General features: G+C 47.7%; 1 protein-coding gene across 1 annotated transcript; it reads left to right on the top strand.

The window, feature by feature from the left end:
* The first annotated feature begins 1,410 nt into the window (after positions 1-1,410).
* On the top strand, positions 1,411-101,686 carry ZBTB7C (zinc finger and BTB domain containing 7C). Its single transcript, XM_021535534.2, has 5 exons — positions 1,411-1,422; positions 12,587-12,683; positions 29,490-29,547; positions 94,393-95,586; positions 101,050-101,686. Exons 2-5 carry the CDS (start codon positions 12,632-12,634, stop codon positions 101,684-101,686), a joined length of 1,941 nt encoding a protein of 646 aa, XP_021391209.2. The 5' UTR covers positions 1,411-1,422; positions 12,587-12,631.
* The last annotated feature ends 31,610 nt before the right edge of the window (positions 101,687-133,296 follow it).

The raw sequence follows: 133,296 nt of genomic DNA on the forward strand, positions 1-133,296 counted from the left end.
TTCACAGCCTGTTGGGCATCTTATTAGGAAGGGCTTAGACTTTTAGAAAAAGTGACTCGAGGTTGTTCTTTTTGTGTTGGAAAGGTATCAACTCTCTAAGTTGTCTTGCTTGCTGACTTCCTTTTTAAATTTTTTTCTTTTCTTAATCTCACCCTTTTTTATTTACTTTTTGTTCTCCCTTTCTCTTTCCCTCTTTGTTTCTTGTCACTATTTTCCCCCCCTTTCCTTTCTCTCTTTTCTTCTCCCTTCCAACTTTTTCTTTCTTTCTCTCTTTCTCTCTTTCTCTCTTTCTGTCTTTCTTTCTTTCTTTCTCTCTTTCTCTCTTTCTCTCTTTCTCTCTTTCTCTCTTTCTCTCTTTCTCTCTCTTTCTCTCTTTCTCTCTTTCTCTCTTTCTCTCTTTCTCTCTTTCTCTCTTTCTCTCTTTCTTTCTCTCTCTTTCTCTCTCTTTCTCTTTCTTTCTCTCTCTCTCTTTCTCTCTTTCTTTCTTTCTCTCTTTCCTTCTCTCCTTCTCTCTTTCCTTCTCACCTTCTCTCTCTCTTTCTTTCCCTCTTCCCCTCCTCCTTCTTTCTCTCCTGTTTATTTTTTTTCAAATTTCCCTTTATTTTGCTTCCTGTTTTTAATTTTATCTTATTTTCTCTATTATTTCCCTTTCATTCTTCCCAGTGAAGCACAAGTTGAACTGAGGGCTTGCTCACCTTTCCACCTGAGCTTCATGAACGTCTGCTCTGAACTGTGACTACAAATCCACAGTGAGGACTGTGGTACTGTAAAAAACAGATGTAACACTGTAAGAAATAGATGAGGATTCCAAATAAGAATTTCTCCAGAAACACATTTACCTTTTGATATGCCTTTCAGAGGTGGTTCATGCCCACATCTTGACCTATGTCTGGTCTTTTTGGGCAGTGTAGAATGAATATCCTAAGCAGATATTTCTAGATGTGACATTACATAGGGGTTCATGGGCAGGAGTGAGAGCAGGGTGAAGCCTCTGCTCCATCTCAGTGATGGGGTGTCTGTGTCTGCTGGGTGAATCCCAGCACAGGAAACCCAGCAGGCAGCTTTGTCCTCTCCTACAAATCCTCTCTCTGGACCAGAGTGTCCCCTGCAGCCACGCCAAGGGCAGGTTATGCCCTTTCCAGCTGCGAGACTTGAGAACAGATGGTGTCTTGTTCCACTTTCATACCACCCCGGCTTCCTTTCCAATTTTCCTGAGTCACCTTTTTCACAAAAGGGATTGAAAGGGAGAGGCTGGCATGTCCATGGGAGCAGGTAGCTTTTCCCCTCCCGTGCTGCCTGGCACATTGCTGCTGGAGAGTGTCTGGTCGGTGTTGCTGCAGTGTCTCTCTGCTGTAACGCGTCTGTGCTTCTCCTCTCCGGGGTTTTCCATGCCGCTTATCTGTGCCAAGCAGGAGACAGGAGGTGAGCTGCTTTACTGACTGTCTCGGGGGGAAAACAGTGCTGTGGCCTTGTTTTGTGTCAGATGGATTCAGGCATTGCTCCACAATGAATTCAAAGACTACTCCTTTCCTTCTCTTCCTCCCCCTTCTTCTTCCTCTCCTTCTCCTTATCCTCCTCTGCTTTCTCTCCTTCGGTGTTTCCTTCTCCTCCTCTCCTTTTTTCTTTCTCATCTTCTGCCTTCTGCCTTCTCCATGCCTTCCTTCCTCTCTACCTTTTCCTTCTTTCCCCTCCTTTCTTTCCCTCTTTCCTTCCTCTCCTTCTCCTGCCTTTCTCTCATTCTTTTCTCTCCTTCCCCCTACTCCACCTCTGTCACAACCACTACACATGCTGATACTGCTGCAGGATCCAGATGCTGCACAAATCCAGAGCAACATTCCCAGCTCCGACTGCCATGTCCACGACCCTTATCCCATGCCAAACCTCTCTCTCCCTTGCGCTGCAGTGGCAGCTTTTGCAGAAGGGACACCCCAGAGCGTCCCAGCAGAGGGCTGGTGGTGGGGGACCCCCAGGAGTATATTTGAAGGTTCCTCCCTTCAGCTTCCAGGGTGTTTGTTGCCAGGATCAGTCCCACTGTCACCCTGCAGTTGCTGCTGGGGTGTCTCAGGGCTTTGGGTGGCCAAACTGGACAGAAGCCTTGTATATCCTGGTTTACACCCAGGTACAAGAAAGGTATGAAACCCCATAATTGTGAAGGTGCTTTCACAGGGCTCCTTGCACAGGGACCCATTTTCAACAGGGTGAAAACTCTCCACTGTAGGGTGAGATCAGGGCTGGCTGGGCTGTATCCTCAGATGTTCAGGAGCTGCTTTGAGTGGTGCTTCAGGTCATAAAATCCAAGTGCTATGCTTGGAAAGACAGATTGTTGCCACAGCATAAACGAATCTATAGAGCCCAGACAGCCAGCAAATTCACCATGTGCAATGTGTGTGTCTCTCCACCCCTCTTGTGCTTTCCTGTCCAAACTGAGAATGGCTTGGGCATTGAGGCAAAGTCCTGTGGGGAGTGGCTGAGGGAGCTGGGAAGGGAGAAAAGGAGGCTCAGGGGGACCTTGTGGCTCTGCACAGCTCCTGACAGGAGGGGACAGCCGGGGGGTCGGGCTCTGCTCCAGGAACAGGGACAGGAGGAGACAACATAGGCTGCACCAGGGAATGTTGAGGTTGGACACGAGGAATTTTTTCATGCAAAGGGTGATAAAAAAATTGGAACAGGCTTCTCAGGGAGATGCTGGAGTCCCCATCCCTGAGGTGTCCAAGGAAGGCCTGGACATGGCACTCAGTGCTCTGGGCTGGTGACAATGTGGGGATCAAGCACAACTTGGACCTGATGATCTTGGAGCTCTTTCTGAACCAAGATGATTCTGTGATTCTCTGATTGCTGCCCTCTCGAGAGGGAGGTGATGTGTATAGGTGGCAGGTGCCTGTTATTTAAAATGAGCCCCACATATGTCCCACAGAGCTGGGACTGGCATGAGGTGGCACTAAAGCTTTGTCAGAGCCTTTGTCATTCCATCTGTATCAAACCCCTGGAACAGGAGTGAATCTTGTGTCTTCCAGGTGGTTTTGGAGGAGCTGTGTAATGATTGTTGGAATGTGGAAGTGTAGATCCCTCCTTCCAGGTCCCTGAACTTGTGGCAGTGGGTAGGAATTAAAGGCTGTTTCTGTTGAAGGACTGATGATCTGTGGCTGATGCTGCTCTTTTATACACCTTTTTCATCCCCTAATGTGTAGGGTACAGTGGCCACTGGCAAACTGAGCAAAAGCTCTGCAGAGCACCTGGAAAGGGCTGTGTCTGTGTGTGTATGGGCTGCAGAGGGGCCATGCACACCCACCTGAGGGTTAGCAGTGCTTAGAAATGGAAGTTCTCCTTTGGAAGCCTGCGTGAGCACCATTTCCCGGGAGCTGCCTAATTTAAATCATCTTTGCTCTGTTTTGTCCTATCCATTATTTTCAGCTGTCAACATTTAGTGCCACAAAGACCCTGTAATAGGCTTCTTTCTGCTTCCCTCTAATAATCCCAGAAACAGTCACTGGGCCCTTTGTCTGGGGCTCTGTGATGGCTCTCAGTGTTCAATTTGCTGGAGAGGAACCACTTTGTGGAACAGTAGGACAATCAGTGAGGCAGTGGCTCAAGTGCTGCCATCCTCCCTTTGAAGAGGCAGGAGAGGAGCGAGATGGAATTGTGTTTTGCCCATCATGGTTAATGACTTCTAAGAAAAGCTTCAGTGGCAGCTGAACAAAAGTGATCCTCGCTTACAAAAATAGATGCATTTAATTTGCCTTAGAATTTGTTGGGGTTTAGAGAGATCCTTGGAGCCTAGTGAGAATAGTGAGATCTGGTGTTCAGGTCTGGGTTAGGACTCGGCGTCTGTGTCCAACAGGAGGGACCAAGCTGTGTGTGTCAAGGCCAGGATGAAGTCCAGCAGAGGTGGGTGTTGACAGATTTTCTTGGCATTTTTTAGGTGTTGGTAGGATCCAGTGAAAGGTCTTTACACTGATACCAGGTCCACTAAAGAGGAGGTGAAAGGTGAGACAGCAGGGTCCTGTCAATGCTGTGAATCCCTCTTTGGCAGTCCTGAACTACACAGACATTTCTGACATGTTCTCAGGGATGCCTCCTTTGGGCTGGGGGTGAACCAGGAGGCTTCTTGAGGGATTTTCCAGTACTTGGATGCTGCAGACTTTATGTCTTTTGTGGGGCTGTGTAAGGCATCCCATGCTTAACTCAGCACAGATTGAGGAACCTTACTCTGGTTTCTTATTCCTCATCTTGAAGTGGAGGAACAGCAAGTGCCTCCATTGCATGAAATATCTCAACATCCAGCATTCCATGTGATTCCATATGGATTTTGTGCTGTTTTCCTTATGTTACTTGTGCTGCTGACCTCAGCTGTGCCCATCTCCTGCCCCTTCTGCCATCAGTTCTTGCTCCAGGTCTGCCCTTCTAGTCTGCTTCAAAAATTCCCCTTGTCAAGGGATCAGCTCAAGGCAGCTAAAAAAATCCCCAGATTACAGCTAAAAGTACCCTAACAGTGCTGCAATGGGCATTAGAAGGCTGTCTTCATTGTTCAAGAATAGCTCTGTGACAACCTTCTTCTAGAGATTTTAGGGAGAGTAAAGGTGTGAAAATGGAGCTTGGTGTGATTTTGAGGAGCTCCTCCATGCACTAGCTGTCATACTTTCCTTGTTCAACCCTCTTGGTCCTGGATGTGAAAGGTACCAAGATGGAGGAAGTCAGGGATGACTCAGAAAACAGGTGAAGACTAGTAATTCAGCTTTTCTATAAATGCTTGAACAAGCTATTATGGTGGGAAGATAAATAATGAGGGGAAAAATAACTTTACAAGTAAGTGTTGCAAGGAGAAGTAACTTTGATTTTTAAATTCGAGCTGTGCATGCAGAAGCACAGGATGGTTGCTTCTGAGCCTATTTATCCTGGAACTTAATTCTTACAATTCTTACAGGGACCATTGTCAAGGGCTTTTTTTTTTTTGCATTGGTTTTATGCTGACTGGTGCTACATTTAATCTGCCACCACTCTGCTCAGACCCTTTGCCTGCTGCTTGGTTTCTTGAGTCCTGCTGGAGTGTCTGATGGGTTTTTGTGGCCTCAAAGCCTTATTCCACTCTGTGCTAAGACAGCAGCTTTAGGAATGAAAAACTAGTTTAAAAATGCTATTAAAGAAAAGCTGTTGGTGTAACATGATTTTTGCTCAGTCCCATATGGCTTGGGGGTACTAGGCTCATTAAAAAAAACCCACTTAAAGTGTGCTCTGCCTCACAAATGTCCCACAAATATCCCCTTGATGTTAGCACGGCCCACGGCTACACCTGGGTGCTTTCCATGAAGTCCCAGGTCTGCAGTTAGGTGGAAAGCTAAAAATCTAAGGAAAACTATCAGGACAAAGTCCAGGCTTGTTTTAGCCCATTTGGTTGTGGAAACAAAAGTTGCAAACTGGACCTCTGAGCAATCCCAAAGGAAAAGAAAAACAATGTGTTAGAAGGAGGAAAAAAAAAACAAAAGAAAGAGCTGGAAGTGTTGAAGGCAGTCTCATGGGTTTGGGATGGCGTGAGCACTCAGCTCTGGCGGTAAAGCTGAAGCTGTGGTCGAGGAGAAAACTTGTCCTTGGGCTCTTCCTTGGAGTCAAGGAAGGTGGTTTGTTTTTTGGCGATGAAATTTCCTATTGAAAAATTGAATGCTTCCTTCTCTCCCTTGTGAATGGCATGCCTGGGAAGTGAAACACGCTGGTTCCAATTACCAGCACAGCCAGCCCAGGTGCTGCAGTCAGTCAGGAATTTGTGCCTTTTCGTATGTTCTAGAAAAGATAAAAACTTTTATTTATTTTTTTTTTATTATTTTTCCTTTTTCAGTGTATGTAATGAATTGAAAGCAAGAGCCCAGCCAGACTGCTTTTGATTTGTTTCCATATTAATGTTTTATGTCTGAATATGTGCCTGGTCACTCAAATTAGTCAAACTTGCTACTGCAGTTGAGCTCAAAAAATGGTCCCAAGCAATGCAGGCTCATTGATAGGGGCTGGAGCACTTCTCCTGTGCAGACAGTCTGGGAGAGCTGGGATTGTTCAACCTGGAGAAGAGAAGGCTTTGGACAGACCTTATTGTGGCCTTTCAGTACTTAAAGGGGGCTTACAACTTAAAAAAAAAATAAAGATTTTTTAGTAGGGCTTGTGGTGATAGAACAAAGGATGATGGTTTTGAACTGAAGAAGGGGAGATTCAGACTGGATGTAAGGAAGAAATTTTTTGCTGTGGGGATAGTGAAGCACTGGCACAGGTTTCCCAGAGGAGTGGTGGGTGCCCCATCCCTGTAAGTGTCCAAGATTAGACTGGATGAGGCTTGGAGCAGCCTGGGACAGTGGAAGATGTCTGGAATCCCTTCTCCCCAGACCCTTCCTTGCCTGCATGGGCAGGGTGGATGTCCTGATTTACAGGCAGTGCTGGCTGGAACTGCTGTGAGCTGTGACTGCAGATGGGCCCCCAGGCTCCAGCTTTGCATGATGCCTTCTGCAGATACCTGGCAGAGCACAAAGACCTTGTTAAGGCAGCCAGTTTGACTCCAAGTGCACACCCCTTCCAGAGCACAGTTGGCTAAGTGGTGCTCCTGGACCAGCCTATTGCACCCCCACGTTCCAGTTGATATTTAAAATAAGAGCATACATCTCTGGTATTGTTTCTTTCCAGGCTTGCCTACAGCTCTTCAGGCAGGATCGCCACTTTCCTGCAGGGTTTCACAAAGCCTCAACAGAGGCAAAACTTGCCCTGCAGTCTGAGACAAGGGGCAGCAGGCAGATTGTGGAATCACAGAATCCTTTACAATGGAAAAGGCCTCTAACATCATTGAGTCCAACCATTCTCCCAGCTCTGCCAAGGCCACCATTGACCCATGTCTTGAAATAGCTTTTAAATCCCTCCAGGGATAGGGATTTCACCACTACCATGAGCAGCCTGTGACAGGGTTGGGCAAAACTTTTCATTAAGAAATTTTCCCCAGTATCCCATCTAAACCTGCCCTAGTGCAATTTGAGGCCTTTCCCTCATCCTGACTCTTGTTTTCTGGGAGCTGGGCCCAACCCTACCATGGCTGCACCCTCCTGTCAGGGAGCTGTGGGGAAAAAGAAGGTCTGTCTCCTCTCAGACTTATTTTCTCCAGGAGTAATTAGCTGGAGGTGAATGAAAAAATACACAAAGGAGCTTACAGTGTATGGAAATGCTGTATATACATGTGTGTGATTGCAGAAGATTCCCGTTGTACGGTTGTGTTACTGGGAGTACACGGTCATTAGGAGTGAGCTGGAGTGGGAACACCTGGAGGGCCAGAGTTATGGGTGATTATTCAGCCTAGCCCTGGCTTTTCTTCACTTTGGAGAGCTGCACAGCATAATTTCATTGCAGATTTATATACAGCTAATTGGCATATAGTTTGATATGCAAATAAAACCATATAAATATCAAGAGACAGACTAAAAGCTGTGCTTTCCACTGTCATGCTACAATCCTGCTTTTCTGGTCAGTCTAATCTATTCGATTGCTCCTTTCATCATCTTGTGTTTTGAAGGCATGATATCTCTTTCAAAGAACATCTGTCAGACGTATATTAATTAGTTAATTTTTCTGCATGGAATGTAAACATGAGGGTGGAGAACCCAAAGCCCTGAGGATCCAATGAGGTGTGTGGCCAAGTAATTATTTTGGGGTAATGCAGAGATGTGGCCTGTGCTTAGTCTATAAAGGCAAGAAAAAGGTTTCCTACCAGGTACAGTCAGTTTATGCTAAAGTGAAGTGAAGTTTTCTTGATGTGGGCGCTAGAGCCTGTGTCATAGACACACCATAGAGTTGGCATTTTCAAACTGAGCTTTCTAAGCCAAAGATGCTACTGGCAGTGGTGCTCAAGTATGTTTAAATTCAGTTTTTAATTAAAAATATTAAGTTTAAGTAGTTCAAGAATGGAAGAAAGCATAGAGAGAGCAAATATTTTTATGCTGAAGGAATATTTAAGGTGTAAATTTGTTTGCTGGTAGCACCAAGTTTCACTCCTGACTTGGGGCTGCCTGGATGCTTCTCATGTGGTTCACACTGAGAACCAGATTTATTGGGATTTTTGTGTTTTGATATTGGGTGAAGGTCTTTTGCTGTGTGTCTTCAATCAGATGTATTTTGTGTGATAACAAGAAATAGTTTTCTGTGTGAGGGGACTGTGATGTGGTGTACATGCAGAGCAGTTGGGCTGGAGAAGAGTTGGTGTGCAGTTTTAGGGCCAAATCCAGTGCTGGCAGTAGTGCAGAGGGGTGAATTGAAGCAGGGCCATGCACCACAGGTAGGTGCAGTACAGGAATTCCCAGAGGGTTCCCCAGTCCCAGAGCACACCACTAGCACTGGAGCATGCCTTGCTATTGGAGACATTCAGAAATCCTGCTAAGGCAGGGTCCTCTCTGTCAAATCCCTCCTTGGCCCCTCTGGCTCTCTGGGCTGAGGTGTCCCCAGGCTCATTGGTGGTCACTGAGCTGGGTTCCCATTTCTGACCTCGTGTTGGACAGCTGCCCCTCTATTCTTGACAGCAAGGCTCTTCCCTTTGGCAAGAAACAAAATGCAGTGTCCTTTCAGTAGAGTGCGTTTTGGATTTCTGCAGGTTCCACCAAAGCAGTGTTCAACTTCCACCATCTGTTTTTAGCACTTCTGCCTCAACTTATGTGTGGTTTTTTTTTTGTTTTTTTTTTTTTTTTCTTTTTTTATTTGCTTCCTGACTTCCAGTCCTCTTGGTAATTTATTCAGTGTGGACTTTTAATATATCCCAACAGGAGCAACTCTACTTATGTTTTCCTTTTGGAGTAAGGATTAGGGAATATCCCTTAGCCCTTCTTTTTGTTCGTCCCACATTTTTTGTGTTTTCCTAGTTTCCATCCTTCTCCTTCAGAGCTGAACTCCACTGAATCATGATTTTTTTGCAGGGGCAGAGGAGCCTGAAGGATGCAAGCTAGTCTGGTTTCTAGGTGCTGTGATTTTTCCCAGGTCCCTTGGGGTGGGAGGAGGCCTGGAAGCTGACTGGGTTTTTTTATTTTGGTTTTGGTTTTGTTTTGTTTTTTGGTTGGTGGATGTTTCATGGCCTGCACGCAGCTCTGGGGTCCCCAGCAGCACAAGGACATGGAGCTGCTGGAGCCAGCCCAGAGGAGGCCACGGAGCTGCTGCCAGGCTGGAGCCCCTCTGCTCTGGAGCCAGCCTGGCAGAGCTGGGGCTGTTCCCCTGCACAAGAGAAGCTCCAGGGAGAGCTCAGAGCCCCTGCCAGGGCCTCAAGGGGCTCCAGGAGAGCTGCACAGGGACTGGGGACAAGGCAGGCAGGGACAGCACACAGGGAATGGCTCCCACTGCCAGAGGGCAGGCACAGATGGGAGATTGGGAATTGGGAATTGCTGGCTGGGAGGGTGGGCAGGCCCTGGCACAGGGTGCCCAGAGCAGCTGTGGCTGTCCCTGGATCCCTGGGAGTGTCCCAGGCCAGGCTGGATGGGGCTTGGAGCATCCTGGGACAGTGGAAGGTGTCCCTACCTGTGCCCTTCCAATCCACACCATTCTGTGATTCTGCAAGCTGTGTAATTATGCCGCAGAATGCAGATTTTTTTTTTTTCTTTTTTTTTAAACAAGCATTGTTTTGCCATACCTGTCCAGCCAGATAATCACAAAAATGCCTCAAGGAGAAAGAGAGATGGCATTCACCATCAGCTGGGAATCTGCAAATTGCTACATATCACGAGATTGTCAGTGAAGCCACGACACTGGCAAAGCTAGGCAGAGGAATTTTTGCTGGGGCTCGTGGTTTCTTTGCCTTGCTGGATAAAATAAAACCTGCCAAAGCAGTGGCAGTGAGCTCCCATCTATCTGTTCTCATACTCCCAGCCGCTTCTGCCTGAATTATTCATGCTCAGTAAGTGATCTGCAAACAGCTCCTGTGATCTCCCTGTGATCTGTGGGTATGCCAGACTCACCCCTGCTTAGGTCAGGGCATTTTCTTGTTTCCTTCCCCACGGCAGGGAGTCTGTGGGAATCTCCAGATTCCTCACCGCCTCTTTCTGATTAACCCAGACGTGTATTTATTATTTACATGGCAGGATTTGTTCAGCTGTCCCAGGCACACGGTATTATCAGTGGATAAGCAGGAAGACTCACTGCAAACATCTGTAGTTGTTGCTTGACAAATCCTGTTTGTATAAATAATATTAAGGAGCTGCAGAGGCTGTTGTAGAGTAAATACCCTCGTGACTGAAGGCAGCACTGCCAGCTTTTCACCTGCATGTGCATCTCAATAGAGATTTACTGGGCTGTTTTACACATACATATATATATATACATATAATATACTTCCGTGTATTTTTTAGTTTAAAGGTCCCTTCCAAACAAAATTATTCTGCGATTCAAATGTATTTGTCTATATGTTTTATGTATTTGATTTTTTTTTCACAAGCTCTTCCCCTGTATTTATTTCAGCTTTTAGTTTTTTTTTTCCTACTGATTTGGACATGGAAATAGGTTGGCAAAACCAGTGAGAAGGGCAGGTTATTGGCAGGTATTTTGTGTGTTCTGCTGTCCATATCATTTATGAAAAGGGCTGTAGGCCCACCTCTTTCACCACACCTACCCCAGATCCATCTTGGATCTGCCTCTCCTGTATCATTTACTTCAACCACTCTATTTTGGGATGAGGACTGGGTTGCTTCAGGAACCCATTGCCAGTGGAGCTGCAGCTAATACTCTGAGCAAGGGATGTGGGGCCCCCTGGTCCCCTTCTCCAGCTGAGGGAGTAATTTGGGATGAAAAAAGCTCCATTTAGGCTACCTGCTTTTTTATGCTAACCCATAGGAAGACGTGTTCCTCGTTTAGGATATCCCTCACCTACGACATAACCCAGATACAGTGAGTTTGTTAAAATGTCCTGTCTCTCTGCATTCTGGAAAGAGGATTTTCTATTAAACCTTAGGGAAATTACTGGCCTTGTTAACTAGTGTGGAAGTAATGAACCACAGCAGGGTGACTCGGGAGATTTGGGCCCTTGCTTCGTAAGACTGCATTGTTTCTTCAAATGAGAGAAATAATTTAAGCAAACAAACGAACAAAGAATTTCTGGAAATTAAAGTACGGTACAAATGGGATGATTTGCTCATCCTCTGTTTAATAGGAGCAGTGCAGTGAACAATTGTGTGGTCGACCTCAGAAATCTATCCATGGTAACTAGTCACAGGAGAGAAAAATAGACAGCCTGCCACCAACTTGGTATTAAAGTTCTATTTTCCCTTTTTTCCACGGTTGCGGGCCAGTCAGGGACTTTCCATGAGCAATCAGCACAGCAGAAATCCCCTTCTGCTCCCTAGCAGCCATCTCTGCTCAACAATCAAAGGTGCTTTTTGTACTGGTTTTGGCTTAAGTGGAGTTTGGTCTCCATTTTCAGTGGGATCAGGTTGGGACAGACCCTTCCTGCCAAATGCATCCTGCTGAAACAGGGCTGTCATAGAATCACAGAATGGTTTGGGCTGAAAGGCACCTCTCAACCATCCAGTCCCACCTCCTGCCATGGGCAGGGGCACCTTCCACCTGACTGGGTTGTTCCAACCTGGCCTTGCCCCTCTACCCCATATCTGAGACGTGTTTGTCATGTGTCTGTCTGGGGCCTTGCCTTTGGTTTTGTCACCTCTACCAGGTTCTGGGTGTTAAATTCCTGGTGGGGTTTGAGGTGTGTGGAAGCCCTGCATGACCCCAGTGGCTTTGGGCAGGTGCTGCAAGAGCCCAGAGGAAGGACAGAAAGACACTGCCAGGCTGGAGTTCAAAAATAAATACAGCAAAAATACTGGGCCTTCAGGCTCAATGATCTGTTCCTCAAAAGACAATTTTGGAAGGGATCGCTGTGCTTTTGTTCTTCCATTAGGCAGCTGAGGAGAGAGCATTGTTTTCCTCCCCTCATCCGTTCCCCTTGTAGGGGAAGAAGGAGGACTTGGCCACCCTGAGCCAAGCATCCCAGGGGACTTCCCAGAACAAAGGGCTGCATGGAGGAGGATTCCGTCATCCTGTCCCCGTCATCCCCTTCCCTCCCTTCACCCTGCCCTTGGCACGGCCGTGCCCGCCCGCGGCTGGGGAGTACAGGGAGGGGACTGTTCCTCATCTTCTTCCCTGGAAACCCGGCTAACTTCCATTATCTCCAGGTTTACTGCTGCCTGTAGCCTTGATGAGGCAGCCCTGGGGTTTGTCTTCTGCCAGGAAGGTGTGTGAGCCCTGGGATGGTGTGGTAATGTGACATACCCAGGTGTGGTGGTGTGGGTAACACAGGGCTCCTGAGGAATGTTGTGTGGGTGTTCCTGGATGTGGATTGAAGCTCTGTGGACACATCCCCGTGTAATTTCTCTCCTGTGTGCTGCAGGCATCCATCTTGATCTGCAGAGAAGGCTTGTGGGTTGGAGAGCATCTCCTCAGCCATGCTCTGTGTGACCATTGAGTTAATTCCCCATACAGGAAAGTGTGGCTGGCCTGATTTCCTTGTTTTGGGTTTTTTTGTTTTTTTTTTTTTTTTTAAATTATAGGCTGCGTAGGTTTATTTACAAATAACTGGACTAACACACTATCTTGTTTTGCTCAGGCTTCAAGACTGACCCTGCTGAGAGCCCCTGAGATACTGAACTCTATGAGCGGAGACCACTTAACTGCACTCAGCACCTTTCAGGATCAGGCTCTAGGTAATTATTCTAATTCTTTGCCTGGATGATGGGGGAAATTTTCTGTTCTGGACTATACAGATGATCTGAAATTACATTTCTAGTTGTTCATTCCATGAAACTGTGGATTTTTTTTTCCTGCTGAAGGTTGTCACTCTAGATCAGTGGCTGGGCACTACAATAAAACCACTGATCCCTCAAACATAAAGCAAAATACTGGCCTTGCTTCCAGAGGGTGACTCATAGAATGGTTTGTGTTGAAAGAACTCTAACAACCATCTAATCCAAGCCCCTTATAATGGGACATACCCAACTAGACCAGGTTCCTCACAGTCCCATTCAACTTAACTTGAATATTTTCAGGGTGAGGCATCCTGGAATTGCTGGATCACCATTCTGGTAATGGTCACCAGCTCTTATGTTTGGGAAGTTCTCCTGAAGTTAACTTGCAGAGAGCTGTGAAAACAATCAGTCAATATCAAAAAAAGATATTCACTACCATCAAAAGCAGTCAAAAGCTTAAAATGTTAATATTTGTTGGCATGGATGCTTGTTCAAATCAGTCTTTTAAGAATTGCTCAAAACCTACAGCTGCAGGAGCCTTCTTTTTAAAATGAACTCAGCATCTTATTTGTCTGGGTTTACAGTAGCTTTATTTTCTCCTCCAGACCTGACCTCACTGTTGTGCCTTTGAGGAACTTTAAATCCTTGCTCCAAGGTGGATAGATGGAAATCAAAGGGCCTGGGGCTTGGCATTGTCCTGCTCTGCATCTTCATGGAGATGAAGATGGTGCTTTGCCTGGGGACTGTGGGCAGGATTAGACCCAAGATATGTCTTTTATCTCAGCAAGGCCAGCTCAAACACAGAGCACGAGCTGGAGAGGTGAGGATATCTCAGAGTTGGGTTTTAAAGGGAGTAAGAAGGAAGCAGGATGCTGTGGATGTTACTCTGAAGCACTAAGGATGAAGGATTTCCTGTTGGATTGACTTCCTGAGTGAGATGACATTCCATACAAAATTCTCCATGCTGATAGAAGTATCAAATCAATAGAGGGTTATAATTTTTAACCTGATTTGCTGAGTTTTTTGCCAGGTCAATAAAAACCAGTTCCACACTGATTTCAGCAGAGGCTAAAGCTCAGCTCTCAGATCAGAGTGGCAGGAGGGCAGAGGGTCTTGCTGCCCACTCTCCCAGGGCATCCTGTGTCCATGCAGTAACAGAGGGCTTTTCTCCATCCCTTGCAGCTCTGTGTGGTGACATTTTCAGGACTCAGGCAAGAGGACTTTGACTGCCTTGTTTCCTGTTTTGACAATCTCCATTTCAAGTGCTCTGTAACGCAGCCTTGTGCAGGGAATTCAAACACCACATCCCATGTCCTCCTCTTTTTAATATTGCATTGGAGAGCTAAGCTCATGTTTCCAGCAGGGAGGAAGAATAAACAGGTCATGAAACAGGCTCAGAAAGTGAAAGAGAGGAAAACAAAGAATGAGAAAGAAGGAATACATTCACCATCAGGGCTGCAGTGGGATGTTTTTCCATATACACTCAGAATTTGTGGGAATGGGGTGCTACCTCAGTGCCAAAAGTCACATGCTTTGTGTTTAAGCTGCTGCTGTCAAAGCTTGGAGAATAACTAAAACAAAAAGGTCGCAGGTCAAGTGGATGTTTTCCAATTGACCTGAGCTCAGTATAAATCCTGGGGAAGGAAATAACCCAACAAACATCCACCAGCCCTGTGTCTGTGTCCCCTGCTCAGGTGCTGGCTGCTGGTGGCAAGTCCTACTGGGACATGCCACAGGCAGGCAGCTGCCTCAGCATCCTGAAACAGTCCTCAGGCAGCATCTCCTCCCCAGTAAATTTTTGTGCAATAATTGGTTTCAGATTTGATCTAGGTCAGCAATTAGGAGGGTCAAGAGGTTGCTTCAGGCGAGCAAGGTGAGATTGTGAGAAAACACCAGCCTGTGGGCTGGATGCTCATCCTAAGCCCCTGCAACACATCTTCAGCTGAGGATTGGTGTTTGCTGCTTTAAATGCAGCAATTTTGGGTAGGCAAGGCTCCAGAGGAACATCAAGGCAAATGTGTCTCTGCCACCATTTCGCCCCTTGCAAAGTCCCCCCCATCCAGAGGTTTTGGTGTGGCCAATTGCTCTTCCTTGAGCTGTAGCCTGAAAACAGGGATAGAAAAAGGCAACATGTTCTGGGAGCCATGCCAAGCCAAGGCACGGAGTTGTTAAGAGATCTATATCTCAATAGCAGATTTTTTGGTCTTTATCAGCTTTTAAGAGAAAATACAGTGTTTGCAGGAGCAGATTGGGATCATCCTAAGGAATGGAGCTCTCCTTTTAAAATTGCATTGCTTTTATTACTATTATTTTCATAATAATTATAATGATATTAATAATGATATTAATATTAATATTAATATTAATATTATTATTATTAATAATAATAATAATAATTCTGCAGTGAAGCCATATATGAGAATGCTATTTGTGTAGGAACTAGAAATGAACCTGAAATGAGCAGCGTATTTTTAAAGGCACTTTACAAGTCATTTGCCATTGGAAAAGGTACAACTATCCATCAAAGCAGGGCTTGGGGATAAAATAATTAGAAATCACACAACCATAGCAAAGGAAGATTAGTGCTAAAATTAGAAGCCATAAAGTTGTTTTTAGATTAGGCTGGAATCTGGGCAGGCTGCTTTATTGTAGCCTGTTACTTTAAAAAATGTAAGGTGGGAGGTGTGAATTGTCTGGATTTGGTCATGTCCCAGTGGAAATGCTGTTGTGAATGTTAGGTGGGATGAGGTGAATTTCAGGGAAATGAAGTGAATTTAATGGAAATTCTTAGGGGTTGGAAATACAGTCCCATGTGAAAGGTGACCAGCTGCTAAAGGAGCTGGGTTCAGTGCTGAGCTCTTCTCCACAAGGCTTCCCGATAAGTTTGGTTTGCTCCTAGTTTTGTTTCAGGGTTGTAGTGGCCAAATACCCACATTGCATCCAGAAAAGGTGGTGGGATGGCTGGAATTGGTAATTTAGATTAGAATTTCCACCCACAGGCGGGGTGGGTGTGAGTTGGAGCTGCTGTGGTCCTCAGACCTTGAGCTGTGCCCTTGGGTCCAGACAATGGCATCAGGTGGGCACAGCCCATGGAGCTTCATCACTTTGTTTTTCTGTGGGACCTCCTCAGGCATGAATAGGAACGAATCTTCTATTGGAGACAAACACAAAGTTGATCAGAGAACAGACTAGGAGAGCTTGGGGTGCTCATCCTGCACAAGAGAAGCTCCAGGGAGAGCTCAGAGCCCCTGCCAGGGCCTCAAGGGGCTCCAGGGGAGCTGCACAGGGACTGGGGACAAGGCAGGCAGGGACAGGACAAAAGAGAATAGTTTTACAGAGGAAAGTGAGATCCAGACTAGATAGAAGGGAAAATTTTTTTGTGAAAAAGAGGGTGAGGCCCTGGTACAGATTGCCCAGAGAAGTGGATGCTCCACATATAAATCCCTTCAGGAAAAAGGGTCTTGGTACTAAAAGCCCTTCTGGTATGGCTGGAAGGGTGTAAGGTGTAAAATGAACAAGAGGTTGGAGGACAAGGTCAGGCACATCCAGGTGTTTTCACTGAGGAAAATGTCCAGTAGAGATCCCTTCGCCCAGAGAAAGGAGACTTCTTCAGGGCTTGATGCCTTTAGATTTGGAGTGGGAGATTTTTGGAATAGAAACCTGAACTTTGTGGGATGTGCTGCCTAAATATGGACACACTCAGGTGTACCCCTTCCCCTGGTCCCAGCAGAGGTAGCAAATGAAAGGTGTCAGGTTCCCTGCTGGCTGGGAAACACCAGCCCTGTTGTGACCACCCACAGCATCTTTCCTGCATGTGCATTTCCCAGTGCCTGCAGGGGAAAAGTGGAGTTGAGCAGACTGCCCGCTCCCCCCAGCACGCTCCCTGCTGTGCCTCCAGCTCAGTGAAAGCAGGACAACTCCTTATCGACTCTTTGTAGCCCGAGAACAGAGCCTTGGAAAAGTCCAGCAGCGGGAACTTTACTAATTCCAACTAATGACTCCGAAATACTGACTGAGGGAACAATTGCACATCATCAAAAGTCGCAGACAAAAGAAATGCACTGCATTGTAATAGCAAACGAAGCTGAATCTGATCTGATGGAACACCTTTCATATTCCAAGCATTTCAAAGCCTTTGGCAGAGTAATGAGCTGCATGCTGACAGCAGGGCCACTGGACTGGGCTTTATGTGACCAACAATAGCCAGCACAGTTGTTGGCAGAGGGACTGCTCGTGGTGGGAGAGGGGGTAGATGGTGGCTGGCATGTTGGGGCTGTCCTGTGCTTTCCTGGGTTTTTTAGTGCTGTTGGATCTCTGGCTAGCTGGAGGTGACAAGGCAAGATATGTTGGTCTTTCTTAAAGGGGGCTTAGAAGAAAAATGTAGACAAGAGTTTTTTAGTTGTGCCTATAGTGAGAGGACAAGGGTTGATGGTTTTAAATTAAAAGCAGGGATATTCATACTTGATATGACAAAGAAAGTAATTATGATGAGGGTGGGCAGGCCCTGGCACAGGGTGCCCAGAGCAGCTGTGGCTGCCCCTGGATCCCTGGAATTGTCCAAGGCCAGGTTGGACAGGGCTTGGAACAAACTGGGGTAGTGGAAGGTGTCCCTGCTATGGCAAGGGGTTGGAACTGGGTGTTAAGGTCCCCTCAAGCCAAACCATTTCAGGATTCTTATTTAAGAGGGGTGGAGAAACATGTTCTGACACACATGAGGATCCCTTGGTGCAGCTGAGAATAGACTCAGCCTCCCAGGTCACCATCCGGCCCTCTAATCTTGTGGTCCCCATGACAGTTTCATGAAGGCCCACGTACAACTTCAGCTCTTTAATTTTAGCTAAGCCAGAATAGCATTGGTGCAGCTGTGGGAACAGATATCCTACTCCTCAAACTATTTCTGTGGCAGGGAGATTTCTTGCCAGTTGAAAGGAGAGGAAAAGGTTAATTGCATATTCTTTTCCTTTTTTCTTTCCTTTTTTTTCCAAAGAGGAAATAAATGTACCTACCCCACCCTAAGGGGACAGCACAAATCTGTCAGTCCTTGTTGGGTGGGGGCAGGCAGCTGGGCTGTGTTAAGGAAGTCACCCTGGGGAGGGAAGGGGTTTGTAGCATGGGTGGGGGGCCTTGGCTACCTGCCCTGAGCTGCAGGCAGAGAGGGGGCTGTGGTCTTGGGCTGCATTAGACAAGGCTCTAATGCTGTCTGCAGAGTCCTAGAATCACAGAATTCTTTGTGTTGAAGGGTTCTTAAAGCCCATCCAGTCCCACCCCCTGCCTTGGACAGGGACACCTTCCATTGTCCCAGGTTACTCCAAGCCCTGTCCATCTTGGACTTGGACACTGCCAGGGATCCAGGGACAGCCACAGCTGCTCTGGGCACCCTGTGCCAGGGCCTGCCCACCCTCCCAGCCAGCAATTCCTAATTCCCAATCTCCCATCTGTGCCCGCCCTCTGGCAGTGGGAGCCATTCCCTGTGTGCTGTCCCTGCCTGCCTTGTCCCCAGTCCCTGTGCAGCTCTCCTGGAGCCCCTTGAGGCCCTGGCAGGGGCTCTGAGCTCTCCCTGGAGCCATGGGACTTCTAATGAGTTAATCTCACCCAGGGTTGCAATAGAAGATCTGTACATAAGCCTGGTTTGGAGTTAGAAAATAAGCTGAAGCATGAAAGAGATCTCAGACCTTGTCCTATGTGTCCCAGGTCCTTCACTAACTCCTTCCTTCAGCTCCCTGCTAGCCAAGACAACCAGATTCCAGCAGCTTCATGGCTTTCCTGGAGGAGCATGTGGGTTGGTGTTGGGCTTGCTGCATCACCCCCATCCCAGCAGTCAAGGGAGGGTGGGAAGCTAAGCTGCTTTGGATCCTCCTCACTCCATCTGTGTTTCTGTGCGCTCCAACTGGGTCGGGCTGATGCCATGGGCAAGACTTCCTCTTGCAGACAGCAGTCTTGCATGCTGTCATCCTGCAGCAGGGGCTTGATGGTGTGCAGATGGATTTGCTTTCCTGTTTCCCTTCCTGTCAGCCTCGTGCTGAGGCTGGCCAGCCCTGCTTCCCAAGAAGGAATATCTGAAGAGGCCGGCTCACCATCTCCATCATGACCCAACCTCATGTAGGTGTTCTGTTTTCACTTCTGATTCAATGCCCAAAGGAATATATAAGGAACCAACATTTTAAGTTTCTCAGGGAGCTGATTGCAATAAAAAAATACACAGAGCCTATCCAATTCTTTATCTTCGTGGTTTTATACAGGCAGGGCTGGTGTGAGCAACCTGTGCTCATTGTCTTCTGAGCATAGTTGGAGGAAAATCATCTCTGGGGGCTCAGAGGAGACTGTGCTCAGAGAAGGAGCAAGGGAAGGTGAAGTTGGTGTTGCTCCTGGTGGTGCCTTGAGGTGGATCCTTACATTTCCCCAGAGGGATGCTTTGCCTATGGTTCTCATTTCAGCTGGATGTTGTGGTAGGGAAAGGAGGGAAGAGGTTAGGAATGGAAATGTTGAATTTGTAATTCCAAGCTGGCACTGTTTGGTCCAGAGAGCATCAGTGGAGGCTGGGTGCTGTTTCCCAGAGGAAGGGTGGATCTGCTGAGGCTGTGCATCCCCATGGAGCTGTGGGATAATGCTGTGCCCAAAGGTGAGTAGCAGCTCTGGGGCAGAGGGAACTCTCACTGCTGCCTCTGGCACAGCTCCAGGGCAAGGGGCTCATCTGGATTCTGCCAAATAGGTTTCCTTGCCTCCTGTCTGGGATTCACCATGTGTCTGAGCTTTTAATATCACTTCACTCTCCCTCCCTACATCCCATGCCCCTGTCCCAGATGTATTTGTTTAAGTGGCTTTAATTAACTTATATTTTCCTGTGCGTGACAGCTCCTTGAGGCTTTGGTAGCTGTTTTCTGTCCTTCCACAGTTGTCACTGACATGTAGCACTTTCCCTGCAGACCAGCTTTCAAGCCTACCGTGTTTTTTCCCTTTCTCTGCGGAATTATTTTAACATACTGAAGGAAATGGTTTCCATGTGAGCATAGTTGCACGCTCTCAATTGATTATTAGGTGTGATTGTCCTGATCCCTGCTGGTATCTGTGAGGATTTTGAGCAAGGAAGCCAGAGTGGCGTAGGATGATGGTTCAGGTCAGATAGATTTATCTTCACGAGTGACAAGACTGATAACTCTGGAGTGGCATGGCTACAGGTGTTATCATTTGGGTGTCTCCTCAAGAGTGAAGGTTAATGTCTTGCCACTACTGATCCATCACAGTGTTATCTGCAGGATTTACAGGTCTTCTCATGCCTTTCCAGCAGCTGCAGGTCCAGTTTTCTGGAACTCTCAGCTGTGTACCTGCTCTCTGCTTCCAGCAGCACTAGGGATCACTTCTTGCTCTCATGGATTTGTGTGAACTCAAAAGAAAGGGCTAATTCCTGCTTGTCACTGCATAGTTTTATGCTTCCCCAGTGGGATTATGATTCCCAGAGGATGGGATTCAGTGCTCTGCCAAGGGAAGGCATCTCAGGATGGTTTGGGTTGGAAGGGACCTCAGAGCTGATCTCGTTCTACCCCCTGCCATGGGCAGGGACAGCTTCCGCTGGCCCAGGTTGTTTAAAGGCATCAGGCAGGTGAAGGCAAGACAAGCCTTGATCCTGCCTTCCTGAGGATCACCCAAGAAATCTGACCAGAAGGATGATAAAAAGCAAGGAAGGACTCAGATCTGAAGTAAAATCTCCTGGGGAAAAGAAAAAAAAGGAAAGAGCAATAAATCCAGCAAATTAAAATGAAAAGGCAGCTAACATGAGTGACAATTGTACAGCATCAGATAACGCTGCATCCTGAATTCCAGTGGGATAGGAAATATGAAGCAAAAATCACTCAGGTGCTTCTAGATAGCGATAAGGAAAGCAATTCCCATTTACCGGTAGAAATAAAATAAGAGGTCGTGATAAACCCTCCATGACTAGACTGGATTAGGGCTCTGGCTGTGAAAATTCATTACAGGCATGCAAAAGAACATGTATCATGCCAGCTAAACTGACTACAAACACCATTTATTTGGAGAAGAGACGATTCAGTCAGAATAAATAGATTTCTTTCAAAGGGAAGGGAGGGTGATCTGACACAAATCTATATTCCTGCCTTGTCATTTATTATGCAAATAAGTCTCACACCTCTCTAAGACATGAGGGATGAGTTTATGATGGAGTTTTATGTTGGAAGAATAATCTTAAACTGCTCCAAGGACTGCAGGGCCAGGCTGGGTTTTCTTGCACCCAGTGGCAGGAGATGCTGATTTCAGGAGGGATTCTGATGGCAGTGAGGGTCATACAGCTTGGTCAGATGTTTCCAGATCTTCCATAAACAAATCCATTCCTTCACATTTTCTCCTGCTGTTTGTGGTGCTTTACTTAAGATTTTTATTTTATTTTATTTTATTTTATTTTATTTTATTTTATTTTATTTTATCTTATTTTTTTCTTTAATTTTTAAATTTATTTTTATTTTTATTTTTGTTTTGTTCTATTCTATTCTATTCTAGAGTCATAGAATCACAGAATGGTTTGGAATGGGAGAGACTTTAAAGATCTTCTAATTCCATCCCCTGCCATGGGCAGGACACCTTCTACTATCCTAGGTTGCTCCAAACCCCATCCAGCCTTTCCTTGGACACTTCCAGGGATGGGACAGTCACAGCTTATGTGGGAAATACCTTTTCTTGTATTTTCTAGTATTTTATTTTACTTTAATTGCCCATTCTCTGTAGGAATGATTATATATGGGGGTCATGTGCAGATGGGAGCCTGTGGTATATTATCTATCCTTGTCTTCAGTTCTCTTTTTTTTGCATCAGCACCCATTAAAGCTGCATCACTCTGCTGGGCTCAGTGGAGCAGGACACGTTTGAGGTTCAGACTCTGAGGTGGTTGTAGGTGGCAGCAGAAGCACTTAGCCTGATGTGCAGGGACCGAAACATGACCTAACACCTCCTGTTCTAGCAATTACATCTCTCAGGATGCTAATTTTAGAAAGAGAATTGAGCTGGCAGGGGCCACAAACAGTGGATGAAACCCTGATGTTTAGTTTGACAGAGAGAGGGGCTGAGGCCAGTGTTAAAAGAATGAAAAACAGCAACAAAAATGAAACAGAGAAGTATCTCTAGAAGCTTTTTTCTTCCTGACAAGGGCATTGTAATTTTTGTAGGTTTTTTTTTGAAAAACACCTGATGAATTGTGTGGTCCTGCATTATATATGTGTGAACAAAGCTCTGGGGAGGAATCCTGACTCACAAATCCACCAAGCTCCTATCTGAGCGTGACTCAGGACACCTGGGTCTTCTCTCTAAGGCAGCATGGAAGTCAGGGGGATGCTTGGGGAGTAGAGGGATCCAGGTGAAACACTGTGCAGTTGTAGGACACCCAGAGAATCTGGGCTGTAGCAAAAACACTCTCAAAGGACTTCCCTATATGCTTGATCCCAGATCCTTCTCCATCACAGCTGGTCAAGGTATTTGCATGGACTTTTGTTTCTGGTGATCTTAGGAGAAGACAGATGGGCAATAGTTGGCTTATAATGGGAATAAAGGGACAGGGGACAGGTCTTTGGATGAACAGGAAGGACTGAGCACCAGCTTCTGCTGTGGGCAAGGAGGAGGACAGTGCATGTTGGTGTCTTACTTCTCCAGGAATATTTTACACTTGAGTTTTGCCCTCAGCATTTCTCTGGTGCTGGGCTGGCTGGGCTTTTGCAGCACTCTGGAGAGATTCTGCTAATGGGATCTGACCTGATGGCTTTGCATGTTTTAAGTAAATTAAACACAGCTGCTAGGAAAATCCAGTAACCTTAACAGCACCACGGCTCTGTTGTCTGCATTGTAATTACAGTGGCAACCGCTGGGAAGTTCTACTTTCTGGTTTATTTTAAAATAACTTCTGAGCCACCCTTTGATCAACTACTTCATCCCCAAGTCCTGCCTGTCCTCTCCCAAGGTTTAACCCTTGCTGTATTTTTAAGCATTTGTCTGGTCACACTTTCAGTCAGCTACAAAGGCAAGCAGCTGATTGCAAAAACTACTTTTCTCCCCAAATATATCCTGTAATTCTGAGCTGAGGGAGAATTTTAAGCCAGAGCTTACAGGGTGCATACAGAGTGCAGACACTGAGTGGAGTTTTATGGCTCCTGGGGAAGGGCAACATGAAATATGCATCTTTTTTGTTATGCTTTAGCCAAAATCCTTTGTGCCTGTGCAGAGAAATGGGTTTTCTGTCATAGTGACAACAGTGAAAGGACTTAGATTTATGTAGGAATGAAAATTAGGAGCCTAATTAGTTTTTCCCTTGTCAACCCTTGAGTGCAACCCATGCTTGCAAAAGCAAGTGGTCAGCTCATGGCACGGGCTCCTTCCCTGCATTAAAAACTCACACCATCTTCTCCATAGGAGCTGCATGGGCCTAAATTTTTGAAGGACACCCAGGACTAGGGAAATGGCTCAGGGTATTCCATCAGAGCCTGCAAGAGGTCATAAACCAGCTGTGTTTTAAACATGTCCTAGGGCAAGGAGGTTGGCTCAGCGTCGTGCGGTGCCGGTGCCACCTCGACGGCAGCGTGTTCAGGGCACCTGAGCTGCTGCACCTGAGGTCATGTTGTATTTGATTATATAATCAAAGTTTGGTTTGGGTTGGAAGGGACCTTTAGAGGCCATCTGGATCCATCCCCCTACGATGGGCAGGGACATCTTCCACTACCCCAGATTGCTCCAAACACTGTCCAACCTGACCATGGATACTCCCAGGGATGGGGCAGCCACAGCTGCTCTGGCACCCTGTGCCAGGGCCTCAGCACCTTCATCATAAATGGTGGTTCTGGCTACCCTTTATCCTTCTGGCCATGGGATGAACTGTCTCACAGACATCTGAGAGTACATTTTCCAGCTTGTTCTCCAACCTGATTCCTTCTCTTTACATCCAGGCTATCCAGGACAGGCAGAGCCCTGCTCTGCTCTCCCATCTGCTGTCAGCAGCACGTTGATGTGTGTCTGCCTTGGAGAGTAAAAGAGGGTGCCTGTGCATGTGATTTGGGTAAAAACACTGGCTGAGTGTGATTGAGGTTGTAAAGTTTATGAGATGCTGCATTTTATGGTAAATTTTAAATTGACACTGAAATCAGGAGCATTAGGGTCTGTAAAGGAAAGTTGGTGTGATGTGTTGCAGAGCACAACGTGGTAATTTCCTCTCTTATATTGATCCTATCAACAGCAAAGAATGAAGCAGCTGCTTCTTGGAGGATTGGTTTTTTAATGTGTTCATTTAATGTAATTTGTAGAGTATTATTTATTATGTGGGGCTTTTCCCCCCTTTGTTTCCTTTCCCTCTTCCCCTATTTCTAGGAGGGTGTGGCACTGTCTTACCTACACTTCTCACCTGTAGATTTCAAAAGCCCTTTCCAGCCACAGCCGATGCTGTTGTTTCCATTTTCACACAGGAAGGGGAAAACTGAGCACTGGAGACTGGAAAGGATGTCAGCCCAAAGATGCAGCCAGGTCACTCCTTCTGAGCACAATCCACACACTCAGTTCTTTCTGAGCTGGGAGGGATGATCTGTCTCAGGGCAGGTTTTTTTTTTTTTTTTTTGCTGGAAGGAACAGTCCCTGGCAGTAAAAAAAAACCCAGCAGTAATCATCCCAAACACTCTCCTAGGCAATGAAATGTCCATGTGTGCCAGGGAATGGTAGAAATGCCTTTTCAGAGTATGTTTTCCATGTGGGATTTTCTGCAGGGGTGTGGGTGACTTGGCTCCCGTGATTCTAGAGGGCATCTCCAGGGCACTGCTCTGTTTGAGGCAACACAGGCTTTCAGTGAAGCTCAAGAGTCTGAGCAAGTCAGAAGCCTTAGAGCATATGAAGGGAATGGTCAGAGGCCTCTGGGAGGAATTTCAGGGTCACCTGGGTATGAAAGAAGATGTGAGATGAGCTCTTCTCCAGGCTTAGACCCATTACAGCTGAATCACAGCAAAGGGTTTTTTTATGATGTTTGGTTTTCAGATATGCCAGAAGATTTAAAAAGAACTGATTGCAAAAGTCATGGACATTTTAAAGTAGGATTTTATGGGGATTTTTGAAGATGCTGTAATACAGCCTACTGTAGAAGCATCTGCTTCCCAGACTAACAGAGGGTTTGCAAACAACACTTGAGAAGCAACCTCCAAAATTATTTCAAAACTTCAGATCAGATTTGGGTGAATGGTTTTTGACATGGATTTGCATATCAGTTGATCTTTCTCCTTTCTTTGTCAAATTTACTTGTTTCATTCTTATTACGCACAAGCACTGGAATTGTCCTGGAAGTGTGGATGTACAAGGATTGTTCTGCTCATCACAGCAGGGGCCTGAGAGTGCAGAGCTTCAGGGCATCCCCATCCCATGCAAGTGGGTTTTATTTTGGACCTGTTGAAACTTAGACCAGGAGCTGGAGGCAGACTGCAGTGGCAGACCAAAATACTAACTTGGTACCCAATCTCCTTTTAGGGTCATTGGATGTTCGGCCAGGAGAATCTGGAGGCTGTTTCATACCCCAAAAGAGATACTGAAGTTTGAGTAACTAAGTGGCTCACCAAACACCCAAAATGGTGCCAACTGCATCCCCATGGGCTGCAGTAAGAGCTGGGGCAGCCACCACACGTGTAATCACAATTCAGCTGCTGGCCATAGGTGTCCATTATTACCCCAGGACACATTGCTTAGTCTCCATCTGTCAGTCAGGAGGGATGCAACTCCAGGGTTTTGCCTGGCAAAACCAGGCATGGGTCTGGGATAGCTTAGAGAGTCCAGTGTAGCAATGAAAACCTGCATTAAGGCAACTAAAGCCAGGATCTGTGTGAGCACCTCCCTGAAATGCCTTAGGTGGGGTTGAATCCTACCTGGTGTGCCAGGGACTGGTGTAGGTTTATCAGGATGTCCTTGGGAGACACCTCCTGGCCTGGACACTGGGGAGGGCGTGCCCATGGTCTGTGCTGGTTGTCAGTCCAGGGAAATCCTGTGTTTAAGGTGACCTAAATTCCCACTAGTCAGGGCTAGAGCATGGATAGCAGCCTTGGAAGTTCACTGGAAATACATCAGTGCTTGTTCTGTTGAGGACAGGACTGTTCCTTGGAGAAATCTCTGGTGCCCTTAGCATGGACATGGACTTGCTGGAATGTCCAGAGATGCTGCAGGGGCTGGAGCTCCTCTGCTCTGGAGCCAGCCTGGCAGAATGGGTGTGTTCACCTGCACAAGAGAACAGGAGGGGAGGTCTCCCTCTCTCCCCAGGTAGATCTCAGAGCCCCTGCCAGGGCCTAAAGAAGGCTTAGAAGGAAGATGAGGACAAACTTAACAGGGTATGTTGTAGTAGGACAAGGGGTGATGGTTTTAAACTGAAGGGAATCAATTTAGATCAGCTGTTAGGAAGAAGTATTTTACAATGAGTGTAGTAGAACATTGGCACAGGCTGTCCAGAGAAACTGTGGATGCCTCAGTCCTGGAATCATTCAAGATCAGGCTGGACAGGGTTCTGAACTACCTGGTTCAGCTGAAGATGTCCCTGCTCATGGCAGAGGGGTTGAATTAGATGGCCTGTGAAGGTCCTTTCCAACCCAAACTGCCCTGTGATTCTGTGATAAAGGTTGTTTCTTCATGTGGGCTTGACCTCAAGGGCAGGACAAGCATTCCACATCACCTAGTTTATTTGGGAATCATCTTCCCCAGCCCAGCAGCTCAGCCCAGCCATGTGATGGGAAGGTCAGTGTGCTGAAGAGGGGCAGAAGCTCCACTGCTGGCAACACGTCGTGAGAGGAACAGCCCCGTGAGTGAGCTGATGTGGCATGTCAGTGATGTATTCAGGGAGGGTAATTAGAAATCTGAATGTCATCTGCAGGAGGGTGTGTTCGAGTCATTCTGCAAACCACCCCAAGAAGCTAAAAGGGACCTTGTGGCTGAAGGGGAAGCCACAGGCAAGCCTGGTTGATTTGTAGCTTCTCATTGCACGTGTGTTTGGGGAATGGGAGCATGAAGCCTGGGCTGCCCTCAGCAATGCCTATCCTATTTTGGAAACTGCTAAGAGAGCACCAGGGCTTCTTCTGATTCAGAGGGTTGATCACAAATGTGTTTATTCATAGCCACTCTCCTTGGAGCATTGATGAAACTGTGATTCAGGTGCAGCCTTTTATTAGCAAAGGAACTCCCATTTATTGCCCCATGAGAATTTTTCTGTGCCTCAAACAATGATTTGTTTTGGGTGGAATGATAGAATCACAAAATCATTTAGGCTGGAAAAGTCTTCCAAGACCATTGAGTCCAACCATGCCCCCAGCTCTGCCAAGGCCACACTGACCCATGTCCCAGGTGCCATGTGCACATGGGTTTTAAATCCCTCCAGGGATGAGGACTCCACCACTGCCCTGGGCAGCTCTGCCAGGGTTGGTAGCAAATTCTTTGAAGAAATCTCTCCTCATATCCCATCTCAACCTTCCCTGGCTCTCCTTGAGGCCGTTTCCTCTTGTCCTCCTGCTTGTGAGAAGACGCCAACCCCACCTGCCTACAGCAAGGTGCTGAATTGCAAGCTGCTCTGGGGAGCAGCTGCAGTGAAGGTCCTGTGGGGAGAAGGAGGCTTTTGGGCAGAAGTTAGAGCTGAAACCCAACACTTCCCATAGGAAGCGAGGTGCCAGCCCCTGCCCTGGTGCCAGGGGGAGGTTGTGCATCAACCCAAGCAGGGCTCATCAGTTCTGCCATGAAGCCAGGATCCATTGCAGGATTTTTGCAGCCTACCCTGTAAATTTTGCCCTAAACAAAGATGATGGTGCAATGTGGGCATGTTGACAGTGGCTTGCATTAAGCTCTTTGCTCATTGTTGATCACTTTGGTTGCTGAGTGGCAAACAAGCTGTTAGCCCAGCACAGTGGTGGCTCCTTGTGAGTTAATGAACTGAACAGGGCCCTGGCTAAGGAAGGAGGTCATGGTGGAGGGTCCCAGCAGCTGGATGCGCTTGAAAGCATGTGGGCTCATTGGCTGCAGGGAAGTCCCATTCTCAGGGCTGATGGTGGCCCTGGGGCTGGTCTGCAGCCACTCCATGCTGCACCACTCGTGCTCCATGCATTGCCTACTGCCTGGATATCCTCAGACTGCCTAAATGTCCTCAGGCTGGTGGTTGTAGACACATGAGAAGGAGAATTGGAGGCCATCAGAAAGGTTACCTTTCATGGTTTTGCTCTGTTCCTTGAGTGTATGTGCAGAGCAGTGTCATAGGTTGGGTAGGGGATCAGAGCCTGTTGGTTTCTCCATCCTGACATACAGGTGTCAGCCTGACTTGGAAAATATTGTTGACACTTTCCCATGAAAATAATGAGAATCTCATGAAAGCTGAATCAAGATCATTGGCTCTTACTAAAAGCTGGGAGAAGAATCCCATTTGCTTCCTTGTGCCATGAGTAATGGGAAATAGTGCTGGTAGACCCTGCACTAGCAAACCTGAGGCTGCCTGGAGAAGAAAGAGAGATGCTTGGGTGATTGATTCGGTCAGGAACCTCTTGGGAACTGGGAATGAGAAGGCTGTGTCTCCATCTCCAGCTGCCTCATGATAATAAATGTCTTCTTGCCCAATGGAGAGACTGCACACAGTGAGTTGCTGTTCCTTGCTTTGCATACCACAAGTCTTTACAGAGAGATCCTGTTTCATTTGCAGCTTTCATGTGTAGGAGGGAACCTCTTGACCCTGGCCAGGACTCAGGTACAAACCCAGGTTCAAGAACAGGTGTGAGCTGGTGGTGTTTTCCCATTTTAGGGAAACATACCCCAGACTACAGCTTCTTTGGCATGCAAACAGTGCATTTCCATCTGACTGCTGAGCCACAGGAGCTTTTTCCAGCTGAGCACTACTGCATCATATGTTCCCAGTATGGTAATAGCCACAATGGTTTTCTTCTCAGTCCTCACCCTGGAGAAGGCCTGGGTCAGTCCCCTAAATTGCCCTAGGGTCCTTGTTGATATGGTGGCTACCTGCTGGTGGGGTTCTCACAACTTGAGGTTGTTCTGAAGTGGAGTAAAGCACCCCAAAACGTCCTTTTGCTGATCTCCTTCATCAGCCCTGAGTCCAGCCAAGCTGCTGGGTCTCCCACATGGAGGTGTCAGTTTCTGGAAATCCAAGCTCCTTGTCTCCATCACTTGGAAGTGCAAGTGGTGGCCAGGAGCTTCAGTAGAGCTCCATTTCTCCAAAAGGTTTTCCCAAGCTAAGAGGGGCAGGAAACTTTCATGGACAGAGTTGGGCAGATGCTCTTCATACACCTTCCATCTCTGCACCCCAGCAGTTGTGGAATGTGGATTTGTTGTGGATTTGCACTGCAGGTTCTACTGAGCTGCTGCTGGTGACTGAACTGTGGATGTAGGAATAAGCTGATAATCCTGAGGGGCCAAAGTGTAATGTTTATCCGGGGGAGGGATGGGTGGAGTAGTCCAGAGCTGCTCCGGTGTGATCCATTCCTGGGGTGTTCATCTCCCAGCTGTCACGGGAGATGTGATACAGGGGGAGGATGGGGTGGGCTTGCACCTCCTTGGCACGGTGTTGCTAGGTGATGTTGTGGTACAGGGAACGGTGATGAGCAGAGGAGCTGACCCTGGGAACACATGTGGTAGGAGAGCAGGAGCAGGCCTGGCTCCTTGGTTTCTCATTTTCCTGGTAGAGGCTTCTTCACAACTCTTCTTAACCACATAATCAGTCCTGGATCTGATGAAGGGTTTTGTTTTGTGTTTTTTCTCTCTGTTTTTCTTTAGGAAATGGTCAGAGGAGTGAAAGGAGCATCACCTCTTTGAAACAAAATCAAGGGTATTGGTGAGTACACGCTGGCGTGAGCTTTGTGGGGAGAGCTGGCAAGCAGGATGGAGACTGGGGTGAACTATGTGGTTGTCCTGATACCTTTCTGGGATCTTGGGGTTCTGATCTGCCCTTCAGTTATTGAGATTTCCTGTGGGAGAGGAGGTAGTTTGCTGTGTTAATGGATCAGCACAAATCATCTTTACCACTAGCACCACGATTCTCTGCTGTCGTCAACGACCAAACCTCTAATTGCTCTTCCTGTAAATCCGTGGAAGATGCTCTCATCAATATGTGTGTTCTCACTGCTGAGTGCTGGAAGGAGGAGGCAGCAGATAGGCTGGCAGCTGCACAGGAGTGCACCAAGCAACAATATTTGTTAATGCTTGGAGTGCTTTTGGCCCCGTTCAGACCCAGTCACAGGGCTGCGATCTGGGTGGCATTTCAAGGTCCTCTCCAGACCTGTTTTCTGCAGCTGTCACACGGGAGGCTGTGACTTGGATGTTTGCCTAGAGGTCTTGAACAGGAAGAAAGGAGAATCCTTTTTTTATCATCTGAGCTATGCCAGAGCCAGATCCTGAGCTGATGTTTTTGAACTGAGGTATTTTGCATTGTGTCAGGTGGGAGGCTGGGGTTTTTTTTTCACCATCTTCTCGTGAGCAGATTCCTTGTTTACACTGGCCAAACCCTCAGCAGAACCATGCTGTCAGCCCCTGCAGGTTCCCATCCCTCAGGGACCAAATTCCCACGGCTTTCCTCTGTGCATGTGTGATGGATGCTGAGGAGCATCTTGATGCTGGGCTGTCACAGAACTGTAAAACCCTGGTTTGGGTTGAAAGGGGCTTTTAAAACTCATTTCATTTTAACCCCCTGCCATGGGCAGGGACACCTTCCACTACCCAAGGCTGCTCCAAGCTCCATCCAGCCTGGCCTTGGGCTCTTCCAGGGATCCACGGGCAGCCACAGCTGCTCTGGGCACCCTGTACCAGGGCTTCACCATCTTCATCATAACAAATTTATTTCTTACATCTATTCTTGCATCTCTGCTGTAGCCTGGACTACAGGAGCAGCACTAGTGGAGGTTAGATCATGGGGAAATGCAGATTTTTTTAAAACACACCTCAGCTGCTGTAGTACAGTTTGAGTGTAGATAAAGGGAGAAACATACACAATGTGGTTTCAGGAAGCAATCTTCAGACAATTAAAAATGTAGGGGCTGTTTATAGTTAGTGGAGATGTTTCTATCCCATGTTACATCTTATCTAGTTTGGACAGCATGTGAGAATGAGCAGAATTCTGTCTCTCTTTTCTGGCTGCGAGAGCAGCCCAGGTAAGGGCTGTGTGTCTGCAGGATCACCTCCTAACAGGGCAGCCAGGGAGGGTGCTGAGACCTGTTTTTTCCCCAACATCCCTGCCAGCAGAAGAGCTTGAGAAGGGGTGCTTTGTTCACAGGAATCATCCCTGACTCCAAAACAGGTTCTAATCAGTGCTTGGAGCACAGACTAAACTCCTTTCTGTCTCCCACACCTCCTACAGCTCCCCTGCTGCCTCTCTGCAAGCAGCTAGAAGAGAATCCCAGACTGTTCCTGAGAACAGCAGCCCCTTTTCCTGTAAACAGGACAACAAGCCAGGATACTGGCTGCAGAGCTGAGTGCTGTCAGCCTGGGGTGGTGAACATGCTTCCCCACCCCAGAGTCCTCTTGCACCCATCTGCTCCCAAATTCCAGCTGTGTTTCCCCTGCATGCCCCCCAGTTTCCTGGCAGAGATGGTGATGACTGGGAGGGCCTGTGTGTATCTGAAGCATTGGGTATTTCATCACGCTGGCTTTCCAGATTTACACCAGTGGGGGTTTGGCCCCTTGAGCTCCAACAATCCTGAAGTGATCCAGTTTATTAAACATCTGTTTGCACTGCCTTCAGCATTAAATAATTGGTTCCTCAGCATATTTGAGTTGGAGGGTATCTGATAATCCTCTGAACTATCCATCAGGCTCCATTATCATCTCTGCACTCCTGTGCCAGCTGCCTTATGTCAACAAATAGATTTTGTTTCTCTTGCAGTTTTGCTCTTTTCTTCTGTCTCCCTCTCTCAAAAGAGCTGTTTCAGGCTCCTTAAAAATTTGTGCGGACACCTCTGTCAGCATCTTTCTGCTGACTCGTGAGTGATGGGTCCCATCCTTGTGCTGCCTTCTGCTCCTGATGGTGTCCCTGAGCAAAAACTCTTCGTTTACCTCAAAAGGAATAGAATTGTTGTCTCGACTGAAAGGATTTCCACCTGCAAACTGATAAATCTTCACATTGTTTGAGTTTTCTTACTGGCTCAGAGGATTTGTAGCATGCACAACAATGACTTGTCAGCTGTCCTCTGGCAGACCAGCACTGCACCATTCACCTGTGGGACACAGACCATGTGTGTCCTGATGGTGTTTTAGGAGGGATGCTTAAGAGGGCTTCTAAAAGGCCTCCTAGCCAGGTGGGTAATGTGAGAGCTGAGAATAGGATAGAATAGAAATGGAAATAGAAATAGGAATAGGAATAGGAATAGGAATAGGAATAGAATAGAATAGAATAGAATAGAATAGAATAGAATAGAATAGAATAGTTTAGTTTGGGTCAGAAGAGACCTTTAGAAGACATCTTGTCCAACCCCTTGCAATAAGCAGGGACATCTTCAACTACACCAGGTAGGTCAAAGCATGGTCCAGTCTTTACCATGTTATTTTTGTTACCTGTAGCTGCTACGGCCATGCCAGCTGTGAGAGGGATGCTCAACATCCTTCAAAAATCAGGCTTGTGTTCAGATCTGCAGCATCCTGGAGGAGGTGACTGGGTTGGGAGATTATATCCATGTGGATCTATTTGCTTTTAGAGCTAATCCTAAAGTCACACACACCAGGACCAGGGCCTGCAGATGCATATATTCCCATTTTGCAGGAGGTGCTTCTGGATGTGTTGCCAGCATCAGGAAAGACTTAGCTGGGTTTTACTCATGCAAGATGAACTTCTTCCTTTTTATATAGCTTAAGAAATGTTTTTTCCCAGTGAAATGTTTGGGTTATCAAGACTGGTCTCAGGCTGACAGGGTGGGATTGCAGGTCATACCAGGGTGTAGCACTGGGGCAGGCAAGAGGAGTCAGAAAAACAGGGCCTCTCTCTTTTACTAACATCTTCCCATATAATCTGAACACTTGCTTTCTGACTTGTTCTAGAGGCATCTTTTGCTCCTAGGGTAGAAAACATGCAAGGCAAATTCCAGCATCTTCAGCCCATTTAGGAACTCTCCAGCTTGTGCATTAAATTTTACCCTTGCCTTTCCAGATTGACTTTTAAATTTTTTTTCTTAGTTCTAGCCTGTCAATAGGAGATTGATAAGAGGAGATTGATAAGAGGATATTAATGTCTTAAAATAGCCATGGTACTTCTGTAAAAACATGTTGGTGCGATGGTCTAAAGGACAAAAACATGGTATTTTGTACCAAAATGTATTTGCTTTTGCAATAATAAGTTTCACTTTGCACCCCAGCCCTGGGTCCAGTGTATTGTTGGACAGGAGCTGTCTCTTTAAGTGAGCTTGCAGTATAAAGAGGAAAAAACAGGGTGAAAAAAACCCCTTTAAACAGGGTAAATTGTTATGGAACAAGAGGTATTAATTCTGGTTAGCACATGGAGGACACTGATGCTGGGTGGTGTAAAGAGACCCAGCAAACTCCGCATGCCTTCAGCAGAGGCAGAGACCTGCTTTTCTAAGACATTTGCAGTGTTTTAAAGCCTACAGATTCTGCTTGTCCAGAAGACGTGACAGCGCTCCAGTGTCACTGTAAGACAAAAACCTCCCTGATTCCTGCGCCTGTGCCCTAATGTCATTACTTTCCTTCTTTTGCAGATCCGCATAATGACATTCATGGTCACACACGCACACAAAAATACTTTATATAAAGAAAATGAATCTGGCTTCAGCCGGCTCTCGCCTTCTGCTGCGCTTACCTCCAGACCCCGGCTCGCCCAGGGTGAAATGAAAAGGGGAGTTAATGTGGCGGGGTCATTTCTCACTGCTGAATTGGTCAGCCGTCTACGGAGCCAATTTCTGCAGCTTTTCAGTGGTGTGGCAGACCCCTGGGTAATATTTGCCTGAATAGAGCCCTAAGTGTTTAAGCTGTATTGCTAGGAATGGCTGTTTTATCCTATGCATCTGAGATTTCAACTCATCAGACATGAAGCAGGTCAAGACTCTCATGCCATTGTGTGCATTATAGCGAACAGAACAGAATATGCTTGATAAAAGGGAGGACTTAAAAGAAATGCTTCTTTAGACCTGAAACTTTCAAGTCCCACAATGCATCAAAGACCCCTCGTATAGACTTTGAAAGGGGTGAAAGGCATTACCTAATATTTGGAGGAAATTAATAATAAAGCATCCCAAGTGCCTGGAAACTAATTTAGGAGTGCAAGCTGCACTGTATTGCCTCTGCTGGATTTGCTCCCCAGAAGAGTTGCTAACAAAAGGTTTAAAAAATAAAATAAAATGACGTTTGGTGACCAACTTTTCTGCCTTGAAATGCCCCCTTTTTTGTAATGTTTCCTGGTAAGAGTTACTTATGAAAAGATGAAATATAGCCTGTGCTGCAAACACCAGGTCTCAAATGAATCTCGGGAGCCCACAAGGTTTCCCACCATTCTCCCCACCGCAGCCTTTTGTTCCTTCATGTTGAAAGCCCTGCTTGCAGGATGCTTTCAGGATGCCTAGGCACTACCTGCTCCTGGAGTTTAGTCATATCTCAGGAAAAAGAGGAAAAGAAATCAACCTATTTCTGTGGCCTTTGCTTTTGTTCCAGCAAAACTACCTTTGTGTAAAGCTGGGGCTGCTCTGTTGGTGACCTATGGCTCCTTGCAGCTGGAACTGGGAGCTGGGTACCCTGCTGAAGGTACCAGTTGTGGTTCTGGTATCCCCACAGATGCTGAAGGTGCTGTTTGGAGCCGGAGATATTTATTATAGAATCACAGAATGGTTTAGGTTGGAAAGAAACTTTAAGCTCGTCTAGTCCCAAACCCTCTGCCATAAGCAGACACCTTCCACCAGACCAGCTTGCTCCAAGTTTCCATCCAACCTGGCCCTTCCAGAGGTTTCCTTCCATCACTGCTTCTGAGATGCACTGACTCCTAATGCAGTGGTCTTCAAGGCTCCCATGGGATTTGGGAGCTGCAGAGTTTGTGTGGGCTCAACCTCTGCTTTGTGTCCATCCCATTGGGACTGGTGGGAGAGGCCTGATGGCTCTGGGATTCAGCGGAGGGGAGCTTGTGTTTGCAAAAATAACCTGCTTCAGAGCAGAAAATCAAACCTTGTGCCATACAAAGTTTCCTCAAATCTCATGAAGCTTTGGGAGATGAGGACAGCAGGGCAAGGATTTTTGGGCCTGAGGGGCTCCGCTGTCCTGCTTGTCCTTGCCCTTGCCTTGCCCCTCTGCCCGTGCTTGTCTCACTGAGCTCTCTTTTCACCATCTGTGGAGACCAGTTAAATCTGAGTACTTTCTTACCTGCTTCTCCCCCAGGCCATGATTAATTGAGGGCAGGAGGGCAGGCAGGAGTGCTCAGGCAATATTTACAAGAAGAAGGGGATGTTAATGGACCAGCAGGGCTGGACTAGTGAGGGATGGAGATGATGGGCAGTGGTGGTGGGGGCAGTGAGTTTCCCACTTTGTTTTCCCCCCAGTTATCAGAAGTGATTAAAACCTCAGCTTTGTGTCCAAGTTAAATCTTGACTTCTACCCTCATAAAATTTCTGGTTCTGGGACTGCTGTTTCAGTGAGACCTTCTGCAGTGAGGAAACAATGGGATATTGGGATGGGGAAGGATGCCTGTGAGTTACCAGTCATTGCAAGATTAGGGGAAGGAGAACTTTTAATAAAATAGAATGTTTATCTGAACTCAACCCAGCAGCCTTGTTAGGCTGGGGCCAGTTATTTTAGTTACCAGTTATCAGAGAGGCAGTGGGTGCCCCATCTGTGGCCATGTTGGACAGAACTTGGAACACTCTGTTCTAGTGGAAGGTGATCCTGCCCATGGGCAGAGGGCTGGATTAGATGGCCTTTAATAGTTCAGCCCTAAACATTCCATGGTTCTGTGGATCTGTTTAGTGTATCTCCATGGCATCCTTCCTGACCAGGGTGTGTGGGTGAGGCACCAGAAGTGGTGTACAGGGTGACACACAAATCCCAAGCCTTTCCACCACCTTTTTTCCTTAACACTGGAGAGCCAGGTGGTGAAAGCCTGACCCGTCTTTGACAAAACAATAATCAGAAACCAGGATAGGTTGGAGCTCTTGCAAAGGAAACCTGTCAGTGCTGCGAGGGGAGCTTCATGCCCTGTCTTAACGATACATCAGTGTCTGGGGACTTTTTAGTCTTGTGCTTGGGTTTTATGATCCATATTACTTCTCTTTTAATTTTTATTGCTTGGCTTTAGTTTTTGATACAGTGCTGGAAGCACCTCGGTGGGCAGGGATGGCTCCCTTAGCACTGGCTGTCACCTTGTGGCTTGACCCACATTTCAGGGAGGAGCACAGGGGCTGGACGTGGGCTCGGCAGCCCTTTATGTGGTGACACCCCTGCCTGTGTCAGCCTCTCCCTGCCAGCGCTGTGAGCTGAGAGGTTGGCCTTGCTGATCATTCCCCTGGGCTGTGCTGCTTTCTCCTGGGCTTCAAGCAGAGCGTGGCAGCACATGATCTTTTCCCCTACAGATCATCTCATTCATTGGGTCTGTGACCCATGATCATGTTCCTAGGGCATTGCTGAGGCAGGAAAACCAGGTAAGGCATTGGTGCTGGCTGGCCCTGGTTTCTTCCTCCCAGCAGATCAGGTGAGGTTTGCTTCTTTTCCATGTGGGCCATTCTTGCTGTAGTTTTGCTTCTGGTTTGCTACACACTGCAGAGAGAAATAAAATCTTCTCTAAGATAAAGGCAGTAAATTGTGGAAACTGTGAGGTTTGCCTGGGAAACTTTAGCACTTTAGGAGCACAAGGGATCAGCCATGCTCTCCTGAGCTGGACCCTCAAACACAACTCTCCCAGGTCTGCTGGTGGCTCTTGTCTCAGAATAGCTCAGGGGAAGCAAAGGGAAGGGATTTTTTCAGCCTGACTGGGAAGCTGGCATTGCCCAAGCTTTATGCTGATGCGGTGACTTATGTTAAGGAGATATTTGGGCTGCACTGGTTGGCACATCAGTGTGAAGGGACACTTGCCGTGGCTGTCCCCTGGGCTCCCTCCATGCCAGCTGATTTACCCATGCCATTAGGAGAGGTTTCACTCCTTGCTGCTTGGCATTTCTGCTTGCTGCTCCAAACACCACTGGCATTAGGGAAAATTTTATCTGACTTCAGCTGGCTCCATCCTCCCAGAGAGAAGACGTGACACAACTTCTGCATCACAGTTTATTCCTGGTGACAAGTGCACCTTCCCCAGTGACCTTTCACACCACTGAGTGCAGGGGATGGGATGCTGGTCCCCTCCCAGGCAGCCCAAGAGCAGGGCTGTCAGAGCCAGGGAGCTTGCATGCTGTTGAAAGAAACCCTCCTCTCAGTACCCAAGGGACCTGAGTGATGGTTCAAAAGGTTGCCAAGCACTGTCAGATCCTGTTTGGGACTGCTGTGCTGAAGGGAGATCCTGCCGAGGAGGTCACAGGCTGAATTTGAAGTGATTGTGGTTTAAAATGATCTTCCAGGTTTGTCAGCCCTGTCAGAAATCAGCTCATGTAAGAGTGGCCAGAAGTTTGGGGTGCGTGGGGCTGGGAGCCACCCCAAGGAGGGTTATCCTTGCAAGTGGCACAGCTTGGCCCTGGGCCTTCCCTGACAAGGCAGTGCCCCAGTTCATCTGCAGCAGGGGATAAAATGCAGGTGACCACAGGAAAGGAAGGAGCGATGACATCAACCTCAGCATTGAGTCTGCCATGGTGCTGAAGTCCTTCTGACAGCAGCAGTGTGGTCAGGATCCGTCCGTCCGTCCGTCCGTCCGTCCATCCATCCATCCATCCATCCATCCACTCACATAGTTTCCAGACTATGGGTATCCTTCCCTGTGCTTGTCTTCATCCCTTTCCCTCTTCCCCCAGTCAGATCTGACATTTGCTCATGTCCACAGTGGAAACTCCACTGGTTTATGCAGCTCAGGGTAAAGCTTGCTGTGCTTGTCATCCACCAGCATTTCATTTGAAACCCAACCTGCTCATGAATGCTCTTGCTCCAGGTTTCTTTATTGAAACACTTTGTAAATAAAATTAGAATACCAAAGCAGTAGAGCCTGGCAAAAAGTAAGGGAGAATGTGTCTTGGCATGGAAAAATACCCTCAACCAAGAAAAAGCTTAATTTATTCTGGTGAAGCAGAGAGAATCCAGCAAGCCCACTTTTGTTGTGCAGTTCATATGTATTGCTGTATTCACACCTGAAATCTCTTGCTGAAGGTTTGGCATCATTTCTTCCCCTTTTGCTCAGAGAACTGGTAGATTTGAAGTGGCCTCATCCTTTCTGGCTCTGCAAGAGCTGATTCCCACAGAACCCACAGCTACCACAGAGGAAAGGACTTGGTGGGCTGGGAGCTGCAGCCTGCTTTTCATCACCTACCAGGAGTCCCATCTGTCAGTGGGAGCTGCACAGTTCCCCCCTGTAACAAAATTATTTATTTTGTCCTGTCATTAAGGATATTCATGCAGCAGAAATGGAAATGATCTCTGCTTTGTGAGTTTTAGGAGCCCATTTTGTATTTGTCATGGTGGTGGAGGAGCAGTAAAGAGCTCTGTGATCTTCCCTGTTACGATAAGTGAGTTTTGGAAGAGGTTTTCTGTCTGATACTCTGTCTAAAAGCGTGGGGAAATGCCATTCTAAAGGCTGTTAAAACACAATTGCTCACTGATTTACACCGTCAAGGAGTGCCTCTTTACTGGGAGATGTACACTGAATAAAAGCAGTTCAAGTGGTGCTTTTAATAAATAGATAATGGAACAGCATTTTATCTTCTGCTTTAATCCGTTATGTTAGCATAGGGCAGTGTGTCCCTCTGATAGATTTGGAGATAGCAGAACCTGTGAGTCAAACCACTTTCCTTCTAAGTCTTTGAAGAGAAATTGCTCACTGGTGAAAGGTACTGGGTTCTCAGTGGGCTGGGATCTTTCTCCCATGGATGGGTTCAGTTGGGTTCCAGTGGGTTGGAGTTCAGGGTACTGATCTTAGAATCATGAGTATCATAGAATGTCTTGTGTGTCCAGGGAAGGGAATGCAGCTGGTGGAGGGGCTGGACCATCAGGAGCAGCACAGGGAGCTAGGAAAGGGGCTCAGCCTGGAGAAAAGGAGGCTCAGGGGGGATCTTGTGGCTCTGCACAACACCTTGAAAGGAGGGGACAGCTGGCGGGATTTTAGATTGCATTAGGGAAAATTCCTTCATGGAAAGGGTTGTCCAGCCCTGGCACAGCTGCCCAGGGCAGTGGTGGACAGGTTTAAAAGCCATGTGGATGTGGCACTTGGGGACATGGGTCAGTGGTAGCCTTGGCAGTTTTGGGTAATGGTTGGACTCCATGGTCTCAAAGGGCTTTTCCAATATAAAAAATTCAGTGATTCTAAATTGGAAGGAACCTATAAGGACCATTGAGTCCAACTTCCCTACTCCTTGCAGGACTATCTAAACATAAGAATATCATCCAAATGCTCCTTGAACTCTCAGGCGTGGGGCCATGACCTGGGGAGCCTGTTCTGGTGCCTGACCATCCTCTAGGTGAAGAGCCTGTTCCTGATTTCCAGCATGAAATTTCTGTGAAGTAGCTTAATTCCATGATGCCTTGGCTTTGGCCATGGGATTGTTGCTTTGCTGGGCGGCATCACCCATGCTTCACATCCCAAATGCCATGTGGAGTCCTGTGTAGCCCCCAGCTCCCATGGTTTTGAGTGGGAAGGGTGTGGAGCCACAGGGAAGGAGGTTCCTCTGTGGAAAGCTCCTCTCTAAACCTTTGGATTTCTCTAGAGGCACCAGGTCGCTGGGGCTGAGTGGCTTGAAGCTAAATGAGCTGTTGGCTGCTTGGTTAGGAAAGAAACAGAACACTTTGGGAGGCAGGAAAAAGGTCATTTATCCTGTTGCTGCTCATCCTTGTTAATTCATTGTTTCCGTTGAAAACCCTGCACTTAGCTGCTTCATGAATGAACCCAGTGTCTGTGCCTCCAAAAACAACTTGGCTTGCTGAAAAATAAGACCTCCTTTCACCTCCTCTCTGCTCTGCCGTGTTTTTTCCCCCTTGTTTTCTTCCACTCACATCCATCCTGCCTGGGTGGCAGTCCCAGTTTGTCCCTGTGGAGCAGGGCTGGAGCCCAGGGGCTGGATTTACAGAATGGTTTGGGTTGGAAGGGACCTTAAAGCTCATCTCATTCCACCTCCTGCCAGGGGCAGGGACACCTTCCACTATCCCAGATTGCTCCAAGCCCCATCCAGCCTGGCCTTGGACACTTCCAGGAATCCAAGGGCAGCCACAGCTGCTCTGGGCAATCTGTGCTGGTTTTTTCACCCTCAGCATAAAGGATTTAATCCCAGGGGCTCCTCCCCTCTGTGGGAGAGGTTTGCTAGGACCCTGCTGGGGTGCTCCCAAGCCAAAGGGGATAGGAAAGCTTGCAGGAAAGGTCTGGAGAAAGGGAACTGACTCAGCTGCATGGCAGGAGAGACTGTTGAGGAGGAAGGGTGGGTAGGGAGATTGAGATGGAATAGGGAGGCTTAGTGTGAGGGCAGAAGGGCTGGAGGGTGACCCTGGATGCCGGGATGGGGCTGAGACCATGCCCAGCTGTGGCAGCTGTGGTGAGCAAAGCCTTTTCCAGTGACTGCCTGGGTGTGGAAGGGCAACTGGAGCAGAGGAGAGGTCTCTGTGCAGTGGTAGCTGGTCTCCTAATGCCCTTCAGCAGCTGGAATGGAGCAGAGCTGGCACTACATCAGCAGTGAGCTCTCTGAGGACCATCTGTGAGCCAAGGGCAATGAGAACAATTACCAGCCAGAGGAAAAAAATCACCAGGAGAGAGGCTGGAAAAAGCTGTGGGGGAGGCTTAGAGCCAAGCAGAGGCAGAGAAAAGGGGATCTCTAAGCTAATGAGTGGCCAGAGAAAGTACACTGTCTGGTCTCCCTATCTCATTACACAGGGTCTGTTTAAGGAAACAGCTGTGTCCATGAGAAAATGCTTTCCCCTTGGGCTGAGCCTGTGAAAGTGGCTGGCAGGGGATGCCTCCAAAGCTGGGAATTTAACACTCAGATAAGACTTGGATGTTGTTTGGGAATGGCAATGAAAACAAGAGCTATAAATAAGACCTGGAAGAATGAATACTCTTTATTCAGGGGTTCAAAACAATCTTGAATTTGTCAGAGCTGAGAGGGCACCTTTTTGGAAGCACAACTGGGGTTTGGTGCTGGGCTGTTTAGGGCAATTGGTAAAGCCTGGATGGGACCTAAAGCCATAATGCCAAGCTGCTTGGACACAGGGAGCTGGAGAGGTGAGCCTGGAGAAGGCTCCAGGGAGACCGTCTACCTCCTTCAGGGCCTAAAGAGGCTCCAGGAGAGCAGGAAATGGATCTTGGACAAGGCATGGAGTGACAGGACACAGGGAATGGCTTCCACTGCCAGAGGGCAGAGTTTGTGTTGAAACTGGGAATAAATTCTTCCCTGTGAGGGTGATGGGCCCCTGGCCCAGGTTTCTCAGAGAAGTTGTGGCTGCCCCTGGAAGTGTCCGAGGCCAGGTTGGACAGGGCTTGGAGCAACCTGGGACAGTGGAAGGTGTCCCTGCCATGGCAGTAGGGTGGAACTGGATGAGCTTTAAGGTCTGTTCCAACCCAAACCATTCGGGGACTCTGAGATTGCTGGCCTTGCCCACAGAGCTTTTCTTTGAGGAATCCTGCCAGCAGGGAGAGCAGCTTTGAAGCTTTTCCCAGGGTAGGGAAGAAACCAAGAAAAGAGTAGATATTTCCTAAGAGTAATCTGGCTGGTCCATCTGGTACTCCCAAAAAGGCCGGTGAGATGGCACAGCACGGGGGAAGGCTGTGAAGGATTGGAGGCATCAAAGTAGAAGGTGATTAGAACCCAAGCAGAATAACAGCAAGGATGGTCCCCAGGGAGGGAGAAAGCCTGGCAGGGTTCCATCAGGGAGGGTTAGCAAAGGGAGGCAGAAAATTAAAGCAGGGCAGTAATGAAGGTCAAGCTGCTATCTCCAAGGCTTTGGAAGCAGGAGTTTCACTGACTCTGAGCTGCAGAGCCTGCTACTTCAGGGAAAGGGGGATGGGAGGGACACATTAATTTGTTAAATGGGTAGAAATAAATTAGTGTATAAACCTGTGACATTTGTTTTCCCCGGTCGGGAGGGGAGAGCTGTGCTGAGCCTGGTTAGGCTGATGTTTTAACCAGGTTTGCTGAGGTTTTGTAGGCTTTTAAGCCAAACCTCCCTTTTGGTTAGTCTTGATTATAAAATCCTCTCCATCCTTGTCTCCCAGTGAAACTGTGGATTGGAAATGCGACTTTTCTGACCTCTCTCTTAAGTGTTTGGTGGCTCTTTTCTCCCGCAGCTGGAGTGCTGGGGAGGGAACCTGAAAGGGAGTGGACCAGTTGGGTCACCTTGTCCTAGATGTCACCCCAACCCTAACCTGGCTTAGGCTGCGAGCCCCTCCAGAGCCTGTTATCTTTCCAGGGCTCTTTTCTGGCCTGAAAGGGTCAGGATTCTGCATCCCCCAGGCACATCCCACCCAGCTGCAGAACTAAGCCCTCCCTGTTAATGAGACTCGTTAGTCTCACATGGGGGAGTGGATGTGTGGGGCCCCCACCATCTCTCATTCTCTTCCCCTGAGTGTACATCTCTTATTCCCTCCTCCTGACTGTTTCAGCCATCTCTGCTCCATCTTTCTGCTGGCACAGGGCCTGCTCTGGCATTTGTCTGAGGGGGTGCCACTGCTCCCACTGTGAGCAGGAGCCCATGGTGATACGGTTCAGAAGTGGGCAAGGGAAGATGCTTCCACAGCTTTTGGTTCTATTTTGCAGAACTTTGTAGAGTTTTTCACAGCCACACACTGCACTTTCCAGCTCAAGGAACCTCCAGGAGTAGGTGGTGGAAGCATGGCTTAGTGTTTGGATGGATCAGAAGTTGTGTTGAAGTAGCCTGAAGTGCCCTCACCGTGACCTGTGTTGTGGCTGATGGGGGCAGTTCTGGCCCACACAGATTTGCTGTAGGATCAGAGCCTCACTGCCTTTCCCCAGGGACCCACCACAGACAGGCAGGACCACCACCTTGGCCTGGAGCAGCTGGAATTTGGTGGCAAATTACCCGTAGCTAACCTGGCCTGGTCACCCCACCACCAGCATAGGGGTGCAAGGTCTGGGCTGCCCTCACTGCCACGACAAGCTGAGCATGACCCAAATGGAGGAGCCTTTAGCAAGACCAAGCTCTGCAAAATAGCTTTCTCATGTAGAGTACATCTCTCATGGTTGCACTCCCCGAAGCCACTTCTTCTCATTTACAGGATCGTGACCTCAAGACCTGTCCCAGCAGGAGGAGAACAGGTGGAAATCATAGGGCTCCCCTGCTTCTGTAAATATCCTGATTGCCTTTTTGTTTCTTTGCCAACTTTCTCTGTTCCCATTATCTCATGTTGGGGCAGTTTTTTAAATGAGCATCTTTGGGAACAGCAAGGCCATGGAGATAAGAGCTGAGACAACTCCTGCACTCAGAGATTCATTACCTGCTCCCATGTAAGCCAGGAGGGAAGCAAGCCTGCTTTCCTTTTTCTTTTTGTTAATAAAAATATTGCAATGGAAAATTTTAAAAATCAAATTAAAGCACAGAAGGACCTGAGAAAGTGTGGGGATACAAACTATTGCTGGAGTAGAAGGGCTCATTAGAATATGAATTATTTAGGAGGACAAACTGGAATGCCGTTATACAAAGTGTCACTGACTGAGTCCAATCTAGTGTTTGGCTGCACTTGGTAAATGACTCCATTCTATGCCTCCTCCTCTTTTTTTTTTTTTTTTTTTTTTTAATAGAGGGGAGAAAAAAATGCAATTACAAGTTCAGCCTGTTGAAAAAGTCACGTCCTGCTGGAGCAGTCAGACCCTAACCCTTCAGGCCTTACACATCTCCCTAAATGTGCAATCTTGGGTTTTACCCAGCTGCTAAAACCTGGGTGCCTGGATGAGCACTGGGGGTCCCTGCTACTGAATTTGGGAGGGGGTGGTGCAATGGGGTTCCCAGAGCAACCCCAGCACAGCCCCTGCCTACGCAGCATCACCTGAGCACAGTGCCAACCTGCCTGATGTGCCGGCTGAGTAAGGGTTTTGAGACAAGAAGCCTTTGTCTTATGTGGTTATTTAATTTTATTTTTTTTCCCCTTCTCTTCTAAGTAATTTACTCTGGCTGCACCCTCCCTCGGGCTTGAGTGGAGTGGCGGGGGATGTTCTGCCTTGTCAAGCGTTGGTTGTGGCAGAGGAAAAACATGCTAACCTGAGCTGGAGGCGAGGAGGAAGGTGGGAGTGGAGGCAATCCCTTTTTTTGGAGGGATTGCAGCACTTGTGGTTGTGCTCTGCTCCCCAGCCTCACTGCGCTTGGGTGCAGAGCTGGGGAGGAGGAAAAGGTGGGAGGCAGGAAAGGCAGTGGGGCATTCCCTGGCAGTGCTCTCACCTGCTGAGGGCTTTGTGCCAGACACAGATAATTAAAGGCATGCTCAGGAGTGGTGCTGTGGAGATCCTATCTCCCCCTTAGTGCATGGAATCACAGGATCCCAGAATGGTTTGGGTTGGAAAGGACCTTAAAGCTCATCTCATTCCAACACCTTGCACTAGAACACGTTGGTCGAGGCCAAATCAAACCTGACCTTGAGTGTTTCTGGAGATGAGGCAAATACATTCAGGTGAGATAGAAGAGACCATCAAAATTAGGGATTCTTTGGGGATATGAAGTTTCTTGGGAGCTCCTGACGGTTTGGGTAGTGGAAGCCACAACAGGGAAGATGATCTTGTTTCTAAGGTCTTTGATCAGTTCCTGCTGCATCTTCCTAGTGGCATTTACAGGTGAGACCCCAGGTGGTGTTTTTTTTTTTTTTTTTTGGATGGGCACTTACTTTTTTCCTTGCATCTGGTCAGCCCAACAAGGTCGCTGCAGTGTTCTTGAAAAAGGCTTTACCTTTGGTTTGGATCACCTCACCAAAACTCTTGGTTGGCATTCTGTGATTTTAAGACAAACTGGCTTATTTTTTTCTCCTTTTGGCAAAAGTTGAAATATTTTGTAATGTCTAGCATTAGGTAAGGCTTGTGATTTAATGCCTCATCCCTTCAATTCACCTTCAGCAATAACAATGTATTCTAAATCCACTGCTCAGGTGTTGATGGATGGGGCCTGTTTGGGTTAAACATTTGGGATTTGAATTGTTGACCTCATTCTGTCCCTGGAGCAGGAGCAGTCAGAGGAGCCCTTGAGGAACTTTGTGAGCAGCAGGCTCTCCATCACCAGTTAGTGGCAGAGTCAAATGGAAATGTGAGGCCAGCCTGGCCCTTAGCCAGATTGCATCTCCAGTTCCCATGGGAAACCAAATGTTTAGGACAAGAAGCCTTCTGCAAATCCTGACAAAAAATAGACTGGAAGCTAAATTTTTCCTTGAATTAGATTCAGGAGGATGGAAAGACATAAGATCAAAAAAATTCCATCTTTTCTGTGTGGCTGTTTCACAGGGACCATTGCCCACATTTGCTCTGTTGGATGTGGAAGTGAGCAGTCTCTGAGCTTGGGATCAGGGAACAAACATCCCACATCACTCTCCAGGGGAATGCTGCAGTGCCAGTCCAGTGCGAGACCCTCCTCCCCATCCTTGCTGCTCTGGGGCCTCCATGAGGTCCAGTGAGGGTGCCTAACCTTGATGTGGTCATTACATTGGTCAGGGCTTTCTTGGCTCTTGAGATGAAGAGGTGTTTTCTCATCTTTGGCATGACTGAGTGGGTCTGGTCCCTTCCAAGGAAACTGCAGAAGCAGCAGGAAGAAGAGGAGGTACCAGATTGTCCATCCAGACCCAGAGGAAGACACAAGTGAAGGCTGGGCAAGAAACTGCTCCTGTGGCCTGGCTTGGTGTGTCCAAATCACCTGTTTGCTCCTGTGACACTCTGAAGACCAAAGACATGAACCTGCCCCAGGGTTGAGAGTGAGAGCACACTTGAGCTGGTGGGCATGCACCCTTCTCTCTGCCACAGGGCTCTCTTCTGCTCTGAACCCAGGGAAATGCACTGAGTTTTCTGAGCCCCACATCTCTCCAAAATCCACCCAAACAAGGGATAGATGTTGGCTGGCCATGGCCAGGAGGAGTGAGCAGCTTTTCCTAAAAATGATGTGCCCCATGTGAATATGGGTAACCTTTGGTTTTCAAGGATGGAAGATAGAAGTAAACCAAAAAAAAAGTTAAATTGAATTGAGGATGCTTCAGGGAAAAAAGAGATGTTGCTGAAGAGAGTGCTAAGGGTAGTTTAAGTGATTCTGGTGTAACCATGATGCAGAAAAGCTGCTTTCACAAAGGGTTGTTTGAGCATTAAGTCTTGCTAAATGTTTCTCAGAACCTTTTCTTTCAGCTAGAGTCAGGAGTCTGGAGCAGCAGATAAGGCCTAGGTGTCCATGTGTTCAGGCTGCCCATAAGGATGTCACTCCATGCCTGTTATCTCTGCACTTTCCTTCCACGTGTCATTGCGGTGTCTGCCCATGGGTTGAGTGTTTTCCCAAGGGATGGATAAAGCTCAGGGATGGGAAAGGCCAAATGGGATATTCCTGTTAGAAAAAACTGGTTCAAGCTTTAGTTGATTTCCTCAGGGTCACTGAGGTCAGTGTCAGAATAAAGTGTGGAAAGAGCTGGTCTGGGTCTTGCATCCTTTCCTAGGCAATATCCAACCCCAGATGCAAAGTCCTGCAGCAGGGAGCCATTCATCCTGACCTCTCTCATCACAGGCTCTGATTTGTCTTCTAAAACCTACTCTAAGAAGTTTTCCCTAGGGATGTGTGACATCCAGCCTTCTTTCTGCCTTCCTGCTGAGCCTGGGGTCTGCATCTCCCTGGGAGTTTGTGGTTTCCCCCACCACCACCTGCTACGGCATCACTGCCCCAGTTCTGAACAACCTCCCTCTGCTTTTTCTCTACTGTCCCCTTCTTCTTACTCCAGTGATGACCCCAGCCAGACACTGAGCTGTCATATCTCAGCTCTGCTCAGATGGCTTGGCCTCTCCTGTTTGTCTAGTGCATAGCTGATTTATCAGCAGCAATGTTGTATTTGCTTCCAGATAAGAAAATGCTGAATCTTAGAGCTGGGATTGAGCCTTGTGAAATCCCCCTAGAAACAGCCTGATTCCCCTCTGACAGCTGTTTGTTGGGATCCCCTCTGAATCCCCTGCAGATGTGCTTTATTCTCATAATGCAGTGCTCATTTTATAATCAACCCACCACGCCCTAGTAAATCGAATTCTGTACAAAAGCATATGTATATTATCTCTAAGCAATTATCTTTATTAACCAAACTTGTAATCTACTCAGAGAACTGAATCAGCTTTGTTTGACATGGTGTGTTGACCGCAGAACCTCTCTTGACAAACATGAGCTGTATTTCCATCCTTTAATTCCTCCTCTGAGTGACTCTTGGGAGGATTCCCATTACTTTACCCATGACTGATGGCAGGCAAGCCAACCTGTTCCTCAGACCATCCCACTTGCCCCTTTAGCAGAGCAGTACACTATTTGCATGCTTTCATCCATCTGGGTCTTCCCTGGTATTCCAAGATTTATTAAAAATTAACATCAGCAGGCCAGAGAGCTTCTCAGCCAGCTGTTGGAGGGCTCTTGGGAGCAAGTTATCCAGGCCTGCTGATTCCAAATTGTTTATCCCTGGTAGATGCTGTTTAACAACCTCCTTGGTTACTAATGGACTGGAAAGTACTTCATCCTCCTCATGTGATACAAGCACCTCATCCTGCCTTCTTTCCAGATGCAGAGCAGAAATATTGATTGAACACTTCTTGCTTTTTCTGCATCATTACTTTTCTCCCCATCTGAGCCTGTGCTGCTGATTTTTACAGAGGCATTGTAATATTGCCCCGATTGTTGGCTGTCCATTCCTATATGCAGCTGAGCACTGCATGGGTGCTTTGCTCTCTGACCCTGCACAGAGAAGTCTCTGCTGTTTTGACTCCATTTCTGGGAGGGACATTCTTTGGTTTGACACAGTGTAGGACTTTGCAAGAAGCCTGAGGACCAGAAAATTCCTCTTTCTGCCCTCTATCACTTTTCATTCATTAAGGAGGAGTTTTGAATTTGCAGAGCCACCTCCAAGAGCTCCAAAATCATCAGCCCTGCCAGAAAGGATGAGATTAGCATCAAAAACTTTTGAGTTTCTTTTTAAGTGGTGACCATTCTACATGTCAACCTGTCAACCTCCATCTCCATGCTGCCATGCTAATTTTAGGTTAATCATCCCTAGGTCTGCAAGCCCTCATCTCTCCTAGCAGTTTGTGGCAGCTTGCTCTCTTCCCTGACCTAAGACAGAGCTGCTGGCTTTTTCTCCCATCTTTCCTTTGCCAGTTTCCTTCTCTTCCTGTTTCCCCAGCTGTGGGTTGTTGCAATAACGAATTCCACATCTTAGGTTGGACTCGATGATCTTGAAAGTCTCTTCTAACCTTGTGATTCTGTGATTTTGTGATCTTGTGGCAGGAGGGGCAGATGCACTCAGTGGTGGGGCTGAGATCTTCCAGGGCCATCTTCTACTTCCCTCTGGTGAGACCCCACCTGGAGTCCATTGTTGAGTGGCAAACAAACCATTAGCCCAGCACAGTGGTGACTCCTTGTGAGTTAATGAACTGAACACTCCCAGCATAAGGAGAATGTGGACCTGCTGGAATGAACCCAGAGTAGGCCATGAAGCATCCAAGGGCTGGAGCCCCCCTGCTCTGGAGCCAGCCTGGCAGAGCTGGGGCTGTTCCCCTGCACAAGAGAAGCTCCAGGGAGAGCTCAGAGCCCCTGCCAGGGCCTCAAGGGGCTCCAGGAGAGCTGCACAGGGACTGGGGACAAGGCAGGCAGGGACAGCACACAGGGAATGGCTCCCACTGCCAGAGGGCAGGCACAGATGGGAGATTGGGAATTAGGAATTGCTGGCTGGGAGGGTGGGCAGGCCCTGGCACAGGGTGCCCAGAGCAGCTGTGGCTGCCCCTGGATCCCTGGGAGTGTCCCAAGTCAGGTTGGAGCAACATGGGATTGTGGAAGGTGTCCCTGCCCATGGCAGGAGGATGGAATGGGATGAGCTTTAAGGTCCCTTCCAACCCAAACAATTCTGGGATTCTGTTGTGAGATACTGTGGGAGATGCTCACAGCTCTCATACTTACCCATAGGATGCTAGCCTTCAAATCTCTACTTGGGGAAGAGAGTCAAAATCTTTTGGAAGAAAAATGGTTGGTGTGATGAGATGCTCAGAAACAAGAGCTAAAAAAAAAAAAAAAGAAAAAAAAAAAAAAGGAAAAAAAGGAAATAAAATAAGTGCAAATTATTTTATAATAAGACTAATAAATTTCCAGAAGCAGTTGCCAGATGATCAGGGCAAGCCCCCTTGATTCGAAATCTTCCAGCTAAGATTGCCTCTGCTTCTAAATGCTGGAGGGCAGGTGGGAATGAGAGCCTTGCTGCAGAAATTACTGGGTGAAGTATTTTATTTTGTATGAAGCTGGAGGGCAAAATACATGATCATAATGGTCCCTGTTGCTTGAAAATACTGATATGAAATAAACCTTTGTTTTGTAGCCTAAACTTCTATGAAGTGTGGTCTGAAATCAATGAGTAGATTTAACATGGTTATCAAAACATTGAGGACTGGAGTGATGGATGTTAAAATCTTGAATAATGGGGGAAGAAAAAAAGTTCTGCTGTAAAGTTTGGGATGGCAAGGGATGAGGATGCTTGGGGACCAAAGATGGGAGCTGTGCAGGAAAATCCTCCTGCACCCACTGAAGGGGGATTGAGCAGCCGTGTTCAATATTGTGTGTAGCTCAGGTCCTCCCTCCCGAGTACAGCGTGAAAGCACTGGAAATAAAAGCTTGGCTTTTGCTAAGGAAAAGAATGACCCATAATGTCAATTTTTTTTTTTTTTTTAATGTGGGAAGAAGGGCTGAATTCAATGTTTTCCTTTCTCGCTCCATCCTGCTGCAACGCTTCGCTGTGCGGCCAGGCAGGCTGGCGAGCAGATAATGAATCTGCCGAAATGTGGTTATTGATATAGCTGAGATCATTATACCTGAGGGTCTTGTGAGCTTTCCCATCTAAAGGGGCATTTTTCAGAAGGTTGTGGTCATGACATAAACAGTCTCATTCCGTCTGAAATCTCAGCTGGCAAAGTCCTGAGCCTGGGAACATTTTTTTAAATACATTATCAGGAAGGTAAATCAGGTCAGCTGCATTTTTATTTTTTCTTTCAGCTAGGAGAAGTAAAATGGTTCATTTGCCTCTCATTATTAACGTGATGCTCTGCAAGGAGCTGTGGCCTGATCCACAGCTTTTGAAAGCAAAAGAGATTTGTTTCCACCTACATCAGGGAGCCTCTGTGGAATTTGCTATTCCTGGGTAAGGATAACATTCCAGTTTGGGAAGGAAAGCAAGTGATCTGTGCAGAGGGTTACCAACACTTAAAGGCTGAAATGGTGGCTGTGATGGGCCATTGTCTTGGTTGCCCTTAGCCCATCCACGTGTGGGATGGTGTGAGTGGACCCAGCGAGGAGCTGTGGCTCATTTTGTGTGAGAGCAAAGCAAAAATAACCTGCTGAGAAATTACGAGGCAGAGAAAGCATTTCAAAATTGCAGCTGGGACTGTGAATTGCACAGGGAAGTTTAAAGTGATTGCAGTGGAGGTCAGGCTGCTCTCTGTAGCATCAGTAGCATCTGAGTCTTTGCAGATGCTCTGCCTTCCATCCTGCAGCAGACTGTATTTGGGTTTTTGTCACCTGTCTCAAATTTGGTCTGAGGTGCTGGGGAAGTTTTTTGGCATTGGGGATGGTGACAGATGTAAAGTGAATGTTCAGAAGCTCTGTGTGATCAGTACCCCGTTGGGGGTTTTCATCTCACTCATCTTTAGCTGCCCTGGGTCATGAGAGGTGTCCCTGATAAAATTATGCAGCAAGCTACAAGCCCTGAAAACAGGGTCTTTGATCCACTTCATGCCTTTTATTGTTAACATCCATTTGTGTTTAAATTTCATTTTATCACCATTTGTTCTTAGTTGCTCTCACCCAGTCCCAGTCCTGCACCAACACAAACTGAAGCAGACTCAGGAATCTTTCTCAGTGAAGGGGAAGGGAGGACTGAAGCATTAAAAGCAGTGAAGTGACCTGTTCTAGTGGAAGATGTCCCTCCCAGTGACAGGGGGTTTAGAAAGACGTGGTCTTGCAGTTCCCTCCCAATCCAAGTCATTCTTAGATTTTTTTTGACCAGGATGTTGCCTTCAGGCATGTGATATCTAGCCAAATACAGGTTTAATGGAAAGTTTGTGCAGAAGTTTTGCCATGTTCTTGCTGACATGAGACTTTCCTCACACCCTGAAGCTGCACGGGACCAAGAAGGGCTGGGAACTGTGGGTCACAAAATATTTGGGAGCTCTGGGGGGCCAGAGGTGGCTGCATTTCCAGGTCAGGGAGGCAGTCAGGGATGGTCAGTGAGACGTCTCTTTCAAGATTTTCTCAATGAAGTCATATGATGTAGGAAAATCCTTCCATGTAGCTGCACATAAATTGTGTAAATATATATATTCACACACCTGTTCAATATCACCGTGGCTCCATCCAGCCTCGTTTCTTGAAAGAAATCCAACTCTGCTTCCTTTCCTTGAGAAAGACTCTGGGTAGAATTATTGACTGTCCTTCTGCTGGAGACAATGGAGCCTCATTGACTTCTGCTTTCTGTAACAAAGCACTGGGGATCCCTCAGGATCAATCTGGATTTCAACCATTAAGGTTTCAAATATGAAAACACTGAGGCTGTTTAGGGAAAGCACTTCATCAGCATTGGTTTTCACTGATTTCCTGTAGAGCTTTTTGGGTTTTTTGGATAAGGGTATTGTGGCAGCAGTAGCTTTGTATATGGACACATCCTGGACCAGCGAATCTGCCCAGTCTGTGGCATGGGGCAACTGGTAATTCAGCCTCCTGCTGGAAGGGTGTGGGTCTACTAGCAAGGAAATATCTACCCATTCATGCTTTTCTAAGGTCCACAGTTCTCTTTAAAGATGGAAAAACAGCAGCTCATCTCTGCATCACAGGCACAGAGACCTTAAACAAGTCATGTGGTATCCCCAACCTACTCCCTTCTGCTCTGCTGGTGCCCCAGAGAGGAAGGTGTTTGTCAGGAATGTGGGCTCACATCTCTCTTCCTTCCCCATTAAAATAAGGCCAGCATTTGGAAGCACTTAGGACAGGTTTAACTTTATTGCCACGTTGGGGTTAATGGGGACACGCACCACTGCAAATGGAAACACGTGCGAGTGTGTGGGATGGACACCTTGGAGGAAACCTCCCCAGGCTTTTCCAAGTTTCCCATTTCCAAGCATCTCTAGTGAGATTTAGTGGGGGGAAATATTTTTATGGGCTCCATTTCTTAGCAAAATCAACCTGCAAAAGGTTTACTGATTTTTTTGTGGGTTTTTTTTTTTGTGGTTTTTTTTTTTTCCTTTACCACTGCAGTTTGGCAATGAAATAGGGATGTTTGAGGAGGAAAATTATTTTCCTTTGAAAAATGTGACTGATGCAGCAAGTCTTGTTGCAAAAAATATCTTCCTCTAGCTCTCAGAGAGCTGTATTCACTAAAGTTGATTATTGGGCTCCAACTAGAAAGTTTAAAATCAGCCTGGAAAACTGAAGTACAAAAGGAAAGTATTGTATAAATTCACAAACAACAACAACAAAAAACCCTAAAACTGTGTCAAAATCTATTTTGCCCGTGAAAATCTTTACATTTGATGATTGTTTATTTCTTTTTCTGATTAGACAAACTTCCTTCAAGTATTTTTCTGGAAAGTTTTCAATTCAATATACTTTAAATTAGAGTTTTCCTTACCTGTGGTAAGCAATCATTGCAACCTTTTCTAATATATTTTTACAAGATGTTTCCTGTTGTCTTTGTAAATCAAGATGGGGTCTGGCACAACCTTTTCTTCTTTTTCTCCTGCTGTTCTTATTTCACACCTTCTTAGAAGTACTTTATTTTCTCCTCATTTTAGTGCAGGAGACCTGTTCAACCTTCCATTAACAGTGATCAAAAAAAAAAAAAAAAAAAGTGAGCTAATTTCATATGGAAAAGGGCAAATGATCTCCAGGGTTCAGTGGAACCCTTAATTGGTCTGCAGTGGTTTTGGACTTAAAGATATCACTGAGATGTTTCAATTGTCACAGTCCACACCCAGGTATTTTTCTGTCTTAAAGTACTGGGTTTGGCTTGAAAGAATTCGGGGTTGGAATAGTTTAGGCTAGAAGAGCCCTCCAGCCCAACCATTCCCTCAGCACTGCCAAGGCCACCACCAGTAATCCATGTCCCCACATCCATACAACTTTGAAACCCCTTCAGGGATGGTTTCCACCACTGCCCTGAGCAGCCTGTGCCAGTGTAGGACAATGCTTCCAACAAAGAAGTTTTCCCCAGTATTGAATTTAAACCTCTCCTAGTGCAACTGGAAGACATTTCCTCTTGGCCTGTGTCTGTTCCCTGGGAGCAGAGCCCAACTCCCCCGGCTGTCCCCTCCTGTCAGGAGCTGTGCAGAGCCACAAGGTCCCCCCTGAGCCTCCTTTTCTCCAAGCTCAGCTCCTTCCCAGCTCCCTCAGTCCCTCCTGGGGCTCCATGCCCTACCCCAGCTCCCTTTCCTTCCCTGGACATGCTCTGATGCTTCCATGGTGCTGAGGACATTTTTGTACACCCTGATTAAAAACCATCTTGAGATGCAGCACCTTGAACAACATGCTTTTCTAGCATGGGAGAGATAAAATTTTTTCTTCAGCACATTGGCTTTGGTGAATTGGTGCAGGCAAATCCTTTTGATGGGGGTGGGGGGTGGTTGGGAAATTAGATTTTGTGGGAAGTGGAGTGTTGCATGGTTTTGTGCTTGAGGAGCTTGGGTGGGCGGTTGCACGGGTGCTCCCATCCCACAGGGGATGCCAGCTACGGGAGTACCAGGAAAAGCAGTGGGTGGCAATTGGTGTTCCTCTCCATGCCGACTTTGACAGTCACTGGATGCTGCCCAAGTTTTGCTCTGCCCTTATCTGGGGCCAGACACATTGTTCACTCCGACTTCATGTACTGATTTACCCAGACACTCCTTAGAAACCCAGTAGTCAGAGGAGCTGCAGATAGTGCTTTGGGTGTGGGGATGGAAACAGCATTAATGTTTTTTTTTCCTACAGACTGAGAAAGCATGTAATAAAAGTTTCAAAAGTAACCATGCGCTGAGCACGGAGCTCTTCCAAGCCCTGTCTGGGAGTGCCAGGTTGCCCCAGGCTATCTTACACTTGATTTTGCCTTGTGCTTCAGAAAGATTTCCCTTGTATAAACAATTTTGGTTGTGATTTCTTGATTTTTTTTTTAATGTGCCTCTTTGGACGAAAACCATCAGAAAAGCATGTAACGTGGATCTCGATGTCCAGCTGCTGTCATCAAATTTATTGTATTAACAACAAAAAAATCTATTTCCTTGTTGTTACTATACCTGTGCCAGAAAGTAAATAGCATTTTATGAAATGCAGTGTTTCATTCAGTGTGACTGCTTAAACTGGGGCAGAATCTCAAGAACGAGCTGTTCCCTGGGGCACGCAGTGAGGAGGAGAGGAGGGAGCCCAGTTATTTATCACTCAACACGATGGCCAGCCCTTTGGGGTTGTGTGCATGCCAGCTGGGCTTACCCAGGTGAGGCTGGTCATGGCTGCTGAGATGGGCTCCAAGGGGTGCATCCTCCTCTGGGACATCCTTGTGGCCAGGGGCCACAGGAGGTGCGTGTGGGATGGGATTTTTGGCTGTCTGGTGTAGCTGAGGTGGCCAGGATTTGGCTTCCAAACCTCAGTGCTGGGGGTGGGGCTTGGAAGCCCCACACTGGGCACTTTTTTCAGTCACTCCTTCCTTGGGTTGGACACCTGGGTTGGGGTCTTGTCACCAGTCAACTCAGTGACTAGGGACTTGACTAACCAGCCTCCCTGTCTGAAGATACTTTGCCTCTCTCGTCTTGCTTTTTTGGGTCATTCGTGTGCCTTTTATTAAAACCTGATTTTTTAGTTGAATTACAGACAGTTATTTTTTTTTTAAAGGAGGTGGTTTTCATCCCCGTCCCCATGTTTGCCCGGCTCAGATGGGTGCAGTTTGCAGGGGAAGTGGAGCAGATCACAGGAGAGTCAACCACAAGGGTGACCTCTGTGAGGGCAAAGCAGGGGTTGCTAGTTAGACCAGGGAGGGAATTGTCTCACAGGGCAGTGAACAAAAAGAATGAGATAAACCTGCTTAAAAAAAAAAAAAAAAAAAAAAAAGAGAGATTAAAAATTTCTTTAAAAAAAAAAAAAATCAAAACCACAACAAACCCGCATTTTTTTCTTTCTGAAGAACTTTTTGTGCTGGTTTAAAAAAGGAAACTTGAACAGATCCGGTAAGTATCAGTCCATGTCCCGTGTGTTGTTTAGACCTTAATAGTACAGGTGGACGAGGAGGGCTTGGTGCCAAATACTTTTGGTTTAGAGGGAGTGGTGGGAGTGAATTCTCCCAACCGCTCCTAGAAAGGCTTAACTTTCTGCACACAAATCAATGACAATCTCCACTTGGCTGCAGACACCCGGGGAGCGACGCTGCCGGATTCCCCGCGCAGCCACGGCAGCGAGGGGAGCACGAGGGTCGGCACCTGGAGAGGGAAGGTGGGTCAGATGTTGTGTTTTTGACTTCTGAAATATGTGATTTTTTTTTTTTTTTTTAGTTTTTAAACCCTCTCCCCCCACCTTCCTCTCCCCAGCTTTTAGGGGTTTTGCAGGATATTGAGGGGAGGGGAATGCACTTGAATTTATTGCTCGGAGGCTAATTGTGCTCGTGTTGGAAATCTTTGGCGCGTCGTAGAGATCCTCTGTACTAATCTATCGCCATTTACATGCGTTCTTAATTGCTGTTTGAACTCAAACCCGTGGATCTCTGTCTGATTTCCTTCCCTAGTATCTTGAATCTTTACCAAGCTTGGAGATTTTGGCTGTACATCAACACCTGTACGATACAACCTCTCAATTCGCGGGTCTTGGGCTTTTTTTTTTTTTTTAATTTTATTTTATTATTTTTTTTTAAGTCTAGCTTAGTTATATGTTTATTTGCTTTAGATAGGAAATAGCAGTGCAAAAAGAGATCTGCCAGTATGTCTAGCTGTGTAGGCAGAAGAGATCTCATGAGGCAGTTGATTAATATTTAGAATAGAATAGAATAGAATAGAATAGAATAGAATAGAATACGAATATATATTAATATAAATATTTCAGTAGATGAAAATATATAACAGAACTATAAGTTTATAATTATACAAGATAACAGATATTCTATTATATATTTGTAATACTTGTTTGTTAGTATTTGTGTTGAAGAAGTTTCTGTTTCAGTTGTTCATTGCAGAAAACTCGCAAAAAAAAAAATCCCATTCTTGTCTTGAATGGTTAAAATGTCTTAGAAGGTTTAATGCTGGCACAAAAATTTTTTTTAAAGACATGCTGGGAAGCATGGTCAGGAGGAGGTTGATGCTTGGTGCAGGGTTAAGCCCAGCTCAAGCTGACCTGCTTCACACTCCCCATGCTGCAAGCAGGGCTTGCATTGGGAAGCCACAGCTTCTTTATCTGGAGACCCCATATCTGGAGCTTGGGTGTAAATCTCAGTCGATCTTGGGAACTTTCTGCTTCTTCACTGCAAACGAGATGCAGCAGGGCAGTGTGTTATACTTAGCTAAGAACTTAGATTTTTTAACAGCTCCGTCTGGAGATGAAACTCAGTTTCAGCAGCACAGATCCCCTCTCCAGCTCCCCTGACCCCATGTAGGCAATTCCCAGATCCGCACCGCGGATAAAAACAACAGCGGTGGTTTTGTTTAAGGTTGGGCTGAATGAAAACAGGAGGGGAGGAATTTGCTCAGCAGAGGAGGAACCGGCGCTCGGCCATCCCGGCGCTGCTTCCCAGAGCGCGCTGGGTGGACGGGAACGCTCAGCGCAGCCGTGCAGCGACCTGCAGCTTCTTCTGCCCCCAGAAACGGGATGTGGAACCCCCTCCACTTCACTCAGGTGCAATATTTGGGGGAATGATGCTGAATAGGACTTCTTCCTTTGCTCTAGTTGGTGGAAGTGGAATCAGAGAGGGGTTTCTCCTCCTGGAAGGATTTTGACATTGCTGGGTGTATCCAAGAGCTGTTTGCAAGGCGTGATACCATGGGCATGGCCAACCCTTTATGCCTTCAGCATCTCTAGCACCCCAAATCAGAGAAGAAATCTTTTACAGGCTTGTCAGCACATATCCCCAATATATCCAGGACAGCAGGACTCCCGCGAAGGTAAAGTGAGATGCTCTGTGGTCTCTCCCTGGTCTTCCAGTGCCTTACATCACTCCCACCTCTGCAGCAAGGACTTTCCAAACCCCTGATCCAGAGCAAGCAGTATTTAACACTGACTTTTTGCCTGTGCTTGACACTGTTTACTTCAGGTGCCAGGCAGTGAGGAGTCAGAGCTGGCGTGTTTGAGCACTGAGCAAGCATTAGCTGGAGAAACCTGGGATTTTCCAGCAAGCCTGGGGCTGTCCAGCACCTAACTCCCGTAGCCTCCTTTGAAATGCCTCCTCTAATTAATAAATAAGTAGCAAGTTTCACTGACATAATTTCAGAGCTATTGCTCTTAATTAAATAACAAGTTATTAAAATAGTTTCAAAACTGGAGTCTTCCCTGCCCAGTTCATAGTCCTGGTCTTTTTCCCATTAAGTGTCCCTGTTGGAATGCTTTTATACACTTGGAAAAAGTTAGAAAAGGTGAAGGATTTCAGACCGCAGAGAAATGTGACATTATTGAGTGTGTGTGCATAATCTTGGAAAAGCAGGCAGTGATGGGAGGACCTGTCCCTGGCCCTGCCAGTGCCCCTGTCTTCCTGGCAGGATGGAGATGGGAATATGGAATCAAGATGGGTCTCATCTCTGTGTCGTTATTCCCCTTAATATTTGTATTACTTATATATATATAAATATTTTATATAAACATAATATGTATTATATTTATAAATATACACACCTGTATAATGTATCTTTTTGAGTATAATACATACTGTTAATTTACATACAATATAAAAATTAATATAATGCACATATATGCTATTACATTGTCATTTAATGTTGGAGAATGGGCAGCCAGCACCCAGCTGCAGGTGAGGTAAGTGAGGTAGCTGCACGGTTTATTTTCCTTTCCCTGAGAAAGCTTTAGTGATGAATAGAGGGAGGGGATCTGAGGCTGGGATGCTTCTGCCAAGAATGATTTGGAGGCCTCTTTATATTAGTCAGAGCTTTTTTATTCCTTACTGGAAGCCTGAGAGGAGCTGCGTGCCTGATGGCAACTTTGCTCACAGGTCTGCATAAGTCTCAAGTATCACTCGTGTGAGCAGCTTGCCTTAATTGAAGATTTATTTCTTGCTACTCTAGGATTGCCTTCTTCCCTATTCCTCAAAAAGATGCCCTTGCACCTGAGGAATAGGTGTGTGGTGGTCCTGAGTGATTTTTTTTTGAGGTGGGTGAAAGGCCGCCATATTCCAGCAGTTTTGCAAAGGGACTTGATGTTCTTGGCAGCTGCAGAAGAGGAGGAGGAGGGAATGCCCACACCATGAAATCTCTGCGCTGTCTCCATGTGGATTCAGGCGGATGTTGGGACCATCAAACGACTTCCACCTCCCAGGCAGAGGCAGCAGCCCAGCACTGCTGTCCCCCACCCTGCTCTGCTTAGCAGGAAACCAGTTTGGGAAGTGCCTCTGTGTTGCCCGCGGATGAGCCAGCCCAGGAGGAGGAAGGAGACCACTTTGGATTGAGGTCCTGGCACTGCAGGGAGGAGGCAGGGTGGAGGGATGGAGACCAGCCAGCTTCCTAACTATGCAAACAACCCACACCCATGTTCAGTGTTTATCCCTGCCGAGCCCGTCACCATGGTATCTGGGCACCTTTTGCCAAGGTGAGTTGAAGCTGATGGAGCAGATCCTCAGCCAAACCCCAGGCTCTCTAGGCATGTGCCTGGGAGGTCTCCTAGATCAGCTGGATCTTCCAGAGCTAGTGCTGCTGGGATAATCCCAATCATTTTGCTGCTGCCTTTGGACCCCCTGGTGCTGCCTGCCTGCTCCCTGGCTGACTCCTGTTGCCATGAGCTCCTCCAAGCAGGTGCATCCTCACTTCTGCCATGGAATTTCTTTATGTGTCACACCACAGTGCCAGGGGGGTGGTTGGAGAGGTGGATCCACAGGCCCCTGTGCTGGCACTGCTGCCTTCATGCAAAATCTGTGCCCCTTCTCCACCATGTGGCTCTGAGAGGGAAGAGGAAGATAAGAGAAAGAGGAGACAAGAAGAGAAAGAGAAGAGAAAAAAATCAATGGAAAAAGAAAACAGCAAAGAGGGAGGAAAAGCAAGAGCATGTGCTTTTCTGCAAGTCTGTTTAGCTTAAAAAAAACCCAACAGTTTCTTGTTATGGATGTTGAGCAATTTCAAAACGGGAGATGTCCCCTCCTGCCTTAGCAGCAAATCACTGTCCCGGCCCCTCACTGAGGGTGTGTGGGAGGAGATGAGCCACATCGGATCATCCCTGCCTCCAGTGTCCCTCCAGATCTTCTCCCCAGCCTTGCAGGGATGCAGATTTCCAGTGCAGCAGCCTTCCCTCCACAGAAATAATAATTCAAGGGGTGAGACTCAAGGCAGCTGTGGGTGGATTTGGTGGCTTCTCATTTCCAAGTGGCTGCCCAGCAATTACATTATGGTACATTTACCTCTGTGCTGAGGGGCAGAATGCCAGCTAGGAGGGGGCTTCTGGAAGCCCACCTCAGCTGGGATTAGTACCTCCATGCCACAACTGGATGCTAAAAAGGAATGGGCTGTGAAAGAATGGATTAGATTTGCTTTCCTTTGTTGTGAAATGATTTTGGTTGGAAGTGACTTTAAAGATCACCTATTCCACACACCTGAAGTGGGCAGGGACACCTTCCACTACCCCAGGTTGGTCCAAGCTCTGCCCAACCAGGCTTTGGACACTTCCAGGGATGGGACATCATGACTTGCAGCTCTCACTGCTGTCTGTCTTTAGAGCAATCTTTTGCTCCATGTTCAATTTATGGATGAGGCAACCCCCTCCATGAACAGGAGGCAGATCTCGACCTCTTTGAGGTGCTGGGTAGCTTTGGGAGCTGCAAGGGAGCATGAGAACCTCTGAGTGTTGCAGGGCTGTGATTTACATCCATGACAGGGCCTGGTTTGCTTCGGGCAATTTATACCCTCTTAGTCACATCTGAAGAGAAATTAAAGAGATTAACTCCTCTGAGCCTTAATTTCTCTGCATGTAAAATAAGCAAGTAGTTGCATTCCATGAGTCTGGCTTTGAGAGGTCTTGGAGATCCTCTGGAGACAAGGTGGTAAAGTGAATGCTAAGTTTTGTATGAAAAGAGGATCACAGATTTTATGCTTGTGGCTGCAGCAGAGGAATCAGGTTGCAATATTCCAGCCCTTCCACTGTGCACATGCACTTTCCAAACAGTTTTGTTGCAATTAATTACAGTGCAATTAAAGCAGAACGGCAGTGCTAACTAAGGGCAAAATCTTGTGAAACAAATGGTGTTTGGGCTGATTTTGTAATTGCTCCAGGTTCCCCAGATACAAATTACAGTGTCAGGGCTCCTGATTTATGGCAGAGCAATATACACGCAGATAACTCAGGGCAGGAGCTGCCTGTGTGGGCTGCAGATGCAGAGGTCCATGTCCCATCAGTTCTCCTTGTTGTTGACCCGTGAAGGGTGGGTTCTCTTTGAACTGTCCCTTGGCCAGCAGGACACAGGTGGCACCAGCTGTCCCTCTCTGCCTCATCCCCAAGGCTTCTCACGAGGTTTCCTCACCAGGGAGGGGTGGGTGCTGTTCTGGGTGCAGGTCCATTCTGGGAAGAGGGGTTTACAGCCAGGAATGGGGATGTGGTGGGCAGAGGGATCCCGTTCATCTGTGCTCCAGCTATGGAGAACATGGCTGATGAGCAGGACCATGTCCTAGGAAGGGCAGTGGGGGTCAGGCAGTGTCTGGAGCACAAGTTTGATGAGGAGCAGCTGAGGGAGCTGGGAAGGGGCTGAGCCTGGAGAAAAGGAGGCTCAGGGGGACCTTGTGGCTCTGCACAGCTCCTGACAGGAGGGGACAGCCGGGGGGACAGCTCTGCTCCAGGAACAGGGACAGGAGGAGAGGGAATGGCTCAGGCTGGGCTGGGGGAAGGTCAGGTTGGATATTGGGAAATTTTCTTCACAGAATGGGTGGTCAGGAATTGACACAGCTGCCCAGGGCAGTGGTGGCATCCCTATCCCTGGCCATGTGGCTGTGGCACTAGGGGACATGGGTCAGTGGTGGGCTGGGCAGTGCTGGGAAAAGGAATGATTTGACTCAGCAGGATTTTCCAACCTGAATGGTTCTCTGATTGTACTGAGTTGTTTAGCCATTGGGTTTCAATCTTTAGGTGCTTGCAGAAGGTCCTTGTGAGGGTAAGCAGGCAAGGCTTGGCGCTGCTGAATCTCAGGCCAACCCTGCTGCTCAATCCCTGTCCCTCTGTCTGGTGGGGCCGTGGTAAACCACGATGGATCACAGATGGGGAAGGTCACCTGCAGAGGGAATACAAAGAGATGTACCCTCATCTGCTTGTCCAATGGATACCAGGCATTTTTTTTCATGGATTGGTTCCCTCTGCTCCTATTTCCAGCCGTGCTGGGAATATAATGCTTTATTTTTGTGTGGGAAGTCCCTTTCCAGATTAAAGAGCTGGAGTGGGTGTTTTCTCACCTGTAATTAAAAGGACCGAACCTGTGACTTTTAAGCAATGAAATCCTGTGTTGTGAGTGTTTAGAGGTTGTTAGAGTTAAAGCATTTCATGAATCCAAACAAAACCCAGATAATTCAGGTATCATTATTTGGAGTTTAAAAACAAGTAAGGCAAATTTATGAAAATGTCACAAGATCAAGCAAAAAATGAGATGAGATTAAAGCATCCCATTTTGTAGTTAAGCCCTTCTGTGTTCATTTTTTACCCATGGACAGTGGGTTTGGGCTGTGAGCTGATGTTTCAGTGCTGCCATGAACCTACATGGACACACCAAGGGCTCCCCACAGGGTCATAAAATGAAATCATACACACAGAGAACAGTTGTTTGGAAGGGGCCTTCAAAATTACCTAGATCCAACCTCCCCCAGGACAGGGGCACAGACAGATTCCACTGTCCCAGGTTGCTCCAAGCTCCATCCAGCCTGGCCTGGGACACTTCCAGGGATCCAGGGGCAGCCACAGCTGCTCTGGGCACCCTGTGCCAGGGCCTGCCCACCCTCCCAGCCAGCAATTCCTAATTCCCAATCTCCCATCTGTGCCTGCCCTCTGGCAGTGGGAGCCATTCCCTGTGTGCTGTCCCTGCCTGCCTTGTCCCCAGTCCCTGTGCAGCTCTCCTGGAGCCCCTTGAGGCCCTGGCAGGGGCTCTGAGCTCTCCCTGGAGCTTCTCTTGTGCAGGTGAACAGCTCCAGCCTGTCCTCTTAGGAGAATTTTCAGCCATGGACTGCTAATCTGCCACCATGTTCTCCTGTGGTGCTCATGAACATCCATGAACATCCTTTGCTGTGGGTCTCAGGTGTACCTGGAAAACCAAGGTGGTTCTCAGCACCACCCCAGCTGCGGATTGGAGATGAGCATCTTCCCCCAGCAGGCTCTGGTGTTGGGTACCAATGCTCCCTGCACACATCCAAGCTATCAGCTGGGCTCCTGCTCTGAATACTAAATCCTGAGACAGAGAGAAGAAGCCCGAACACTGATTAATTTGAGCCTGCGCTGCTCTTATCCTAGTTTCAAAGTAATTGTCTCTCTTGTCCACAATTTTCTCTCCTTACATTTCGCTGCATATTTATTAGGTTTTTGTGAGGCTATCTGCAGCCACATTAAACCAATTTACTTCTTGAAATGTCTGACCTTTGATCTTCCAGCCACTGCCTTTCGGAGCCAGAAAAAGAGCCTTTAATAACGTGTCACATGAAAGGCTGGCTGCAGAGCCTGTCACTTGCACATCCCAACTCCAGTTAATAAACTATCGGATGAATCAATTATTGCCTCATAATTGTTACCTATATTTTTGTGCTAAACAGGAGGAATATTTCCCCCCCTTTCTCCCAGTGGCTTTGTAAGGCGAATGCAAGCAAACAGCTAGAGCTAATATTTCTCAAAAAACATTCTCAATCTTTGCAGCCAGTTCTGATCTTGGCAGACGTGTCTTGAGGGTGGGGTAAGGGATTTGCTGAGATATTAGACTCTATGTGGGCATCTTATTTTAGGAGTGCCTGCAGCATCCCTCTGTGCTCTGTCTCCTGAGCTCCTCCAGCTGCCCTCTGCAGCAGGCACAGGAGAGGAGAGGAGAGGAGAGGAGAGGAGAGGAGAGGAGAGGAGAGGAGAGGAGAGGAGAGGAGAGGAGAGGAGAGGAGAGGAGAGGAGAGGAGAGGAGAGGAGAGGAGAGGAGAGGAGAGGAGAGGAGAGGAGAGGAGAGGAGAGGAGAGGAGAGGAGAGGAGAGGAGAGGAGAGGAGAGGAGAGGAGAGGAGAGGAGAGGAGAGGAGAGGAGAGGAGAGGAGAGGAGAGGAGAGGAGAGGAGAGGAGAGGAGAGGAGAGGAGAGGAGAGGAGAGGAGAGGAGAGGAGAGGAGAGGAGAGGAGAGGAGAGGAGAGGAGAGGAGAGGAGAGGAGAGGAGAGGAGAGGAGAATAGAGGGGTGTTAGTGGGTTGCAGAGTGTTTTTCTGGGGTATTTCAGCTGTTTTGCAGGCAGCAGCAGTGAGGCAGGGGTGTGCCTGGACTTCTCCATCACAGCAAGGTTGGAAGCTGCCACCCCAATGACTGCACTCCTCAGCATCACCTCCCAGCCCCTCCTGGTGTCCTTGTGCATCAGGGCTGGATGCTTCTGTGCCATTGCTGAGGGACAGGCATCCTGCTCCAGGGGTGATGCCTCACCTCCTAACCCATGGGAAGGACAGACTGGGGGGACAGCCCCCTTTCAGTGGGCTGCTGGCACTATTGGCACAACCAGCTCTCTGTGTTATGAGTCAGGGCACCTCACATCATGGTCTTGGCTGGAAATATGTTATCTCTTACTGCTCTTACAGAGCCATTGAGTTCTTGGGGGTTGCTGTGAAAAACAGAGGCAGATATGGCCAAGCTGCTGCTGAAGTAAGGGCTTGGGGATGGGGCTGGTGGGATGCAGTGTAGCTCCCAGGGGTCTCTGCAGCCTCTGCATGCAAGACATTGCTGCCCTGAACCCCAGGAAGACGCTGGGTCTAAGAGCCCCTTTTTTTAAGCTGTTGGCTCTCTGCACCTGGTTTGGGCTGCTGCTGGGGAGGATGAAGAATGTTGTGCAGATCCTTATGGAAACCAGAACATCCACAGGGCCCCAGGGGTGCAAGGAACCCTCTGCTCACGCAGCAGAGCTTTGCTCAGGCTTTGGGGAGAGGTATCCCTACCAGCTGCCCTGGTAGGGCACATGCCTCCCTCTTTTGTTGAAATCAGCAGCAAAGCTGGGTTTCACAGAGGTGGAATGGGCCAGTGAAGTTTAAGCACAGCAATTGCAGTTTCTGTCACCTGCAAGGTTTTCTGATGCATCACTCTGGAACAACGTCTTGCTCAGGAGCTCCATTTCACTCCCAGTGACATCTCTCCAGGGCAGGAGCAGGCAGCTGTCCAGAGGGGACAGATCCATCCTGAAGGTGGCCTTGGCAACACACTTCAACACCTATGTATTATTTATTTCCCCTGACTCTTCTCATCTCTTACATAGTTACTTTAATAGCACCAACCTTTCACAGAGGGATGGAGAAGGGCTGAAAAATGCAGAAGGCCACCCAGGTCTTCTCTCTCTGCTTTAATCTTCCCAGAGTGACTTCTCGCTTGCCATCTGGGGAAGGGTCCTGACATCCCCAGGCTGAAGAACACCACAGCACTGAGCAGAAGCAGTCTCAAGTTTCAGGGGAAGGAAAAACTGGCTGCATTGCTCTCTGGCACATCTGTGCTGATTTGGCTCTGTGTGGGCATGATTTCAAGCTTGTAGGATTCAGCCTCTTCAGAAAGGCTGGGATTAATTGCTGAAATCAGAAAGGCTAAAAGCTGCACGAAGAAGAGGTAGAGAGAAAGAGGGAAGCATGGAAATACTCTGGGTTGATAATTCTTTGTGTCAGTCTTGAGTTTATTGGCATTCATGGCTGAGATTGTTCTGTAGGAGATCATCTCCTGGGTTCTGCCTGCCATGGAAGCTGGGGGAGCCAGAAGGGAGCTTCACTGGGGAATCATAGAAACGTGGAGTTGTTCGAGTTGAAAAATCCTCCAAGGCCATCAAGTCCAACCATGCCCCCAGTGCAGCCAAGGCCACCACTAACCCATGTCCCCAAATGCCACATCCACATAACTTTTAAATCCCTCTGGGATGGAGATTCCATTGCTGTCATGGGCAGCCCATGGAATGACTGGACACCACTCTCCATGAAGAAATTCTCCCTAATTTCCAACCTAAACCACCCCCAGCACAACTTGAGGCTGTTTCCACTCTTCCTGTCCCTGTTCCCTGGAGCAGAGCCCGACCCCCCCGGCTGTCCCCTCCTGTCAGGAGCTGTGCAGAGCCACAAGGTCCCCCTGAGCCTCCTTTTCTCCAGGCTCAGCCCCTTCCCAGCTCCCTCAGATGCTCCTCATCAGATTTGTGCTCCAGACCTCCACTTTATACATTTCAAAGCAAATCTCAAATTTGAGATAAGATTCAGATAAGGCCCTGAAGACCTTGATAAACTTCCATTAAAAAAATAAATGTGCCAAACCTTACTCTATTCATTGTTGATTTGATTTTGGATAGAGGCACTTAATCAACTTTCCAGCTTTAACCCTGACTCACATCTTTCTAGCTGCTTTCTGAGGCAGGTAAAAGTCATGATCAGACACACATTTTATTCAGGACTGTTTCCAAGTGGAGCTTCATAGAGAAATTAGCCTGGAATAGGACAGGGATGGGGAGAAGTACCTTTGTTAGTTCTCACTGTGGAAAGCCACATGATCACATTGACATGGAAGTCCAAGAAACCCCTACAGAGACTTCTACCTTGTCCTTGGGTGTCTCAGAAATCAGCACTTTGCTTTCAGGTGTTCCAGCAAAGAGAGCCCTGTCATTTTGGGTTGATTCTCCTTAAAATGTTGCTGTCACTTTTGCCTCTTTTACATTTAACATCCTGTGTTACCCGGGCAGGACCATCCCAGCTGAGGTGCTGTACATTTTCCAGCCCTAAATCCATGAACGCTCAGCTTGTAGCACCCACCATTCCCCATCCAGGTGAGCAAGGAGAAATTCAAGCTTTGTTGACCTTCAGCTTTCCTCCTTGGGAGATGAAATTAATACTCCCTGCCATACCTTGGAGGGATGCTGCTGGATTAATTAGTTAATAGAACAAATCTCACTTGCCTGCCTCCATGAGGGCAACCATTGTGTGGCTGAGTCTAGCATTCACCTTTCCAATGACCACAGGGGACCTTGGTTCTCTGTGGCTGGGATTTTGCCACGGCTTGGGCGGGAGCATGCTGTGGATGCTGCCAGGACCCACCCCTTGGGTGGCAAAGGGCTGAGGCTGTTGCAGAGATGCCTCGGATGCCTCCCTGCAGCCCCACACCGCATAATTCCAGGCTCGCAGTGCTGCCTCTGCAAAGGTAGATTTGGTTTCTATTAATAAGGGGATAATAGCATGGGAAACCTGGCTGCAGGATGGCCCGTGCCCAATTACTGCGGTCGCTGGGCTACAGCAGCCGCTTCCCTGCAATTATCCCACCGCGCGCCAGCACAGCACAGCCCTCTGCGTTTTATTCTTAGCAACACAGCCCCGGGCAAGGTCAGGGGGGTCCCTGCAGCAAAAGTCTCTGGCTGGGGGATGCTGGAGTTGAGATGGGGGATGGCAAAGCCACCTCAGTGTCACCTGCTGGAGATGGGGCCGGTGGGGATGACAGTGGTGCGGCCCTTGCCCTGGAATATGCAGTGATGAGGTTAGCAGCAAAGCAATGCCCTGCTTTGTCCTTGTCCCCAGCCAGGGGAGTCCTGGTAACTCCCAAGGGACAAATGGGCTACTTTGGGGTCATAGCAATCAACCTCATTTTTTGGGGAGGCACAGAAATCCCAATCCAGGCAAAATACAGGGGTGGCCTTGGCCGCACTGGGTTAACACTTAGACCTGATGATCTTAAAGGGTTTTTCCAACCTAAACAATTCTGCAATTCTATGATTTAAAGCTGGATGTGATGCTTGGTCTTGGTCCCGGTGTAAAGTACATTGTACGGAAGCTCTGCTGGTTTGCACCCACTTAGCAAGCCCATAGTAGATTTAGGGGTAGGAAGGGCAGGGGATAGTCTGGGGATTGAGATTTGGGAAACCCAGGGTGAATTTCTTCTCCAGTACATTTCCCTATGCATCTCTGGGAAGTCACTTTCCTTCTTCATCTGTCAGGATGGTATCCACAAACACAGTTAATAGCCTGGCAAGAGGGATATAGGGAGAAGAGGTGCATTCCAGACAGGGAGATGCTCAAAGCCAAGCCACCCAAATCACTCTAAAAATGCAGAAGGCCCTTAAACTTGTGTTTGCTATGGGAAAAAGATGAATGAAAAATATGTGTCAAGGATACAAAGTGATGCTTAAAGGGCAGGAGTAAAGCCTTTCTGTGAGAAAAGTCCAGCTCGAGCCTGTGCTGTTTCAAATTAAGTTTTTGGTTTCCTAGAGGCAGCAGACAATGGTTCACTCAATTCTCTCCTCACTGTCATTAAAACTCGAGTGTGTTGTCTGGATATAGTATTTTGCCCTACCTTAAGAGCTCTAATCTTTTTAGGACCATTTCTTGCTGCTATCTGCAGACACTCGAAAGCCTTCTCAACCGCGGAGTGAAATACAATCCCTGTCTTGGGGAGCCTTCCCTCCCCTTTGTCTTCTGCACAGACAGAGGGAAAATTACCACTTAACAAATCTGCCAGGTCTGAAATTTTCTCCCCCTCCTCCTTCACCCCTCTTGCAGCTATCATTTGTCGGGGGTTGCTTTCTCCCAGTGCCATCTGCCTTTTGCAGGGAGATGGCGAGGAGCGTTTTATTGTTTGCTGAACAATTCCCTGCAATTTGCTGTTCACTATTTCTTTTGGGCTCCTTTAATCCCTTTTTTCACTTTCTGCTGCTTATTTTTAGCTTGCACGCCATTTGTGTTTGTTCCCCGAAACTGTTTATATTTTCTAAAGCCTCACTTTGTTGGTACTTTTTTTTCTGAGCATCCCTACTTGCATGCAAAACCCTCCCTGCCCTGCCCTGCCCTGCCCTTTTCCCCAGCACCCTGCCAGGCTGGGTGGTAGATGGAACAAGCTGTTATTCCCATCTTCTCTGGCTAGTCCTGGTTTTTTTTATCCTGGAATCCCACTCTTCTTTCATTCCCACATCATTTTGGTTTTAACCAGTGAAAATCCCAGCTGAACTGTGGAGGTGCTGAATGATGCCACCAGCACAAACCTTGCCAATCCCAGCTCCCTTTGGGTCATTTACTCTGTCCCGGTTCACTCGAACATCCTCTGGCTCTGCCAGGTTCCAAAACACTGCCAGTGATGGGCTGAGCCACCTGGTTGCTGGGCTGGTGCCACCAACCAGGGGTGTGGGCTTGAGGTTCAGCACATGGCAACCACCTGGCTTATGGGATTTGCCCAGTGGTTTGGGCTGGGAGAACCTTAAAGACCCTGCCATGGGATAGTGGACTCCTTCCACTATCCTAAGTTGCTCCAAGCCCCATCAAACCTGGTCTTGAACACTTCCACAGATCCAGGGGCAGCCACAGCTGCTCTGGGAAACCTGTGCCAGGGTGTCACCATCCTCTTTATGAAAAACTCCCTCATACCTAATCTAAATCTCCTCTTCTTTAGTTTAAAACCTTTATCCCTTGTCCTGTCACAACACCCCTGCTACACCCCATGAGAATCCATGGGGTGGCCCTGACCTGAAGCCCCTCTGAGCTTTAGGCCACCTCTATCCTTGAATAAAGATGAGCCTCAGATGAGAGCTCGTTCAGGCTGATAGTCTAGACAGAGGGCTGAGTTGGGATTTGTAAAAGCTAACATCAAATTTTGGCTCTGCCAAGGGCTTCATCAATGGCCTTTGCTAATCATCAAGTCTCTCTATTCCTCTTCTGCACAATTCGGCAATCTCTTTTTTTCTCCCACTGATTCTTTGGACCACAAGCATTTAGGAATGGGTTATTCCTTCCTTGGTCTCACTTACACAGTGCCTTTAAGGGAATGAGTATCCAGCTTGTAGCTGTAAGACACTGGTGCAGTTTAAATGGTCACTCCAATTAATAGCAAGAGTAACAATAACAGTAATTGTCGTAGTAGTAGCAGCAGTAATAGTAATAATGATAATAAAACCTTGCCCAGTAGAAACTTAGTCAAATCTGAACATGCTCTGAGCCATCATCAGTAAACAATAATATTGGGTATTTTTATTTCTTTGCTTGTATGTGTACCGGTAGGGCTATGCCTCACTCCTGTTTTTCAGTGCTGCAGCTGGAGAATTAAAATCCATCTTTTCTCCAGCCCCCTCTCAGGATTCAGAAATTGGAGCAGGAGTTTTATTATCTGTACAAACATCTCCTGATCTGCCCCAGTTGGCTGCCCTGAGGGCAAGTAGCCACATCCAGCATGACCCCCTTGTTCCTGAGCTACCCAAACTGCGTCTCCTGTACCAGCCAGGAATATATATTTCATTTGTTCCTGGTGGTCCCATCTTCTCCCTCATTAATATTGCAATAACCATTCCTCCCTGGGAACACCACCTGGCCCCAGGAAAGCTTTGAGCCTCCCTTTTTTAGGCAGGTATACAGTAACTCTACTAGCTCTATACTTCCTACAAGCTCAAAGCTATTGCCTTTTTCCTGGGATCGCTCAGAAAGCATATTTATTACAATCATCATCTCTTCTTTTTTTTCCCCCTTTTTTTTTAATGATTAGGTGTATTTGTGTTGGGAAACATAAATGATGTTGGAAAAACAACTTGAATTTCCTGACTTCAGAAATTATTAGGTGTAGGTCTGGAGACACTTTCATTTTGCTGCTTTTTTTGCTTTTCCTGGAGGTGCAACCCCAGAGCTGCATCTTTAATTGCTGTTTTTGTGAGCATCACAGCAAATGCACTGTGGTTTAGAGAGAAAAAAAAGTGGGATGTCTGTTAATAACCAACACATCTCGCTGCCGATATCTCAGACCAACAGAACAGTGTTATTTCTCCTGCCTCCTAATAACAAACTGATATTCTCTGTTGTCTTTCAACAATTGATGAGTTCTTGCTCCCATTTCCCTTTAATAAGTGCTATTTTGTTTCCATTATTACTCAATAGTAAAATCTTTTCCCGGCAACTTTACCAGAAGTAGATTTACAGCTGTGAAAATAAGCTTGGGTGTGATGAGATCTTGTCGTTTTATTATCTATTAAGTGCCTTGCATGATTTTGCTGTTATCAAAATGTAATTATGCATTTAAATAGTTCCATCATCTCTGTTTGTTGGTTTGTTTGTTGGTCTGGATTTTTTTTCCCCCTTTAGAAGGGAAATGGTGAAAAAACTCCAAAATTGATGTTTAATACAACTCAAATTATGAATGCCACTGACGTTGCTGGCCTCTTCTAGGGGAAGGGCAGAAAATACCGGCTGCAGCGGCGACGCGGATCTGCCTGGGGTGACGTTCATGTTAAGACACATCTTTGGTTTGGCTTTTTTTCCCTCACATGGGGAAAGCCATGCACATGGAAAAAGCCGTCGTTTCCTGGTTGGAGATATAGTATTTACTGATCCTTGCGCGGCGGTGGATGTGAATTGTCGTCGGAGGCTCTGGGTGTGGGCGAATCATTGTATAATGCCCACACCCTTGGGGTGGCTTAGGGTGTGGCGTTGTCTTTGCCTCACCGTGCAGTTCTAAGATGTATTATTACCCAAAAGCAACACGCCCTTCCGTGCCTCTTTTGTTTTTATTAGGGATCGCTCTGAACCAGCGCTCCCAGCACCTGGCAAAGCCACCGCTGGATGTAACTTAGGCTTGCCCAGGCTTCCCGCTGGGATTCCCTGCGGAGCAGCTCTCACCGCTGGTGCTTTGGGGTGGGAGCAGGCCAACTCAGGAACCTCCATGGGCTTGATGGCTTCTAACCAAGGGTGTCTGGCGTGGCTGAAAACCACCAGGGACTTGGGCTGGTCTTACCTAGGCTGAACTCCCAGGCAGTGCTTACCTAGACAAAGCTTTCTGTGATGAGTAGGGCTGGGAGATGGAGAGGTGGGAAAGTATTTCTGTCAGAAGTGGACAGGGCAGGAGAGGATTACCCCTTTGCAGTGGACCTGCAGCCTGATCCAGGCACTTTGACTGGAGATGCCCCATGTGAGGGATTTTGAATTAATGAGCTGCTCCACCTCAGTGTCCCAACCTCCTGGAAGCTGCCCAGTCACTTCTCCTACCTGGTGCAGGTCCTGAAGGTGGCCAACACAACCAGTTCTTTCTTCAAATGGAGCCAGTTCTTTCAAACTGTTAGGAAGGAAGTGTCACAGTTAAGAGCCCACTTGATACATCCCCATATGGCCTTTTGCAGAACACACCTCACAGATGTCACATCTTCTCCACCCTGCCACAGCCACTGTGGTGGCTCTTTCACAATCTCCAGCTCTCAGGAGCATCCCTGGTGTCAGTGGTGGCGCCCATCAGTGCTGACTCCTTTGCTCACCTTTAGGTTGCTGCCACCTCTCCAACCACCCAGCTTTCCATTTGTGAAGAGTTTTATTACCTTTTCTTGCCTGAAGCAGGGGGCCGTATTTAAATGAAACACATCCAAGGCAAACTTGCAGAGAAGTCTCACCTTTCCTGTGCTGCATGATTGAATAGGGGGGCAAAGATGCAACCCCCTTATTAAAGTAATATAATTTTCCATTTCAAATAGGAACCAGGGATGTTTTAATGATTGGGCTCATTAGGTGGACTTTCCACTTAAAGTGTCTGTCTGGCAATTAAGTCTGGGAAAAGCATGACTGATGGCCACACCTTCTGTGACTTAATGGGGAGTCTGAAGGCTGATCTTATTATCACACTGATACAGTCTGTGATAAAAAAGAATTTAAGATACTCTCCAGAGATTTATTTGCCCATTAGGCAACTGCCAGGAGAAGGTTAAGGGAACTCGTAAGGTCAAAGCTGAACAGAGGAAAGTACTAAACACTTGGGATACAGGTGTGCAAAAACAGAAGGACAAGATGAGGAGGACTAAACTCTTGGCTCCTCTAATGACCTGCCTCATGGCCTTCACCAAGTTGCTTTCTTGCTGTGTCTTCTCCAGTGTGAGCAGTTACCACCTTGTTGGGCCCTGCGGTGGCCCTTCAAATATTTGATTTAGTAGCACCATATCTTTGCCTCAGTGACACAAGTCCATGCTGTCATCCACCACTGGATGAGCATGTGGAAAAAGTTGTGTGGAGTGGAAGGAATCACAGGCAGTCAGCAGGAAAGTGGTGGTGATTAGGGCAGGGAGATGAAAAAGGCGGAATTTCTGTTCTCCTCCAAGAGGATCCTCATGGGTCCTCAGTGATTTCCTCACCTATTCTGCCTGCTTTAAAACATGACCTGCTGTAATATATTACTTAAGCATGGTGTTTAAAGGACTGGAACTTATTGTAGAGCTCACTGTGCTGGCTTCAAACCTCCTGTTGGGTGCCATTTTACTGACATTAGCTTGCCATAGCTTATCAGTGATTTTAACTCTGCTGGTGGGTTGAACGCCCCAGGATAGAGGAGCTGACTCTTCTAGCTTTGTACTTCACTTTAGCTTCCTTAAGTACAGTAGGGAAAGATAATTCAGCTAAATACGTTTCAGTACAAAATGAACGTTTTGATGACAAAAGAAGTGCTCTGTGTCTGGGTCAGTTTTGTCAGATTAATGGTGGAATTGTGAAAAAATGAAGCATTTCATTTCAGCATCTCCAAAGTGAGAATCTTGACTCTCACAGGCAGCACAGTTTGTTTAACTCAACATTTGCTGTGTTTTTTATTAAACAGATGCCTGTTTTTGAATTTAGGAAAATGTTTTGTTTCAGGTTGAGCAAGTCAATTTTTAACATTTTTCAGTTCTAGAAGGGGTAAGTCATACTCACTCCCATCATTCTCCTCCTGAAAAGCCTCCTCTGCTTCACTTTGTGTCCTTTGCAAGGGGGTCTTGCCAACTCCAGCCCTGTTTTGTCCATTAGAAAAACAGAGTCCCAGACTTCTCTTATCATCTTTCCACTTTGTCTTCTCTCTGTGCCAAATAGAGTGTTGGGAGGCAACCACCCCACCCCTAACCCCCATATACTATTTAGATTTGTGTGGAAACTAAATAATTCAATATAAAGGCATTTTCTCTATGTCTTTAAGGAATCCTTTTGAAGTTGACTCTTTTGACCTTCAAGGCCCTGCATAATTTTTTTCCTTCTCCGTTTTCCTCCTCTTTGTTGCTCCCTGTGCTCCTGTCATCTTCTCTCCTGCCTGCTTCCTTCACCTCCTCCCACCCTGCTCCATGACTCCGTGTGTTATCTGCTGCCCGCGCTTGAAGCACGCAGTGGCTGGTGCAGCCAGCGTCCTCCTCTGCCCCACAAGCCCCTCTCTGTGAGGAGCCTCTCCTGCCCACCCTTTTCTCTCCAGATGATGTTTTACCTGCACTCTTTCCACCCCTCAAATTGCTTTTTTTTATCTCCCTCCCATTGGGAAACGTTCAATTAGGGGACCTGCCTTAATCTTCTGGCTGGCCAAGTGCAATACGTCCACCCACAGCTTTCAGCAGGGGATGGGCTCCCTTCCCTCTCTCTGGACAGAAGTAGGGCTCCACCCTCCCGTGCTTATGGCCTTGTAACTGTGTGAGTTTCCTGAGCTGAATCCACACCGTGTCCATCCCCCGTGACTTCTCTGCTGGCCTCGTGGTCTCCCTGCAGGTGGTTGTAGGGTTGTGTGTTCCCACACTGCCCAGCACGCAGTGGGGTCCTGCATCCCCTGACCAGACTCTGCAATTCACAGAGTTAGGAGTGGTTCAATTAAAGAGGTTTCAGACAGTGAAAAAAACTACAAATGTTTAGTCAATGTGTAGGAATTGCTAGAGAGTCTCAGTTTTACAACTTCAGGGAGTGTTTCTCTCTGTTTTGACAGGAGTTGCAGCATTCCTGGGGTGAACAGGACTATCACAGAATCATAGATTGGTTTGAAAGGGACTTCTAAAGCTCACTTAATCCAACCCCCTGCCATGGTCGGGGATACCTTCCCCTATCCGAGGTTGCTTTAAACCCTGTCCAACTTGAGCTTTTTCAGGGATGGGGAAGCCACAGTTCCTCTGGGGAAACCTGTCCCAGGGCCTCACCACCCTCAGTGTAAAGAATTTCTTCCTTCTTTCTGGCTTCAATGGGATAAGCAGTCTTCCCTCTAATGAGTAAATATAGCTCTGAATAAAGGATGTGTACACATGCACACACACATATTTCACGGAGATATTTAGGCATGGGAGTGCTGGTACTGGAGGGGAGGCAAAGCTCTCACCCTGCATTTATCTGGGCAAGGTCATCCTGCTTATTCACCAGGAGGGAGGAATATGGATTTGCTCCTGGTGGAGGTAAATATTCACAGTGATTTCATGAGAACTTGCACTCCTCCTGCAACAAACGTGTGAGCTGAGAAAGGGCAGCAGGGGTGAGCTGCACAAGGAGCTGCTCCCCCTCCTCGCCAGGGTGCAGAGTTCGTTTTTCCACTGACGCATCCCTGACAAACGCCCAACGAGAGCTGGCATGGGCAGCCAAGTGATTGTGTTGTCACAGCAAAGACTAGTGAAAGAAGAGCAAGATTTACATCGTGGCTGCTGGAGAGAAATGGCCCAATGCCAGGAGTCATGCAGGCATGGCTGATACTGTCTTCAGCCTTCTGCCAAGTGTGGGCTGGATGGTGGCTGATGTGAAATGGGCTGCACAGTCCTGGTCCAGCTCTTGGTGGGCATGGTTCCACATCACAGAAACCAGCCATGCAGTTGACGCTTTCACTTACAGGCTTAGCAGAAAGATGAGTTGCTGAATTGGCCCTGAAGTTGGAAAAAAATTAAAAATCCAAAGAATTTTGCAGCAGGAGAAGCTCAGCCTTCTACCAGGGAAGCAGATGACCCCAGAAAGCCCAGCACACACAGACACAACTGTGGTGATGGGTTTAATATGTTCAAAAGCAGTGAGGGTAGGGCTTCAAGTTGCTCTGTGGAGATGTGGCCTCAGGTGCAGGTTGCCTGCATACCTGTGGTTGTGTTATTTCATCTGCTCTGTGCCTTGGCTCCCTGTCTGCATAACTGGAGCACAGAGTCAGGGAATGGTTTTGGTGGAAAGAGCCTTTGAATACTCCTGATCCAACTTCCACCTCTCAGTCAGGCTCATGATTTTGTGTGGTTGAGTTTTGAGCATCTCCGGGGATACAAATCCCAGCATTTCTCTGGCTTCATGGTTCAAGGTTTGACCAGCCTCTTACTAAGAAATGTTTTTCTTATGTCTGATTTAAACTTGCTTTGCTGAAACTTCTGCCCCGACTTCTTGTGTTCTGAGGACAGTCTGATTCCTTCTTCTCTGTAGTTTTGCATTAGGTAGGTTGGTAGGTAGATGAAAAAAAGCGATTCCCCCTTCACATGTCTTCTCTGGGCTGAACAAAACTCTCTCTTCTCACCTCGTGTGCTCCAGCTCCCTGACCATCTTGGTGCCTCCACAATGACAGTGTCTTCTGGAGACTCCAAAGTGGACACAGTTCTCCAGCTGTGGTCTCACAAGTGATGAATGGAACAGAAGGTTCACATCCCTCGACCCCTGGGCACCGCTTTTGTTCCTTCAGCTGAGCGTGTGCCTGGCCATCTTCAGTGCAAAGAAGTGCCACTGAGTTCTGGGCACCTTCTTGGCCACCAGGTCTTTGCCTACAAGGTGTCTCTCTAGACAAATGTGGGTAATTGCTTCCTCTGAGGTGGGGTGAGTGGGAAATGCCAGAGTCTTGGCAGAGTTTGGCAGGTTGTCCATAAAAATGCAGGGTCAGGGGGATCAGATGTGGCAAGATCTTGACCGTGTTATGTTCCCATCTACATCAAGAATCAAGCATGGCTCAAATTTCTTCCTTAAAAGATTGAAGCCTGCTAACTGCAGAGAGGTGAGGTAGCTGTAGGAGCTGGAAAGCACTGTAGAAAGGATGAGGGCACACAGAAACACTTTTTCTTTGGTCTCAGGCTTGTTCAGAGGAGGTGCAGCTCATGTAGCCACTGTGGTTGCTGATTCAGTACCTGCCCTGTGAATATAATAAGAAGATTTCTGTCTCCGCCATTGCCCATCCATCACCTTTCACAAGCCTAGGAGCAAAGGAAGAATAAAAGGAGTAACAAGAAAATAAAGAAACACTGCAGCCAGAAAGCTGTCCTCTGTGTTTCACAATTCTATTAATTATGCCCTTTCCTTCCTCTTTAATCGCCAGGCATATAAAATATGCTTGCAGCAGAATCATATCCTTCCATTAAAGTTTCAGAAGAGAAATACAGGTCCCATCTGCCTGTTTAGCAAAGCAGGGCAGTGCACAACCATTTCTTTCCTTTCCGCCCTCCCCTCAAAATCTACTTTATGGCAGGAGTTTTCTCTTTTAGGACTGGCTGTTTATTTCATTTTCTAATTTCAGCATGCGCTTCCTGAAGCAGTCTCCTCTTTGTTCTTACATGGGTCTTCCTCCAAAGCCTTCACACTCAAATGCACCTGAAGAGCAGAGGTCCAGTCTGCCCTTGGTGAAGGTCAGAGGAGAAAGAAGGTCTTCTTGGACTTGAGCAGGGTTCTTGGGGGTGCATTTCTGCTCTGCTGACAGGGCAGACACTGTCTGAACAGCAGGAGTTAGCAATAGTGAGAATTATTAAACTGGACTGTGGAGGCAGACATGAGCATTGCTGCCCATCCCTGTTTGCTCCTGAGGATATTAATTTTTATTTTGTGTTGTTCTGGAGTCGGGATGGGCATAGGATCTTAGGGCTGTGTTGCCTGCATGACAGAAAAGTGAGTGTGGTGTTGTCCCCATTCACATGGGAGCTGTCCCCATGACCCCCTGTGCAAAGGGCAGGGAGAGGAGGCTGCTTTGAGGTGCATCCTTCCTCTGTGTGTGGTGTGGGCTCGTCCTGGGGCACCTGTGACACAGTCCATGCCTGGTTGTGCATGTGAACACAGCTGGCTTACAGTTTTGGGAAGCAGTGATGGATGAGAGGGCACAACAGCCTCCATTTCTAGTTCATCCCACTGGGTCTCCATGGAATCAAACAGTGGGTTGGTTTAGAAGAGCTTTTAAAGGCCATCCAGTGCCACTCCTGCCGTGGACAGGGACACCTTCCACTAGCCCAGGGTGCTCCGAGCCCCATCCAACCTGGCCTTGGGCATTCCCAGGGATCCAGGGACAGCCACAGCTGCTCTGGGCACCCTGTGCCAGGGCCTGCCCACCCTCCCAGCCAGCAATTCCCAATTCCCAATATCCCATCTGTGCCTGCCCTCTGGCAGTGGGAGCCATTCCCTGTGTGCTGTCCCTGCCTGCCTTGTCCCCAGTCCCTGTGCAGCTCTCCTGGAGCCCCTTGAGGCCCTGGCAGGGGCTCTGAGCTCTCCCTGGAGCTTCTCTTGTGCAGGGGAACAGCCCCAGCTCTGCCAGGCTGGCTCCAGAGCAGAGGGGCTCCATCCTCCTGATAATTTTTGTGGTGTTCTCAGTACCTGCTCAGTGTCTCATCATGGGCTGCACAAGACATGTGCAAAACTGGCTTGAACCATTATTTATAGCACTGCAGCCTTAGAAATCTCTCCTATCCAGCAGAAGGACATGTACCTCCTTTTTTTACCATAAAACCTCATTTTTATTCAGTGGCATTCAGAGCAGAGTGGATCCAGAGGGCTGGGGCTGTGTGTCTGGTTTTTCTGTGCCTGGAGATTTACACCCGCACTCCTGCTGCCATTAAAGGTGCCCTGCTCCAAGTATAAATCAGACTGTTCTCCAGTAGATGTTTTATGTGTTTCCCAGAAGTCGTGTGCAGAGGTAGGAAGGACCCACTGCAAATTTTGCACTGGCTTTTGGGGGCTTTCTTGAATGCTGCTGGGGGAAAACAACCACAGGGGATTTATATTCCCTTTTCCTGAAGGCTTCACCATAGAAGAGGCTTCTTTTTTTTTTTTCTTTTTTTTTTCTTTTTTTTTTTTTTTTTTACCACCTTGGGCAAGAAGCTGTTTGGTTTGATTTAGGTTCAAATTTTATTTTTAAGCAAAATATGAGAAACACAGGAGAGGAAACCGCACTCTGTTCCTTAAAATTAGTGGAGAAAAGACAGGGATACAAAAATATTCTCTGATGCATGCATTTGATGAGCATGTACCTTGGCTAACACAGCATTGAGGAGCTCTGGGTGTCCAACAGGATTGCACCTTTTCATCTAAAGGTGTTTTGTTTAGTTTTTTTTTTAATAAGGATTCAGCTCCTAGGCTTACAATGTCCTGTAGTCCATGTCTGTGTATAAAATGTCAGCAGCTCACATTGGGCTCTGATTCTGCAATACCACTTGGAAAAGGGAGTTAGGGTGTTGAAACCAAACCCATCTCAGACCTCAGCCTTCCATTGCTTACATGGAGGTGATAAAAAGGCATGGAAGGCAACTTTTCACATGGACAGATAGTGATAGAACAAGGAGGAGTGGCTTAAAAATGCCAGGGAGTAGGATTAGTTTGGACTTTGGGAAGAAATTCTTTCCTGTGAGGGTGGTGGAACCCTGGCACAGGGTCCCCAGAGAAGCTGTGGCCGCCCCATCCCTGGAGTGTCCAAGGCCAGGTTGAACTGGGCTTGGAGCAACCTGGGATAGTAGAAGTGGCAGGGTGTGGCTCTTGGTGATCTTTAATGTTCTTTCCATCCCAAACCACTCTGTGAGTCTCATGACCTACCTGAGGGAGCCTGTGTTCAAGGCCATGACTTGGGGAAAAAGGAAAAAGCAAAAAGGAAAAAGGAAAGTTGTGGGTAATTTGGCCATCCACCTTCCTTTTATCCATGACCCTGTAAGACAAGAATCTCTTCTGGATTTTTAACTTTCCATACTTTTCCTCCCCTGATTCAGTGCTCAGACTTCAACAACTATGGAGGAAGACTCCAAAACCCCCTTTTTTACTCTCCACAAAAGCTGGACCCGCCAGCAACCACCTGGGCAGGGGGAGCAGCCCAGCTCTGGGCCGCATCTGAGCTGTGCTCGCACACACGCCCACAGCACCATTACCTTGTAATTAAATCTCTTTTTCCCCGCCTGGAAGGATCCTGCTATAAACAAGGGTTTTCTCTAACCATAATTGCGCCCGGCGGAGGGCACAGCTCTGCAATAACTCAGGGCTTTGTTCTGCCAGCGGGGAGCCGGTCCCTCTGCCTGTCCTCAGGTATGCCAGCAATGCCAGCGGAACTCCCCACGACCTGACATGAGTCCCAGGGCAGGGCTTGCAAACACAGGCAGTGGTCAAAATGGGGCTTAAGTGCCTTTATAAATATTTTGAAGAGCTACCTTGGAAAAGGAAAGTCCCCGGTGTGCTGCGGTGCTGGTGTTTCATCCAGCGCTGGTGCGCGGCTTTGAAGTGTGGTGTGAGCAAGCTGCTGGGCTCCTGCCCATCCCTGGGAAGGACTGGGTGAACAAAAATATACATATCTGTACATTTAAAACCATGCAAGATGTTGTATCCACACCCCTTTTGGTCGTGTGTCTTCGTGGACAAATGGGAGGGTAGAAATGAATGTGCTGCGAGGGGCATTTCTGTTCGTGTGATGGATGCATGGAACAACATCATGCAGGTTAGAGAGAGCCACAGGTGGGAGGTGGGTGGGTGAATAGAGAGGTAGATGCTTCCAAGTGTCTGTTTTTTTTGTAGCCCCTTACCTGAGGAGTTTTCCTCTCCTAGAGAGTAACCACTGCAATATATTTAACCAGGGGCTGTCGTTCATTTGTGCTGTGGAGGGAGATGCAAAGTACAGACAGTGAGATGGCAGGAAAAATGAGGTGGAATGCTGGTATTTTCCCACCCAGGACAAAAAGTAGGTCCTAGGATAGTGTGATGGGTTCCACATGTGTGCTGTTGCTCTTCAGAACATTGCCCAACCGTAAACACACACCCAGAGCATCCTCCAGTCCTTCGCTCAGGAGGTGAATCAAACCTGCACCCTGGGAAGAGTACAAAGAAGCAGCCATGTGTTCCCCACACACGTGCAGTGCCCTTTTCCAGCCCACAAGGCCTTGGTGTTGCTCTTGTGTTAGACATCTGGTTGTTTCGGGGTTTTTATTCTTCTTTTAGGTGTAAAAAAGCAAGAGCAAAGCAGCTGCTCCATAAGATAATCTTTGTAGAAGCTGAGAGCCAAACACCCAGATGTGTGGATATCACTGAAGAATTTGGGTGGGAAATGTCGATTCCACCCCCCTGCCATGGGCAGGGACATCTTCCACTGTCCCAGGCTGCTCCAAGCCCCATCTAGCCTGGCCTTGGACACTTCCAGGGATCCAGGGACAGCTCTGGGCACCCTGTGCCAGGGCCTGCCCACCCTCCCAGCCAGCAATTCCTAATTCCCAATCTCCCATCTGTGCCTGCCCTCTGGCAGTGGGAGCCATTCCCTGTGTGCTGTCCCTGCCTGCCTTGTCCCCAGTCCCTGTGCAGCTCTCCTGGAGCCCCTTGAGGCCCTGGAAAAGGCTCTGAGATCTCCATGGAGCTTCTCTTCTCCAGGCCAAACATCCCCAGCTCTCTCAGTCTGTCTCAACGTGTCACAATGAGCTGCAAGGTTGATCTGTAGCATCCTGTCAGTTTCTCTGGAAGTTGTAGCACTTTATCTGGACCAGCCTAGTTAGTCTTGTACCATTTCCCCCTAAGCAGATGCAGTCAACGCTGTACAGATGTTGCCTTATGCACCCAGCTGTGCCACTGGAAGATATGCCTCTCTTCTGCAGTTTGCTGCTGGAACCATACTCCAGGAGCACCAGCCAAGTTCTCTTCACCCAGCTGCCCGTAGCAGGTTGGAAGAAATCTGATTGCTGTTTTTTCCTGGCAGAAATTGTTTTTTTTCTTAACACCTTAAAGGCTGAGCTTTGTGGAGCAGTTACCTCTGGCCTAGTAGTGGATGACAAGCTGGGGTTCCTTTCTTATGGCTCTAGCACATCTTGGATCATCAGAGAGCATCTCTCCTCAGTCTTGAAGTGCTCTGTAGGGGCATATGTGTGAAAGGGGATCCTGTGCCTTGATAAAAGATGGTTTCTCAATGGTGTAGCTATCTTCATTCTGCTCTCCATATCCCATCCCTGGAAGTGGTCCAGATCATATTGGATGGAGCCCGTAGCAACCTGGTCTAGGGGAAGGTGTCCCTGCCCATGATAGGGCTTGGAATGGGATGAGCTTTAAGGTCCCTCCAAACCATTCTAGGATTTGTGAGCTTCACGGTGGGTCCAGCACAGAATCCCAGTGAAATTCAGATCACTCTGCAAGTCTGTCCTGCAGACCACTGTAATGTCCTCATCCTCTTTGTCCTGGTGCAAATCCAGAACAACATCAGTTAAATCCCTGGAGTCAATCCAGAAGTACAGCAAGATAAATAAGAATACATTTCACCCAGAAAAGCCCCCCGAAAAATGTTCAATTCAGTTACAGCAAGGCCAAGTTGAGGCTGCAGGCAGTGCCCTGTAATTCAGTGACTCCTTTGGACATCCCCTTTGAGTTGAGGCATGTGAGCAGCTTCCCTCTTCCCTTGAAGCTGTTTCCTTGTAAAGCCTCTGTGAACTTGTGCATGTGTCGATGTTATGGTTATCACACATGTAATTTCATCTGACATTGTAATGACAGCATGGGGAGTTCAAAATGTAAAAGTAAATATGGTTGTTAGGGGAAAAAAAAATACCAACATCCTAGCCCATCATCCTGAATGCCTCTTCACGTCATGGGAGGGATGCAGACAGACTCCAAACACCATCAGCATTTCTGGGCTCCAGTTGGAAACTGCCTCGAGTTCAGTATAGGCCAACACAAACAGGCAAGACTCTCTCTCTCTCTCTCTCTACATATCAGGGCTGCATTTTCTCCTCCTCTCCCCTATTTTGTTTTTTCTGTTTTGTTATTTTGGAAGGGTCACCCCTCTAAAGAGGGGAGAGGCTGGGAGTTCTCCCTGCTTGCCTGGGGTCTCTGGTAGCCTGTGGCATGATGCACCCCAGATCCTGCACTCACCCTTGGCTGAGAGCTGAGTCCTGACTCGACCCCTGGTTATTTTTGAGTGCTGTCGGTTTGTGATGCTGTATGGAAGGGTCATTTGCCAATTCCATTATAAGCCTCATTTACAACTCAGCTGGTTTAAATCAGATCAGACTGTGAGTTGGCATGTGCAAAAGAGTCAGCTGGGACATAGGACTTGCCTGCTGAGGGACCTGATCCGACAGACCCCTTCTCGCTTGCAGAAGTGTCAGTTAAAAAATTAATCCCATTGATTGTCAGTATTTTTTTTTTCCATGTGTTTGAGCGAAACATCTAAGCAGTGGATATTTTTATTTTTCTTCTTCCAGGGAGAGTTCAAATGTTTTTTCTTCTGTTGGTTCTCCACCAGCTTTGACTATATTTACCAAGCTGGGCATGGGTGGGCCCTGCCAGATCGCACGGATTGCTCAGGCGGGTGAGGCTTTGCGGGAGCTGAGGACTGAGCTGAGGACTCAGCTGCTGTTTAGCTTGCAAACAGGCTGGCAGAGAAACCAGGGACTTGGCACACAGAAGGAGCTGAGATAAAAATGAAATCTGAATCTGACCCCAGATCTTCAGTTAAATTGCTCTGTAACCTTGAGAGCTGGATTAAATCATCCCTGGAAGACAGGGAGTTACCTCTGGATATTTGGTGCTTGGGCCATGCTATAAGGTTATGCCCATATATTACCTTTGGTCTTCAGAGAGCTCATTAAATGGTTGGTTTACATATAAAAAGTCTGGATGAAAGTCTCATCCCCTTTCCCTGACCATCCTGCACTGAAACCTGGCAGTATTTCCACTAGAAATGCCCAGCTCAAGAGTTCAGGACGTGATGCATCTCACTGGGGCTTCAGTGTGGCCAGTACAATGTTGGCTTGCATAAAAAATGGTCATGGGACCACAGAAGCATCAGATGGTTTGGATTAGAAGTGACTTGAAAGTCATCTCATTCCAACCCCCTGCTCTGGGCAGGGACATCTTCCAGTAAACTGGGTAGCTCCAAGTCCTGTCCAACCTGGACTTGAATGTTTCCAGGGATGGAGCACTCACAGCTTCTCTGGGCAACCTGTGCCCATGTTTTACCACCCTCATCATAAGAGATTCTTGCTCCTAGCTAGTCTGAACCTCCACACTTTCCATTTAAAGCCATTGCTTCTTGTTGCCACGGATGGAGCATCTTGTGAAGCTCCCCTTTGGGGCAGCAAAGGATAGGGAGATGCAATATTCACCCACCCTGCCTGACTCCCCTCTCTGATGGGGCAGGCCCTGTAGGTGACTCAGAGAAGACACTCACAGGTAACATCTGTGCCTCTTTGGTCTCTTCTCTGAACCAGGGTCCTGAATTTTCATCCTGTGTTGGGCTTGACTTTGCCATCAGCATACAAACCCAGGACTATCATTCAGCCCATGGTTCAGATGATGGCGTGGTGGTGCTGGAGAGGCTGCGTCTTTGTAAGCTTATTGAAAACTTGTATTGCCATCTGCAGAAGCAGCTTCCATGAACACACCTCTCCAAAATCCACCTCATGTCTATGTGGGAACTCTTCTGGCCCAGCCATAACATGGGAGCTCGTGTGTTCAGAGCCCCAGGACTGAAATGACAATTACAAACCAATGAGGCTGCAAGGGCTCTCATGAGAGTCAGGCAGGAATAGAATATTTTGAGTTATGCTGGAGTTAAATGGGCCAATCTAAGATACCTTTCTCCTAAATACCTGTGGGATTTATAAGCCTGATGAACGGCAACGCAGTGTCAGCAGCACAGGGCACAGTGGGAGCTGAAAGGAAAAGCTGAGCTCGTGTTACGGGGCTTGGGCCAAAGCAAGCAGGGCTTTAAAGGTGTGCTGAGCTGCTGAGAGAGGGGACAAAGCTCCTGACTCTGCCTTGCTGTGAGTCTGGAGACCCCTCAGAGACACCTCAGGTCTGGCAGTGTCTTGACCAGTGCATGGGGATGACTGGGTGCTCCTCCTGGAGGGTTGATACTGGGAGATCAGCAAGAAACTCCCCCAAAAAAGGGATGTGTGCCTCTGGGGATGCCCAGTGATGCTGCCAGGGAGCCTGGGCAGGGTCTGGAGGAGCAGTCCTGCCCGGGCAGGGATGGGGCACAGCTGCTGCCAGTGCCACTGCCGAGCTGAGCTTCCCACCCCACCGCCGCTGGAGCCTGCCTGTACCTGCTCCCAAGCCGATATTAAGCCTGCTCAAACACTGCACCGCCTTCTCCTCACATTGTTTTCTGTACCCCACACCCAGCACCAAAATAGCGATAACCCCCCCTTCCCCACCCTCCTGCGGTGACTCAGGCTGGCGAGCAGGCACACATCTGCTTCTGATTTAATGTGCGAGCGCTCTGACCCTTTTATTTTTATTCCCAAAGTCCTCCCGTTGGTGGCTTTCTCTCTGGGGGTGAGGTGGTGGGGGGAGAGGAGAAGGGGAAGCTGGATCCCCATCCTTCGTGCTCTGCTTTTTCGGAGCCCTCAAAAAATGTATTTATTTTGGAGCTGTGTTTTCATGCAGGCTGGTGACAGCCTCACCCGGATCTGAGTCCAAGTCCCTCGCAATCCTGTCCACTCCGGAGGGACGCCAGCCAAACCAGTTTTCCATGGTTAAGCTGGGCACATTTTTCCGCCGTGGTTGGTTGGTTTTTTCTCTTTTTTTTTAGTTTTTTTTTTGGTTTTTTTTGTTTTTTTTTTTTTTTTTTTGTCAGGAAGCAAACCCACCCAGTGTGTGCAGGCCATTCAATAGAAACCTTTTTTTAAAATTTCTTTTCCTTTTTCTGGCTCTGAAGAAGAGCAGGACGAGAGAGAGTGAAGGGGCTGGCGAGTTTTCCCAGGAGAGCTCAGAATGGGAGGAAATGGCTTTTTTGGCTATTTTTAAGGCCTTGCTGGAAGGAGGTACCTACCACTGATGTGCTCATTGGATTGTAATGTTGTGTGTTAATAGGGATGTATCCCATATATATATATATTATATATAAACATATATATATATCCTATGTCACTCCCTGTAGCAGGGTCTGGGCACGATGGGAAGGTGTTGGAGGAGAGTAGCTGCACATACATGGGCAGAAATGCCACCAGCAATGTCACAAACCTCATGGATCTTCATCTGTCTCATGACAGAGCTGCTGGGCAGACCAGCAACCTGATGTTCAGCCAGACCCTGAATGGGCATACCTCTGGTGGGGATTTTCCTCTTACTCTCTCTTTTCTTCCTCATTTTGGTGGTGTGGGAGGGGGAGCGTGTCACTGGAGGTGTGAATGAGTTTCCATGAGAGTGGGGTGGCTGCAGAGGATGCCTGGAAAGTCTCCTGTTTCACTTAACAAATTCCCCGCTCCCACACATGTTTTGAGTGTTTGCATATAGATTTGGGTGCTGGGGAGATACTCACCCAGCATCATTGCCTGTACCAGCAACATCGTACTGAGCATGGCCAGGACCCCATCGAGGCTACACAGAGCTGTGTAGACAGGGCCCACTAAGGGTTTCAAGGAAAATAAAAATGGATCTTGAGCATCTTCAGCCTTGCAGCACCTTCTGAAGCCTCAGCAGAGGGGAGCAGTAGGAAGCTGATGCCCAGAGCACCATCCCCTCAAGCTCCAGACCTCCAAGGAAATGCTTGAATGGGGGATCAAGGCTGCAAGAAAAGACTGTGATGTCAGATGTGACCACTCGATAAAAGTCTTCTCTCTGGTATCTGCCTAGATGCTGTGGTTAATTAATTTGCCCCTGCTCTGTGTGTGGATGAAGCCCTCAAAACACCATCTGGAGCCAGGTGGTGCCTTTGATGTAGCTCCACTAATTGTTTATGTTTATTTGACCATTTATCACCAGGATGCCCCTTTGCCAAGGCCTGCTCAGCACATCAGATGGCATTTGTCATGCAGCATGCAGACTTCATCAAGCTGCCACCCAGAAGTGACCTGGAGCTTCTGATTTTGGAGCTTTATATAAATTCTGAAACTGGGCAGTGTGATGGGCAATTTAAAGAAGCTGGGGAAAGGAAACCAAAGTGAAAACATGGCACTTCAATTACAGCAGGCACTGAATTCTGTTCTGGCCCTGACAGGGCTCATGTTGGCTGAGAACTGGTTCCAAGGAAATGGGAGGGGCATGGGACTTGGTGATGTGATCACAGAATCGCAGAATGGTTTGGGTTGGAAGGGACCTTAAAGATCAGGTGGTTCCAGCACCCTGCCATGAGCTCAACCTGTTCATCACCATGTGCCACCCAAGAGCTCAACTTGATCCACAAGTTCCTCCCCAGAGAGGAACTGAGGACAGAACATTGAGCCTTACACGGACCGGGATCAGGTCCTGGTGGCCATGGAGCAGCAGCAAATTCCCATTACAACCAGCAGCACCCAAGTGTTCAGCACGCTGAGGCGTGATTTGATTCATAATTTGCAATTTTTCCAGAACATACCTGTATATAAACAAAGTTGATGGAAGTACAGAGTACTCCATGTAGGCTCTGGGTAGCTGGAGTGAACCTGCAGGGATGGATTTGTTCACAGGTTCACATTTGCTGTGGTGTGTGTAAAAATTCCCTGGGATGAGTTTACACAGGGCACAGGAGCTGCTTTGGCCCCCACGCCCTGGTGAGCAAGTGAGTGGCACCTGTCACCACCTTCCTAAGCAAACAGTCCCTGTGGAGCTTCCCAAGGGATGTTGTACCAGAAATATCCAGCAGATCTCCAGTACTGATGTGCCTCAGATCTGCTTGGTTGGATAAACTCCTGCATGGATTTTGGAAACTGGGAAGAGAAAGGGTTGTTGTCAGGATCACTGGAAGCTCTGGAGATGTTTGTAAAGCACCTGTTGTTTTGGACTCCCTGATGACACTTCAGTGAGTATGGCTTTTTTTGTGGCCTACTTATAGGAAACTGGTAGTTCCAGCTAAAAAAAAGGTCAGTTTTATATAGTATGTGCAAATATAAATAGTTCACATGGGCTCAACTTGCCAGGCAGATGTTGGTAAGGATGAATCCTTGTATGCCCAAGGATTTTGTTCAGAGATCAGTATGAATTCTGACAAGTCCAGTAATGAAGAAATACCAGGGTGAAAGTCACCCCTGTGATTTCACTCCCTGAAGCCTAACCACTTTAATTATGTGATCAAACCATGCTCAACTTCTGGGGCTTTTCCATCTCACACATCCTTTGGAGGGTTGGGCTCCTTGGCCACCCCTCTCCTGCTGGCATCAGAGGGAGGTCTCCATCTGTGTCAGCATCATGGGGACTCTGCTCAGCCTTCGGCACTGGTGTCCCACAGAGCACCCCTTTAAACTGCGCTGACCTGTTCCATTTGTAGAGCTGCTCCCTTGCCAGGAGACCTGTGGGGTGATGCCACCTCTGCACCCACCCACAGGGCTTCCTCCCCATCCGTGCTGCCAGCGAGCTTCTTCCAAGGAGAATGCCACCTTCTGTGCATCCTTCCTTGCCAAAGCATCGCTTTGGAAACATCTTCCCTCTTCTGCTCTCTCCAGACCCAAGCAAAATCCATGAGCTTTCAGCGAGATCTTCATTTCTGTGTGGATAAGCTCAATTGCAAGCCGAACACCCCAAACTTTCCTAGCTCAACCCCGCATCTCCCAGACTGGCCACAGTTCCTTGAGTAGTAAAACACTGGTGGTGTTCCTGGAGTAGTAAAACCCTGTGAGGTGGTTCCCTCACACCGAACCCCTTTAGGTCTGCAGAGGGGTGGTGTCCCTCAGAACTGTGGTGATTTCTGTCACACAGAATCACTTTTGGGTCTGCAGGAGGGGTGGTGTCCCTCAGATCCCCAGTGATTTCACACAGAACCACATTTAGGTTTGTAGAGGGGGTGGTGTCCCTCAGAACCCCAGTGATTTCACACAGAACCACCTTTGGGTCTGTAGAGAGGATGGAACTGTAGTGGTTTCCCTCGAACAGAACCACCTTTAGGTCTGCAGAGGGGGTGGTGTCCCTCAGAACTGTGATTTCACACAGAACCACTCTTGGGTGTGCAGAAGGGGTGTTGTCCCTCAGAATCCTGGTGAATTCACACAGAAACACCTCTGGGCTGCAGAAGGGGTGGTGTTCCTCAGAACCCCGGTGATTTCCTTGCGAGGGAGGCAGCGGTCGATGTCGCCACGTTTTCCTCATCATTCCAGGCGTCCCAGGGAAGTGATTGAAAGGCAAGGAGCTGTCTGCCCCACCTTCCTGCTGGAGGGCAGCAACGCTTGCTGCTGGGGTGGGTGGTTTAATAACGTGTTCTTCTGGGGACAGGATGTTCAGAGGGGAGGTGTGCCCCCATAGTAAGGAATAAATATGAAGGCAATATTTACCTTTTTTAGGTTTATACTTTACTTATTTTTCAAACAAAAAGGAAATCCCACCTCTCTGCTTGCCTTGGGACCCTAAGTCTTTCTTGGTCTTCCCAATTGGAGTGAGGTGCTTGGCCAGGGAAGTGATGTTGGCCCTGTGGGGCTGGCTGTGAATGGGGTGTCAGCGTGGGTGGTTTTGCTCAGGGACATTTGCACAAGGGACTTGCTCAAGGTTGTGGAGTAGCTGGTGGATGCAGGAACAGAGCCTCAGCATCCCTATGCCACCAAAATAGAATCAGAGTTTGGTTTGAGTTTGAAGTGACCATTGTGTCCAAGACCCATGCCATGCACAGGGACACCTGCCACTGTCCCAGGCTGCCCCAAGCCCTGTCCAACCTGGCCCTGGGCACTTCCAAGGATCCAGGGGCAGCCACAACTTTTCTGGGCACCCTGGGCCAGTGTTTTTCCACTGAGTAACAGGAGCAGGAGTGATCAATCACTGGCCAGTGTACCTCAGTGAAAGTAGCTGTAATATTTTGACAGATTACAGTGATCTCACATGCACATCTTAATTGCCTCATTATGAAGAGACACAAATAAAACTGGGGGGGGGGGGGGGGGGAAGAAATAACCCACATATATTTATGGGCTGATGGATGCAGCAGGCAGGTCTGCACAGACGGGACCATGGGTGGGTGCAGAGGGAAAGCAGCCAGCCCACCCTGGCTGCTGCCTCTGCTCCTGCAGCCTGGAACAGGGATTGGGAAAGAGGTGCAGGTAGCAGAGCAGCAGAGCCAAAGCATCTGAGCCTCGGGGTGCTGAGTGCCTTGGGCCAGGGAGGTGGTGCTAGAAAATAAATCAGGGTGAGAAAGGTGTTGAGATCTCCTGCTGATTCTCCCATCCTTAGAAGTGTTCAAGGCCAGGTTGGACAGGGCTTGGAGCAGACTGGGACAGTGAGAGGTGTCCCTGCCTATGGCAGAGGTTGGAAGGAGATGAGCTTTAAGGTCCTTTCCAACCCAGACCATTCTGAAATTCATTCTGTGGTTCTCTGACTCCCTCTCCTGCCAGGGTCAGCAGCCTGGGGTGTCCTGGCATGCTCAGCACCCCAAAACCTGGCTCTGACACCTCTGAGATGCTTTGATGGGTGGTCTCATGCTTCAGGGCTAAAGTTGGAATTCCTGCAGGGGTTTTGTGTCAGTGAGGACTGAGGGATGTTCAGGAGGGGGGACCAGTAGCTGGCTGGGATGGGGGAGCAGTGGTCAGGGATGTTCAACCCCAAGCCTTGCCCCTGGCCTTGCACCCTGAATTCCTCTACACACACAGGCTGGGTGAAGGGAAGAACTGGAGACACCTTGTTTTGCCTGGAAAAATGACATTTTGACACCAGGAGCAGGCAGAGATCAGCCAGAGCCTGAGGCTCCTTCCTCCATTGTGCTGAATGCAGAATGAGCCTGGCATGGGGGGGCAGCTGCTTTGCATCCCCTGCTTGCCCTGGGGCACCCCCATATCTTGTTGGGGGGTGCTCCCACAGAGAGTCACTGTAGGCACAGAAAAAAGAAACACAGTCAGGAGCCAGCACTTTCCTGAGGGAAAATCATAGCAAAGAGAAGGCCAAGCAATGCACATTTTAAAGGGAGATGCTCAGAAAAATCTCAATGCAAATAATCAAAATATAAAATAAAATCACATAAAATATGAATATATACAATATTAATGAAAATTTATAGATATATAAAATACACAAATAATAAAATATTAATGTACCAGAATATTAATATATTAAAATATTAGAGTATCAAAATATTGAAACGCTGCATGTTACAGCAATTATTTTGCATGCCAACATACAATTAAAAGCCAAAATTGCCATCTCCCAGCCAGGACTCAGGGTGTGAAGTGCTGTTCCCGTGGATGGGAAGGGGACATCCCCCGTCCTTGACACAGCCCTGAACCAGCAGCCACACGTTGCACAAGCCTGGGCTCTCCCTGGCAGCCTTTATCTCCTCCAAGGGCTCAGCTTTTCAGGGCGTTGTCACCGGGGGTGAGGAAGGAGATGGGAAAAGGAAGTGCTGGTGAGGAACCCTCGCAGGTCACAGGTCTCTTGCTCCTGCCATTGAGCAATGCTGAGAGCCAGGAGCAGGATCCTGTCCCTGCCCAGGGCTGGCACATCTTTCCAGGGCTACTCCAAGCTGTGCCAGTGCTCCATGTCTACCCCTACAAACAAGTAGAGGCAATACGAGTTTGCTTTATCTATTTTCTGTGCATATGTCTTTGTAATCTATTGAGTGCAATTCTGGTTTTTTACTTACTGCGGTGCTAATATCAGCGTTTCGCCTCTCTCCGATATTTCAGTTTTACATTGCTGGTTTGGAGATGCTGAGATCCTTCAGTATTATAGTGAAGGAGATTGGAGAAAACAAAGATTATTAAAAAATAAATAAATAAAAGGAGGACTTGAGCAACAGAGTGCTTGGATGAGCTTTGGGTCACCCAGGAGTGCACACTGAGGGTGGTTTATGACATTGCTATAGTCCCTGGCTTGTATCTGGTATTTTTCACCCAAAAAGGGGACAAAGCTTAGCTCTCCCAATCCCTCTTTTTCTCCTGTTGCACCTTCAGGTGTCTAAATCTGTTGGCAGAACGTGGGGGAAGCAGTCTAGTATCCCACCATCATTTTTTTTTATAAGTGGAGCTTTTCCTGGCAAGAAAGTAATGAATGAGTTTTAAGTATGACCATAAATGCAATGTTTCGCAACGTCATCTGCAGAATACGTTTATTTTTGGTGCCCTCCACCCTTCCCACCATCTCCCTCCAGTTTATTTTAACAATGCTGTAATTTTCTGTTATAAAATGGGATTTTGCTGTTTAACTCCGTGTCGTCTGCTCAGCATTTGCGTGTGCGTGTGCGTGTGCGTGTGTGAGCGTGTGTACGTGTGTGTGTGTGTGTGTGTGTGTGTGTGTGTGTGTGTGCACTGGTGACATTTGTCACCATCAGATGCTATTTTTAAGCCTATTTTAAGTTATTATTGAGGACCCCACCCTTGGCTTGGGGATGGGAAGGGGGGAGTGCAGGAGGAGGGAGAGGAGGGAGGGGAAGGAAGGAAAACGTCAACCTCAGCACACTTCCAGCCTCTGGCCATCAACCTCCCCGGGGGCATGGGAACCATAAGGTCATTTCTCAAGCTCGCTGAGCTCCAGAGCTGTCAAACCACCCTGAGAGTTTAAAAAATGCAAATGTATGCAAATGAATGGGCTGTTTCTCTCCCTCTCCCCCCTCACCCCCGGTTTAAATGACATGAATCACCTTCAATTTTGCCAGCATCCTGTAAAGTTATCGGCTTGCCTAAATGCTGCAGTTAACAGAACCACATCTCAGGAGGACCAGGGAGGGAAAAGAAAGGAAAAGCATCTAATTTCCACCAAAACCCCATAATTTTTAACATATATTTTATGCATATAAATTATATGCAACTATGTATATAATCACACCCCAATCTCCCAATTCTAATTTTTCTTGTTGTCGAGCAAATAATCCACTAATTAGGGAGAATGAAGCTTAGTGTCCAGAAAAAAACCCTCTATAAAAACATTTGTCAGGGTAGTCTAATATTCTGCTGTTCTGATTTTTGGCACTTAGGGTGATCTGGCAGTGAAAGATGAAAATAGGAAGACACGTTCCTTCATGCAAGAAGCTCCTTTAACACTCAGGCTCCTTCCAAACAAAAATAAACGAGTAGATGATAAAAACAGCAATAGAAATTTAATTGCTCACGCTTATTATTCGAGATACAAAGCCCCAGAAAGGAAGCTGTCTTTTCCTCCCTGGCTCAGGGGTTATTTATTATCTTACACTCCACTTGGAGAAGGTATTAGATTTACTGTCATTTATCGGTGATTTTCAAGGAGGATTTGATACAGAGCTGGTCGGGACCGCAGAGGAGCGTTGCTGGTTAACATGGTTAAGCACAGCACACTGTAATGAATCAATTTGTTTCAGACAACAGACGTAATTAGCGTGGAGGTAATGGGCACACCATGGGATGCAGGGCTGGAGCGTCCTCCCTCCACTGAAGATGTCGGTGGCCGGAGCTGGGTGTAATTCCTGGTTCCTCTGCCCAGCTCTGAGCTAGGGGAGCTGGCTGGAGAAGGCTTCCCATGGCTGGGGCTGCCCTCCAGCCCCTGTGAGGCTTCACTGAGCATGGACAGCTGTCCCCCATCCCTGTGCTCGCCACAGGCCTGTGGCGCATCACCTCCATCTAGGCTGCACCATCCCCTGAGACCTTCACTCTCTGGCTCCCACACGCCTGTTTTTGGCAGTGCTGGCTAGGCGTGGGGGAGATACCTGCAAGGTCTCCCTGGGGAGGGAGGAAAAGGGAGACAGTGTTCCTTTTCCCACGGGAACATTTCCTGCAGAGTCAGATCCCCTCTACAGCCCCTCCCAGGCTTCTCCGAAGGTTGCCGGCCAAGCTGAAGCACAGGTTTTCATGGACAGACTCCATTAGACCAGGCTTTTTCCATCCCCGAGGCAGCTGGGAGCCAGCTGAAGTAACCCAGGTCCCCACCGGTGGTTTTGAAGGAGGTTTGGAATCAGCAGAGCCAGAAGCTCAGCAGGGAAGGATAGCCAGGACATGGCAGTGGATCCCAGGAGAGCAGCAGAGGTGGCATGGTATGGAGCTGGGGAATCTGCTTGCTGGTATCAGCCTTGCAGAAGGGATGGAGGGGGGCTGCAGTTTTGCTTTCACATGCCCTGGGTTCTCCTGGAGATTAACTGCTCTGTCCCTTGGCTGTGAACCAAGTGTCTACCTGCAGCAGGGCCAGGGCTGGTAGAGGTGACACTGCATGAACACATGCTCTGTGTCCTGGGGGTTTCCAAGGGTTAGTGTATTCAAAGTTATTCTGTCTGTTTGATGTATTCTGTCTGTGAGGGGATTAATGTATTCGTCACCTACTGGAGGAAATCGCTTTCCTTTCCTGGGATTTCTCATGTGGAAGGGCTGCTGGAGCCATGTGAAAGAGGAAACATTTTACAGATTAAAAAGTGGCCAAAAAAAAAAAAAAAATCAGGTTTTCCTCTTGGGTGTGGGCTTTTTGCTTCCGAGTTTTCCTTTGAAGCTAAAGCTGCTCTAGCAGGGTAAGATTTCTGCCAGATGCATAGGACATTTTTGATACCATGCTGACAAGTCCAAGCGGAATTGGGAATGGGGAGAGCTCAGCTCATGGGAAGAGATAGCAGACAACAATCTGTGTCTGGCTAGGTCCTTGCTACCTGATTGTCTTCCTCTGAGTGTTTAGGTATACCCTGTGACACAAATCCTTGCTTTCCTCCCCATTCTCAGATCCCTCAGGAAGACATTCCTATGGCTTCTCCCTGATAGGGGATATGTCATATCTTCCAGGCGTGAAGTAGACCTGAAGATCCATAAAGATCTCTCTCCCTGCTGAAGCAGGAAGCTGTGACCCTCCTATCTGTGATGTCCAGGTGTACCAGCCCCAAAAACAATCTTGTAGATGAGAAGGACACTCCCTGGCTTGTCTCGTTCAAGCAGTGTAGGTGTTGGCTCTTGGCAGTATGAAGCAATACAGCATCATACCTTCCCCACATAGCTCCTGGCAGGGCAAATCCAACGTGTGTTTGGAGCAATGCTGGCTCCAGGAGGATGTAGAAGAAATGTGGTGGGGAGGGAGTCATTGCACAAGGTTCCTGGGGGAGGGGTGTGAAAGAGAAGAGGAAGCTTGTAGTGATTGTGAAAAGGTGAACAGGGTGGGAATTGAGAAGGATGAGGACAAAGGAGATGAAGACATGGGGAGAGAAGCAGAGGTTTAATCACAGAGGATCTGGAAGGAGCTGAAGGTGGCCTAGAGACACGCTGAGACAGTGCAGGCAGGTGGTGACGGCAGGTGAGGTAGAGGAGGCAAGGACTCTGGGAGAAGGCAGCATCATTTTGGCTTTATCAGTTGGGAATCCCCTGCTAACGCTCTGCTGTTGGTGCTTTGTCCTAGGGCACTAAATGAGAATATGGCCAATGGCATTGAAGATCTTATCGGGATCCCATTCCCGAACCACAGCAGCGAGGTCCTGTGTGGCTTAAACGAGCAGCGGCACGACGGGCTCCTCTGCGATGTCATCCTCATCGTCCAGGACCAGGAGTACCGCACCCACCGCTCTGTCCTGGCTGCCTGCAGCAAGTACTTCAAAAAACTCTTCACTACCGGCACTTTAACAGACCAGCCCTATGTTTACGAGATTGACTTTGTCAAGCCTGAAGCACTTTCTGCCATCCTCGAGTTTGCCTACACCTCAACCCTCACCATCACCACCTCAAACGTCAAGCACATCCTCAGCGCCGCCAAGATGCTGGAGATCCAGAGCATCATCAACGTATGCCTTGAAATTATGGAGCCCGACAGAGAGGCCGAGGAGGAAGATGACAAAGAGGACGACGATGATGATGAAGACGAAGATGAAGATGAGGAGGAAGAGGAGGAGGAGGAAGTGGAAGATTTTGTCAATCAGGAGAACCTAGCTGATGTACAAGAAGTAAGCTGCCACCAAAGCCCTTCTGAGTCCGATCTTACCGAAGAAGCTTATACAGAAGCACCTAAAGATTTTCCAAATCACTTCCCAGCCAGTAACTCCTCTGGACACTTGGGCATGATACGAGACTTCTCCATAGAGTCCTTGCTGAGTGAAAACTTGTACCCTAAGGCAAACATCCCAGAACGGAGGCCAGCTCTGTCTCCTTTCGCCCCCAGCTTCTTCCCCCACCTGTGGAACGGTGACTTTAACTCCTTCTCCCAGCTCGAGGAGCCACAAGTAGACAACGGCCCCTTGGATCTGGTGATCAAAAAGAGGAAGATCAAAGAAGAGGAGGAGAAGGAAGACCTGCCTCCGCCTCCTTTCCCTAATGACTTCTTCAAGGACATGTTTGCCAACACCCCAGCAGCTCCCTTAGGGCATATTAAGGCAGAGGCTGACTACAGCGCTTATCTCAATTTCTTAAGTGCTACCCAGTTTGGAGGAGTTTTTCCCCCATGGCCCCTGGAGGAAGAGAGGAAAATAAAGCCCAAGGCATCCCAGCAGTGTCCCATCTGTAACAAAGTCATCATGGGAGCTGGCAAGCTGCCCAGGCACATGAGGACCCACACGGGGGAGAAGCCCTATATGTGCAATATCTGTGAAGTTCGCTTTACCAGGTGTGTGCTGGTCACCTCTGCCGTGTGTGTGGGGAGTGGGGTGGTGGCTGGAGGGGCCACATCATAACCCATGACTGATTTCTCAGCTGCTCATCAGAGAAAACAGAGTTTTTGTCCCAAAATAAAAGTAGGGAAGAAAGCAGGGCATGATCTGTCCCTTCGGAAAAAAAAAAAAATTAAAAGGGAGGAAGGGAGGGTGGAGGAAGCAAAAGAAACTACTGATTTTTGTGGGTTGTGGATGACATCCACAGCTCACTGGATCCATCCCCTCACTGGACAAAATCTTAAATAAGTAACAGGATATTTTCAACCCCACCATAGTTTACCACAGTGGGACCAGAGTGAGCTGGAAAACAGATGGTCAAACAGCCAAGGACACCTCATCTCTAATGTGCTGAGAGATGCATTGAGCTGGGAGGGCCATTTAGCCACAGGATGTAATTAGTTTGGGTTTGCACATTTTGGCATCAGGGTAGACCACAACCAAGTTGCACACATTTGGACATGACAGTATCTGGGCTTTCTGGGGCTGGAGTGACGCTAATTATTATGTCTTAGTAGTGCAGTTGGGGGTCTTAGTCTCTTCCCCAAAGTAACAAATGACAGGATAAGGGGAAACATCCTCAAGCATCACCAGAGGAGGTTTATATTGAATATTAGGAACTATTTCTTCATGCAAAGTACTGCAGCAGTCTGTCTAGGGCAGTGGAGGAGTCCCCATCCTTAAAGAGATTTAAAAGACGTGTAGGTGTGACACCCGGGACGTGATTTGGTGGACTGAGGGAACAGTTGGACTCAGAGAATCATGGAATGGTTTTGGTTGGAAATTACTTTAGAGTTCATCCAGTTCCACCCCCTGCTGTGAGCAGGGACACCATCCCCTATCCCAGGTTACTCCCATCACTATCCAGCCTAGCCTGGGACACTTCCAGAGATGGGGCAGCTGTAACTTTTCTTGCCAAGTTGTATTTAGCTGTGCAAATCTAATGTTCCAGCCTGAAACCGTGCTCTGCAAAGCTGGGCAAATTTAATCAGTGAGTGGAGACAAATAGATTCCTGGGCTTGCTCTTGCTGAGTATAATTAATATCTAATGAGAACAATCTTTACCATAATAATAAAGCTTTCTGACAAGAGCATGGTATTTCAGCTCCTGGCTGCATGTGAGAGAGAGAGAGCCCTATTAAGCTGGGGTGAGAAAACCAGAGGAAAATAATCTGCACAGTAGGCAGAGGCGAGCTCCTGACAATGGCCAGACACCTGGGGTGCTCCTGCATCAGCCTGTCTTTTCTTCTCCTGTCCCTATGATAATATTCGAATGGAAGATATGCAGATGATGAGAATTTGACCTGAAAATAAATTTCCATGCTCCCCTCCATTAACACAGCAGACACCGTATTATAATGCGGGGAGCATCGTGCCTCGGGCGGGCATGTGCAGCGTGAGCCAGCTTACCCTGGTATTTGCAGGGGAAAGGCCACTGCATGGTGATAATTCCTGCCTGCAGGAATTTGGATCTGACTCCTGCTGGTGCTGCATCCCCAGGTTAGCACTGGGCTGTTGTGGGTTCAGCCTGTGGGTGTGGTGGCCTCTGGGACTGGAGGGACAGCCTGGCCAGCCCCATCCCTGTCGCTCTCTTGTGCGTGCTGCTGCAGGTGCTGATTTCTGATGAGGAAATAGCCTGGCTAGATCCATCACTGACATCTTCCCTGGAGCAGGAATAACAGAGCTGAGCCCTCCCAGAGGGCTCCCAAAGTCCTTCACAGGCAAGGGCAGCATTGTTCACTTAGTTCAGGGAAACTGAGGCAGGATGCTTAATCCAGACAAATTATATCAGCGTGGTAGAGGTTAAAAACTCCACAACAGAACTGTCTAGCATGACCCATCACTAATACAGGGACTAAACCTGGTAGTTTTGACACCCCCCTGTGTGCTCAGCAGCTCCTACATACAGGGCACAGGGGTAGGGGAACTTCATCCAAGGGGAAAATAAAAATCAAAAAACTGGGACTCACCCAACAGTGCAGTCCCCCAACACCACTGATGAAAACTGTTCTTGTGGGTCACCCCTTCAGGGCTGGGTGCTGGAGGGTTTTTCCTTCTTGAACACCCTGAGCAAAGCAGATATCTTAAAATATTGATTTGTTTTTAAATGTGTTTGGAAGCATTTTGAATAGCATGCAGCTAATGGTTTTGTTTGGGGTGGGGTTTTCTTAGCTGTTTCCATCATTACTTTGGTGTGAGAGGTCTCTTTTAGGAAAAAGTGTAGTTTTAAGCAAAAAAAGTTGGAGCTTTTTTTTGCATAAAATGTGGAGTGATTGAGATGTAGAAGGAGATTTCTACTGGGATTTCCTGAGTGCTGCCACTTACTTGCATTATGTGTTTTGGCCCCTGGTGGGGAGGAATCCCATAATTTCTGAAAGCATTGGCCTTCCACCCATGGTGCCTTCACTGGGGAGATGCAGGCTCAGATGGTCCCTTTTGGGGTCCCCTGGCAGTCAGGGTGCAGGGAAGCAGAGATTCCCAAGTGGAATTTCAGTATGAATCAGTCCTTTGAGTTATTTCTGCATTTAAGGCACTGTGGAGGTGAAATACTACTGGGAAAATGGAAAAGATATATTTTCCTGGGTGAGGAGTGCCCCAACCTCCCCAGCAGATCCCTTCCCCACATCAGTGGGATCTCACATCCCCCTGGCAAGGACCCTACACTCACCTGGACCTGCCACTCCTGCTGCCCACGGACATCTGATGGCAGGAAGCAGGACTTCATTTAATGGCTCATTAATTATTTTTTCCTTAAACAAAGGCCTCTCAGCTTCTAGTCTGCTGTTCCACCCTGCTAGAACGCCGGAGAAAGCTGCAAATATTTCAGCTTTTCTACCAAGACAACCCCAGAGTGCTCAAGGAGATACTGTTCCAGCTGGAAAGGTTAACATTATTTGTTCCTATTATTTGTGTTGTGACAGCTCGCAGAGCCCTAATCGCTCTCCTAATGCAATTGCTTTAAGGTTATTCACACACACACAGTGTGGATCTTCGTCGGAGCAAGCCTCCAGCCCAGCTCCCAGCTCTCAAACCCTATGTTCCCCGTGCCACATCCCCTCTGGGGTGCTTCACCGCAGAGCACCTCATCCCCCCAGCCTCTGAGCAGCTCCAGGTGGAGCCACAAACCTCCCCTGCATTCCCCGGAGATGCTGCCGGGGCAGGGAGGATTGGGTTTCTCCCGTCTGCTGCCGGAGATGGGTAATAGCCTGAGAAGAGCTTTGCCGGTATTTACATTATACAGTCCCGGCACGCAGCGTGTTTATTAGGAAAAGCGATCCTGCTAGGTTAAACATTACCTACAGAGGTTTAAATTAAATTATAGGTGGGCTCGGCAGCTCTGCTTTTTATTAACGTTTCCCCCCCGCTTTGCAGTACGAGCCCCACACTCATCCGCGCGCGACTTCGCCGTTCGGGGTGAAATTCTCCCTGCTGCTGCTTTGTCTGCTGCTGAGCACTGATTCCAGCCCTTCCAGAGAAAATCCACCCTTGTCAAAACCTTGGGGCAACACCAGCTTTAAAAATGCCACAGTGGGAAGTTGCCCTGAGCTTGGCACAGGGACTGAGAGATGACTTTTTTTTCATGTGTCCCTAAAAAATCTGTAGGTGCAGGACCAGGCTGGGATCAGTCTCCCAAGAGCAATAAAACATCATCTGGTGAAGAAGTCACTCTCCTGCTAGGGATGCTCCTTTGCATCCTTGATCCTGAGGGACTGGTGGGCAGGGATGCCCAGCCCAGAGCTGCATTCCTCGTGGTGTGGCCGACACCTCTGTCCTGCTGGGCATGTCACCAAAAACTGCTTAACTATGCACACATGGGCTGGGTGGCAAAAACTAGTTCAGAGGCAGCACCTTGTAAGTTTTGAGGGCTTGACCTGCCAGAAGAAACAGATTTTAGTGTGGTTTTTATATTATATAAATTAAATCATCATCATATATACTTTCATTATGTAATTTATAATTACATTTTAAAACAACAATAAATTGTATTTTCTTTACTGTTTATATTAAAATATACCATATAGTTTTATATGGCATATCTGTAACATATAATATTTATTTTATACCTAATAGTGACATGACTTCACATATTCTACATATTTTAGCTTCAATGCTAGCCTGGTGGAGGGCTCATACTGAAATAATTTTGGAAAACAATATAAATTTTCCCTCTTTGCTCTTTACTTGAACTCCAGTAGTGCAGCCTAGGAAGCAGTATTCAGCTCAGTTGAGCCATAATCGGCTTCACTTTTTTTTTAGCTGTGATATTGGTTTTATTTTGGTTTTTGGCTGCAGAAGGAAACATTTTTTTGGGGGGGAAAAAGTCATGATTGGATTGCCCATATGGGAAAATATTTTTGCTTTTAGATATTCCCCTTAAAAAATACATATATAAATATTTGTAAATAAGTCCCATTGAGATAGATATTACACTATTCCATGCCTGGACTTAAGAAACTTCTCCAAACCGTGTGGGTTGCTGGATGTGTGCTGGCCTTGGAGACCCTGGCAGAGAAGGACAGAGTGCCTGGGTGCTGCACCTCTGGCAGCTTCACCCTCTGTGATGCTCCTACTCCAAAAGAAATCTCCTGAGACACCATGTGGTCAGTGCAAGAATAAAAGGAGAGGAAAATCGGCTCCAGGAGGGATTGAATTTAGGCAGTATTTTCCTGCATTGCCAGGCTCTCAAATCCCAACTGACTTCCTTATTTGCAGGCCGCAATAGGGCTGTATTTATTTAATAATCTCAGATTTAGTTATATATAGATATATTCCCATCTTTAGAATCTTGCCCTTTACAAGTATGTGGAAGGACGATGTAGCCTGGTGGGGGTCGGGCTCTTCTCCCAGGGAACAAGGGACAGAACAAGACGGAACAGCCTCAAGTTGTGCCAAAGAAAGTTCAACTTGGAAAATCAGGAAAAATGTCTGCCCTGAAAGGGCTTTCCAGCCTTGGCACAGCTGCCTAAGGCAATAGCGAAATCTGCATGCCTGGAGAGATTTAAAAGGCAGCTGGATGTGGCACTTGGGGACAAGGGTTAGTGGTGGCCTTGACTGGCAGTCTGGTTGGACTTGATGATCTTAGGTCTTCTCCAGCGTTAATGATTCTGTGTTTTTTTGGGTTTATTACAGGGATTTTTTTCTTCCTCAAGTTTAAGTTTTGAACTCTCTAGGATGGGCTGCAAACTCCTGACATGGAGAGCTCTTCTGTGTATGATGTTTCCATGCCCAGGAAGGAGGAGGCAAATGCAAACATCAGCCTGCAAGACCATCCATACACTGGGAGAGGCCCCATGATGAGCTCCCCACCTTCCCATCACCTCCTCCCCTGACCCCACCCAGGAAGCCAATCCCAAAAAGAGCAATCCCAACCACACCCCCTCCGTCCCACACCGCCTGACCAAGCGCCTTTTCTTTTGCAGGCAGGACAAGCTCAAAATCCACATGCGGAAGCACACGGGGGAGCGGCCGTACCTGTGCATCCACTGCAACGCCAAGTTCGTGCACAACTACGACCTGAAGAACCACATGCGCATCCACACGGGCATCCGGCCCTACCAGTGCGAGTTCTGCTACAAGAGCTTCACCCGCTCCGACCACCTGCACCGCCACATCAAGCGCCAGAGCTGCCGCATCGCGCGGCCCCGGCGCGGCCGCAAGCCGGCGGCGTGGCGGGCGGCCGGCCTGCTCTTCGCGCCCGGCGGCCCGCCCGTGGAGAGCAGCTTCGTGATGCCACCCACGCTGGAGGAGATGAGCAGCCACCTCAGCAGCACGGCCATGTGCCTTCCCGGCCCCAGCCCCAAACACTTCCTGAGCGGGGCCAAGACGCCCTTCAGCCTGCAGGAGCTGGAGAGCCAAATTGAAGAAACCCAGATGAAGCTCTTCAGGCGCGCACAGATGGACATGGAGAGGAACGCGGGCATCTTCGCCTTCGCCCTGGGCCACAATGAAAACCTCGCTGCCCAGCCCTTCTTCCCTCTCCCTGACCCTTGGAGCACAGGCTTCAGTGGCTTGGCAGGGCTTGGCCACGTGGCTCCCATCTCAGAGTCCAGCAACTAAACCCGCGCCCGGTCCCACCATGCGTCCGCTCCCATCCCAACAAGGCAACCCGCTCCCCTGGGCTCCCACCTGCCCTCCTGCATCATCAGGTTGCCGACAAGCTCCTTGTCCTCTCACTGCCGTGGCCTGCCATGGGGCTTGTGGCACGGGGCCATCCCTGGGGCGAGCAGGGCATGGGCAGGCTCTGTGCCCCGTGGCCACCGGCACTTTAGACTCTGCACTTGGCTTTGGGGCCGTCAGGCACTCACTGTCCCATCCCTCCACTCATGGCTCCATCTGGGAAGGCCAGGCCAGGACTGCTGCTCTTTTCAACACCCCCAAAAATGTCACTTGCCTTAGTCCAGGGCTCGGCCATCACCATGAGATGGTTTTTCTGTGGGAAATGTTCCCCATTCTCTCACACATGGAGCTCACTGGACACTGACAAGCCGTCCAGACTTGGGTTTGTTAAGTTGCATTCCTTGGCCTTTTTGGTCAAAAGGACTTTTCTGTTCTGTTTCTGTTCTTGTTTTCTTTTCTTCTTAATTAATTCCCATGTCTGGCAACAATATTTATTCTACAAGGGATAAAGGGGAGGTCTAGCAGCCTTACTGGGAGAGGGAGAGAGGGAGGATACTTGCCACTGTCTTTCTCAGCAGTATATCAGATTATCAGGGCTGGTGAAAGCCCTGATCTGCAGCATGAGTTGGGACTTTAAAAACATTAAAAAAAAAAAAAAAAAAAAAAAAGGAGATCGAACACCTAGCACAAAGCTGGGTGGAAAAGGGGGATTTTGCTTATTTTGGTTCTTTAGCTATTTCAAAGTTTCAAAAGGAGAACCAAAGCCTATTTTGAGTATTTTAACTTCAGTTGCTTGAAAAGGTGAAGGAAAAGTTTTGGAAGAATCAGTAATGTTTCGATACTGAGCTTTTACTAAACCCTTGCTTTAAAAAAATGAACCAGTGGGAATATTGAAATGAAAAAGTCGTTTCAAACCAAAGAGTCAGAATTCGCTGCCGCTGACCATTCTGAAATGTCTGGGGTTCTGTCCTCAATTCCCTCAAATTCTTATGTGATAGTGATGAGAAAAATTTACAAAACACTTGTGTGTCCCCAAATCTGCAGTGTTGGTGGGAAAAAACTGGGTGTGAAAATATCCCTTCTGCTTGTCTCAAGGGATTTTTGTCGAAAAGAAGTTCACTACTGGTGTCTTGTTGGCGACATAGTCTACTTGCCAACAAATAGAAATTCTGTTTTTTTCACTGTAGCTGGTTCAAAAGAGAAGGTGGTGACATTTGACAGGGTACTCCTAGCTGAAGGTCACCCATGGTGGCCAGCAGGTTTGGGGTGACTCCCCAGCATCCCATCTTGGCCACCCCATCTGTTAATTCTTTTGGGGCACAAGAAGTGGCCAATTGGCTGGAATCACCCTGTCCACCTCCTTCCGCCCCAAATCCATGAGCTGCTCTGAAGGACAGAGGCTTTTGGTGGCCCTCTGCCTCTGATGGCTCCTCCAGGATGAGCCCTGGGAGGCAGACTGCTGGGATCCCAGTTCCACCACTGGCTGAGGTGGGTTGCAGTGGTGGTTTTACATGAAACCAACACTTGGAAATGTAAATGTTACAAATTGGGGCTTCTTATTTCTCTTTTTACTATGACCTTTCAACGTCAGCGAAATCGGAGGGAATGCGAGGACCGCGGGTTCATGAGTTTTTTGGTTTTTCCATCAGTGACGTGGTGGTTGGATGAGAATCTGCCCACCAGAGGCAAGGAAGGGGACACAGGGAGGTCAAGGGTTCCACAGCCCTCAGGAGGGTTGAGGGGCTTCTGCTCTGAGACCACCCTTAGCAGAATGCTCCCAAGGAACTGCCCAAACTTGGCTTCCTCCTCCCAAAAGAAATCCATAAAGACTCCACGTGCAACAAAAGTCAATGGAGAGAAAAAAAGAAAGTAAGAAGAAAAAGAAATCTTCTTAAAAAACTGCATCAAACGTTTTCTTTTTAATCCTCATCAACTTCTTAAACAAGCGATGTTTTGCAGATGATTGGTTCCTTCAGGTGTTTTTTTGTCTACGATTTGGAGTCGTTGTAAAATATCCAAAGATGCTGAGTACTGTATGATCTGCAAGGACTTGAAGCAAGGTGTTATTTCTGTCTCAGTTTGTTTGTTAGGTTGGTTGGGTTCTATTTTTTTTTTTTCCTATATGTCTAAGTGGGGATAAACCTTTGCAATTTTTCTATTTATAACTATTTTTATGTGATTGCTTTATGTACAAAACAATGAAAAAAAATCAAAACAAAAAACTAGAGAGGAACACACATGTACACAAACAAATTTGCCTTAGTTACTCACGGGACAATCACCCTTAACTTTGATTGATGCTAAAAAGCAGATGGAAAAAAAGAGACTAGATCATTTTATGTATTTATTAAACTGTATTAATTGATGCTTTTAAATTATTAGCAGGACTTGATTCTCTTGCCTGTGGCCATGGTGAGAAGGCAAAGCTGCCGCGGTTGTTGAGCTGCCAGCACAACCATCAGTGTGGCCTCAGCTCTGTGGATGTTTTCCTGACACCTTTTGGAAAGCCAGAATGATCACTTATTAATTAAAGATTGAGCTGGTATGGGCTCCAGCCCGAGGGGCTGTTGGTGTTGCGATGCTGATGACGATTTTGGAGTTAAGGTTGATTTTCCCGCGTTGGCGCTGGGTTGGGCAGGGCTGGAGGGAGCTGAGTGCTGGCAGTGCTCGTCTTTTGGGGTGCAGAGGGATGATTAGAGTAAACCCTGCTTCTTCCCGTTTTGGTGTTGTGTGGTGAGTCCAGGCCACAGGTATCCACATGGGAGCCCAGCTGAGTGTGAAGGTGCCTTCCGGGGATCTGCTCCTGTTTCCCAACCAGGACGGGTGCAATGACACCAAACCTCAGCCTGGAGGGACACAGCTTCTGTCCCAGCTCACGGTGTGGGGGCTTCTTCTTCATCTCAGCCTGGCTCCTATAGCCTGGTTGCAGCAGGGCAGGGGGGATTCTGCCCCTCTGCCCCTGTGCTCTGCTCAGAGCCCACCTGCAGAGCTGCCCCAGCCCTGCTCCAGCAGCACAAGGACGTGGAGCTGCTGGAGCCAGCCCAGAGGAGGCCACAGAGCTGCTGCCAGGCTGGAGCCCCTCTGCTCTGGAGCCAGCCTGGCAGAGCTGGGGCTGTTCCCCTGCACAAGAGAAGCTCCAGGGAGAGCTCAGAGCCCCTGCCAGGGCCTCAAGCCCTTTTAGGAAAAAGATCGGGCAAACATATTAGCAGGGCTTATTGTGCTGAACAAGAAGAGATGTTTTAAACTGAGAGAGAGGAGAGTCAGTCTAGATAGAAGGAAGAAATTTTTTACAATGAGCGTGGCAAAACACTAAAACAAGTTGCCAGAAGAGATGGTGACTGCCCCTGGATCCCTGGAAGTGTCCAAGGCCAGGGTGGACAGGGCTTGGAGGAACCTGGGATAGTGGAAGGTGTCCCTGCCCATGGTAGGGGGTGGATCTGGTCGACCTTAAAGGAGCCTTTCAACTCAAATCTTCTGATGATTCTATTATTATATGAGCACAGATGACACGAACATGAGCCCTGTAATTCATGTGGCTGCTCAGGAACTGCACAATTTCTTTGCTGTTTTTGAATGAGGCGCAAAAGCCTTGAAGATAAGCTCCAGCTAGGAACTGTGGGACTCATTCCACGTTGTTCAGCCATGTGGAGGTGAAGTAAACAGGGACCCTGTGCCTGTTGAGACACCTCCATGTCGTCCTGCAACCTGCAGTGTGATTCCCAGCCTGCCTCTGGAGCCGTCCTGGCTCTGGTGGGAGGCAGGTTCTGATGAGGGTGATTCACCCCACCTACGCTGGACCTCCCAGGGGTGGGATGAATCACCTTGGGCACCTCTCTGCTACCTACCAGCGTGCTGTGCTTTCCCATAGCTCACTGAGATAAGCCTAACCACAGGGAGGGATGTTCCCACCAGCACCGCTCCCTCTTCCCTGCTCAGCTCATGGGACAGTCCCCGGGAAAACCTTTCCCAAGAGGATGAGATGCTGGTACAGCCCAAGGACCCAGGTCATGCAGCTTGATTACTTCCCAGTCTGTTTTATCTGGCAACACTATAGGAAATAGGGGTCCTTGTCAAGCCTCCCAAGCCTGGGGACCAGGGATTCAGGCTCATGGGTCGTACACCCTGCTGCAATCCCAGTAAAACTTCCCAAGTTCTTACAGCCACAGTTCATCTTGCTTCCTTTACACTTCAGAGAAGGACTCCACAGCATCAGGTGCTCGGGCAGGGGTCCAGATCTGCAGGCAGAGTCCAGAAATGTGACTTGAAACAAAGAAATACCAGTCCCCTCCCAGGCAGATTTTTGAGCAGCTCCTCTGTGCTTGGAGCTTGCAGGACTGTGGCAGGGTCAGCCGATAAACTGTGTGTTTCTGAGCACAAAAACCCACAGAATTAAAACTGTATGAATTACTTTTTAGCTATTTAAATACACCTATAACTTCTCTTCTATTTTTTTTTTCCAGCTCCTGTGGCTTTTAACCCCGTTTTATACTCACCTTCTGGTTTGCTTATAATGCCACAACAACAAAAAAGAGATTTGTAAAGGGAGGGTGAAAAAAGAAATCTAAAAATCGCTCGGAGGAGCTGTGCATTAATCAGACACATGGGAATCACGGGAAGAAACCAGCTTCAGTAAATGCTTGTTAGCAACAACATATGGCTACATGCTTGCTCCTGAACAGCTGCTGTTCTCTGCTGGAGCATCCAGGCTGCAGAGGGGGAACGGCTCCGGGGGATGCTGCGCACGCAGCGTTCGCTTGGACCAGGTGTTTCTGCCAGAGGAGCACGGGTGGTGGGGAGCTGGATGGGCAATCCCTTCCCCTGGGCTCCAAACCCTTTTGCTGAGCAGTGCAGAAGGAAATTACATCCAGAAAAAAAAATGTTTGTGTTTTAAGAGGGGAAGAAGGAGCCTGCAGGTCGGGAAGTGAGAGGCTTTTCCATTTGGCAGTCACCTGCAGGAAAAAGATAAAGGGAGTAATTTCGCAAAGTACAGCCTAAAATGTTTTAGACTTGAATGTGTCAGCAGGACTCCTGGCAGCACCTGTGAGGCTGCAAATGCTGCCCGGTCTCTGCTCCACTTGTGCCCTGCCTGCAGCCCCCTGGGACCTGCTGTATCCCCCATCCTTTTTTGGAGGGGATTAGTGCTTTATTTACAGTCTCAGTGCCCTGAAGCTGGAATATTGTGTGGTTGCAGAGGAACTTTTAAGGTAAGAGAGTACATGAAGCAAGACCCCAAACATCTCATTTTATGAAAATGCTGCGTTTGGCAGCAGGTCACCCGTGGCTGGGTTTTTAAGTTCTGCCATTGCCTTTTGGTACCTCTGACTGTGTACACCTGTGTTTCATTCCAAGCCAAAAAACAGAAAGGGAAGAACTGAGAAAGATCCCTTCTTGTAGAAGATACACCCCATATAGTCTGAGCCCGAATGAGCTCATCCCCATCTCACCTCCCAGCTCCACCTCTGGGATCTCCAGGAGAGGGAGAGAAAATACCTGTGGCTTGGAAATACCTTTTTCCCTCCCGTGTTTTCATATGTTGAACCAATGTTTTACATGACTTGCACTATTTGCTGTAGGGCAGGATATTGTTTAGGTTTCTTTGTTCCAGTCTCTTGTTTGGTTGCGACTCCCCTTGGCGGTCCTGTACACGTTCCTGCTGCACATCTTACACCCCTGGAGAAAATAAACTCTTACCTGAAGCAGTGAGCCTCTCGTGTGTCCTTAGCGCTGCTCCGGGGCTGGGGAATTCGTATTTCAGCATCAGATTCCTGGTTGGACTTGGTGATCTCGGGGGTCTTTTCCAACATAAATGATTCTGCCATCAAATGATGATGAGCAGGGTGATGGGGCATTTTGTGGTGGCCCTCCAGGGTGGCCCTTCATGTGGCATCTGGGCTGTCACCACGGGGGTGCAGGGGCTGAAAAGCAGCCTCTGGTGATGACCGAACGAAATTTTGTGCGGGGCAAATAAATAACTCTCATCGGGGTTTTGTTTTCCCCCGTTCCGGCAGCTCTGCGTGCTCAGCTCCCGCACACTCGAACTTGCTCTGCCCTCCTGCGGTGGCCCGGAGGCAGCTCGGCCGCCGGGGCAGCAGAGGCTGGGAGCCACACCCGGAGCTGTTCTGGGGGTCTGCGCAGCACCAGGACATGCAGGACCCTCCATCACCTCCCGTCTCACCCAGACAGGTCACCTTGCCAGGAAGAGGACATACAAATCTCAGCCACACGCGGAGAGAGTTTAATGGTTGGACTTGATGATTTTAAGAGTCTTTTCCAACCTAAGTGATTCAATGATTTGTAGGAATTTTTTTACACCTCAATTCACCACCACCGAGAGGAAAATGCCACAATTGTTGGTGGTCTCATAGGAATGCTGATTTTTTAGGGAATTATTCCTGCAGGGTAAACCAGGACTAGACCTTGTGATGCCCAGGGTGGCCTCAGCTGATATTTCCCATATCCCCTCATGGCACCACTAATAATTTTGCTCAGTCTGGGCAAGCAGGGGTTTCAAACTTAAATCTTCTGCAATTATATAAAGCTCATTTCCTTAGGAACTGATACTAAAAACTACAAATGCAAAACCAAGAAAGCAGCCAAACAGCAGTGCTGGGCTGCACTCCCCCCGAAGTTTCATTTCATTTCCTTCTTTCTGCAGAGATGACACTGACTGAGATGTCACAAATCTGATCAGGCTTCCTAATAGTTCATGCAGTGCCTCGAGCCTCAGGGGTCATCTGAAATTCAGGCAGCCAATTTGCAGGCAGGAGATGCAAAGCCAGACCAGGCAGGGGCTGAGGTTTTTAAGGACAGACCCTGTCTGTCAGCTAAAACCCTCCTCTGCTCCTGGGTAACCCCTGGCAAATCCTCATGGGGATGGCTGTAGAGCTGCCTGTCTTCAAGGTGTAGCTGTTAACTCAGTTTCCATAGTGAGCAGGACAGGTTTGTCTCGGTGGGACCAACTTCTGCAATGTTGGCTGGAGTTTAGAATCGTTGGGGAAATATTTAAGGCTTCACCTTTGAGTTCTCAGAAATGGGGTTCTCATTTAGGCAGATTTTGCAGTATTTTTCTGGAGGTCTTGATGGTACATTCATTGAAAAATCAGTTGGAAATACAAACCTTTCTGAGACAAGGTCCCTGGATCTAAAGGGAAGGTGAGCTGTGATTTGCTCTGGGTGTTGCTGCAGGGGTGTGAGCCAGGCTGTGACACCCCAAAATTTAAAACACAGGAGCTGGGTGAGAAAAGTGAAGAGTGAACAGCAGCTCTGTGGGAGGTGGAAGAAAATCTCCCCTGGAGAGACAGTGGGGCCACACCTGCAGTGCTGGGGACAGCTCTGGCCCCTCAGGACAAGAGAGACACGGAGGGGCTGCAGCGTGTCCAGGGCAGGGAACGGAGCTGGGAAGGGGCTGAGCTCCAGGAGCGGCTGAGGGAGCTGGGAAGGGGCTGAGCCTGGAGCAAAGGAGGCTCAGGGGGACCTTGTGGCTCTGCACAGCTCCTGACAGGAGGGGACAGCCCCAAGTGACAAGAGGAAGCAGCCTCAAATTGTGCCAAGGCAGATTTAGGTTGGATATGAGGAGAATTGCTTCGTGAAAGGGTTGCCCGGCCCTGGCACAACTGCCCAGGGCAGTGGTGGAGTCCCCATCCCTGGGATTTAAAGGAGACTTGAAAGATGTCTAGATGTGGTGCCAGGGGACAGAGGTTTGGTGGACTTGGCAGTGCTGGGGGAATGGTTGGATCTGATGATGTTAGTGGCTCTTCCCACCTGAATAATTCTGTGATTCTGTGAGCTGGGGGCAATCATCATTGCTGCAGCAGCAGTCCAGATGCAATGAGCTCCTCATGCAGCTCCCAGTGCTCTTTATGTTCAGTCAGCTCAGCCTGTGACTGACAGAGTTTTTTAGCTCCAAGCACTTGGGATGCTTTTTCCCTGGAGTGAAAACAGCCTAGCTGGATAATATATACACACATATATGTGTATATTGTGTGTGTGTGTACATAAATACACTTTCAGATGGATTCAACAATCCTAATATATGCATGAACATGCTAATATAATAATATAACCCTATATAGTCTGTGAATAACCCCTATAACCCTATAATCTGTGAATGCATTCAAAGACTTACATACATCTAATATGCATTAGCTGTTACCCTCACCAGATTTTATACAGAAGACAGAATTTCTCCTTTGGGAGGGGAAACTGAGGCACGGGAAGGCACAGAGATTTATTCACAGTGCCCTTGCAGCACGCAGGTATCTGTGTGTGGGCTGCTAGCTTACCCTTGGCACAGGTGCCAGTCATCCCTGGGGAGTGCTGGGCTTGGCTTTATCAGCCTGTTAAATTAAATGTTAGGAAGGAGTATTCCCAGGAAACCCCATCTCCTTGTCTCCAGCATCCCTGTGTGATTCAGCAGGCCACCGCACAAATCGCCGCCCAGCTGCCGAGGATGAAATTTGGATCAGGAGGGAAAAGGAAAGTAACCAAGAGAGGGCGTTTTTTAACCAAGAGCCCACGCCGAGACGAGCTGTGAGAGCAGCAGGAGCCGCCACATCTCGGGACATCCGAGATAAAGGTTTGTGTCCGAGGGTGGAGGAGTCTCTGCCAGCAGCCCACCCCTGACAAAAATCCCACCACCAGACGTAAATGCCCACGGTCCCTGATGATGCTCTGAAGCGACAAGGAGGGAAAAGGAAACACAAGGATCATTCAGAATGGCAGTGAGGAACGAAACTCCTTCCCCAGCGTCCCTATGAGCAGCATCAGGGTAAATCCCAGCAGCAGGGAGGGCTGCAGAGCCTGCCTCCAGCCCCCATACCGGGCAGGGATGTGCGGAGCAGGGGCTGTGGCCGTGTCACACTCGTGGGTTCCTTGTTTGCAGCCCAGGCCAGCGAAATCCCGTGCCAGCTGCTGCATTGATGCCCCATATGCCCGGCCATATGCTCCATCCACGAGGGGGGTGCTGGCTGGGCCTCCAGGGCAGGACAAGGCACATCCCAGCACGTGGGAGCAGCTGGGGTTTAGATAAACCTCCAGGGACCAGAGGTGTGGGAAGGATGCTCGGTGAGATCCAGGGGGTGAATGTCTCTGTGCCCAGCAGCAGCACAAGGGGACTGGAGGGTGTCAGGGCCGTGTTGAAGGGCACCAGAGACCTTTTGAAATGAAGCCCTGCGATAAAGCAGCTAAAATCTGGGCAGGAGGATGCTAACAGGGTGTAGGAGGGCACCACTGACACTTTGCAATGCGCTCCTCTAAAGCGGTTCGGGAGGAGGTTACACTTACAAAATTTATTTTGAAGTGGATTTTCAGGACACGAAGAAGCTTGGAGAAACGTGATGGTGGAAATCAGAGGGTGCTGGGTGTTGCTGCACTTTGGGAGCATAGCCTGCCTGGCAGCAGCAGGGTGGATGGAGGAAAGGGTTTGAGCTGATCCAGGTCAGACACTCACATACGTGTTCACTGGTGTTCCAGCCCCTCCTACAGTTAAGGGGAGAGCAATCCCTCTCCGGCCAAACAGCTGGAATGGGTCACGTAACCACAATTTTGAAATGCTGCTTCAGCAGCAGGAAGGGAATATGTCCCTCCTCACACCCTGTCCACTTTGCCTATCAGTCTCCTGGCCCCTTGCAGACAGCATCCAAAGCTTCCAGCAATCGCCACTGAAGATCCCAGCACATTTAAACACCAGCATGGCGCTAAAGGACACATTCTCCGTAAGGAGCAGCAGATTAGAGAGGCAGGAGGCTGTGGATGCACCCAGAGCTCTCATGTGCTGGATGAAAGGCTGATAAGGGACACCACCAGCTGAAGATCTACAGGTTCAGCCCAAATAGCTTGGGGTTGTGTGGCTGTGCTGTTAATCCCACAGCACAGGGAGAGGAGGGTGGGATCAGCACCATCTTCAAGCCCTGCTGTGGGGTGAATGTGCCTTTTCCTGCATTCTTGGTAGCTCAGACAGCTACAGGTGAGAGAGAGGATACCAGCATGATGCAAGAGGCTGGTGAAAATGCTTGAAAAGACACTTTTTGCTCTGAAAATTCAATTTATCTAGACAAATTAGGGTATTGGCTTCAAACAAAACTGGGGACCAAAGCCTCATTACATTTAATAAACTATATGTGTTCTCTCCCATCAGCCTGTACCAGGCTCTCCGTGATTTACAGCCCACAGCTGTAACCTGAGCCATCTCCCTGCTTAGAGAGAAACTCATTTAATTCGAGTCCAGGTCTGAGGCTCCTTGAGGGAAGCCAGCTAATCTTTCTGCCTTAGCTCCTCTATTTGTAAAATGGAAATGGTGACTTTATCCATCTTTGTGGGCTGCGATGGGGCTTATCACTTAATCTGAGATTCTGCTTGCCTTGATCAGGGAGCCCGGTGTGCGAGGCTGCATGAGCTGTGTTGTTGGGGATGCTGGTTCCTGTTATGGCTCCGAGAATGTGGAGGGATTTGTGAGGGGAGGAGGGGAAGGAGGCACTGGGGAGCTGATTTCAGTGTCAGAAGAGCCCATACAGGCTCATCCCTGGTGAAAAGTAAGGAGCTGCTTGCTCAGGAAGAGATGGGGAATATTGAGTATAAGGAGAAGTGAGTCTTGCTTTGGCCTTAAACCCATTGGGGCCAGAGGAGGCCACGGAGCTGCTGCCAGGCTGGAGCCCCTCTGCTCTGGAGCCAGCCTGGCAGAGCTGGGGCTGTTCCCCTGCACAAGAGAAGCTCCAGGGAGAGCTCAGAGCCCCTGCCAGGGCCTCAAGGGGCTCCAGGAGAGCTGCACAGGGACTGGGGACAAGGCAGGCAGGGACAGCACACAGGGAATGGCTCCCACTGCCAGAGGGCAGGCGCAGATGGGAGATTGGGAATTAGGAATTGCTGGCTGGGAGGGTGGGCAGGCCCTGGCACAGGGTGCACAGAGCAGCTGTGGCTGTCCCTGGATCCCTGGAAGTGTCCCAGGCCAGACTGGACAAGGCTTGGAGCAGCCTGGGATGGTGGAAGGTGTCCCTCCCTGCCCATGCAAGCCTTGAGCTCAGTCAAGGCAAGAGGACAGAGCTGCTGTCTCTGCTGGTGCAGGACCAAAGCCTGAGAGGATCTGCATCTGCATGTTGTCTTCCAGTGTCTTTGTAATTCATGATGGTCTGTCTGAAAGAAGCTTCTGGCAATGTGTTTTTGTTACTGGTCTTAAAATAGGATGCAGAAGAAAGGTTTCTGGGACATAATTCATTTTATTGGCTCTTCTGCATTAGAATTAATTACAGCCATGTTTATTGCTCCAGCAAGTAGAGATGAGTTAGATAAGGGAATTACTTTGTTTAGGACAATGAATAATTTATGTCGCAAATTCGCCAGAACCTTGAAATTTGAAGGTCTGGGTTTGCTTCCTTCCATGTCCAGGGAGCGAGATTGAGCCATAATCCTTGTTTGTGACAAACATTTTATGATTTTTCCATCATTGTAATAATGTCTTCAAACTTTCATAACACAAACCATGGAACTTCTCTGCAGAGGGTGCCTGGGCATCCAGGTTACTTCTGTGTGTGGTGGTGAGAAGTTTGCCCAAGGAATAACCCATTCTGTCCTAGGAGAAATATCTAATGCACAATGAAACACACAACTGACTGCAGAGGGAGTTTTGACAGCTCTGGTGGTTCACCAAATCCTCTGCCAAGGCGCAGGTTCTATGTCAAACCCACAACTCCTAGCTGAGCTGGAGGAGGTTTTAGAAAGACATCCTGAGCATCAGAGACTAAAAACCTCCCAAACTTTACTAGAAAGTTGGAGTTCCTCTCCAAAAGTGACTTTTCCCCAGGTTGTGGGCTTCTGACGTGTATTTGAATCCTAGAATATCCTGAGTTAGTAGAGACCCATAGGGATGATCAAGTCAAACTCTTGGAATATTATTAGTACTTGTGCCTGAGGGAAAAAAAATCTGACTTTTCCAAAGAGGACAGAGCTGTTGTTGAGATTTGTTCTGTCCCTGGGGTGGGCACAGCTGCCTGCCCACCTCCCTGAGAGCCTGCAGACCGTGGGCTGTGTCCCAGGATGGGAGCTGGGCAGGTCTGAGAGCCTTTTCCTTGGAGATGAATGGTGCATATGGGTTTATCAGCCTGGTCTGCCTGTGTTCTGGAGCAGAGCTGGAGGGCTCCCAGTCCAGCACACACTGGTGTCCCTTGGATGATCCCTCACTTCAGAATGAGGAGGGAAGGTAGGAGGGAGAGACAGAGAAAGTCAGAAACTGTAACTTCAAAGATAAGCTGGGATGGGAGCCCGTCAGCTTCTGAGAGGAAAAACAGGGATGGTTTTCATTAGTGAGAAGGTAAAACACATGGCTAGACAAAGAGCAATGCCCTTCCACAGCTCTCTCCCAGCCCAAGAAAGGACAGCTGTGGGGGACACTGGCATCCTCAGTGGAAACTGTTATGTCTTGGGAGAAGAATATATTTAATTTAACCAACTGAGAAAAATAAGCTTCGGCCTTGGAGTAGCTCCCTTTTTGTGGCACCAGTGTTGCTGCTACTGCAGAACAGGACTCTGATACCTAGCCAAGGCTAAAAGAAGGGACTGAGTGAGGGGAGAAGGACATCTCTGATCTGCCTCTGCAGAAGCAAACACTGCCCTGAAGAATGCAAGTTAAAGGCTGGGCACCCAGACCCTGCAGTCTGCAGGCAGGTCACCAGCACATCCCAGCTGCAGTGGTGTGCTCTCTGTACCACCCAGCATGGGCATAAATCCTTCCAGAGCACACAGAAGGGCTGAGTGGGCCGTTGCAGGGAATGCATGCGTTTTTCAGAGTCACTAAAAGCAAAATGCAGCAGCAGGATCGTGGTGTGGAGTGAGCAGGCCATGGGATGGCAGAAGAAACCCAAGCTAGATAAAGCCCAAGTGCTGATGTGGAGGGGGCAGGGGGGAATGGTGGCTCTGTGGTGACTTGGGCGGTTTGGGCAGAGTCTGACAGATGGTGACAAACACCAATACTGGCTGAAAATTTATACTTAGGGCTTGGAGTTTGGATGTGGATGCCTAAAATGGGATTCAGCTGCCTGATTTGGCAGTGCTCTGGTAGCTCTGAGTGTGGGCCCTGTGCTTGTTGCTGTGTGATGTTTGTGCTCAGGTCAAGCCTGAGCTGTGTCCTGAAGCCCTCAAAGGTCCCTGCTTCTAAAACCCCTCCTCACACCTGTTGTGGTTTGACACAGAAAGAGAATTTTTTCCGTAAGGAAGAGGTCAATTTGGATATTGACCAATGGAAGGTGGACACGCCTCTGAGAACACAGAGAGTTGAAAGCAGAATTCCCAGGGGAACTCGCTCTCTTTGGTTCTGGTCAGCATGCAGTGTGGGCTCTCCCCTGCCCAGCAACGAGCTGGGTGGGGCAGGGGAAGCCCCCATGGCCCGATGGAGGTAAGGTAAGGTCCAAGGGTGGTGGAAGGACTGGAACCGGGCTGGCCCCTGCAGATGGAAGGGTGGAAGAAACCTGGGATGTCTCCATTCCCTCCCCACCCAGAGTTTCTCTCCCGAGAGGGAGAGAGAAAGAGACAGCGGCACTCCTGTCAGCAATTCCACCGCGAGGAAGGAGGAGCGGGGGGAGCTGCAAGGTGCCCAGTTGTGTGGGAGTTGCTGGATGTCCGGGCATCGAGCCATCCTGGGAGTTCGGACTTTTAACCCTTCCTTGAGAAATGAAAGCTTGTGAATTTTCCTTTCCCCTCCTCGGTTTGAAAGAGAGGAAGAGGAACACCTTGGACCCTGGGATGGGATGTTGGAAGGAGGAATTCTGGATGGGAGGGGGACAAGGAGTGGCTTTTGGCTGGACTTTTCCGTGTTAGCCACAACCTGAACCAATCTTCTCCTCCAAGAAGGACTGTGTTTTGGGAGGATGCCAGTGAGTCAAGAGACCTGCTTCAGCTGGGAAAAAGACAAAATTGGAGTGAACAGAGAAAAGGTTAGGGGGTTTGTGGTGGTGCCTCCTTGTCCTGGAAAGGAAAGAGAAGAAGATCTCTGTTCCTGACCCCTCGGCCCCAGGGGAAAATGGGGGGGACTGTGGTCCCAAACAATGAAAACTGAGCTGTTGTTTCCTCCCCTCTTGGCAGGGCATCCTTGAAAGGAAAAATCCTAAAAGCAGTCTGTCCATCCATGCATTGTGGTGAGAGCACTGTGCATGGAAAGGAGAAGGGTCACCATGGCAAACTTTTCTCCGGGCGGTGCCATGTGTGACATGGAAACACAGGATGTGGAGCTGTGTTTCTTGGGGGGTCTGTGGCACAGGAGAGACTCTGTTCCCTCAATAGACTAAATATCAATTGTTTAGAGGGTAGAAACCTGATTGGGGTCCAGATTGTGTCTCACTGTGGTTTGTTAGAGTTGGGTGGTGAGGGGAAGAATGCTTTGCAAGGTTTTCATTTGATCTTTGTGTGGTTTTTTTTCCCCCTTTTTTTACTTTCTTTTTCCTTTTGTAGTAGTAGCTTAATAAAGTTTTTTTTCCCCTGTTATTAAGCTTGGGCCTGCTTTGCTCTATTCTAGACTCCACTTCACAGCATTCAAGGGAGGAATCACATTTTCATGGGGGCACTGGCATTGTGCCAGTGTCAAACCATGACAACACCCAAGACAGAGCTGAAGCAAAACACAAATAATGGTGGGGAAAAGGAATCTCACTGTTTTCTAATTTATTTTTTTTTATTTTCAGGTACAAGTATGCTGGTGCTGCTTTCCTTCTTTGCAGGTACAAGGAAGGCACAAGCATGTTGGACCACCCCCCCAAAGCATTTTCTCAAATTTGCAGGTCAGCATTCATCCAGCAGCTGAATTTTTGTCTCCTGCAAAGGCAGAGAGCAGGAAAAAAAAAGCATCATGGCTAAAAAGGCACCTGTGGATCAGCCACAAGCAGACAGAGCTGGAGGCTGCTGGGGGAGCAATTTTCACTGGCAGAAGAGACCCAAGTGGGCAGCTTTTCCCCTGCTTGGTGTTGAGAGTTATCAGGCAGCTTGCGAGATGGTCTCTGTGACAGGAGAGGTAATTTAGCAGCTGCTGAAGTGTGTTGGCTCAGCTTCTCCTGCCCTCCTGGATGTGGCCTTAAAAGCTTTGTGTGAGAAGATTGGAACACCCCTGGCCCCTCCAGGAGGATACACTGGTGTCCTGGTGAAGCAGCTTTGAGGCAAAAGTTTGGGATGTCTCAGGGCCCCAACACCAAATTTTAACTGTGCTATCTCCCAAATCTGCTAACCTCATCCATACTTTGCCTCCCCCGCCTCAGTTTTTCCTCCAGTATTTTCAATTTCCATTTATTCCAGCCTTCAAAACTTATGGTTTTTGACCCGAGGGGTCAGGTTGGAGGGGGCATGGGGAGGAGTGGAGCATCCCAGGGAAGAGGGTGAGCACCTCTCTTTTTTTATCTGAGCAGGCTGTGGTTTGCACAGAGGCTCCAAGCTTGGGCGAGGGTGTGTGTGCCAGCCTGCTGCAGGATTAGCTTTTGGTGCATGTTGGAATAGGATGGATAAATACCAAAGCTGTCCTGGAGCACAGCCTTCCATCCAGGTGCAGGGGCACTTTTTACAAAAGCACGTCGTGACAGGACAAGGGGAAATGCCAGCTGACAGAGGGCAGGGTAAGATCAGCTATTAGGAAGAAATTCCTTCCTGTGAGGGTGGGGAGGGCCTGGCACTGGGTGCCAAGAGAAGCTGTGGCTGTCCCATTCCTGGAAGTGTTCAAAGCTGGTTTGGGTGGGGCTCTGGTCTGGTGGAAGGTGTCCCTGCCCATGGCAGGGGGCTGGAACTGGATCATCTTCAAGGTCCCTTCCAGCCCAAGCCACTCCACGATTCCCCAGCAGCTGTTGGCCATAGGAGGCACCATGCCACAGGCACAGCCCCTGAGGTTATGGGTTTTAATTCCCTAACACTGAAATCACTTCTGAGACAAATCACAGCATAAACCAGAATGCAGTGAGTGCACACTCAGGCTGCTGCCCTCCCTAGCAAGGCTCAGATCAGTGTTGCAATGTATTTTTGCAAGGGTTAGGCCATACTGTGCACCAGCCAGCCAGCTTCTGAGTTTGTTAGCAAAGCCTCAGGAATTTGTCGAAGCTATTAGAACATAAATTGTGCTAAATTAAGAAAGAGGAAGCTAAGAAACCTAATACCAATGGAATACTGTGAAACACCTTGTCTATAACCAATCACAGATGCTAAGGAATGGAAGCAGAAAACGAGAGAGCAAAGTGAAAGCACCAATCAAGAAGTGCATAATTAGTAGTTTATAGAATCTATAAATATGTGTGTAAAATGCAAACAATAAATGGCTTCTACTTGATCATATCAGTCAGTTACTCAAAAGTCCTAAATTTCCCACACTAGTTCAGTGTCTTTCTGGTCACTGCCCCTCTCCCTGCCCGCTCAGCCAAGGGAAGCTCCAGAAATGCTTCCACCTGCTCACACCCACCACAGGCTCTGCAAGGCCGAGTAGGGGACAGCAGGAGGGCTGAGGGACTGCACTGGGGGAGAGGCAGAGCTGACAGCTCTGACAGCTGACAAGGTGCCCCTTTGTGCTGGTGGGCTGCAATAACACCCAGCATGAGCCCCTCTTCACGGGATCACAGCATGGTTTGGCTGGAAGGGACCTTGGAGACATCTCATTCCTGCTCCTGCCATGGGCAGGGACATGTTCCACTACCCCAGACTGCTCCAAGCCCTGTCCAAATTAGCCTGGAACACTTCCAGGGAAGGGCCATCCTCAGATATGCCCTGATTCCTCTTCTTCTGATGTCTCCAGAACTTAGTCTACCTTTGTGCCCAGGCATAAGCAAGCTCAGCCTTGTGCTTAGCCACTGGCACAGCATCTTCCACTTGCACTGTGCTGTCTTGGTTCTCAGGTGGAATTTCCAAGTGCTGCCTTGCTGAAATGGCTTTAGCAGCATCGTTGGACTTTGTAAAATCAGACTTCAAGGTGTCCATCAGAAAGGTGGCTGCTGTAGCCTCTACCATGACAGATGTGTGTCCTTTCAAAACCCAATCCCCACCTGGAAGCCCCTGAAGCAGCTCTTGGCAAATTCGCAGACAGAGGTCTAGTAAGGGAGCAGCTGGGGTCACATTAGCACCAGGCTGTACAGTGCAGTTTTTTCAACACTAAAAACCAAAATACAGGAGAAAGTTTGGTTTCAGTCAACCAAGAGAACAGATTTAAAATCCAGTGTTTAAAATCACTGCAATGTAAAGTAATGCTCCAATGAAGGCTCATGAAATATATTTATTCTGAATTATATGAAGGAAAAAGGGGAGTAATTACTTAGCCAAGCTATAATTTCATTCATTATTATTAGGTGGATTTAGATTACTTGCTCACTCGAGATTAGAGATTTGAAATACATGGCTGAAATCCTCTTTCTAATCCAGAATTGCTAAATCCTTGGGTATTTCTCCATGATCATGCTTTGATTTGCATCTGTGTTGATGTTCAGGACATGATTTCAATTCTCTGCCAAATATTTGTTCCTTTCTTCTCCCCTAAACACAGTTCCTGGTTTTCCTGTAGGCAAACCAACAAGGCTCCCAGCATTTCAGATCTCACCACAGTGTTGTAATTATAAGCTAAAAGCAAAAGAGAACTAACTTTATAGAAACAAAAAGTGTCAGCAAGGTGAAACCACTTCAAAACATGGTTTTCTTTTTTAATTTTAGCAGATCTTTATAATTATAGACTGGGGTAAGTTGGAAGGGACCTAAAAGATCATCTAATTCCAAATGGACAGGGACACCTTCCATTATCCCAGAGTGTTCCAAATCCTCATCCAACCTGGCCTGGGACACTCCCAGGGATCCAGGGACAGCCACAGCTGCTCTGGGCACCCTGTGCCAGGGCCTGCCCACCCTCCCAGCCAGCAATTCCTAATTCCCAATCTCCCATCTGTGCCTGCCCTCTGGCAGTGGGAGCCATTCCCTGTGTGCTGTCCCTGCCTGCCTTGTCCCCAGTCCCTGTGCAGCTCTCCTGGAGCCCCTTGAGGCCCTGGCAGGGGCTCTGAGCTCTCCCTGGAGCTTCTCTTGTGCAGGGGAACAGCCCCAGCTCTGCCAGGCTGGCTCCAGAGCAGAGGGGCTCCAGCCTAGCAGCAGCTCCGTGGCCTCCTTTGGGCTGGCTCCAGCAGCTCCACGTCCTTCTCATGGTGCAGTTCACAGAACTGAGCAAGTACACAAACCTGACAAACCTTCTTTCTTGGACTGCAGCTGCCAGAGATGAATTCTAACCCCTGTCCCCAGCTGCTGGGTCCCTTTGGCTCTGCCTGCCCACGAGCTGCTGCTGGGTGTGGGAACGTATACAGGGAAGGAAAAAGCAGACAGAGTTGGTGCTCCAAGAAAGAGGAGCTAAACCTCAATTGGATATCTGGGGTGGCTCCATTGTGCTAATAGATTTATGTCAACTCATCATAGGGAAGTTTTTTTTGGTCCTTCATCTCTTTGGAAGGGGATTTCTAGACCCTACTGGTTCTCACATAGACATTTCTCTTGGTGTTAATGTTCTCCACGAGGTGCTGCCTGTCTGCCTTGTGTTTGTTAGTGGAAGAGGTGATTATTTCTGGGTGCTTGTGTGATGTGAATCCTTGGTAAGGTGGAGTAGATTGTGATTTCAGGTTGCATAGTCAAAGGGGAAAGGCATCCTATGCTGTGACTCTGCTCACTGAAGTTTCACCCAAGGAAACTTCAACTTCAGAAAATGTCCCATGGCAGGATGTCACTTCATGTTCACTGCCACATCCCAGCAAATGAACCTCACATCAAGAGAGGGAGCAAGGAGAGGTGATCAGGGACCAGCTCTGAGGGACAGTGTTTAGACAGCCTCTGAGTTGTGGCATTCAACAGCCTGCTCATTAGTATGACTGGAAAAGGCATCCATGTTTTCCTCTGTAAAGTAAAATGAAAAAAATTGAATGAGGAGGGAGAAAAAAAATCAACCACATTTTGTCAAAAAAACCAAACCAAACCAAACAAAACAAAACAAAACCACAACAGAATAAAGCCACCAGAAAACCAGTCTGGTGGAGATCTACCTCCAGCCTTTTTGGTTTTTCATCAGCCTAAACAAATGTTCAGGGTGTGAGTTTGGGTGCTGCCCAGAGCTGTAACCACACCAGCTGATGTTTCAGTCACGTCTGGTTTCTAGCTGCTACCTGCTCTCACTCAACTGATTTTTAACTCGCTCGGCATTTGCCGTGCATGCAAGATGTTTGATCAGCTCCCTCATCTTGCGTGTGTGGAAATAAAAGGCCAGCCAGGAACAGACAACTGATTAGGCATTAGGTGAGGCATAATCCTCCGTAATCACATTTCCAAACGTGGTAGCTGGAGGTGGGATTAGAGTTATTAACATGCGGACAATAAAGCATATAATTTATTTAACAATTACTGGCTCTTTGTGGAGGGGGGGTCTGCATGAGAAGTAACCACACACCAGCTCCTTCATCCTGTGAAGGATGGAGCTGCTGTCAGAGACAAAGCTGGCAGATAGGGTTGGCTGTCCATTGACATGAAGGGCAGCAAAATATCCTGAAATTCCTTCACAGGACCCCTATAGGAGAACACCTGACATCTAGATATTAAACTGTATGAATATGGAAAAGAAAAGAAAATCAAAAGGTGAAAAAAAATTTACTGGAGTTTCCTAGTCTTCTCTTTCTGAACACACTGAAGTGCAAATGTAGAATAATATTTAAAAAGCTGTTTAAAAACTTGTAGGATGAAGAGCAGGAGGCAAAGGCAACAGCTGGCAAACAGTGATGTTGTGCAAGATCAGCAAGGAAGGGAATTCCAGAGCTCCCAGATCAATCCCTTGTCATACAGCTATGCTGGGCACTATGGTGTTGCACCAGAGATTTACATACCAGATAGAAATTCTGATAGTCAACAGATTTGTATTTTAATTATTGAGTTTATCATGCCTGCCTTTGGAGAACTGAGGTTTCATCTTGTGCTAATGCTGAGGATGCTTGGGACAGCAAGGTTTTTTCATCAGTACATTAAAAAATGCAAACAAAAGACCCAAACCTGACAAACAGACTAAATTTGAAACCTTTAGAAATACCAAAAGCCCCAACCCTTCACCCCAGCCTGCCTAGTATTACCCTACTGAAGAGTAATTCCAAGTGGCTCCAAGAAGGATGTCAGGTCTACTGTGCAGCAGGAGAGGATGCCAATGCCTGGGGCATCTCAGCCTGATCCCAGCACCAAGCAGATGCAGATGAGAAAGCCCAGCACACAGAGCTCTGCTGTCCCTGCTCTCTGATTGCTGCAGTCCTGGAAAAGGCTGGGCCCTAGGCCAGATGCTCTTTGCAGACAAGTTTTGGGCATGGTTTGGGATGTAGGTCAGGCCAGGGACCATTTGCAGCAACGTTTTCCACATGCCTGCCCTGTTTGGAAAGCAGAAAATCTGGGTGTTGCTGGTGCCACGCTGGCTGCATCTCTGGCTCTGGTACCTACACCTTGCTCTGCTGATCTGCTCACAGTGCTGCAGGAGGGGGAAAATGAGAGTGCTGTGGCCAGCCTCAGACCTGGTTCCAGGTTTAGACCCTGCAGGTTTAGACCCTTCTTGGTCTGCTGTGTATCCAGAGCCAGCCTTGTAGACTAGAAGCAGCCTGAGATATTTAAAAGTTAAGAGGCTACATTTATAGCCAGGGCAGAAAAATCGAGGGAATTTCTGTTATTATCCATCTCACCCTAAAACAATCTCTGGAACAGGCCTGATGAACTGTCCTCTAGAAACTTTAGGATGAGTAACTTAGACTTTGATGTCTAACTTCTAACATTTGGTGAAGTGCATCCAACCATCTGTCTGCTAGGATTTGGTGTTGGACATAGCCTCAAGGCACTCTCAAAAGCCAGCACAAGCCTAGCCCGTAAATCCCACAAATGCCGTTTTTTTGGTACATATTACAGAGCAAAACTATGTTACAAATATTGTTGCATGGGAATGAGGTTGGCCCTGCTCCCCTGATCTCCCTCCTCAAGGCTTTGTTCTTTGCCACAGACAGCGGCCGTGCAAGCAGCTCCTGGCTCGGAGCACAGAGATCTTCCACGTAAAGCATTCTGTGACAGACCTGGCAGCCTCAAACAGCTCAGGCTGAAGCTGGGCCATGTCACAGACTTGGGCCATATCCGACACCAGTAGTCTTTGTGCTCAGAAAAGGGCAAAAAAGACAGGAGAAGAGAATGGCAGGATTCATTCATGGGGACAATCCCATCTATCTGGATCTGGGATAATGGTGCTGGGATAATTCTCTCACTCTGCTCCTCACCCTTTTGCTGGGAAGCAAGTTAAGAAGAGACACTGATGTTATGTTTAAAAAAGATTTGTTTTCCAATCCACTAGCCTTAATTTTTAAATGTACTCCAAGTGTAAATTATCACGGATTTTCTTCTGGATTATCTAGCAGCAGGAGACCACTATCTACTGACATTAGCTGTTAAATAAGTGCAAACTACCTGTAACTGCAGCATTGCATGTGCCTGGGGAATTTGTGCAAGCCTGAGCTGATGACAGGGATGGACTTTGGAGAAAAAAAAACCAAAAAAAAAACAAACACCAAATCCTAGAACACATTAAAGAGGCAGAGTTGATTCATTGAATTGTGTCTCCATCTGAAAATGTTGTACTTGCCACTAACACAAATAACCTGTGAGATCATGACTGAAAGAGGATTCACGGGGAAAATATTCTCCCCTATCACTCTGTTAACTTTGTGCATTTGACAGCACATCAGTGTGTCTAGACAGTTCCAGGGGTAGGCTGACAATCAGCTGTCTGGCACTGACACGTGGCAGGCGAGACACCGCAGGTGCTTCTCCTCCGGATCAGCTACAGGAGAAATAGCAGGAACATCAGCTGAAGGATGAGAAGATAGCATCCAGGAATGAAGGCTGAGTGACTGGCTGTCACTTCTCTGATCATTTTTGGGACAGGGCAGTTCTCACACGGAGCACTGTGGCTGTCAGTACCCATCAGTGGAGTCATTAAGGCTTGTGCTGGGCACTTCCCTTGGGCAGAGTGACTGCTGGACTCAAACCTGTCTCCATGGTGTTTCTTAAGAATAGACAGAGTTCAGACTGACATTCCCTGACTCTCTTCCTCCCCAAACAGTGTAATCACCTGCCAAGTTTGGTGCATTGCAAAATCCACCAGGGCCTGGGTAGCCAGCCAGCCCTGATCTCCACATTGCAGGTTACAGCACTCACAAACCCTGAGATACTGAGCTCCATCAAGAGGTTTTCAACTCTCATTAAACTATAGATGAATCCTGGAAACAAGCTTTCCAGATGATTCCTCTGTTTTCTTTAACTTCTAAGGGACTTTTTTCTTGCTGGTGGGCTGGAGTTCAGCTGAGCTTCATACACAAAATTGAACAATTGCACCCAAGGTCCTCCAAAGCATTGTACTGTGATAAAATCACCCACCAAGTGCCTGGGCCAAAATTCTTAGCCTCTGCCCTGCAAACCACAAATATCTATCCCCTTTCTTATCTAAGGAGAGGTCTGTGGTTACACTGAACACAGTTAATGTCAAAACTACACACAGAGGACAACGTGGGTCCTTGAGTCCAAAATAAAAATCTTGCTTTAAAATCTTTACCTAAATCTTAAATTTAGCTTTTAAGTTTGTGAAAGACACTTGCATTCTTTCTGCAAAGAAGACATAATGTCCTTGGAACACTTCCCATATAATGTCTTAATAGTGCTAGAGGTGTAAACTGGCTTTTTTGTTTTGGTTGGTTGGATTTTTTTGCTTTAATCTTCAAGCCAGTGGATGAGAGCAAGATGCTCCTTCTTATTGTTACTGGTTTTCTTCTGCTGCTGTAGACTCCAAACTGCTGCAGATTGCTCTTTGTGCAGGCTTGGAAAGCTGTATATCTTGGAATGAACATAAAGCAGAATCATTGAATATTAGCCTCTTCCTTTGTTTCTTGCCCTTTGCAGATCACAAACTCTATTTCAGATGCTGCTCCTTTTTATTGTCCATGGTGTCATCTCCCATGTTTTCCAAGTTTTCATCTTTTGTAGCTCATTTTTGCCTTACTCTCTGCCCTGACACATATCAACATGCTGATTAATTCTGAATCTGACTTTTGCAGCCTGTATGAGGTGATTTCCTTATCTCTGCTTTGTAAAACTGTATGATCTGTAATCTGCTTGCCTGCAGCCCTGTCAAAACTGCATGAAGGAGCTGACTCTGCCAGACTGCAGTTTCAGGTTTGGTTTGGTCACATCTACTAAGAGATATACCTTTCCATTTCCATTTCCACCAGCAATACCGCTCTAAAGCATTTAAGTTCTCATTTTTGTCTGGTCTTTCCTCACCTGTAAGTGTGGAGATCTGAAAAATCAAAAGCTGTCCTTGCCTGTGGCTGGAGGCTGGGAGTCTTTTCTTACTGCCATGTTTCATAAATATTGACAAATTACTTTTACAGAACAATCTGCACAGTGCAGTAAGTGCAGTCACTCAGAATTGGTGTTTTTAAGACAGCTGTCTGAAGGAATCAGGGGTGCACATCTCAACATGAAGAGTAGGGACTGCGTTTGGGAAAGCAGTGGCTTTAAAAAGAATTTACTATTCCTAGTTTTACATAGCAGCCCAGAGTGGAAAGGGGGCCTTTGGATGCATAAACAGATGACAACGGACAAAGGCAGAGAACTGTTGTACCACTGTAAATGAATTAAAGGACTGTTCACGGTTCCAATGACCATACTTCATACAGAAAATTGAAGAGGTAAAGAGGGTTTGGGATACAAACAAGGAAAGCAAGGAAAGACCAAATAAACTTGGTTTAGAGTGTTTGCTTAAGAAAAAAACCCACTGAGATGTCTCACTCCCAATAACCAAATACTTGCATGGGATAAAGATTTGTATGTGAAGACATCAGTGTGACAAAACAAAACCAACAAAAAGGTATAACAAGATTTGATGGCATGAAGATAAAAGAGAAAGACCCCCATTTTCACCACACCAACTGACCAGGCAGATAGGGGATCCTTCTCAACCCAAGTTTGTCATCAGAGCTGAGCTGCCTTTCCTGCAGCAGCTCACAGCTGCAAAGGCTGTGGACCCAAAAAGGGATCCTTCGGGGGAAATTATTTGTTCTTTGAAGTTAACAACAAACTGTAATAGTTGTAATGATCCATTTTAGTCATAAACTCGTGGACTCTGGTAAAATGTTAATTTTTAACCTCTTGGTGTCTTGCAGGCAGAAGATGGCATGAGGACAATGACTGCCCACATATTGGTGAGATCTGGTCTGTGTTGCCAGCGAGGCATTTCCTAAAGTGTAAAACAGGGCAGAACTGACTTCTGCAGAGTGGAGTTTGCTGTGCTGAGAGAGGACACGTGCCCAGCACCAGCTTGATCCTCAGCTGGGGGAGGACACAGGCAGCTGACCCTCACACCACCCAGCAGTGCCGGGGATAACTCCTCGTGCTCTCCCCAGCTCCTCGTAAACACAGCGGCTGTCACAGCATCGCTCCAGGGCTGTCCAGAGCCAACAGCTCCTTCTCCTGTCACCCAGACAAGGAAGCCAGCCCCTGGTAATGCAGAATGCCAGGGATGGAGGCTCTGACACAGGCTTCCCTGGGGATTACAAAGAAAAACTATCAGTTGGCTGCAAACACTGTGAGAAGGAGAGATATTTTTATTTTGCATCAGTTATTCATCATGATGCATGCCAAGAGCTAAAATAAACAACATGACAGCTTCGTAGTGATAAAGTCCCACTATATTTTAAGGCCTAATTTTTTTTTATGGCAACATTTTTATTTTGTGTTATCTTCACCTGCTTAACAGTAATATATGTTTTATATCTCTATATGAATCTAAGAAAGAAAGGATTTGTCAGGTCCTTTAAAGTCTTGCTTGATTTATTTGGTCCATCAGAATAAATCCTTTAAGCTGATAACTTTTAATAAAAACTTTTAAATTGATAATGTAATAAATCACTAGTTTTTAAAAACATAAGAAGAATGGCCAAAATCCCTAAATAAAGGTTTGCTAGACCAATAATAACAAAAAGGAAACTTCTACCTCAAAGTATTCTAAACACTTCTTCAACTAGTATAGACAATCTATACAGAGATCACTCCAGACTCGGCTACCAATCTTGCACAGATGGCACAGAAAACTGGGGTAAATCTCATTGAGACTAATCTATACAAACATATGCTTAATTAGCATAGTGCATCTTACACAGTGTAAAACAGAAACAGACTGTATTGCAATAACTGATCACGGCATAAATTGGTTTATTATGATCCTTTCTACAGAGGCACAAACTATTTGTTCTTGATTATTTTGCAGATTTCAGTGTAATGAATTAATGTCAGCTTCCTGGAAAAAGTAAATGAAAAAAGAAATGAAGATGATAAAAAAATTAATCATACCAGGTTTGCATTTATGCTGAATTTTGTTTCTATGACTGGTCCCACTGGCTTATTCACTGCATAGATTTAAACATGCACTCAAATCCTTCCTGGACCAAGGCCTACCATTAATTCAGAAACAAAGCTATTGTCCCCCAGGCCTACTTACAAATTACACTTGTTTATTTAAGTCAATAGAGATAAACTTGTGCAAATCTCTTCGTAAACAAGGCTATTTCACTTCAATAATGGCTTATTTGGGGTTACCACAAATGTGTTTCTAATCAACTAATCCAAAATAAAGGATGTAGGCAGATGAATGGTGCAGTATTTGGAAGAATAAAAAAGGACAAAGGAATAATCTGAGGAAAAACAGAAATGCTGGCAACATGAAAAGTTTCTAAGCAATAAAAAACAGAATTGGGGAAGGAAAAGCCAGTTTCAGTGCATAAAAGTTTCCCGTCAATTTCAGCACAAAATCAATCAAGGCAATGCAGCAAAGGAATTAAAAATTTGAGTGTCTGATTGTGCCCAAGTTTTCTGTCAATTCATTATGCTTTTGGTTACTCGGGGCAACTGGGTTTAAGTGCACAAAGGCACTAGGAATTAAGTTAAGGGAGTAAAATAATTTCCTCATCAAAATCATACAGTGTAAATTGAGAACAGATATATAGGTCTTCTCATTGTGCTATGAATGTCTCAAGGGGGATGTCACTCCTAAGGATTATGTCTAACTCCACTCCATCTGATGAAAGCACTGTACTTTATACCACAAACACCAACCAGTTTGTGCAATGATGGGTCACAAAGGCAGAACTTAGCTTTTAGCCTATTACTTTGAATAGTGGTTATTTCTTAAGTCTGCTTTGCCAAGAGAATAGGACAAACACAGCAGGCTTACATCAAGAGCTGTCAAGTTTTATTTTTTTGTCAATATTTTTTTCACTGTGGAACTGATTCCTCTTTTTTTTTTTTTCTCTTGTGGCTTTGTTTTGAAATCTTCCAACAGCCCAGCCTGAAGTGACAGTGATTTGTGTAATATTGGAAACATACTTCTGCATTTCAGAAGAGGTAGTGAACAGATTTGTGTTTCAAGGTTTCAGAGGTTATTAATTTCATTACTGAAATGAGGAATAATTTCATTATTGAAAAGATAAGAATAACAGAAATATGCAATGCCTTTTTAATATATTTTGCTGTTATTCCCAGCCTTAGGTTGCAGCATTTTTTTTTTAAGTTTGAGAAGTTTTGTGAGTATTTGATTTATTCTGGTATGACTGAGTAAAGTTGCTGTTTATTTTGGAGATTTTTATCCCTCGTGCAATGGCTTTATTTAAATTTATGATGATAAAGCTTTCCTCTAGTCACTTCAATGCAATGCCCGTTTTGATGGTACGCCAGACATTACTTGTCTTGAAAATCAACTGACATGCTCCTCATGATGTGATGGGGAAAGCAGAGTGTGGTTTTCTCCTTAACCCTCTTTGCTCAGCCAGAACTGGTACAGAGTGAAGCTCTGTGCAAGCTTGATGAGATACAAGGAAAAGGGGTTTAATCCATATTTAACCCTCAGAGTGAGACACAATCTCATTCCTCCAGGAGGATTTTCATGCAAGAGGTGTGTTTTTTGTTGTACTGCATCCCCCACGGCAGGCTGTCCTACAGTGGCGTGGACAGGCTGTTTCCACGTTTGGCCATACAGTAATGCAGAGTGAAAGGGGATCTGCCCCTTTCCCAGCTTCCAGACTCATCACCATTCCCTCTTTCACAATCTTTTGCAGATTTGTGCAAGGGGAGAGTTACTTCCACATAAGTTTGGAGAGAAAATAATGTGTTTGGACGGCATTTAGAGAAAGCAAGGAAGCAACACTGCAGCCAGTGATGCAAGAGACAAAGTACCCATTGAAGTACAGAACAGTTCTTCAACAGAATGAGCTAAGAAATCTAGGAACATTTAACAGTGGTTTCCCATGGATTTGTCGTTGTTTTTATACACAGAAGTAAACAGTATACCCTGACTTGGATGGAAACCACAAGGACCATGAGTCCAATCTCTGGCCCTGCACAGACATCCCAGCAATCCCACCCTGTGCATCCCTGGCAGCGCTGTCCAAAGGCTCCTGGAGCTCTGGCAGTGCTCATTCCATGGCCCTGCACAGACCCCCAACAATCCCACCCTGTGCATCCCTGGCAGTGCTGTCCAAAGGCTCCTGGAGCTCTGGCAGTGCTCATTCCATGGCCCTGCACAGACATCCCAGCAATCCCACCCTGTGCATCCCTGGCAGTGCTGTCCAAAGGCTCCTGGAGCTCTGGCAGTGCTCATTCCCTGGGGAGCCTGGGCAGTGCCAGCACCCTCTGGGGAAGAGCCTTTCCCTGATATCCCACCCAAACCTCCCTGGCACAGCTCCAGCCCTTCCCTGGGTGCTGTCAGTGGTCACCAGGGAGAAAAGGTCAGTGCCTGACCCTTCAGATCCCCTCATGAGGAAGCTGCAGACCAGGGTGAGGATTACCCCAGTCATACATTTTTATCTGCCTTGAACTGATCTTTCTGTATCATAACTCAGCTCAAAGTTCTTCAATTTTTTTTTTCAGTTTAACACATCATTTTGACATGTTGGTAATAATGACCTCAACATAAAAACTATCTACTCTGCCTCCAAGACCTTTCTTGATGGCATTGCACTTTGCACTTGTTTCTACCTCTGCTACTGTTGGGCCATTCAAAAATCCCAGGTGTCTTTGAAGTTACCTGATATTGATGTTGTAGTTCCTTTGGTCACAGGCTTTGGGATGTCACCATGTATGCACTATAGCACAGCACTGCCAGCTACTGCTTCATCATGTTTTTTCAGGTCCTAGGTTTAATTCATACAATCACAGAATGGTTTGGGTTTGAAGGGACCTTGCAGATCATCTTATTCCACAGGCAGGACACCTTCCACTAGACCAAGCTGCTCAACCTCCTTTGTTCCTTTTAGCAGACAGATGACAGATACCATGGAGCTGTTGTCCCTGCACATGAAGATCCTTTGAGAGGATGTTGAAACTCTCACACACATTCAGAGAGACCCTAAGAGAGATGCTCATGTTCTTGCACTGCAGCCTCAAGTCCAAATGGGACTGACAGCCTTTTGTCCAAAATGTGCTGAGCTACCTGGTTTGAGAAATGTGTGGACCTGGAGTGAGTCCAGAGGATGCTACGGAGAAGCTCCCAGGGCTGAAGCCCCTCTGCTCTGGACCAAGCCTGGGAGAGCTGGGGATGCTCACCTGGAGAAGGGAAGGCTCCAGGGAGACCTCACTGAGGGCTTATAAAAAGACAGAGAGCAACTTTTTACACAGAAGACAGTGAAAGGGCAAGTGGAAATGGTTTTAAACTACAAAATGGAAAGACTTAAGAAAGATTTTAGGAAGAAATTCTTGCCTTCAGGGTGAGATCCTGGCACAGGTTGCCCAGAGAAGCTGTGACTACCCCTGGATCCCTGGGAGTATCCAAGGCCAGGCTGGACAGGGCTTGGAGGAACCTGGGATAGTGGAAAGTGTCCCTACCCATGACAGGGGAGTGGAATGAGATGAACTTCCAGCCTTCCAGTCTTCCAGCCTTCCAACCGAAACCACTCTAGAATTCTGTGATTAATTAATAAGACATAACAATATCCAGCTTTGGTGTCAGTGATGGAGTTTTGCTATTTGTTTTACTAAATCAAGTATTATTTCATGGAATTATAAAATAGTTTGGGTTTGGATTTGGATGAGACTTTTAAAGGTCGTCCAGTCTAACTCCCCTGCCAAAGACAGGGATATCTTCAATGAGATCAGGTGTCTGAAACCCCTGTCAAACCTGACCTTGAGTGTTCCCAGGGATGCAGCATCCACCAGCTCTCTGGCCAATCTGTGCCAGTGTTTCATCACCCTCATCAAAAAAAACCCAATCTTTCTAATTCCCAATCTAAATCAATGCTCTTCCTGGAGGTGTAGGCATACAGCTAGGAGCTCTTTCTAGAGCATACGCACATCCTGCCTGCCTGCCTTCTCCACAGCCACCCTGCTTCTGAAGCAACTTCTGGGCTCTGGGATTTAAAGCCGTGATGCTGCCTTCTTCCATTGGCTGTCTTCCTGCTGCTGCTTGCAATTTTATTTCCTAGAGAAAGGTTTATGCAAATGTTGGATTTTTGTGTGTGTGTGTATGTCAGAATCCCCCAGCATAAGCTGGCCAACCTTTTGACTGATTTCAACCACACCTGAAAGAGAAGTAGAGCTTCTGGAAACACAAAGCCTGTCAAGCTTCATGGCAAACAGCAGCTATATTAGAGAAGACACATGTTGTTAAGTGCTCTGCTGGGGAGAAAGGCAGGGAGAGCTCAGCCCTTATCAGCACTGCTTGGCTTCCTTGGCAGTAGATAAGGGGCAGGCAGCTGGCCAGCCAGAGCACACACATCCCTGAACCAGGTACAGCATGTGCTGCTCCAGAAAGAAGGCAAACACCAATAAGTTGTGTAGTAGGGAGGCTTGGATGTATCAGGAATCAACCTTGGAGATAGGAGGAGAGAGAGCTATGAATCTGTTGCAGAGGAGAGGTGAAGGGAATGTCTGACGCAAATCCATATGAAAATTGAGCTTAATTAAATTACTCTTCATAAAAAAAAAAAATCTCTCTGAATGCAGCAAAACCTCCACAAAGCAAGTGCAATGCTAGCTGAATAGTCTGTATATGTTTCCAGGCACAACATTACTGGGACACCTTATCTTCCAAAAACATGATGGCAAGCTCTCAGATGCTCTGCTTTCTCTGCAGAGGGGATCTTCTCCACTTCACTGTTGATTTCATGACCAGCTTGAATCTCAAACGTTTGGGGCTGGCTGAAAATGCTACCAAAAAAATAAGCCACGTTTGCTTCAAGCTGGGAGAATCCAGGCACAGAAGAGGCAAGAGGGGGATTTCTGTGAATCCACATTCTGTAGAAGGGCTAAATATTCTGAGGTGATTCACCTTGCTCCTGGGAATACCAGCCTTGTGGAGATGGGACCTGTGCCCTAGACACAGAATCATAACACCTACACCACTGAGTGCAGAAACCTTTTCAGTCTAGAAGATGAGCATGACTCTGGAGAGACAAAGTTAGGGAGATGTGACCTCAGGTGTAAAGGAAGTGGCTTGAAGTGAAGATAGATGATATATACTAAAGTATCAAAAAGACAAAAGCAAAAAAAACAGAGTACCTCCAACAGACTTATAGCAAATCTGGAACAGACCTTCTCATCCCCAAAAAACCCCATTAAAATCCCACCTTGTGGCTTCCCACTCATAAAATCATACAATGTTAAGGGGTTGGAAGTAACCTTAGTGTTCTTCTAGTCGTGACCCCCACTGCCATGTGTAGGAACACCTTCCACTAGACAGGTTGCCCCAAGCCCCGTCCAACCTGGCTTTGAGCACTTCCAGGGTTGGAGAATCCATTACCTCCTTGGACAACATGTCCCAGTGTCCCTCCACCCTCATAGCAAAGAATTTCTTTCTAAGATCTAGCCTAAAGATCCCCTCTTTTAATTTCTACCCATTCCCCCTTGTCCTGTCATTGCAGTTCCTGACAGAGAGTTCTTCTCTGTCTTCCTGGTGGGCCCTTTAGGATACTGGAAGGTTCTGTGAGGTCTCCACAAACTTGTCTTTCCCAGGATGAACAGCTCCAGGGAATCTGCTGGGCATCACTGCAAGGCACAACAGAGCCCCATGGGTTTCACAGACAGGTCCCCAAACATGCACTGCCAGGTAACAGGCTCTGATTTCCTTATGGTGACCCTGGGCCCCTGCTGGGGCACAGGAATTTGGTTACTTTTCACCATTACCTCAACACAAGTGGTCCAAGCATTGCAAAGACTCTTGAAGGCAGTAGCTAAAAAAACCCCCCTAACATATGGGGGGGGTTAAGAGTTTGTGAGCTTGGGGGGCAGGCAGCAGAGGGAGGCTGGGCAGGCTTTGGGGCTGCCTTGTGTCCGTGTCACACCTGGGGACAGCCACCCTGGAGCTCTTGTGCCATTGCGGGGCTGTGGGCAGTTGGAATCTATTTAGAACCACAAAATCGTTTAGGCTGGAGAAGCCCACCAAGACCTGAGTCCAGCTGTGACACCAGCACTGCCATGGCCACTGCTGATCCCTGTCCCCAAGTGCCACATCCAATGGCTTTTAAATCCCTGCAGGGATG

This window comes from Lonchura striata, chromosome Z (assembly GCF_046129695.1).
Source record: "Lonchura striata isolate bLonStr1 chromosome Z, bLonStr1.mat, whole genome shotgun sequence".
NCBI classification, from domain to species: Eukaryota; Metazoa; Chordata; class Aves; order Passeriformes; family Estrildidae; genus Lonchura; species Lonchura striata.

What these genes read in the sequence shown, in the direction of transcription:
- ZBTB7C (XM_021535534.2), top strand. Translation starts at nt 12,632, where the DNA reads ATGAGCGGAGACCACTTAACTGCACTCAGCACCTTTCAGGATCAGGCT. An exon ending in AAACAAAATCAAGGGTATTG is followed by an intron (nt 29,548 to 94,392) that starts GTGAGTACACGC and finishes GCTTTGTCCTAG; the next exon opens with GGCACTAAATGAGAATATGG. An exon ending in TGTGAAGTTCGCTTTACCAG is followed by an intron (nt 95,587 to 101,049) that starts GTGTGTGCTGGT and finishes TTTCTTTTGCAG; the next exon opens with GCAGGACAAGCTCAAAATCC.